This window comes from Xenopus laevis, chromosome 2L (genome assembly GCF_017654675.1).
Source record: "Xenopus laevis strain J_2021 chromosome 2L, Xenopus_laevis_v10.1, whole genome shotgun sequence".
Lineage (NCBI taxonomy): Eukaryota > Metazoa > Chordata > Amphibia > Anura > Pipidae > Xenopus > Xenopus laevis.
This window is the reverse complement of record NC_054373.1, coordinates 116,601,773-116,736,880: the sequence shown is the minus strand read 5'-3', so window position 1 is coordinate 116,736,880 and position 135,108 is coordinate 116,601,773. Positions and strand designations below refer to the sequence as shown.

General features: G+C 38.5%; 3 protein-coding genes across 5 annotated transcripts; 1 reads left to right on the top strand and 2 right to left on the bottom strand.

Moving 5' to 3' along the window:
- Window positions 1–14,882: 14,882 nt before the first annotated feature.
- On the bottom strand, window positions 14,883–19,816 carry LOC108708419 (transcription factor 15). Its single transcript, XM_018247094.2, has 2 exons — window positions 19,161–19,816; window positions 14,883–15,482 (listed from the first exon to the last, which is right to left on the bottom strand). The coding sequence occupies exons 1-2, from the start codon at window positions 19,746–19,748 to the stop codon at window positions 15,450–15,452; spliced, it is 621 nt and encodes a 206-aa protein (XP_018102583.1). The 5' UTR covers window positions 19,749–19,816; the 3' UTR covers window positions 14,883–15,449.
- A 4-nt stretch (window positions 19,817–19,820) lies between these two features.
- Window positions 19,821–67,036, top strand: tmem255b.L (transmembrane protein 255B L homeolog). The gene is made up of 11 exons (XM_041581285.1): window positions 19,821–19,833; window positions 20,455–20,552; window positions 24,205–24,307; window positions 45,271–45,413; window positions 47,181–47,243; window positions 52,757–52,846; window positions 62,543–62,623; window positions 63,748–63,836; window positions 64,840–64,999; window positions 65,937–66,080; window positions 66,604–67,036. The coding sequence occupies exons 1-11, from the start codon at window positions 19,821–19,823 to the stop codon at window positions 66,769–66,771; spliced, it is 1,152 nt and encodes a 383-aa protein (XP_041437219.1). The 3' UTR covers window positions 66,772–67,036.
- A 697-nt stretch (window positions 67,037–67,733) lies between these two features.
- gas6.L (growth arrest specific 6 L homeolog) lies at window positions 67,734–117,632 on the bottom strand. Of its 3 annotated transcripts, none has more exons than XM_018244903.2 (16): window positions 117,496–117,632; window positions 115,175–115,329; window positions 112,687–112,853; window positions 97,101–97,125; window positions 95,739–95,798; window positions 88,560–88,682; window positions 86,849–86,971; window positions 84,820–84,945; window positions 84,197–84,318; window positions 83,999–84,117; window positions 77,792–77,981; window positions 72,772–72,936; window positions 71,856–72,024; window positions 69,960–70,129; window positions 69,432–69,657; window positions 67,734–68,296 (listed from the first exon to the last, which is right to left on the bottom strand). In XM_018244903.2, the coding sequence occupies exons 2-16, from the start codon at window positions 115,242–115,244 to the stop codon at window positions 68,145–68,147; spliced, it is 2,007 nt and encodes a 668-aa protein (XP_018100392.1). In that variant the 5' UTR covers window positions 115,245–115,329; window positions 117,496–117,632; the 3' UTR covers window positions 67,734–68,144.
- Window positions 117,633–135,108: the final 17,476 nt, after the last annotated feature.

Here is a 135,108-nt window from a genome sequence, read left to right as displayed (position 1 = left end):
GCACCCATGCAAGTGACATCATCCCATATGTTAGGGGAACTGTTAGGTCTGGTGCCTAGGGTAGCACAGAACCAAAACACAACCCCATAGCTCCCAATATTTGAAAAATGAAAAGAGGGACAAAAGTTGTGCTGCGCAGAGCTGCAATTTTTTTAGGCCACACCTATTTTATGAACACACCTCCCAATTACAATACCCATTTTACAAAATTTGGCAGGTTATGAAAGTTTGAACACATTTCTGGGAGTTTTAGTGCAATGTTTAATGTGTTATACCAGTTTTTCTAATAAATGTGAATTGCCCTTTAAAGGAGAAGGAAAGGCTGAATTTACTTGGGGGTGCCTCAAAATAGGCACCCCAAGTGATTGTATATACTTTCCTGAAAAAGTGTTCTTATTTTAATTAAGTTTCAAAAACTTTGTATCTTTTTCTCGAGTCAGTGCAGGAGCTTAAAGAGAAAGTCGAGATATTTCAGTATGAAAACTGGGACTGTAGGCTGAGCTGTCAAAGTCAGGACTGTCTCGCAAAGAACAAGACAGTTGGGAGGTATGCAACCCTGCCTACCCCCTTCAAATACTTTATTTCTTTTTTTACTTATCTTATTTAGTCTCCTAGTCTCTTCTCTCTACAAACTAATATTTTATCCTTCACTTCCTCATTCTCATTGTTTTCATTCAAAAATTGGAAATGACTGTGGTATGAGCATAAAAGACAAAAAGTGTATCATTTTCAATAGAACAACACAAATAATTACTTTTTCAATTGCTGTTTGTTTACTGTTTTTCTAAACTTTTCATTTTATACTTGACCACTGACTTTCTAAATTGTTCAATTTCACACATTCGCAGGTTTTTTATCTCCTACTGAACACGATACTGAGCATAAAAAGTCTGCAACAGAGCAATTATAACGATAGATATATAAGTTGCTGAAATCTCTCTGATGTTTCTTAGAAATGAAGCATATAACATATCACATTTTCACTGTTTATAAAGCATCCTAAGGCACAGAGTTTATGAGAGGAAGGAATATGAAACTCATTTTTAAAACATCAGTAAGTATTGTGTGCCTGCAGCAGCCTGTTGTTTGAGGAGATTCCTGTAACAGAGGAACACCAGCAGAGGGCACACACATCTACTGCCATGGACAGATTATAAAATTGATGACTGACAGAAGAATACAAAGGCAGTAGCATTTTTGCTTCAGTTCCTTTGCTTCAGAACACTGTAGAGGGGTGAGGGAGGGCAGTATTGTGTGTGAAGCTGTATGCTTTCATACAGCATATATAGGATCAAGTACAAGGCATTGTTTTGTTATTCAAGAGAAAAAATAACTTTTAAAAATGAGAAAAAAATATCTTGAAATGGTCTTCCTGTAATTTGGAGCTTTCCAGATAATGTTTTTTTTGGATAAAGGATCCCATACCGGTATAACAAAATACAAGATGCCTGTGAGTAATACATTTATATTATGTATTATTTATTATGTACTTTTATGTTTAATGTCAAGCTGATCATATCATTAAAGGAAAACTTTACCCCCCAATTTGAATACTTGAGCAACAGTTTATATCATATTGCGTGATATATTAAAGAATTTTACCAAAATGTAAATCCCTTTCACATCTCTTACCTTGAACCACCATTTTGTGATGGTCTGTGTGCTGCCTCAGAGATCACCTGAACAGAAATACTGCAGCTCTAACTGTAACAGGGAGTGTGGAAGCAAAATACAGAATTTTGTCTGTTACTTGGCTCATGTGACCTAACATGTATGGTTTGTTTGAGTGCACAGTGAATTGTAGGATCCAAACGGGCGGCCCTTAGTTCTTAAAACTGCTATTTCTATTTAGGATTACCCAATAGCACATACTACTTAAAAGTATGTTATGATGAAAATGGTTTATTTACATGAAGCATGGTTTTTCATATGAGCTGTTTTATGCAATATATTTTTAAGGAGACCTATACTGTTCAAGGGTATAGTTTTCCTTTAAGCTGCTATTCTGGAAAACACATCTATTGTAGCTCTTGCTTTTTTGCAGTATATTATCCACAGCTATTCCATCAAATGTCTCTGCTACATTTTCTTCGGCAGTTACAGTATTTAAAGGGATTGTCACAACCAAATTAGATGGTAAGGAAGACTAATAAAAAATCAAAAAAATGTTGCACCTGGGTGAGTATTTTCTACAACAGCAACTGGTTCCAATACTTTAAGTAGGTTGCATAGTATAACTCTGCTGGGGTTTGCCACTATCTTCTCCAACCTGTGATAAATGTGAATCTAAATCAGCATGACCTAGTTATCATGAAAGCATTTCAGACAAATACTGTTCAATGAAGTGAGAACATTTGGTCCTAGAAAGAGGCAGAAAATAGTAGCACCACTGTTACTGTCAATCATGGGGTTTAAAATACTCTTGATCATCACTGTGTCCATTAGGGGCCCTTAAGTTCATTTAGCAAGGCTTGTAATTACACAGCAATGATCTGCTGATATAACACACATCTATACCGACTAGTGCCTTAAATATATTAAATACAGAACTATAGTTGCAAATGAACTGTATAGGAAATAGGCAATATTTCTCGTTAATTTTTGCATTGTATATAATTTCATATATTTTATATATTTTAAATACCTAGACTTACAGTGCCCATATTTATCATGTACAAACTTTAGCAAATGTAGAGTAACACTATTTCTCCACATTTGGCATTGATAGCAGTAAAACCAATAAACAGAGAATCTTTAAAGAGATAGTGACACATTCCAGGTTTTAACAAAAATATTTCTGTATGCCTACATAAACCATGGCATTATTAACCTTAGCTAATATAGATATTTCTGGCCTTAAAGGAGAATATGGCTACGAATGCCTTATTTTATATATTGTACTTATTGTGCCAGCCTAAAGTTTCAGCTTCTCAATAGCAGCAATCATCCAGGACTTCAGACTTGTCACAGGGGGTCAATATCTTGGAAAGTGTCTGCCTCACTCACATGTTCAGTGGGTTCTGAGCAGCTGTTGAGTAGCTAAGCTTTGGGGTTGTTGCAAATAATCAAGCAGGAAATGTGGTTGGCCTGTAGAATAAGCTGATGCTACATTGCTAATTATTAAATTCTGAGACTAGTTGGACTGGTTCGTGTGCTGCCATATAGTAATTATCTGTATTAATTACTAATCAGTCTTATATTGTGTCATTTATATACGATGTGTACTGTATATTGTGAGTGTGTCCCTAAGCTCAGTAATTTAGAGCAGCACAGAACATGTGCAGTTAATCAGCAGAAAAGAAGATGGGGAGCTACAGGGGCATTTTTGGAGGCACAGATCTTCACTGCTAAAAGGGCCATGGTTGCCTTGGGCTGATACAGAAGGGCGAAACATAATGTGCAGCATTTCTACCCTACTTCTTTAGTTAAGCTTTAGTTCTCCTAAGGGACATTTCCATAGCAAACAAAGAACATACAGTCATTTATTTCAATTTCAACAAAGTGTATTGATACACAGGGCTGCCATCAGGGGGCCATAAGGGGACAGTCACCGTGGGCCCAGTTGTCTTCAAATTTAAAGGGGGCCCAGCCGTGCTGCACTTCCCTGATTAGCCAGGCCTCCTTGAGCAGGCTTTGAAGCATGGTGTAGCAAAGAAGCAGGTGGACAAAGCCAAAGGGAGCCAAAGCAGCAGAAAGGATCTGAAGCAGCCAACTGAAGCCTAAGCCACGGAAAGCAGCCTAACCTGCCAAAGAAAGCCAAAAATGCTGAGGAGAACAAAGAAGGCTGCCCAATGAACTTCAAAGGTAATTTCCACTGAACACCAATGGTCTTTTTTTATGATGTAATGCGTTATGTCTACCGCTCACACGCCACTTGACTTTACTGCACTGGTGGTGCAGGTCCTCCTTCGACCCCGGCAAGGTCCCTCAGTAACAGCAGTAAATTTACGGGACCGCACACACTCTATATATCTGCAGTCGGGGACATGGCCCCTATTTTCATTAATATTTCACCACAAAGATCATCATTTCAGGGGGTTCAACCTCCTTTCATCAGGATAAAACTCTTTAAGTTTTACACACACCTGTAAGTGCAAAGCCCCACCTTTTTCCCACAGTTCAGTGCTGCACAATACACCTCAAATTTTTTTGTATTGCAATAAGTCCTTTGCATACAAGTCCATTATAAAAAAGGAGTCCTTCCTATTTTAAAGTGTACATTCACAAGATAATTGACATTGTTCCATAATAAATAGTGTATTAAGTTAAAGTGCATTATCCATATAAATATTAAAATGTATTAAAGTGCATAACAACATTTTAACTACTACTCGATTGCATAGTTATCCCCTGGATAATTCTCATCTGTAAAAAACAGGAAAAATGGAAAAAGATCCGTGAGATGCGGGCCCGTGAATTTACTTCTTTTTTTTATGAAGCCCTGGTCACCAATTTTTTTTTTTTTAAACCTTTATTGGGACCATAACCATTAACTTGTAGGGGGCACCCTGGACACCAATTTTTTTTTTACTTTTGTGGGGGGCCTGACCAACAATTGTTTTTTCATTTATAGAGAGACCCAGGGCACCATTTTTTTACTTGTATAGGGGATACTGGGCACCATTTTCTTTTTTACTTGTGTAGGGGACACTGGCCACCACATTTTTTTTACCATATTAGGGGTCTCTGGCCACCAATGGTTATTTTTTAACTTGTGTGAACTTGCCAGAAATGTTTCTTTTCTGCTTGTGTAGGGAACACTAGTCACCAATAGTTATTTATTTACTTGTGCAGGGGACTGTGGCCACCAATGATTATATTTTGGCCAAGGGATTAAACCAAAAGGCTCTTATTTGTAAATTAGAAATGCAACTTAGTACAATTTAGGTTACAGTAAGTACCTGCTTAAGTCTATCTTGGCATGGTGGCAGGCTTAATAATCCTTTTGGCTAAAAGTGTTTTTACTGTTTTAGCACTCATGTCTGTATGGCCTTTTTACTGTGGTGTGGGGTTGGCAAGGCCTGGGGGCCCATACAATTTTGTTGTATGGTTCCCCGTAATTTCTGATGGTGGCCCTGCTGATACATATTTTTCCTCTGTATCGTTTAGAAAATTATGAAAATAACATAATGACATGAAAACCTAAGCCACATGCCCAAATCGTATGCTCAGCTCTGTAGGTATCATAAATCACCAGATACAGAAAGTTTATTGCTTAAGATTTCCTGCAAGCTGTCTTGCAGTTCAGCTTCTGCAAAGTCCTACTCCCCATTACAGTCATATAAAATAATGCTTCCTTCATATTATTTAAATCAGTGCTGTCCATCTTTTGTGACAGCAAGGGCTGTCATTTTTCTAGCCTGTATGGTGGAGGGAACAATAATGGAAGCCCGTGTTGACCACTCCCAGTTTTTAAACCACACCCACGTTATCATAAGCACTTGCTCAGGCTCTTACTACTTATCACCCATCACTCTTGTAAAAACAAAGAGAAATAAAGGGATACTGTTGTGGTAAAACTTGTATTTTTCAAAACACATCAGTTAATAGTGCTGCTCTAGCAGAATTATACAATGAAATCTGTTTTTTAAAAGAGCAAACAGAATTTTTTTACATTTAATTCTGAAATTTCGCATGGGGCTAGACATATTGTCATATTGTCACACACACATTTCCCAGGTGCCCCCAACCATGTGACTTCTGCTCTGTACTGCTACATTGCAAGTGGGAGTGATATCACCCCCCTCACAGCTTTAGGGCCAAATACATTAAATACAATGAGGGGCAATGATTTATGACACCAAAGCCCCCTTACGCTTCCAAAAACAGGTTTCCTAAAGGCTGGAGAAGATTTGATCATTGTAGAGATCAAACAATAGCTGTCTCAAAGCAGTTCCATCCTGAAGTGCTGGCTCCTTCTCAAAGCCCAGGATCAGACACAATGCACTGAGATGACTGCCTCCACACCAATATTACAGCTAAAAAATACATACACTTACCAGACTGTACAGGGTGTGCTATCAGTCTAGAAGAGGGGGTTACAGGATGGTAACATACCCAGATGTACCCATAAATAAAGCTTACATTTCCATTAGTGTCCTGTGAGGCAATAGGCAAGAAAAACTTTGCCCACACCACTTGTGATGTCAGTGCACATCTAATCCTCTGTCATCAGCTTGCTGAGTTGGGATGAGTATGGGCTGGGGAGGGCAAGCTTAGGGTCTGGTGAAGGTTGACCATTTGTCACAATTTACTATCCTTCATGCTGCAGCCAATCATTGATTACCATGTCATCAGTCTCACACCCTACATCACCCACCCCACCCCTAACATCATCCATTCCACCCCTGACATCCCAGCCCTGCCCCCAATGACACCCGGCCTGCACCCCCCAACGTCACCCGGCACGCCCCCTGCCTGTTTTCCCCAAACAAAAAAGGTGGCAACCCTAGGGTGGAATTATTGTATACAGTTTCCTCTGATACTCTGGTTTCCTTCCACACTCCAACACTGAACAAACAGGTTAATTGGCTTCTGATGAACTTGCTCCTACTGTGTGTGTGATGTGATAGGGACTCTAGATGGTAAACTTTACTAGGGCAGGGACTGATGATAATGATGTATAATCTCTGTAAAGCACGTGGATATATGCCAGTGCTATATAAATATCAGGAAATAAAATACTGTATAAACAGGTGTATATGGTGCTTGTCATGCACATGTCTTCTTCAGTGTCCCACCGCTTCAACACGTGGGGGTACTGAAGTATCTAGCAAATATACCTTACACTTCAGCAAACTTAACCTTTCCAATCTCACCCCAACTTCTTGGAATCTAGATTAGCTTTTTTTGCCAGGTTTTGTATATTTTGTACACAGTTCTGTTTGAGGTTGATCAATTGTTACATCAAATAAACTGTAACTAAACTGATCCTTTTTTGTATCAAATAATTTGTCTCCACAAAACTGTGACCAAACGTTATCTTTATTTATATGTCCCATCATTCTTTATGCAACTGTACCATCTTGAAGTTGTGTATTACTTATTAGATATATGGTTATGGTTTTTCAATTGTTTGGTGAGTGTTGTTTTGTGTAAGAAATTACACAGTTGTGCAAATTATAACAATACAAATGGTCTTATTTACTCATTATTTATTAAAATAACATTTACTTTATATAAATATCAGAACAGTAGTTCAAGACAGTATCACAAAATAAATTCCATAATACTCATGCTTAGGTACACTTTCTTTAAAGCTTTTGCTATATTTAGTAAATAAATATGATTTACAGCATCACAAAATGTATACACTGAAGAAAAATACAGTCTAGTTAATCTGGCTTTGTATCTGGGCTCATATTTACTGAGTGCCTCTACTGCTATAAAATATATTTCATATATATATATATATATATAATATATTTAGGGCCAGGGGTTGTGCAGACACATTAGGGGCCACTTGACCAACAACTCTTATAAGTTATATGTGTAATTAAAATGTTACTATGTTGTGTAATGGTTGTATTTATTTTTTGTATTCTTATTATGGATATCAAACGTTTGGCCCTTAGGCTAAGGCCACAGTAGGCGATAGCGCCGCGATTTGACTCGCGGCGACTTTTCGCCGCGACGACTTTTCGCCGTGACCTTTAAGCCGCAATCGCTGGGGAAACTTTTGCGCTGGCGTCTATGGGGAATCGCGAAAAATCGCCAGCGTAAAAACACACGCGGCGATCTTTTTTCTATTGTCGCTCGAAATCGCCTAGTGAGGCAATTTCGAGCGACAGTAGAGAAAAGATCGCCGCGTGTGTTTTTACGCTGGCGATTTTTCGCCAGCGTAAAAACACACGCGGCGATCTTTTTTCTATTGTCGCTCGAAATCGCCTAGCGAGGCAATTTCGAGCGACAGTAGAGAAAAGATCGCCGCGTGTGTTTTTACGCTGGCGATTTTTCGCGATTCCCCATAGACGCCAGCGCAAAAGTTTCCCCAGCGATTGCGGCTTAAAAGTCGCGGCGAAAAGTCGCCGCGAGTCAAATCGCGGCGCTATCGCCTAGTGTGGCCTTAGCCTTAAGCTGTTGCTGAGCTACAGCTTCCAACACACACTGTCTTCATAGGGTTTATTGCAACAGTTAAATGATTGCAGGTTTGCTCCCTTTGGCTTCTATCACTGTGCAAAAGTGCTACCCCCTACTGATCTGCGTTGGAAAGTGACTCTGTCTATGCAATCTGTGTGTGAATTTATTGTTTGGTCTGGTTCTCTGTTTTGAAAATACAATGGGGGCAGACAGATTGATAGGCATAATGAATGAATTATGTGAAAAATCAGTCCATATGGCCAAATTATATTGGCATAAGAGTAGAGTTTGGTGTTCAAATATAATTCAAATATATAGTTCAAATAAAATTTATTATAATTATTCATAAAGTGCTTTAATATATAAATACATAGCTCAAATGGGTCTTTTGACTTAAATTAATATTTAGGGGCAGATTTATTAAGGGTCGAAGTGAAAATTCGAAGTAAAAAAATTAGAATTTCAAGCTGTTGTTGTTTACTTAGATTATTGAATAGGCCAAAATTCGAGTTGAATTTGAAAAAAATCTGACTATTCGAATATCTAAATTCATGTACTGTCACTTTGCCATCTAAAACCTGCCGAATTGCTGTTTTAGCCTATGGGGAACCTCCTAGAACCTATTTGGAGTCATTTTGTGGACTTTGAAAAATCAAAGTTTTTTGGGGCAAATACTTTGGTTCGAATTCGAATGCACTAAAAGTATGAATTGAACAATTCGAATACAGCCTATTCACCTAAAGTTAATAATTTCAATTTTTTTTTAAAATAAATTTAGATTGGTCTTTTTTTATTAGAATTTCGAAATAATGGGAATTCAGAAAAACTCTCATTACTTTGAAATTCAAACCCTGATAAATCTGCACCTTAGTATGTCATACAAGGATCAAATGAAAAACAGCAAATATGCTATAGAAACTCCTACGGGTAGGGGCACAATGGGCACGAAGTTTCCTCGTGAGGCAACTTCGGAATACGAAGCGCCGCGTGTTCCATGCCGCAGGCGACTTTTCATTATAGCCGGCGCAAGACAGAGGGAAGGCGTTTGGGGAGATTAATCACCGCAAAGATGAGCCGATTAGTTGGCAGGCGACTAAATCTCCCCGAATCGCCCAGTGTGCCCCTACCCTAACAGGGGAGTCAGATCACATGAAAAAGTAAAGAAAATGCAGCTAGATGGACTGCATTGGTTGTAGTTAATAAACACAACATGTTCATGATTGGCGCAGTCCAGCAAAGTGCATTTGTTAAAAGTATCACCTGGTAACCTTAATCATACTAGAGTAAAAATCTCTAAATATAAAAGTCACAGAACCATGACTAGTAAAAGAAGTAATAAATCACCTCAGTGTAAGTTCTCCATGTTAGTACCCCACCAGTAAACCCCCGATTCTCTAAAGAATCGTTAATGAAAGAATGGTAACAACAGTGAGGCAGCAAAATGCGATGGGTGCTGATTCACTCGGCATCCCCAGGCAGCAACTGGCGACGCTAATTTGTGGGGATGTAGAGTGAATCTGTGCCTATTGCTTGTTATTACCTATCTGCTATTAGAATTCTTAAATTTTGAGTTTATTGGTAGTAAAGTGTTACTGAAAAATTTCTTTATAAACAACATTTTTTGTGAAAATGTTCTCCTGTCCTTGAATGAGTTCTCCCTGGTGAGCTGTACTTAAAATCTTGACTTTAACATCAGATGAACGCTGCACTCTTGAAAATGCAACATAAAGTTGACCATGACCAAACACAGGCTCAGATAGGTAAATGCCGACTTTATCCAATGTTTGTCCTTGTGATTTGTTGATTGTCATGGCAAATGCAGCCTTAATGGGGAATTGTCGTCGTTTAAGTTTAAAAGGTAATTCCTGGTCAGAACTGGTAAGGTCAATTCTGGGAATCAAAACAGTATCACCGCTATGGGATCCTGTAAGCACTTCTGCCTTGATAACATTTTGTCTCATGCTCTTCACAACCAACCGTGTACCGTTACATAAACCTTGCTTAGTGTTAGGGTAGGGGCACACGGCGCGATTTCGCCGCGATTCTGCGCTGGGCGAGTTGTCGCTGCGTTTTTTAAGCCGAAATAGCTTTGCTAACTTTGGCGCTGGCGTCAATGCAAATCGCGGCGAAATCGCTGCGCTAATTCACACGCGGCGATTCTTTTTCTACTGTCGCCCGGAAACGCTCAGCGAGGCAACTTCGGACGACAATAGAAAACGAATCGCCGCGTGTGAATTAGCGCAGCGATTTCGCCGCGATTTGCATTGACGCCAGCGCCAAAGTTAGCAAAGCTATTTCGGCTTAAAAAACGCAGCGACAAATCGCTTAGCGCAGAATCGCGGCGAAATCGCGCCGTGTGCCCCTACCCTTAAGGTTTCTTAACAGCATGACTATTGTTCCTACTTTGAGTATAAGATTGTGTTGTGGTAATCCAGCATTGTTGATAGTGTTTAAATATTCTAATGGGAAGTTAAGTTTCTCACTTTCGTCTTCAGAATCAATACAGTCAGTACTCAGAAAGACACAGCTTTGTCCAGGAAGTAATGCAATCACTTGGTTGTTTATCATGTCAACATCAATATTTTTTGGAGATAATATAGCCCGTTTTGCTAAAAATGGCCACCCACGCAGGTACGCAACCGGTTCCCCTCCTAGAGTGACGCTAGCGCCGCCATTAGACAAACTTGCAAAGGAGTAGCAAGATGGCCGACGCTTATACAGACTTTAGTGGGCGGATGACAAACTCGCAGAGGAGTAGCAAGATGGCCGACGCTTATACAGACTTTAGTGGGCGGATTTGGCAGTGGGCGGATGACAAAGTCGCAGAGGAGTAGCAAGATGGCCGACGCTTATACAGACTTTCGTGCAGGTACGCAACCGGTTCCCCTCCTAGAGTGACGCTAGCGCCGCCATTAGACAAACTTGCAAAGGAGTAGCAAGATGGCCGATGCTTATACAGACTTTAGTGGGCGGATGACAAACTCGCAGAGGAGTAGCAAGATGGCCGACGCTTATACAGACTTTAGTGGGCGGATTTGGCAGTGGGCGGATGACAAAGTCGCAGAGGAGTAGCAAGATGGCCGACGCTTATACAGACTTTCGTGCAGGTACGCAACCGGTTCCCCTCCTAGAGTGACGCTAGCGCCGCCATTAGACAAACTTGCAAAGGAGTAGCAAGATGGCCGATGCTTATACAGACTTTAGTGGGCGGATGACAAACTCGCAGAGGAGTAGCAAGATGGCCGACGCTTATACAGACTTTAGTGGGCGGATTTGGCAGTGGGCGGATGACAAAGTCGCAGAGGAGTAGCAAGATGGCCGACGCTTATACAGACTTTCGTGCAGGTACGCAACCGGTTCCCCTAGTGTGACGGTGAGCGCATCTGCCTCCCTAGATCCTAACCTTCCAGCGGTCGCCGCCTGAGTGAGCAGGAAAGAAGAGGCGGCGGGAGGCAGAAGGAGACGGTGAGCGCATCTGCCTCCCTAGATCCTAACCTTCCAGCGCATCTGCCTCCCCGATCCTAACCTGTTCTGATCCTAACCTTCCAGCACATCTGCTAATCGAAGGCCGCATCTATGTCTTTCGGCTGAAGTTGCGCGCGCATCTCATAGATCCTAACCGAAGTTGCGTGCGCATCTGCCTCCCCTCCACTCGGGACATAGATAGGCCTTCGGTTAGTATATAGGATAACAATAGCTCTACTTAGTAAGTATGAGCCCATCTGTTGCTTCAAGTTAAATACATTCAATTACAGATTACTTAACTAAGATTCACTCTCAATGTGCAACACTAATAATGTAAACATTAATTGGCACCATGTATATTTAGCTTTGGAGTCACTTGGTTAATTGAGTGTGTCTGTCATCTGGGGACACTGTTATAAAATATATATCAAGAATTCACATGACTGATACGATTGTGTTTATTTCTATATCATGTAAATACTCTGAGCTTAGTCAAAGCAAACAGGCGTGAGGATCAGTTACTGAATGACAGCTGCTGTACACAGCATTGTGTTTTGATAGTCCAAAATAACCGTTGGTGTTAAAGCAATTTTAATAAAGTAAAATCTACACAAGCATCATAGTGTAGATGCAAATTTGTTCCAGTGCAGTGACTATGAGGTGGCTAGAAATAGGTGTTGCTAGTTTGTTAATAATATGTTTATTTTTCCCCCATTGGAAAAAATTAAACCTATTTTTCTAGACACATAGAAAAACACCCACATATGAGTAGATATTGTTTGCCAATTCAGTTAGCAATTAAACTGGACAGAAAATTTCCATTGGCCAAGGACCTACTTAGTCCATGTGGGTGGTCTGTTTGTTTAGATCGTTATGGCCATGTTAATCATAGGGTCAAAATAGAGCTCACTGCAGTTATTCAGAGGGAAATCTGGTGATCCTTGGCAAACATTCTATTGACTCCTATAGGATTTTAAGAGTGTGTTATCAAGGATTGAACACTTACTTTAATATCTTGATAATAAAAATCTATACCAGTGAATGAATAGCTGTGAAATTTCCCTTTGCCAAATTTTGGGGATCTCTATTTTCCCATTTTGTAAAAATAACCCTTAGACTGAGGTCACCAATAGATATTGTATATATAGTATATTTAAAGCAAAAGCCCAATTAGTTGTTATGAAAGCAAATTTGCATCTTATTAGGAAATGAGCCAAAATTTGTTTTCATTTCCAGGAAAAATATAACATATTTGAAAATGGCATGCACAGAAATGAAAGAATGATATATCTACAAGGCAAAAATACAAAGTGTAGTTGACTAGTAATACTGTACATCATGATACACACACACTTATATACAATCAATGAGGTAACTTTAACCTGATTTATGTAACACTGTTTCATTAATAGATATTATAGTACAAACACATTAATTACAAGTTTCTTAAAAAAATAGTGTTTTTATGAATATTGGGCAATTCTAAATGGCACAAAAAATGTATATGTATGGCAACAGTTTAGCTAATAACTGTTTACCCGCTCTTGAACTGCGTACTGTCAGTAAACCAATGATGGCCAAAGACCAATAAAGCAAAAACGAATTGGCTATTTAAAGTGTATATTCTAGGATAGTTTGTTTTTTTCTTTACTAGTTCAGCTATATTTTCTAATGACATAGACTGATGAACCACTTTTAGAGACTTAGATATTTCACTAAAAAGGCTGGGACTGCTCATCAAATAGACAAAATAAACCATCCCTGTGTCATACCTCCTAACAGTTTAACAGAGTAGTGATAATTTAGATTACAGGTATGGGATCTGTTATCCAGAATGCTCGGGACCTGGGGTTTTCCGGATAATGGATCTTTCCGTAATTTGGGTCTTCATGCCTTAAAGCTACAAGAAATTCATTTAAACATTAAATAAACCCAATAGGCTGCCTCCAATAAGGATTAATTATATCTTAGTTGAGATCAAGTACAAGCTACTGTTCTATTACTACAGAGAAAAATGAAATCATTTTTAAAAATTATTATTATTTGGATACAATGGAGTCTATGGGAGACAGCCATTCCGTAATTCGGAGCTTTCTGGATATCGGGTTTCCGGATAAGGGATCCTATACCTGTAATATCTGTTTTGCATTGGCTATGAGCAGTTACACCAAGCCAGGCTGCTATCCCCTTAATACTCCACCCACTCTCTGTTAAATGCTGACCCTTTGAGGGTCTCTAATTTAGGACTGTACTTCCTAAACGTATTGGGAAGTAGGTGGCACAATTGACTCTAATGAGGTCATTTGCATAGATACAGAATTTTAATAAGAGTTTATAAAAGTATTATGAAGGCTGGTAGATATTTTGATTCATTATCTGAAATTGAATGAGTTTCTTTAGGGCTTTTTCACATGAGTGTTTTCATGCATTCCCCTGCGGTAGCTCTTTCACGCGTTCTACCGCAAAGTAATGCAGCCGGTAAGCAAGGTAACCACGTTTAGCAAGAGAAAAAAAATGAAAACCTATTTTATAAGAGACAGCACTTGGTAGAACCTGCAGTACCTACAAACTTGTAGGTGGTGTCAGCCAACAGCTGAGTATTAAACAATGCTGTCATTGTGTTACTAAATAAATGGGGCATTGATATTGGGATAAAACATTCATTCAAATGACATAAGCACATCTATATATAGTATTCAGTTGTCCAATCCATGACCCTCCAGCTGTTGTGTAATTACAACGCCTAGCATCCTTGATGAAGTCTTAAGAGTTGTATTTCAAATCAGATGAAGGGTGCTGGTTAAAGTGTGGAATAACATGATAACAGGATTGTGCCATGTTAGATACATTCAGAATGACTTAAATGTAAAGAAAGTTTGTGATATCATGTATTAACTCATGCCAAAAATATATTTCAACCCTGAGTTTCCATCCCACTCTTTAAAAGGGGTGGTTCAACTTTAAGTTAACTTTAAGTATTTTATAGAATGGCTAATTCAAAGCAACTTTTCGATTTGCCTTTATTCTTTTTTTTTTTTTTAAATTGTTTGCCTTCTTCTTCTTCTGACTCTTTCCAACGTTCACATAGGAGTCACTGACCCTTTCAAAAAAAACAAATGCTCTGTAAGGCTACATATTTATTGTTATTGCTACTTTTTTGCTCATCTTTCTATTCAGGCCCTCTCCTATTCATATTCAAGTCTTTAAATCAAATCAGTACATAGTTGCTAGGTAACCTGGACCCTAGCAACCAGATTACTGAAATTGCACCCTAGAAAGCTTCTGAATAAAAAGCTAAATAACTCAAAAACTACAAATAATAAAAAATAAAAGCCAATTTCAAATTGTCTCAGTATATCACTCTCTACATCACACTAAAAGTTAATTTAAAGATGAACAAACCCTTTAAAGGGCCGGCTAATGGTCCCTTCTGTATAAGTATCTCAGCTCTGAATATGGTGATCAGAACACGGGTGGGAGTGCTGTGAGGGTTATTGGTGAGAAGCACAGGTGAAAGTGTGTTGTGACAACACACACTGATAAAGCCGCTTCGTGTCCAGGATCACATTTCATCATGTGTCGTTGGGTTAACCACCGTCCATATCATTCTCGGGTTTAACATTTCTTGTGCAAAAAATAGCAACAGCACCAGGTGCAACTTTCCATTTTGATTTTTATTTCAGCTTCAAAGTATCTTAAATGCACTTTTTTTTTCTTTTCCAATGTAAAACACTGTTGACCTCTTTCTTTCTTTCTTGTTCAGAAATAAAATACAAAAGCACATTAGCTGCATTACATAAGTTCAGTGTAAACAAAAGAGTGCGGGGCAGCTATATTTAGAGCAGATCTATATTCAGTGCAAGAATTATGCAAGCTGCTCATCTGAGTCAGTGTCCACATGCACCTTAAATAGACAAGTGCTTCTCGCCTTCCCTGTGCTGAAAGAGGGTAAAAAAACACACAGGACAATTAGAACACAAATCTCTTATATACTAAATGTCACACACTACAACAGAAGAGCAGCACAGCAGAAATTGGGACACTGGGGAAAATAGCTATAAAACAAAACTTTGTCTATAGGATTAATAAAGTCATAGGGCTTCTGAACAAGCCTAATGGAAGAGCAGTAAAATGGCACTAAAAAAACAATTACACAAGTTTTTCCCTGTTTTGTTAGGCACTAGTACATGATAATTGGAGGCCAATATTAGCCCAGTACTTGGTAGTTCTGCCAGTACAGAAGAAGCTGTTTTCTTGCGGCATAAACAGTTGTTTAGCAGAAACTTTGGCAGGGGGTGGATGTCTTTAGGTATCACAGGGCTGCTGTTCCTGCAGATATGTACAGCAGACTTGTGATTAAATCTCTTGACAAATTGATTAATCTGCATGTTATAAAAGTCATGAGAGAAAAAAAGTGATGTTATCCACTTTGGCCTATTTAATGGTTAGTTCACACGAGGAGATTCTGGGAGATTTTGTCGCCTGGTGACTAATCATCTCGTCTTCCAATCGACAATCTCCCCGAACTGCCTCATAGTGTTTTCCCATAGGCTATAATGAAAAGTCGCCTGCGCTAATGCACACGTGGCGATGCGTGGAAAACGCATCGCCGCGTGTGCATTAGCGCAGGAGACTTTTCATTATAGCCTATGGGAAAACACGCTGAGGCAGTTCGGGGAGATTGTCGCCCAGAAGTCTCCCCGAATCTCCTCACTTGAACTAACCCTTAAGGTACTTCATGAAAGATAATCATTACAAACAAGTCATTATGCTGGTTAAAAACCATTGTCCATCAATCTGACCCCAACAATGGGGGTCATTTATCAACATTTGCCCATGGGCAGTAACCCATGGCAACCAATCAAATTGCTGCATTCATTGTTCTACTTGCAGTTGGCTTTAAAAAGCTAATCACCGATTGGTTGCTATAGGTAACTGCCTATGGGCAAATTTGCCCTGTGTTGATAAATGAACCCCAATGTATCTCCCAACTTGCACTGCTCCAGCAGCTATTTAAGGGATTCCTCCAAAAACTGTCTTTTTGTGTAATGAAAAAATTTAATTATTAGCATTAATCCCAAATACATTCATTAAATGGTTTAAGTGGTTTTAAAGTTATTTGTAAATGTATTTGCTTTTGAAATCATCTGTCTGACTGTGTATATTCTTTGCATTCCTGCTTCTGACTCCTGGAATTATACCTGAAGGAGAACTTCTGCTACATATTTTTAAGGGTCAAAAACAGGCGTAAGTGCAGAGAACGGAAAAGGATAAACACATTCGGTTTCAGTTGCAGTACTATTTACAAACAACTATAAAACAATTGAAGGTTTTTAATTAATGTTAATGGAACATTGCTTAGTATTTCATTTGCAATTCCATTGTGCAAAATTACTGTTTTGCAGGATTGGTGAATGTCATCAGTGAAAGCTGCAGGCTGCAACACGTGCAAATCACTGCCCACCAATCACACAAATGCACTGCAACTTCATACCTGGCAATGCATGCAAATACTGAGGGGCAAATTCACTAAGATTTGTAGTTGCGCCAGCATCCGCTTCGCCACACTTCGCCAGGCGTATTTTTGCTAGTGCTACGCAAATACACTAAAATCTGAAGTTGCGCTCAGGGGAAGCGCAAGGTTGCCAAGTTGCGCTAACGTTAATTCGCCAAGCAAAGCAAAGTTACGCTAGCAATGCTTAATTTGCATACGGCGCCAAATTGAAGTTACAATGGAGGTATATGTAGCATCACTACACAAGCCTGGGAAACCTTCAAAACAGCAAATAAAATTTTTATTTTGCCCTACACATGTGCCCACTGTATAGTTAAGGTGCCATGAGTTAGGAAATGCAGGGGGGAAGGAGGGTAGCCGCAAAATTTCGCCAAATTAACGAAAATGCGCTACGCTAGTGAATTAACGCTAGCGTTAGGCGATTCGTCCTTTAGTGAATTTGCCCCTGAGAGCGTTCCCACAATGTCATAGACAAGTGGACGGTTGCAATGCTGATGTAGCTAGCTAGCAAGTGCTAGATGCCGTGAAGGACAACATTGTTGCCTGGTATGACTTGGACTGCTAAAGGGCCACATGCAAGTCACTGCTCTGGCCTCTTTTTAACATCACAATAGAATAATTATAATATTATATATTCCTTGGGCTCAGTATTTGCTTTTGTGGGTAAAATATGATTTTTGCTGAGCTACAATCCTAATTCCAACTATTGTGTGCTTATTTCCATGCTGTTCTGAGTGCAGATGTGGAAGTGTAGTATATTTATGTTTTTTTTGCAATGTGATTAATCACTATATTTTTTTTTTTATATCATTGCAAATTTGTTATACACAAAATCTAGCATGGAGTGCTGCTGTCTGCACAAGTACACACTAAGCAGTAATAGCACACATAAGGTGCAATGTTATTCTTCCCTTCATTGGTGCTAGAACCAAATATAACCATTTATTAATGTAAATGTAAGGCAATATTTCTTCAAACCTGGGTGGGCTCCCAACCGGATTAAAACAAAAACGAGTACCTGATCTGAGGCTCACTTTGTATTTTGGGAGTTGTAGTTCAATAACAACAGGTCTAAGGTTATAGGATCAGCCCATCAGCACACAGAGCGGATTTCAGAGCAATATTGCATTTTGCTCTGAAATCCGCTCTGTGTGTGTACTGATTCTGTGCCTTGTATAAACACGCCAGTGGAGACCTGTGTGCCATTAGCCTAACTGTCCTAAATATAATGTAACATTATAAAGGAGCAGTATTCATTAGAAAGGAGCAGTATTCAATCCCAACCCCACCACCAGGTAGAGGGCTTATGTATTAATAAAGCACTGTCACCCTGTGTACAAGACAGAATCACAATTACTGGTGGAATGCTAACAGAGAAAAGTAGGTCTTGACCCATATTTGTGCATCAGCATTTGCTCAGGGTTCATGATAAATGTTCACACAGTGAAATAACTCAAACATTTATTAATATATCAGTCCTCAGGCCAGGCTGAAGGTGAATACTGCACAGGCTAACAGGGGCTCATCCATACAGAGTGATATAACTATTAATTAATGGATCCCGAAAGCGGAAAAATAACTCTGCGTTTTCAAGACCCCACTGAAACCTCTATACCTTTAGGCCCCCCAAGCAGTTGCCAGCTTTGATCTTATGTCCTAATATGCATATGCATCTTTTTTTTACCATTGTAAGTGAACTGATCTGAATGAGATAACTGACAACATTTAGCTGGAAGAAAAACAACAGAAATAGCTACTAAAATAAATTATAAATCAAAGCAATATTATTTTTTTCAGAACAAAACATTTGCTGCAGTTTTCCAACAAACTGTTATCACTGCTACAGACCAGTGGCCTGCTGTGTGTTAATATGTAACCCTCAGTGAGAATGCTGGGAGTTGATTTCATCAACAGCTGAAGGTCACTTGCTCCACATTCTTATTCAAGTGCACTTGTGAATATACACTGCTTGCAACGAGATACTGTCCTTAAATATCTTAGTGTAATAGTGCACTGTTCCAGCTGAATTTGTAAAGTTGCAGTTATGGAGCTATAGTAAAAAGGAAATGACATGACCCAAACAGCCTTTGACACCACTCACCAGTTTCCTCTGATTACTCAGGCAAAAGGTACAGATGGATCTTGGGGCAGCACTGGCCATAGAAGCTCTGTACTCAAGGCATGGCTGTCCATCCATACAGTCTTCCCCTAGTAGCAGTATATTGGCTAGATGTGATATGTAACTGGAAGCCAATCTCAGGGTTTCTATTTTGGACAGTTTGCGGTCTGCAGGCTCTGTGGGTATAAGTGTCCTGAGTGCTGTAAAGGCTGTGTTCACACTGTGTGTTCGGTCTCTTTCCCTTGCATTGGCAGCTTGTCTCTGTTTGCTGACTCCAGAGAGCCTGCTCTTCCTTTTCCTCTTGCCTCGACTCTCCTCTGCTGGGCTGCAGCATCCACCTTCATCCCCCCCACCCAGAGATTTGTCAGAGCTGTCACTGGCAGTCTCCAGGTCCTCTGCGTCAGACAGCAGGCCATTGTTGCAGTCACTAGGTTGCCCCATGCTAATGCTCACACACTTCATGGTCCTGCAGTCCACTTCAGTTGCCTGTGTCTCTGTCTTCATTAACAGCACCATCCCCCGGGCCCCCATCACTTTTATGCACTGTGGGCAAACAGCACCTGTTAGCATCGAGCAACTCCACTTGATCCACTGACACCTCAGCAAGTCATTTTTTGAATGGTTGCTCCTTTTAGCCTGAGCATGTGGTTGCTCGGTAAGGCAAGGAAGGTGGGGTTGGTGGAGAGAGTTGTAGACACTGGGGCCGCAGCACCATCCTGAGCAGTGCACCTGTTGCCGTTGTCATGTTGTGTGTAACATCTACAGACAGAAGCTTTTCCTTGCCCACAGAAAGAGTGGACAGGCGATGTCTTAGCTAGAGTCACAAGAATGTCACCTTCATGAACTACAGAAATCAAGGTACACGCATTTTATCCCTCATTCAACCCTACCTTTACATAAGTTACTTACCATATAAGCACATATATGCATGTATGTATATTTGGCTACATACTATCGCGTGAGTGAATATTGCTGATCACAGCCACCGTAGATGCAGAAAGGTACAATATAAAGTATATAGCTGAGTGGCAGCATATAGCAACAACGAATACTGCATACCTTGTAATTATTGGGGCATCATGAAAGTTGGGGCTTAGTAATGGTCTGGCATGTCTAACTGAAAACAGTATGTTCTAACCAGGTCATCTACTGAAAGTTTGTAAAGGCACACAGAGCAACATGAAATGCACAACATGAACATAGAGCAAAACAGCATGCCCATAACAATGAAAAACATGCTTGCAATCTTATCTGTTTTATGAGAATTTGCCAATAGTTTTAAAAGCAAAACACACAAATGCTAAAGATGTTAAATCCCTGTTTGGCTTTGCTTGTATGAAACATGAAGTAGTAGGCCAGTACTTTAATGACTGGGTAAGTAAATTTCTAGCTAGTGCCTTTTATCATCAGTAAATACATATCCATTGACAGCACTCCAATTTTCATTAAAACCTTTAATATTTGCAAAAATTTGCATAGCAGTACAGCAACATGGTGCAACGTTTCGAGTATCCTGGTATGCTTGATAAAGAGTGGAGTGCCACTCGAAATGTTGCACCATGTTATGTACTGCTATGCAAATTTTTGCAAATATTAAATGCGGTTTTAATGAAAATTGGAGTGCTGTCAATGGATATGTATTTACATGGTATGAAGAAGCCTTTGTGAACAGGCTTAAGGACTTGCACTCAAAAGAAAATTGGGCCGAGAAAGTAAGTGATTGGAACTGTTTTTTATCATCAGTACCCATAATATCCCGTGTTTCCTGGAGGTCGTTTGAGGTACACAACAGCTCATTTACCATTACCATATGCAAAAAATATGTGCACAACTGTGCTGGTCTATAGTAATACTGTGCACCAGTTTTATGGTTGCACCTGCTTTGGTGCACAAGGAGCAAAGCTCAGCATACTCAGGAACACAGAATAACTTATGGTAGGTATAGTATTCACTTTGCATGTTGCTCCTGTAGGTCACTCAATGTTATGCCAGTTTAATAACATGGACTTGAAGGGCATATAATTGCTTGCCCATGTCCCATCTTCATATAGACTCTTCAGTGGTGCAGGTTTCAGTTTTTTAACCAGCACAATTCCGATAGTTGTGCCTGCTTGCACCAGTGCAATTACACTGTAATTTTGGCACATAACAGGCCAAACAGCTGCTCTCTGAACAAAACACCATGTTATTGCTTGTCCTCTTTGGTAAATTCCCCTCAGTGATATCTGTTCCCCTCCTCTCCACTACCTCTTCAACTTACTGAAAGATAATATATTCAGTAACATACTCCAGAGCTGATCTGCTTTATAATACTGATGTTCATCTAAAGTCTTTTATTTTGTTAAATCTTTATTTAAACTGGCCAGACAGGGGCCAATAAAAGCTGTCAACTCAACCCCTCCAACAAGTTGTTAAGTGCATTGGCGGAAAACTTTTAAATATGAATAACTACATGCAGTTTTGCCCATTATGCTAGCAATTGTGTTCATAATGTAACTGTTTCATTAAATGTAATAACGGCTAATTTACTAAATTAGTTTATGTGCACAAACCAATTGCTATCCTCCCATTTTTACCTCTGCTAGATTGCTGCAACTTTCTTATTCTCCATATACTAGTAAAATCCATGGATATTCTAAGTCCCTGAGGCAATCCATGACCATATAAAGGCATTAGGCCAAAGACTGAGTTATTTTATACAGGTCATACTTTACAAAAGAGGTACAATGTTTTTATAATACACAAGTTTTTAGTGAGTCATGCAAGTTTCTTTTACAACCAGTTATGGTTTACAAAAAATGTTATCTTCCTGACTGTCTAGCAGAGATACACTATCTTCTTCTAACTTAGTAACATAGTAAATTAGGTTGAAAAAAGACACACGTCCATCAAGTTCAACCTTTAAACTTTTTTTTAACCTGCCTAACTACCAGTTGATCCAGAGGAAGGCAAAAAAGACCATCTGAAGCCTCTCCAATTTGCTTTAGAGGGGGAAAAATGTCTTCCTGACTCAAAATGGCAATCAAACTAGTCCCTGGATCAACTTGTACTATGAGCTATCTTCCATAACCCTGTATTTCCTAGACACTTTTAATTATTGCATCTACATTCAGGAAATAATTTCATGATTTAACATTTACTTCCAAGAATGTATATTGTTACATCTTTAAGTTATAAATCTTTTTCCTAACATATGGAACATTCATTTTACAGTGGGCCCGTGTGTAGGGCATTATATTAACTCTTGCCTTTGTTAAGGTTCCCTGGACACGTGTAATATAAACCGGTAACTTAAACCATTTGCAGCAATTTATAATAAAGACCTCCATACAACTTTAAATTTCCTGCCCTTAAGTTTCGCTAGGCACAAAAGAATGCTAGCACATCTTCGCTATAAAATGCTAGCACAGCCGAAGCAACAATATCGAAAAGTCACCAGCGTTTGGCGTCCAGGCCGAAACTCAGCATTTTAGTTTATTGGCGTAGTCTGAGCACATTTGCACCTGGCAAAGTGTTGAGATGGGTGCGAAGCTGACGTTGGTGAAAATTCACCGCTTAGTAAATCTGCCCCCTAGATCTTTGTACACTACTGCTGAATGAGTAATATGCTCACTCCTGATCAGAATTAATTATAACGCACCGCTGTCCTGGTCTCAGTACAGGAGAGATGGATTATGGGATTTTTTCTTATACTCAGCAATAGTTTCATAACTTGATAATTTCTACAGCTAAACAGATAACAATTGTGGAGCTTCTAGAATGCTGCAGAACTGTTTGCAGATATGCCTATTAGATGACTTATAATATCTTATACACTTTCCTTGTCCTTTAAGGTATGGAGATCTGAATTACAGAAAGATCCTTTATCCAGAAAACCCCAGGCCAAGAGCATTCTGTATAACAGGTCCCATATCTGTAATAACTGGACTTATTTTTTGCTTTGACATACTTAGATACCTGGACCATATTTATGTGATAGGTGGGTAATGTATGGCCACTGTTGCGGTCCTGCCCAGCACAAGAAAAGTTCAGTAATTATGTCAGTTTTCTATTTCCTGGTCATTCCATATGGCAGTGTGGCCTTCTAAAGGACATACCACATCAGACCCTGTATTAATGCACCAGAAGTAAAGCCAAAAGAATGCTTGAAGTTTTACACTGCTGCTTAGAGCATTTTCAAACCAGCATATGCCACTGCAAAAGCACCAGTTTTGTAGTGTCAAGACCTTCTACTTTTGCCACTATGTGAGTTTGTGTGTTGCCATGTTGGAAAGATTTTACAGAAACATAGAACCATACAATCTACAGAAATTCATAAGTCAGTGACAGGTTTCAAATTTGTGTAACATGTAAAAGGTTAATACAGTTCTACAGTGGGCAGGTAGACTGAAAAAACAATTCCTGAGGGTAAATATGCTAATAAGTAGCGCTGGTGCAGAAAACTCCTTAGATGCCTGGCAGGGAATCAACCAGGTGTACAAGACATGAGTTTTTCTGTCACTATTTGTAGCAAATACATTTGTTAAGCACCCTATTCTCTTTACTGGCGTGTGCAGCTGCTGTGTTATATTTTTTCTGCATGATGGGCTGATGCCCACACTTAAGAAATCCTCTAGTGGTAATAAAATTTAGGCTCTGGAAGCCCAGGATGATGCTGAAGCATTTGCATGATATGCTTTAACTAACAGGCACTGTGCTTACTTCATTTAATTTCATGTTGCATTGACTAATCCATTTTACTACAATCAGTTTTGACTGAATGAAATGGCTCTATGACTTCCAAATACTCTGGACTCCACTAAGCTCTTCACATATCTGATGACTTGCAGTCTGCTTAACATCTCTTTTTGTTTATCCCAAACCTTCAGATTGAAGAAAAGCAAATGATTGTGCTCACGTTTTTTAGGTAAAACATATATGTTCGAGTGTAACGCTACTTTTTTCCAGGTAGAAGATTGCTTGATCCTGTGAACTCCAAGTCAACAAACAGCACACACCACTCACACACAGCAGATGTAAATGCTAGAAGGAATGTTGTTTTAAGAATAACATCAGCTCCAAAAGTACTCTCAGTAAAGCATCCAAAGATAGAGAAAGATTTCAAGGAGGAACAGTTCATTTGCTTGGAGGTATGGTGTGATGGATTTTGAAAGTAATAAAGGCAAGATTTTTGTCAATAACTTTTTGTAAAACATCAAGAACATTTTCAATAGATGTATCTGCCCCTAAAAACTGCCCTTTTCCTGACTGCCAGGAGGGTATATGAGATATTCTAGCACTGACTATTCTGCTGTTGTATAACTATGTTATTAAGGTTCACATTGATTTGTTTTCTTTCTGCTTTTAAAGGGGTGGTTCACCTAAGTTAACATTTAGTATATTATAGGCTGGCCAATTCAAAGCAACTTCAATTGGTCCTCTTTTTTTTCTTTTTAATAGTTTTTGCATTATTTGCCTTCTTTTGGATAACTTTCACACTCTATTTGAATGCTTAAAACAAACTCAAAACTGATTTAAATAGTTTTACCATGAAGTTATTATTATATAGTGTCCTATTACTGGTATATTTTCAACTGGTTTCCACTTGTTTCTTTTGTTTTTTTTTAATTAATTACAGCTTTTTCTTTATCTTTTAGCAGCCAAAAAATTATTGATTTTCGAGGCTCCAGTGTAATTATTACTTTTTATTACTTAACAAGATGTGTCTCCTAATTATCTTCCAGTTTCTCACAAAAGCCCTCTGCCAGGTTGCTATGGAATTTGGGCTCTCGCAACCAAGGAGCTGCTAAAATTCCAAACAGGAGAGCTGCTGGACAAAGATCTAAATGCTTGCAAATTGCATTATACTAAAAGTTGATGTAAAGGTGAACTACCTCTTTAAGGCGGTTATTTATTAAGGTTCGAGTTGCGCTTTGAAATTCCTTGATAATCCCATTATAAGTAAAAAAAAATTAATATATTTTACCCCAAGATATTTTTGAGGCCTGCTTAGCTTCCAAGTCTTGTTCTCTTCATTTTATGAATGTATTGTTCGAGTGAGTTTCTGCCATATCCAAGGAGTAAACTGTTGTCACTAAAACTCAAAAATGAGATCATCAATTTGATCTAATTTTGAACTTATGTAGTTATACTCCCAAACTCAAACATGGGCACTCCCTCCTTTATGCTCCCATTCACTAAGAAGAGCAGCAGTAGGACATGAGAAGGAAGAACTATACAGCAGACCCTGCAAACTTTCAGGCCCCTGTAGAGTATGCTGTATAGTAGTTATGCCGCTGATTCAACAACTATAGTATGGTTGCACTAGCCAGACAAGAATTGGTCACAGCCTGTTTAGTTTGTGCCCAGTCGAGGTTTACAAAAATGTTGTCTTCCTAACTGTCTAGCAGAGACACACCATCGTCTTCTATTAGAGTAGTTTTTCTAGACATTAATTGTTGCATCTACATTTAGGAAATAATTCCATGTCTTAACATTTACTTCCAAGAATGGATATTGTGACATCATTAAGTTATAAATCATTTGTTTTCATGTACTGGTAATGCATTTTTTTTCTTTATCAAAATGTATGGCTCTAGCAAATCCAGATTAAACTCAGATGATTCTTTGGAAATGTAATTCTATGGAATTGTCTTCTCAAAGGGTTCTCCTGATTCTATTCTGACATCTGTGACGCTAGCTCCTCCACTTCATCAGGGCTGAAAGTGGTCTACTTTCTTTGAGTTGTAGCCAATGTAGAGGTTAAATGAACATTTCTTGAAACTTTAGCAGCGCTAGAAATATTTAAATGAACCCTTCATTCATTGCATGAATTATTCAGATCTGCCTGAGGAGGCTGAAGCTAATGCAACTTCTTCTTACAAAGTTTTGTCATCACATGAAATACATCTGTGTGATTTTTGCATCGTCTGTTTCCTCCATCCTCTTTAGCGGGTTGTCTAGTGCAGCAGGGCAGATGTTGCAGTAACCTACAGGTAATGTCTGAGCTCAGTGTTATGCTGGGTTTCAAATTGGGCAAGAAAAGCTGAGACCCTGTTTGGAAATGGCAGGGTGAGCAAAAAGTATACATTTGTCCAGTCCCAGCGCTCCTGACAACATTATCACAAAGATCCAGCATTCAAAGGACTGTACCAGGTTACCATTTCCTTTTCCAGGTGAAGCAGATCAACATTTCCCAGAATTCCCCCATCAGAAAGGACAGAGAAAGAATGCCAGGGGGTATCATTTTTCCACATATGGGGCACTAAAGTTTCCTTGACCCAAATCAGTTCTCTTTTAAACGATAAGTAAAATAAAATTCATGTTAGGTGCCATTTTGTCTATTGGGAAACCTGTAACCATGGATCTGCACTTCTCTACTTCAAAAAAGGTACTGCTTTCCCTTCTTCATTGTCTCCAGGTATCCTGTGGGATTTTACCTTTACTTATTTTTCTTGTTTTGAGGAGAAGCAGCAATCTACTATTCACTAGATGAGTACCACAAATTGATGCATGCTACATTCTTTTAAAATTGTAAGCTCTTTTGGGCAGGGCGCTCTTCACCTCTTGTATCAGTTATTCGTTGTTTTGTATGTAATTATGTATGTTTAATGTATACACCCATTTAATGTACAGCACATTTAGAATATATTGTCACTTTATAAATACATGTATTGAATATACTGAATTAAATTCTATTCTATCAGTGCCAATCAGGAGTAAATGTGCAAACTATACTGACTATAAGTGGACCGGGGCCTATTAGGAATACTGCTTCTTGCCTTCCAATGTATACAATGTATATTTGGGGGTTGAAAGGGGGGCTTTGCATACTGGGGGGGCTTGGTCAAGTAAGTTTATGCATCTGTATCTGTTTACCTTGAATAGCACTTAATAATAGTTTTGCATTGCAAACTGAGTGAGTGTAACCTCAGGAGAAAGGTCTGGATGAATATTGCCTTTGTTTTCAATACTGAGTTTGATAGCACTGATAGATAACAGCATGGTATTCCCTGGTGCTGTAAAGCTATACATAAACCAACTCCAGAAATCCATTTTAACATTCAGTGTGAATTCTTATGCCTGGCTTCAACACAGCTGATGCACATACATGGTATCTTGGCTGCTAGTTCAAGACGTCCAGCTGTTGGAATGACCTTGCACCTGTAAATGACCAATGAACCAAAAATAAAGCACCCAGAGGCATACAGATTAAAACATAACAGTCTTGAAAAACTATAGACCTTTCTCCTTTTTATTTTTTTCACAAACAGACCAACTGGAATTCTACAGGTTTATTTATATAGCAGCTATTCTATAGTTCTAATAGCATATTCAGTGCAGCTAGCAGTCAGCTATACTGGTGCAACAATTTCCACTCCAAGATACAGGGAAATGTTGCTTTCAACTGTTTACTTTAAAGATTATCCCAGCACTGGTGCTATTTATGAGTACATTAAAGTGGGAACAATAATTACACAAAAGTTTAAGGGAAGGTAAAGGATAGCAGAGAGCCAATCAGGTAGCTTGCTAATTTTTAAGTGGGACAGACTGGGGTCTTCCACCCAAAATCTGATTTGAGGGTTTTTTAATGGGAGAGAATTTTATCTTAAGCAACTTTAATATAAACTTTAAACAACATTTTAAATAGTTTATAATGTAGTATCTAAAAGTAATACAGTTAAAAACAGAGTTTGTTCATCCTTCTTTGTTCTCTGGATCTGACTTTTTAAACAAGGCAGCGAAGCAGTCGGCCGGGTTGCTTAGGGCGCCTGGCTGGCTCAGCCTGGGCCTGTTGTATAGATAGGTTGGCATAAGTATGTGTATGTATGTGCACAGTAACGTAACTGGAGGGGGGCAGGCCCTGGTGTGGGATGTGCAGCCGGGCCCCCACCCCCCTCTGTACCAGATTATTTGCCCCGAAATCGGCCGATGCGGCCGGAAATCGACAGTACGCGAGCTGCCGGGGGGCCCTGAGGGGGTGTTGGCCCTGGCCCAATTGCACCCCCTGGTAGTTCCGCCACTGTATGTGCAATGGGGTTTGTTTGGAGCGGTTGAACTTGATAGACCTTTGCCTTTTCTGAACCCAGCTTAACTAAGTAGCAGGAGGCAGACGTCCTCTAGATCTTTTAAGGGCTAGTCCACACGGGGAGATAGCGACGCGTTTGCGGTCGCGGCGACAAAGCGCCGCGACAGTCGCCGCGACCGGCGCAGGCGACAGTTTTGTATGGGCGCCTATGTAAAAACGCCTGTGCTAACCACACGAGGCGATGCGCTTTTCAACAGTCGCCTGAAAATGCCTCGCCAGGCTTTTTCAGGCGACTGTTGAAAAGCGCATCGCCTCGTGTGGTTAGCACAGGCGTTTTTACATAGGCGCCCATACAAAACTGTCGCCTGCGCCGGTCGCGGCGACTGTCGCGGCGCTTTGTCGCCGCGACCGCAAACGCGTCGCTATCTCCCCGTGTGGACTAGCCCTAAAAAGCATTAATCAGCTGGCTTGCAACATTGTTTCAGGAGTAGGAGTCAGGAATAAAATAAATGTATTGCAAGTGAAACTGTTCTGGGTTTTTTTGGACATTGCACTTCTATCTTCTTATCTATTCGTGTATACAAATTCTAAATACGTCTTAGTATACTATACTATGCTGCACAAAGAATTCCTATGTACTGTAATACAAATGGTAATACAGTTCTACTTGTTTTGTCTTGATTATTTTTCATTATGGGGGTATTATTACAGACTGTGCCGCTCTACAAGACTGTGGTGGTCACACAGGACTTTCAGACTTTCACAATAATGTTTTCCTGTGGTGGCTGTTGTATCCCTTCCATGCAAGGCAATTCATTATCTAAACCCATTCTTCACTATCTGTCTGTACTCACTGTGCCACATGAAGTTGTGTTCCACCTGCATTTGGTGTTTCTGTACAGTGCAGTAAGTAACATAGTAACAAGAAAGTCTAGTTATTCTGCCTTAAAGTGTCTGTCATTATGTTGAATAAAGAAAGGAGGTTGCTAGAGTTTTCAGTTTATTGTAAGATGCATCACAATGCTGTCGACCTGTGTATCAGACCAAAAGAAAGGGGGGCGGGTGAGTGTCCTGGCCCTGTTGGAGTGGGGGACAGACATGACAATTCAATTTACAAACCTTAAAATGTGAGGGGGGTTTTGGTGGATCAAAGGTAGAACTGGGTATGTCTGCAGGTGAGGAGTGTGGTCAAGCATGTTCTATTGTTTATTGTTTTATTTTTTGCCTGGTGAAATAAAATGTCATTCTAAGCACCTGTGCAATATACATTAATCATAAATTGCCCTCCCCTCAAGGGGCCCAAGTCATTAGCCCACTGCTTGCCAAGGCCTCTAGGGAGAGGCCCACTTTAAAGCAGATTTCCACCCAAATACTGTGTTTTGCTTAAAGGCAAAGGAAAGTCTCAGTCATCCTACAATGATTCAGGAGTCCGAACCAGTGCAGAGAATATAGATGTCAGAAGGATTCCAGTCTGTAGCTGGTGTCTGATCTGCATTTGTTCTAACTTAAACCTATCTGGTCAGCTCAACATAAGCCTATAGGAGTTCCATGCAAATTTAAAAGCAGAATGTGACTTCATTTCCCATACTAAATGCTTGTTGATCAGGAGTCTGAATGGAATGCACACACTTTGAATTTAAATCATTTTCATGCATTCATCAGTGTGAGAAATAATAGAAAAAAACATATAGAATTAATAAATTCATGAAATGGGCAAATGAGACACTGTACATTCTTTTTTGTAAAGCATCAAAAAGAACCTGAAATAGGCAGGGAGGGATGTTTACTTTACTTTGTGGAACCAAATGAAACCAATAATTGCCACTAGAGGTCACCATACACTGATAAAAGATTGGAGCGTGGATTCAAGGTAAAATTTGTGCATCATGTATAACAATGTACTGTAAGCAGCAAGGCCACCCAGTAAAGTTTATTGTAACCTTCATGTGTAAAATACAGTATACTTGTAGAAATTCTATAGAACTTCTGAAATTCTATATTTAAAAACCAAACGGATGTGTTTGAAATCATAAAACTGGCGATTATCAAGGTGTTCCTGGTAAGTAAGGAGTTAAAACTGAGCCATCTGCCATGGGCATGTTTGGCAATCCCTGGGGTAGGAGTGAGGGCAACATAAGTGTATGTTTCTGTGAAACTTGTATTTTATTCACTGCATTTAAAATGTTAAATTCAGGATTGTGCTGGTGCTGCATACAAATCAAACAAAACAAAAAATTCAGAACATATACCCTGATCCCCGATTCTGATATATGGTGATTGAACTCAGCCTGAAACAGGTGATATAGAACAGAACCCCCCATCACCTTGTCACCACCCCATCACCATGATCTCCACACCAAAAAAGGAAACTAAAAATAAGTTGTTTGTCTTCTGTGAATATTATTTTTTTATTGAATAGACTCATGCATATCTTGCCCTGGGTCCTCCAACTGATTTGGAGTTGGTATACATTGCCTACGGCCACCCACAAATCACTTTTTGCATTAGGATGTGCTTCTGACTTTCAGAGTAACTAAAGCACATGCTGCCCTATATTGTTACATTACTGCTGCACACCTCAATCCTTGTCAATAACACAGGAGATGATTGTATCTCATGTGTGTTATACTTTGAATTATTGAAGCTTACAGTAAGTTGCTTCAACACATTTGACTGATTTTACATAAAATTGGGGTTCTACTGTATCTGCAAATCTTTAAGCTGCCAAAGTCTTGAAACTTTAATAATCCTTCATACCATCTATATACCATAACAGAACCCCCATCCTTCATTTATATAAAAACATTATACTATGCAGAGCTTTACCGAGATTGTTTACAGAGCATGTTTTAGGGTATGGGAGGAAACACAAATAACCAAATAGACATAGGTAAAACATACAAACACTAATGCAGGTGTCCCAATTTTTTTTTACCCATAAGCCACACCAGTAAGGGCTTTAATTGGTTATTTGGTAGAACCTATGTGAACTAACACTACATGAGACTCTGTTTGGCAGTACACATGGTCTTTATACCTCAAAAGCTCGCTTCCAAATTGCTTTAAAGTGTTGGGAACCAGGAAGGAAGGGTTTTTACCAGCAAAGTAGTTTCCACTTTAGTACTGTGTGTTGGTAATATGAGATATGGGGAGTAAGAAACCTATGGTGCTATCTGAAGACTTGCTATCTTGTCTAAGTGCATTCTTCTTTGGCATATCAGTTTTGTTGTTAATGTTTACATGGCTACAAACTAGGCTCGGTTTCACCTCAGGAAATATATATATTCAATGTTGCTTGCAACAGTAATTGATCTCACTTTCCCCCCTACTCTGTGTGCAGTGGGCTACTGCAGTGACTTTCCCCCCAAATGTGTATCAAATCAGCAGAATGTGGGCTGTAGGGAAAGGCAGCCTCTGGAATCTCAAAACTGACATCCTACGTAGGCTCCGTGTTACTGGCCGCTTGTAAACTGAGACAGATGCTGTGACTCAGCGCCTATATTACTCAGTGTTTTATGCAGCTTGTCTTTGTTTCTTGTAATTCTCATCAGAAAATGAAATAAAGGATACATTTCACAGAAATAAAATCATAGCTTTTATAAAACCAAGCCTGAAAAATATTGAGCAAAACAACTTCAGTGTTCAAAAAGGTCATCCTTTTATACAGGATGAAACCAGGGTTAGATTGGACCTGCAGGACATAGGTAGAAAACCAAAAGTGCCCTGTCCCTCATAGGACCCATCACCCCAGGCCCGGTGCCTGCCCAGGATCTGCGGAGGGATGGGAATTTCTACTGGCAAGGAAAAAGAAGATGTGTAGTGGGTGAGGGTGATGGTTGTGAGTGGGGGCCCTTCTTGACTGGGGTGGTGGGCCCTTGAGGTGTCAGCCCTTAGTGGGACCCAGACACCCCACTCTGGCACTGAATGACAGAAAGTGACAGACATTGTAAAGCCTAGGTAAAGAGGAACTACACCATCTATTTATCTGGAACTAAGGTTTACAGTACAGTTGACATGATGTGCATGTGTGGAGGTAAGTGCATAGGGCAGTTTGCTCTTGTTAGTAGCATAACAATAGAGGAAGTAGACCCCGTGTTAGCAGAGGGGCCCGGACCATGGGGTCTGTTTTCTCTAAAGTTAAGTAGAACACTCCCCTCCTCAGCCCCACCTTTTTATCTTAAGGGGATTGGACGGGAATGAGGTGCGTGTGTTGCAGACATGTGGGCCAGACATGTGGGCAGGTTGGAAAGTGCAGTGCCACCTGAAAATTTTTTTGTATGGGAGCCTGGCACACTGTAGTTATATCACTGGCTCTAGTATTGTCATTATCAAGAGAACTGGGTTGAAAATACACTGAATTCCCAAGCCAGAAATACCAATATGTGAATGTTAACACGTGGAGGAAATTAGGCCTGACCCCATTTTGGCTATAAAACCACTTCATCATCAGGGCACTTGAGACTTAAAAGAACATTTTTTACATTTTGTAAATTCTGTAAAAAGACCCTTTCTCAAAAGCACAATTTCCCTCTCTGACAATGATGCACAGTGTTGGACTGGGCTGGTGGGACACCGGGAAAAAAACCTTGTGAGCTCCAGCCTTTGTGGGCCAAACTGACACAGGCCTGCCCTCCACTGGACCAGCACCCACAAGTTTTTAATAGAAGGAGGAACAAACAGGCAAGTAGATGGCACACTGGTGAGTGGATGGGTAGTGCACTGGAGGCGGGGTTGGCAAAACATTGGATTCAGTGCATTGGGTAGTTGGGCAGACATGTGTAGGGGAGTTTGCCATGGAGGTAGGAAAAATGGGGCCCTGGTCTCTCCCGAGCCTGACGACACACATTACACAGATGTGCTTCTCTGATTAGGTATAGCATTATTCAATATGATCTTGTGCTTTTCAAATAAGATGCATTATTTTGTGCTAATTTTACATTATAGAAATGTGTTTTATTCCACACGTAATAAAATGTAAGATATTATCACCAGAGAGCAATAGCAATGCATTCTGTCTTGCATTGTTTCATAAAACGTCATTTCACACCTCTTTCAGTTGCAGTATACAACAGTGAAAATAAGTATTGAACATGTCAATGTTTTTCTCAGTAAATATATTTTTAATGTGGCTATTGACAATAAATTTATACCAGATGTCGGTAACAACCCAAGTAATCCACACATACGAAGAAATCAAAACAAATAAATCCATAAATTAAGTTATGTGTAATAAAGTGGAATGACACAGGGAATAAGTTTTGAACTCATGAAGAAAAGGAGGTGCAAAAAGGCATGGAAAGTTAAGAAACCTGCTGAAATCTGTCAGTATTTAGGAACCAATCCTTCCCCCTATCAGTGCAAATTAATATCAGCTGGTTTCGTCCTAATTGATGGTCTATAAAAATGTTTCTCATTACCAATGTATCACACAAGAATCACTTCATGATGGGTAAAAGCAAACAGCTCTCTCAAGACCTTTACAATCTTATTGTTGCAAAACATACTGCTGGCATTGGTTACAGTTGTATTTCTAAGCTTCTGAATGTTCCATCATAATCCAGAAGTGGAAAGAACATAATTTCACCCTAAACCGGACCAGGAGTTTCTTGCAGGATTTCTGACAGAGGAGTCAAAATAATAATCAGAAGAGTTGTCCAAGAGCCAAGGATCACTCGTGAAGAGCTTCAGAAACACCTTGAATTAGCAGGTGCAGTTGTTTCAAATAAAACAATAAGTAATGCACTGAAACAACATGGCCTCTATGCATGCTCACCATGCAAGACTCCACTGCTGAAAAAAAGCATGTTGAAGCTCATTTAAAGTTTGCTGCACAACATTTGGACAAGCCAGTGAAATTCTGGGAGAATTTAGTCTGGTCAGATGAGACCAAAATTAAACTCTTTGGATGTCATTGGATGTCATTGCACACACAATCTTTGGAGGAGAAATTGCACTGCACTTCACCCCAAAAACACCATACCAACATTGAAGTTTGGAGGTGGGAACATTATGGTGTGGGGCTGTTTTTCAGCATATGGTACATGCAGACTTCATATAATTGAAGGAAGGACGAATGGAGAAATGTACCGGTACTTGATAAGAATCTGCTGCCATCTATCAGGATGCTGACGATGAAATGAGGGTGGACATTTCAGAAAGACAATGATCCCAAAAACACAGCCGAGGAAAATCTCAATTGTCAATCACCCGACTTGAATCCAGTTAAAAATTTATGGAAAGAACCGAAGACCAGAGTTCATAGAAGAGGCCCCATAACCATCAAGATATGTGCAGAACAATGGGCCAAAATCACACCTGAGCAATATATGTGACTAATTTCTCCATACAGGAGGAGTCTTGAAGCTGTCAAAGTTCATGTGCCCTATTTTGGCACCTCCTCTCCATTCTGGGGTACTCCTACTCTTACCCATACCCACGTAATGCTCTTCTAATTCTTGGTTAAAGGAGCTTTGTGTTGCTTCTTCTATTTTACAGTCCGCATGCCAACTTGGACACTCACCCAGCCTTGTTCTTGGGAAACTACATATTACAGCATCATGCAGGGGGTACCTGATTTTATTTTTAATACCAACTCAATAGTCTTTTTTGTGTGAGATACTTTCCTTGGGCCTTTAATTAGCACCCATTCCCTTGTTTGCTCATTGTCAGATGAGAGAACCACATCTGCTTCATTCAGGGGTCTTTTGGACATTCTACTCTTCAGCCATTGCACTGTAGCCTCCCCATGCACTCCTTTTTACCTCTTTTATCACTTGTCTGAGACTTTATTGTTTCCTTAGGTCACACTTTTCAGCTCAACAACCTCCCTCCTTTACACAGACTTTTTGACCGGAACTGCAAGTGCAAAATCTCATTTATTGTATCTCATAATTGTCGGGTTTTTTTTGCAATGATTTAATGAGGATTAGGCTTTACCTCTCCCACATAAATACTTTTCCCACTGCTCACTTTGTAAGGCCACTTGAGAAAGATGGATTTGAGCTCTCAATCAAAGTTATTATACAGTATACATTGCTACGTTGTCGAGAATGCTTTTCAGAATGACCGTAATATGCTAACAACCTACAGGCTTCTTTTAATGAACGAGTTCCACTCTATTGGCTCTGATCAGCAAACAACCAACACAGATCCTCTAGATCCTTTTTCATTAAACCAAGTTGTGCTTACCTTTCCAATGGGCCAAGTGACTGCTACCCTGTAGTGAGCATTGTAAAGTGTTTGCACAAAATGTCCAGTATCTTAAAACCCCTCATAAGTATTTGTCCAGGCACTCTTTTCCACTTTCCAGTCTAGTGGGAACTTACTCTTTCATTAGTTGGGCATCAAGCTCTTTGTGCTGCATGGTATTTCTTTTCCAGGATGCAATGCTGGGCCGATAGGTAAGGACACTCCACTCCCCACTCAACCCACTCATCACCTAACCAATGATAACTTCCACCCAACCTCACTCAGCAACAAATCCCTCCCCCACTCACTGCAAGTTACAGACAGGCTGCAATTACGGGTAGGAAGGTAGAGGAGGTTTGTTCCTACAGTCCCCTGACAGTTGCTCCCTGGCATGTGCATTTCCGCCTACCCACTAGTTCTGGCCCTTTCAGGATGCCTCCTAGGACTTCCCTAATATAGGAACCTTCATGTCAACCTTGGCTATTCAGTTTGCAGTAGGTATCTCAAAATCTTTGATGTATGAAAAAAAAATGAAAGGTGATTACAGTTGCAGATCTATTTTATATCCTATTGAGCTTGGGCCATGTGGTCCTTAGGAATTTAAAATACACTCCTGCATTTGAGCAATGTATTCTTCTAGGGGCTAGACTAGGCAACATCCAACAGGTATAAATCACACAGTAACTTGAATGGTGAGAATCCAGTAGAGGCTTGTAGAGGTTTCCCTAATCAGTAAAAAGTCACAGTTTACCATTTTTATCTCCTACCATTCAACATTGCTTTTGAGGTTTTATTAAACCTTTCCATCAAGCCATAGCTTGAGAGTGGTAAAACCAAAGTACAAACATATTTGATACCTAGGAAGTGATTATGGAAGAAGACCTTTGCCACCCTCTTCCAATTCATCACCAGTCCAACCAACCAAAAGGGTCACCCCTACAATATTAATATTATCATTTATAACAAACAAGGGAAACTTGTGCTCACTTCTAATTTTTAAAACCATTAGGTGGGGGTGCAATGAGGCTGTGACCACAAAATACATAAAGACAAATACAAGAGTCCTCTGCACTCAACCCATTATCAATATATTTAATATGTTGAGACATTTTGTGCATACAGCTACTAAAAAATGAATAAAGGGTTCTAGAGATTCTGTGTATAATACATTCAGTAAGGACCCCTTTTCAGGTACTTTCACCCCACTCCACATTTGTAAAAATAAGGGGCATGGCACTGCAAAGAAATACTCCTGATTACATAAATGTTTGTCCCTGCTTTCAGCCGCTACAATAACTAGTAATAAGATACTCAGTGAAGTGATGACATAACAATGAATCCATCCCAACAGGTTTTTTTGCCTATGAGCAAACACATTCATTATTGAAGAAGCATTACTAAACATAAGATCCAACACACAACTTACTTCAGATGCCCCATAATGTACCGTTACACAAAAACAAAGTGCATTACCAAGTATATTGTTTCATCAAGAGCGCAGAATCCAAACCATGTCCCCAAAATAAGAGAACCCATGTAAAAATAGTATGCACAAAATGAAATGTTCATCAACTAACAATAAAACATGATATGGCTGAATAGAAAGCTGCAGCACTAGGTGCAAATATCAGCATAGATTTGTGCCAGTCAGAATGCAAAATAAAAAAGTATACAAAGAAGAGGGAAATAATGTGCATTCCCTGCCCCCCTGTTACTTTTGTAATTAAGTATCTGTACAAGTACATACATTTAAAAAAACAAAACAAAAACAAACAGGTATTATTAGCAATGATCATTATGTAGTACAACTTGTATGATCTTGGGTTACATTGCCCATATGCCTGACGGAGTGCCTGTGCAACTGTGTGGACATCCGTAAAATCTACTGGTTGGGTGTATATGAATAAATTGGAAGTAATGTCTTCTCTAATGAGTATGTATTAGATTTCTATATGTATTAGGGTCTGCCCTATCTGGTTGTCAGGGTCACTTACTTCAACCAACAAACAAATCAACTAGCAAGATTCAACTGTATTGTTCTCCTATTTTATTTGTGTATTTTACTTTTCAGGTCCTCTCTTATTCATATTCCATTTTGATTTCCAGACTGCTGAATGGTTGTTATCATAACGAGCAACCAGATAGCAATACAAACTAAAAGCGTCTTTTAAGATAACTTACCCCTTTAAAGGGAATGTAAACACTAAAATAAAAGTTTGACTAAAGAAGGAACAATTCTAAGCAACTTTCCAGTATATCTTTATTACTAATTTTTTATGGTCTTAAAGTCGTATGTAAATGAAATTGCTATTGAAACCAAGAGATGTTGCTTCCTATTCTCAGCACTGCTGATTCCCACTACTGAAATAATGTTAAAAAAAATGCTTGCTGATTAAGCGACCTTTGAAGAAGTATGCAAGTCACCGCGGAATATGGAAGCTTGGTTGGAGGAGAGCTGGCTCCTGCTACATTGTTTCAGGAGTTAGAACCAACCGTGTAGAAAAGGACAGACAAATACAATACAATACAATTACATTTTCAAATAACCTTAAACCACTGAAACATTTTCATTTTTACAAAGGAAACATTTGGCTATTTTGTTCTGATATCAAACGGGCTGATTCAGTTAGCTGATAAAAAAAAAGTCTCCTTTTCTTGATTAATTGTAAGGATGTCAGTCACCCAGCAAGCCAGCTTGAACTCAAACTCTCAGTTTCTTCTGAAAGCTGCTCAAATTGTTTGGTATAGTTGATAGACCGCAACTCCCTGACAAATATATCATATACAGGATTCTGTTTTACCTAAATTGTGTTATGTATTTATATGTATTTTGAACTAAGGACAAATAACTGCCACCCTATCACTTTATGCTGTAGCCACATAAAGGTAACTGTTGTGCATCTGTTTACGCAAGTAAAATACATAGCTCACAAATGGGAGTAGTATACTTTCACCTGAAGCTGAAGTACACACAGATACAAAATAACACACACACTGTTACAGTTACACACTGACACACCCAAGGTAATAAGTGGTAAACTGAGCTGATGAAAAGAGACCTCTGGGAAACAATGATGCCCAGCTATACAAGAGGAGGAGCAGGCAGTGCACTTGGTGACATTCCCTTGTTATTCCTGCACCGATACATGCACACACCCTCTTGTCACTGCAGCCGGGCACATGAAGAAAGACACAGAACACATGTACTGAATTGTATGATCTCCAGGGCAGAGAGAAGAGCAGGCTGCTTTTCATAGCTTTGGGGGTAGCTGTGTTGGGGGTGACGTGTGAGAGTGAGGGACAATTTGCTGCCAGGGTAATTTCACAGTCACATCTGTCAGGATGCAGACTGCCCCTAGCCCTGCTTCTGCGCTGGATTCTACAGGTAACTGAATGTCCTTCTTTCTATCTTACTCCATCCTTATTAGGAACTTTTTTATTTTCATATGTCCTTCTTCACATCCTTTTCTTATCTATTACTCCTAGGGATGCACCGAATCCACATAAACTATTTTGGATGCGACCGAACCCCCGAATCCTTCACGAAAGATTCAGCCAAATACCGAACCAAATCCAAATTCTAATTTGCATTTGCCAATTAGGGATGGGAAGGGGAAAACATTTTTTACTTCCTTGTTTTGTGACAAAAAGTCACACGATTTTCCTCACCACCTCTAATTTGCATATGCAAATTAGGTTCGGATTCAGTTCGGCCGGGCAGAAGATTCGGTGCATCCCTAATAACTCCTCTCTCTGACCATCAATTTCCTCTTTCTCTATACACCCACTGCCTCCCACCTGTCTTCTTTTTATTGTTATGGGGCTTTTTCAAGGGGTTTATTTATTTAAGGGTGAGTTGTCTTTTCTTGAAAAATGTTAGTTTTTCAAGGTTAGTTTCATAAAAAAAATTGAATTTTTCCAGGGTAAAAACAATTACATCTTTCGAGATTTATTATGCCCTGAAGCTGCCAAAAGTCCGAATCCAAAAATACTCCAGCTGCAACCTGTCGAATTAATGTAAAAGTCAATGGCAGATATCCATTTAACCATTTGAAGATGTTTTTTTGCCTTCATGATTTTCGGGTGTTTTACACTGGTTTTCTCTCAAAAACTCAATACATTCGAGGTGTTCAAGGTTTTTTTTGCCTATGAACTTGATAAATTCAAGGTATTCAATTTTTTTCCCCGATTACATTCAATCGAATTTTTTACATTCAGATTTTTTCATAAATAAGCAAACATTCAAGTTTGTTTGAATTGTAAGTTCGAGGTAGACAAAAACCTCACAAAGCTCACAAACTCGACCTTTAATAATAAATGACTCCCATAATTCTCATTTCATATTTATTTGTTGATTAAGTAATATTCATTTAAATACATTTTCAATAATGTATGCCAGAGCTTATACTGTAATGTGTGGAATTCTCATGCTAGTACAGGTATGGGATCCATCATCCGCAAACCCGTTAGCCAGAAAGTTCCGAATTACGGAAAGGCTGTCTCCCATAGACTCCATTGTAATCAAATAATCCAAATTTTTAAAAATGAGTTCCTTTTTCTCTGCAATAATAAAACAGTAGCTTGTACATGATCCAAAATAAGATATAATTAATCCTCATTGGAAGCAAAAACAGCCTATTGGGTTTATTTAATGTTTACATGATTTTCTTGTAGACGTAAGGTGTGAAGATCCAAATTACAGAAAGACCCGTTATCCGGAAAGCCACAGGTCCCGAGCATTCTGGATAACAGGTCACATACCTGTAATTTGTATATGAGGGGGGAATTAGTTGCATGGATTCACCAAAGCTTCTACAAAGACTCACAAGCCAATAAACAATCACACACAACACACTCTCACACACTTGCCTACAGTTATTTCAATAGCTCCGGCTCTCTGGCCAACCGGGAGGTACAAGGGCACTCTGGTACATACCTATTGCTCTTTAGAAAGTGTAGACCAACATTTAAATGTAAATTTAATGTAGTTTAAATGTAAACAAGGCTTTGTCATCAGTGGTGTGACTTTGTTATTGTTAGACCTGCCATTCATATATGTTTTGTAGTCAAAAACGTAGTTTGGAGATCGCTATTCTACCATGAAATTTGTAGTTTGCCTATTATCTTTTTTCTGTGATGGGTGTTTTTTGTTCAGCTGCCTCTGAATCATATGTATTAGAATAAAGTTAGTTTGATATATTGGTGTTCAGATGTTCTCATTGGGTCTTCTTGGTCTTGTTTTTCTGCAAATCTGTTGGTTTATGAAAACATAAATAGTCAATGAGCTCCTAGAAAATTGAAAAATATGTTTCTATGATCTAGCAACAGAGACAATTCAAATGACACAATAACAGAAACACACAACCCTGCTTTGCTTTTCTGCCTTTTCTGCTTGTATTGCGGATGGTGTGTTTATGTGTGTGTGTGTGTGTGTGTGTTTATGTGTGTGTGTGGGGAGGGGGGGGGTGACTGGCCTGTGTGGAGAACCAGCTGCTAAAATATGCCTCCTGGTTTCCATAATTCAATTATATGAGAGGATTTATATACTTCTATCTTTGCTCTGTTTCCTAGAAAATAAATTTGGCTACTAGAATACACTGCCTTACTCTCTAACATGTTGTTAGTTTATCCAATAATGCTATGGATACCTGCCATTTGAAAGAATGTTTAGGAAAAGCTTATGAATTCAGGTACGGTTTAGAGAAAAGGTTACTGATGAAACCAGCAAACTGATAGTGAATAAATTATTTATTGGTGAAACTATGGTAGCACAGCAGATGCTATTAGGTTACCCGACAGTATCGGTTACAATCTGTGACACTTTACTAATACACGTTTCACAAGTGTGTACATTACGAGTTAAACTGGATTACACTCTTACAAAATACCTAATTAGCTGTTTAAGATAGCTTGATTATACAATGGTTATAGCTTTTTCTATGTTACGTGTGTATGCAGCACCAGACTTGTCCATGTTTTACCTTATTATTCACTAACAATAAATAATTGTTTTTTGTACATTCGCTTAGCTTTTTTATTTTTTGAGGACAATAGATTCTCTTGAAAAACTTTCACACACATAAACCTAATAGTTAATCCCTAATAGTTTATTATTAAATGTAACACCATTATACACATGCAATAATCACAGTGCTATCTTAGCTGCACACTCTTCCAAGCCCTGGCTCTAAACATCCATCATCATAGACCACTGGGTATGGATACTATTTCTTCACCTCAGCAAGAGAGGTCAATGAATGTACACACTTCTCTATCTGCTAGGCACTGGGATATCATATATATATATATATATATATATATATATATATATATATATATATATATATATATATATATATATATATATATATATATATATATGTGTGTGTGTAACACGATGGATCAGCACACACTGTTATTTTGTGAAGCAATAGTGTTTATTTCAAGCAAAACACATTTTTATCCAGCACCACTGGATAAATCTGTTTGAGTGCTGGTATCATTTGTTACATATATAACGAAAAAGTAGCAAATCAATCTGCGAATACTTAAATAAGAAACAGTATACAATTTAAACTAGATGAAGGTATCAAAATCCACAGACTATATCAAACACTGTTTGATATAGTCTGTGGATTTTGATACCTTCATCTTATTTAAGTATTTGCAGATTGATTTGCTACTTTTTCGTTATATATGTAACAAATGATCACCTGGAAAGGACTATTGAAACATTTTTGGAAACATTTTTTGCTACTTTTTCGTTATATATGTAACAAATGGACTATCACCTGGAAAGGACTATTGAAACATTTTTGGAAACATTTTTTTCTAACCTATTGGACACACATGGGACGTTTTTTCCGTTTTTTCCAATGAGGGGGTGGGTTTACTCACCTATTTAATCTGTATGCACGTATGGTCTGTATCACCTGACGAAGGGGGAACGCCCTCCGAAACGTTGTTGATGCAATAAACACACCAGGGGTAGGACCCCGGTTTAACTTGCTCCGTGTGCCAGGCCTCTTTTTCTTACAGGGGCGGCGTTGAGTCCCTGTTGCGGTTCCACGAATACCTGCAAAAGGTACATCCTCCATTTCTTTTCCACTGATATTTGATGAGAAGGTGCAGTTTTTGGATGTACTTGTATACAAAAGTTTACAAGGTGGTGTGGATACATCAGTATACACAAAACCGACTGACCACAATCAGATATTACACTTTCGTAGTAATTATCCACCTCACACTAAGAAGTCAATACATATTAAGCTCCCCATAGACGCGACGATTCTTCTTGCTGAACGACCGATTTTAGGGAAGTCTGACTAATCCTTTGAAATTATTGTGCGGTTAGTGGGATTTCGAACGATCGTACATCTTACGATTTTTCGGCCGACATCTGTCAGGAAATTGATCGGCCAGGTCAAAAAATCTTTGTCGGTCCCAGTGCAATCTATCTATGTTTGCAGGGCCAAGCAGGCAGTTCCCCTTTGTTTTCCTGGCAAATTGGTATTTTTAGTTGATGGTCAATTTGTACAATTGTTCCGAGAAAATCGTGGTCTCACGATGAGGATCGGATCTTTTAAAAATCTCAACATCTATGGCCAGCTTTAGTCAGCTAGTAAGGGTTGACAGAATAGTGAGTAAGAAAGAAGAAAGGGAGAAACAACAAGAATTGATGCACAGAAAATTTCAGGAGAGGGGATAGCCAGAAAATGTGTTACAGCAAGCAAGAAGGAAAGTCAATGTAAAAAAAGCAAGAAAAGAAATAAAACAAGAGAGTACACGTATTCCCTTTGTGTCTGAATATAGCAGCTCCAGTAAGAACATTTGGGCGGTTTTGCGCCACCATTGGCATATCTTACAGGGAGCTTATCCCCAGGTTGGAGAGTTTATAGCACCGCCCGTGATGTCATACCGCAGAGGCAATACAATTGGCCGTATGGTCATTTCGACTAAAATTAAGAAAAAAATCGAGACAGATTGATACATTTCTGGGATTGAGAACCATGGGTATGTATCCATGTATTGGCTGTACACAATGTCCCAATGTTATTAGGGGTAGAGACTTTATACACCCAGGAACAGGACATTTTACTTGTACATCCAAATATGTAATTTATGCTCTAACTTGTCCATGTGGCTACATTTATATAGGAGAGACAACCCAGATGGTCAAGTCTCGTATTTCACAACATAAATCTTCAATTAATTTGGGGAATGACAGATTGCTGGTTTCGAAACACTTTAATGATATGGGTCACAATGCAGACCAATTTAAATTTATTGTATTGGAAGGGATTCCACCACTCAAGTATGGAGGTGATAGAGAGCAGAAGTTAAAGCAGAGAGAGGAGTGGTGAATATACAAACTAAATACATTAGCACCCAATGGTCTGAACAGAGACTATGACATAGCTTTTTCTATAAATTAAAGGTTCACCCCTGATAGAGATTTGACTCAAGCTAAGGGAGACACAGAAAGGGTTAAAAACACTGCTGCATCCGTTACTGAGTAACCCCAATGTCATGTCCTGTTTGAGTGTTTTAAATGTTTGGCTTATACCTGTGATATGTGACCACTTGTTAAGATTGAGAAAGGGCACAATGCATGCCAAAGCATTGCTGATGGAAACATTGTTACAAACAGGTGACTTATGTTGCAACTTTTATCATTTTTAATACACAATTTTTTCACTTTTTGACTAATTGAGTGCTGCCTTTTTCTTGTTTGGACTTATATATAACATATATAATATCCCTCTATAAATCTATATCTATCATTCTCATGTGTTGTTCTCAGCATTATGCCAGTATTACAGATCAGCCCCTATTCCTGCTCATTCTTACCTTCTTTGTCACAATCCCCAAGAATCCACCCCATTGTCCACCCATTGATGTAACTGATGTAACTGATGTAACTAGGAGAGGGCCTAAATAGAAAGATTAGTAATAAAAAGTAGCAATAATAATACTATAATGTAATACTATAATAATAATGTGTAGCCCTACAGAGCATTTGTTTTTAGATGGTGTCAGTGACCCCCATTTGAAAACTGAAAAGAATTAGAAAGAGAAAGCAAATAGTTTAAAAACTATAAAAAATAAAAAAACGAAGGCCAATTGAATACAATTATTAAATTAAATTGAATTTGTATGTAAGTTCAAACATATACATTTACTTAATAAATACAACTTAGGCAAATGTCTTTCTTAACATAGTATTTATTTTTACCTTTCTGTGCATATGTAGTTTTACATTTCTGTGCTCTGCTGTAGACAACACACACCAGAGGGGATTACGGCAGGTGGTTTATTAAAGCTCAATGCTAATAAAGGCCAAGCAAACCACAGTACATTACTACAATAGCCTCTGTTTGTAAGTGTGAGTTGTCTGTAAGTCAGGTGTATGTAACTCAAGGACTCCCTGTAGTTGCTTAGAATTAGCCACTCCAGGGCCGGGCCAGGCCGGTCAGGCGCCCCAGGCAACCCAGCCAGCCGTGGCGCCCCTCCACCGCGCGTGCAGGAAGTACACGTGCATGAGAGATGACCGGCCCGTCACCCCCTTCCGGTATGCTCTCCTCCTCCCCTCCTGTACGCGCACGCATGTGTATGCACACAAACAGTACGCAGGACTCAAGAGGAGAGGAGCGCACTCAGCCGGACTAGGGGTAGGAAGCGGAGAAAGGTACGTGCCTGGCACCCTCCAAGCTTTGTGCCCTAGGCACGTGCCTACTCTGCCTACCCCTAGTTCCGGCCCTGAGCCACTCTATAACATACTGAAAGTGAACTTAAAGGGGAACTACCCCTTTAACTGATGCTATTTTTCACCTGTTTATTATGCAGTAGTTCTAACAATTTTTCTTTATTATATGTGTGCCTTGTTTTTATTCATAGGACTGTTTGCTAAAAGGAAAAGGACATCCCTTTGGTTTGCAATCTCCCTTCTTGTCTTGTCACTTTTTATACTCACAACTGGCCTAGTGGCAACTACAAGGACAGAGAATATAAGTGTGGGAGGTTACTATCCTGGCATTATTGTAAGTATGCTTCATTTGGATATTTACCAACTATTTTAAGGGGCATAGTATAGAAAATATATTTAAGGACTAATTTGTTTTTTAGATGGTGTCAGTGACCCCCATTTGAAAACTGAAAAGAATTAGAAAGAGAAAGCAAATAGTTTAAAAACTATAAAAAAGAAAAAAATGAAGGCCAATTGAATACAATTATTAAATTAAATTGGATTTGTATGTAAGTTGAAACATATAAATTTACTTAATAAATACAACAAAGGCAAATGTCTTTCTTCACATAGTATTTATTTTTACTTTTCTGTGCATATGTAGTTTTACATTCCTGTGCTCTGCAGTAGACAACAGACACCAGAGGGGATTACGGCAGGTAGTTTGCAAGTGCACATGCTAGGAGCCAAATGATGTACAATATTATAGGACTGTTCACAAAGGTAGCCTTCTGAGGAACATGAGCCTAGAATCAACCTGCCAGTTCAGTCTGCTTTGATGAATTGCACAAAGGTGCAAATTCGGAAGATTTTCCTACATGCTGTAAAGCCCTAAAAGAAATATCACATTTCAGCTTTATGAGAACACTATCATTAAATTGAACACGCTTGTAAAATATATTTTTAGAAAACAATGAATATGGTTTAACCCTTATCCAGCGTATCACAAGCTGATCCTGCATTGCACTTACAAGGAACCAAAAATGTAGAATACATAGCGCTGGCTAGATGCTACAATTATAATAGATTGTAGTAGCTCAATAACTGATATGTGCTGGCAACAGTGAGGTAAGCCAAATCTCTGCCTCTACACATTGAAAAATGAAATAGGTAATTACAGAAAAGACACTATTTGTTGCTTTTCAAAGTTTCTTTTAGACTTTCTTCAAGTAACAATTATAATCAGAGTGTTTTCTGTTCTTCCTTTCCCCCTGCAGTGAAATTATTGCTAAGGCAATGGTGAGCACATTTGTCTTCTTTCCCAGTTCATATGTCTATGAGAGTAAGTGCAGACTGCTTTTCATTAGATGCAGGGAAAAGTCATCCAGAATATGCCAATGTGTCCCAGTTGAATGCTGGGGTATTGCAATCGTAGGGCAATAGTTTGCCAATGTGACATTCATTTAAAGTGGCAGTACACCCCATGCGTTCAATTAATATGGCTTGTGCTCAATATACTTTTTGCCTATTGTTTTAGTCATGTAGCCATATTGGCTCTGGGATTAAACTGCTAAAGGCTCCAGCAGAAGCCTCCCTTTATAAACTGTGACCAGTACCCACATATATTCTTGCTGTGCTTGGCCATGATGGAATGAAGTAGCTTCCCCCAGCTCCCCTGTTTTTGTTATGCCTGAAAGTCCCCCTGCATTGTTTGGTCAGGTCATGATGCTAATTCAATATTAACCCAATACTCTCAGCATGATACATGAGGGAACAGTCAATGTCAGATTTATGAAAAGACCCCATAATGAGGAACAGGCAGACTTAATAGAGAGCTGGGTTGGCAAAATTACTCTATCCATCAGCAACCATAATTGTGGGCTGCCAACCAGGTCTTCACCAATTTGTTGCTATTTGCACTTGCATCTTGAAAACAGCTTAACATGAAAGTGTGTGTGTGTGTTACAAAATAACATGGAAGTACAATTACTTGTTAGAGACAGGCCTCCAGACACCTGTAATCACGTCACCTGAACTTCATCTGCCTTGTAAACTATTACCTTCAAATGTCATGGACTCTGAATCAATTCATTTGGTTAACTATTGTGTTTTGATGTTTCAGCTTGGGTTTGGATCTTTCCTTGGTATTATTGGAATCCATCTTGTAGAAAATAGAAAACAAATGGTATGTAATTGAGGGTATTTGTGTCTTCTATGTCAAGTAGCACAGAATATACAATGCACATCTTTTATGCACTTGAGATTTTTGGGGGGTGGGGAACAGATTTTCTACATTTAATTTCTCAAGAGGAAGAAATAGTACTTTTTCTTTAATATAAATGTGATTTTTGAAGTTGGAGATGAAAGTATGCTATCAAGTGAGGAATCACAAAGGCACAGAGGAGGCATGAAATGTACCAACAGAGCATGAAATGGATCACAAATTTAATTGCACAGACGTATTTAATGTCATCTTTCTCCTCTGGGAATAATATTTAACTATTTTAGAAAACAGAATGGAATAATGTTGTTTATGAGGATTCTGCCTATCCATTTTCACTATCAAGGGAGATGTAAATACAAGTGACAGTGTTTATGACCATGCCTAATGCCTAATGACCTGAAACATGATCCCAAATTGTTTTCATGACAATCCTGAACCAGGAATTGTTGATTCTGTTAACATTTTGGATGCAGTTAGAATTATAGTGGACACTGACTGCAAAATGGAAACTATACCCACAGTTATACAGAGTGCCCTCTAAAAAAATTTTGGCTGCGCAAAAATTGCATAAACTTTTTAAAAACATGTGTGTGCACTTTTTAAAAGCATGTGTACAGAGAAGTGGTAAAATCAAGTTTGTGTTAGCACGTTAATGAGAATTATGGCTGTAAAACATAGGTCTAAATTGCTTATTAATGGCCAGACTTAGAAATACTAATAAAGCAACACTATTGGTTGTTGTTATAAAATAAAATGGCTGTTTGGAAGAAATATGCTTTGTAGTTTTTTGGAAAGGATGCATTAATTCCCTAGCTTTCATTTTTTCATTTTTTTCTTATTAATTATTTGTCTTCTTCTTCTTAGCTTGAAATAGGGTTCACTGACCTCATCTAAAAGACAAAAGGTTTTGTTGGGCCACAAAATTATTGTTATTGCTACTATTACTCATCTTTCTAATCAGTCCCTCTCCTATTCATATTCCAGTCTCGCATGCAAATCAATGCATGGTTGCTAGGGTAATTTGGACCCTAGCAACTACTGAAATTGTAGTCTGGAGCGCTGCTGAATAAAAAGCTAAATAACTCAAAAACCAGAAATAATAAAAAGTGAAAACCAATTGTAAATTGCCTCAGAATTTCTTCTCTACGTTATACTAAAAGTTAATTTAAAGGTGAACAACCCCTTTAAATATCAATAATGAACCCACCCAATTCAATGACAATACAATTAACTTTGCCCATTGCATTATTGAGTTTCAATTGTCTTGAAACTTTATGAATGGTTAATCCTAAATATTCCTTAATATATCAATAAATATTAATATGTCTTAATGCTTATTTCAAACTCTACACATACAGTAAACATAATGATGTCCAAAACATTGAACTCAACACTGGTATTTCATATGTACACGCATTTATATAACTATGTTCAGTAAACATCTGCATGCATCATGAAGCAGTTGCAGTGTCCCTTCCATTTAGGTGGCATGACTGTACCTGTACTGAACTAACGCAACTGCCCTCATTTACCTGAAGTTTCCTATTTTCTTTTAGATGTATAATTAACCAACCACTTCATTATTAAGAGACAGGAAAGTAATTATATGGGTAAAAGTTTTTCAAGCGAGAAGAGGCCAGTATTCCTCAATATAGCTGGATAAGGGTACATTTTAGGGTATAGGACGTGTTCCATTAGAACAGCGGTCTTCAAGCATTTTCAGTTCAAGCCCCCTTGGAGTTCCAACTTTTGGCAAGGATTTGCAGATATATCTTGACTATTTGTCCAGATTGCAGATATATGAGAATATCAGTGAATCAGTCATTCAGGCTCAGCCATTGTTACAAGAATATCTAGAACAGCAAATGAGTTCTCACCAATATCTCACCAGAAATGACTGTCAAGCTGAACCTCCAGGTGTATCTAGAAGAGCAATAGGCAGGGCTGGGCCAAGGTATTTGGGACCCTAGGCAAGGGCTTCAAGCAGTGCCCCTCACCCAGTCCTGCATTACCATTTCCCACCTTACCATTCATGTTGTCCCCTGTACCTGTGCCAGCAGCCATCATGCTGCCCCATGTACCTGTACCAGCACCTATCCTTTTGCCCCATTTGTTCCTGTGCCAGCATAAGCCAAAACATCCATCATATTGCTACCCGCAATCTGAACCTATACCAGCAGCAGCCAAAAAAATCCATCATATTGCCCCTAATTTGTAGCTGAACAGGAGCCAAAAATCCATCATATTGTCCCAAACATCTGTGTACTTCAGCCAGCAGCAGCCAATTTCTTATATTGCCCCCATCTGTACCTGTGCCAGCAGCAGCCAAAAAATCCACAATATTACCCCCAAATTTGTACTTGTGCCAGCAGAAGCCAAAATCCATCGTATTGCCCCATATCATCTGTTTACCTGTGCTAGCAGCTGCCAAGAGGGCGGTGTGGAGTGTAAAAGGGGATTGAAACAAGCAGTTTATAAAATTCAAAACTATTAAAGGTCTTGCAAACCAGGGTTTAAAAAATAAAATAAAAAATACCCTTAAAAGTGCACCCCCCCCATGATTACACCCTAGGCAGCCGCCTACTCTGCCTACCCCAAGTTTCAGCCCTGGCAATAGACATGCTCTCCAAATCTCAACATTACTGGCCGTCAGGCTGAGACCTCTCCACTGATTCAAGCCTCCCCATCATTTTTGAGGGCCAGTCCTACAGTTTTGGAACCACTGAATGAGAACGTGAAAGGTTTGACGGCGCGTTTAATCTATGGTTGTAGTAAAGATTTAGGAGTTTTCCTGTACACTCTATACTTCCTTATAGTGCTGTTTCCCCTTGTTTTCACTAGAAATATTTACACCTCCAACATCACAATTGTTTCTAATGTTTGGATCTATGACAGTTCTCATAATAAAACATTTTTGCAGAACAGCGATTCACTTAGCATGTCATGTCTTGGTAGCTGCAAATCTGTGCTAAACAAGATGCAGTTGGCCTAGAGGTTGAGTAATCAGCCTTTGATGTGGGATCTTATGATAGAGACCCTGATTCAATTCCTTGTGGCAACTCCTTGCAACACCGGACAGTTATTTACTAAAATCCAAATTTGTCTCATATTTTATAAAAAAAAAAAAACATGATCAAACACCCATGCTGCATTTGAAATTATTTATTAATAAAATAATCTGACAATCAGATAGTGGGAAAACTCAATAAAATTGAGTGCAACCTAAATCACTGAAATTTTTCAGGCTTTTTTCCCGAATTGCTTGATTTGTTTGAGTTTTTGCCACAAACCCCCGAAAAAGTCGGATTTTCAGGCTACACCCTGCGAAAACCACGATAACTTCTGCGAAAACCACGATAACTTCAGTTCGGGATAGGTGCCTCTCATTGTCCCATACAGCACCTTGACATGTCTGAGATGGCGGATTTTTGGATTCTGGCTTTTTGCAGCATCGGGGTATAATAAATATCTAAAAATTATATATTTTTTTGTCTGCAAAAAACCCTACCACAAAAATTCAAGGTTTAATAAATAACCCCCTTAATTTCCTGGCGTCCCATCGTACTTAGGGGTGTAATTATTAACATTGGAGGCAAACATCACAGATGCTGTTGCCGATAGAAACCAATCAGCAATTAGATTTGAACAGTCACCTACAAGTAAACAAGAAAACAAAAGCAACAATCTTATGTTTCTCTACAGTGTTAATAAATATGCTGCTTAGCATGCCTATAATGGCTGCCTTGCTTGCTGTAAAGTGCAGCTACTAATCTCCTTACCTACTTTTCCTCCTTTGCCTCTAAATTGTCATTACCATATTAGATTTAAGATATGTTTAATTTTTCTTTAAAGTTGTTTACCTCATATAAGTAAACCCTTCTTGCAGAAGACATGATGGACTTTTCACTGCTTCCATTAATACCTGTTCATATGTCCATACTGCTCTGCTTCCCTGGAATTCCCTGATACATTGCATCAGTCCTTTTATAATTCAGCTTCAAAACACATGCCTTTTGAAAACCCTGGTTCTTGCAATTTCTTTTTTAATAATGAGAAATACTTCTCTAAACCTCCACCTGCAAGTGTCAGAACTAAGGATTGGGATACAGTTCTATTAAAAAGTCGTGCCCCTTTTCTAAACTTGCACATCTCCTACTTGCCTTGGGAATCTTCAAGTTGCCATGTTACTAAGACATGCACCCAGTATTTGTGAAATATTTTACCAAAAAAATATTGCAATAATCAAATCAAAGGGGTGGGTGGATCAGCCATGTTTAGTAATATGATAGCAGTCAGTAAATATGAGCCTTTAGAGGCCAAACTTCTGTGATACTGGAAACCAGGGAGTGGCGCCTGCATTCTTAATGAGAAATGATAGATTGAAAGTGATCCCAAGGGCTCTGGTCATCATCTCCTTTAATAATTTGTACCGAAGCCTTTACATAAAAAAGTAACCTAGAGTGATGTGACTGCTTAATTAATAACATTATTATCATTGCAGAGCATTAGGAGTCTGTGCAAGCTCATTATTGATCTGCACATGCAATATCTCCTTGGAACATACAAGCATGCTGTAGTAGATCAAAAAATCAATGACGTCCTCATATATTTCAGCTATACCATAGGATAATGCAGCTTACATATTATAGCAGCCGTGGCAATCAAAGCTAGAACACAGCTGGCAGACAGCTTTTGCAGACAAGTTAATAAATACTAAAATGTAGAACTGATGTTTGACAAAGGGGTCCGCCCCGAAACGTTGCACTTGAAGTGTTTCAGCATTTTTTTGCATTGGATCACTGTTGGGAGGTGGCTGAGCCTCCATCTGTGTGCACCAGACATCTTTGTACCGCCTACAGGCAGGGTGTGCGAGGTCCTACAGCAATTGTATTTAGTACATTTATTACCCATACTACCTCTACCCAAACTGCTGCTGGAAGCCCTGTAACTGCATTAAAGCAGGCCTTTCCTTTGCTTGAAGCATTGGCATTTTTAAGAATTCTGCATAATCGGATTTTCCCATAATAAATCGCATTTGTGTACCCCATCTCAGACCAATCCATATAATATTAAAACGGAACCTTGTACTTGATACAAATTAAGATAGAATGAATCCTTATTTGAGGTAAAACAAGCCTATTGGGTTTATTTAGGGGGGTATTTACTAAAAGGTGACCTACAGTAACTCTGATACATGAATTGAACTCATTTATCAAATAATGAGCTAGAAAAAAGTTGGTGCAGGAAAAGTCTTGATAAAATTGTGCGACATTTCTAATCCTATACATTTTTTGAATTTGACATCCAAATCTCAAATTTTTTTGAGTTGTCATCCGAAACCCCTGACTTTTTTGGATTATCCAGCACAGATCACAATCTTAAAAAAGATAGACATATATGTTATTGTACAACAAGATGTTTTGCTTGTGATAGTATTGCTCCTTAACAAGAACAATATGTCTCTTTATTCCTAGCTGGTAGCATCTATCGTGTTTATAAGCTTTGGGGTTGTAGCAGCTTTCTCCTGTGCTATTGTTGATGGTGTTTTTGCAGCTCGACATATTGTAAGTATTTTATAATTCACTTTTCTATTAAATTCTGTTAAATTTTATTTAATGATTCATGAGTTAACTTGCTTGCCAGTGTTATCTTGGCTGAGACTTCTATGGGTTTGCATATAAGCAGATATTCTATCATGTTCCATTTTATCAGGAACCAATTAACTTTCATGTATGTTTTTGTAGTGTGGGAGCACAAAGACACAACATACAAACAAACTCCATGCAGTGGCTGGAGGCAAAGCAAGGCAGCAGTACTAAACATTGTACCAATGTGCTGTATGTAAAAAAATTATTAATAGTATTTTTTAACAGAATTACACATTAATGTAATTTTTCACACAGTTTCGACTACAGCCCATTTTATTGTAATGGTATTGTTTGATCGATTACAGGGACAAACTATTCACTGTATCTCATTAGCAACAATAAATAGGTAATTGGATAGTAATAGTAATTGGATTTCCTGCATCATATTCCAGATCAGGGATGGAACTTTCCAGTTTGTTACCAGAACAGGGCCACTGAGGCTTAGAAGCTGTTAGGGGGCCAGGGCTGCTATACGTTAGGGCCAGATGGGGCAGAAATCCGCCTTAGCGGATTTCTGCTCGAAATGCAAAGTCTCGCATTTCTTTTCAAATCTGCCTAGTGTGTTCTCCAGAGCTGACAGGGACACTGGGAAAAAAACCTGGTGGGCTCTGGCCCTTGTTAGCCCCGCCGGCTCAGACCTGTTCCCTGCATGAAACTATTGCCAATGCCCCTGATTTCTCTCTCTGGCCCTGGTCGCGACCCAGAGAAGAAAAAATGTACAAACGGGGCGAGGGGGAGTATTAGGAGGGGGTTTCAGATGGAATAAGGGCCAGAGGAGGCAACAGCCCTGGTGGGCCCCTGGTCCCCCCTGGTCCCCCCAGTCCAACACTGCACACATTTGTATTAGGGCTATCTGTTAGAATATATATAGAATAGAATATATATAGAATACTTAACCTGCCTAAATGGAACATCCACAGTTCCTTTCCGTATACTTAATAGCATTTATATTTTTTTTAATAACAGAACCTCAACCACCAGTGCTCTTTAAGTTCACTAGACCAAGGGAACTGCTATTTCTGGGGAATTGCAAATTAAATGTTTGATGATGAGCCCTACAAAATCAGGAGTCATCTGTGAGCCGCAGGTCACCCGTAAGTTTGTGTGCCTGCTGCTCATCTGTGAAGCTTCCCCTCCCAGGCCCCTGTATAGAGGAAGCAGACCACCACCGCTTCATATCCTGCAATCCTGGTCACTGGAATGACAATAATACAGGTTTGAGACCTGTAATCCAGAATGCATGGGGCCTGGGGTTTTCCAGATAATGGATCTTACTGTAATTTGGATCTTTATACCTACCTAAAAATAACTGAAACATTAAATAAACCCAATCTGGTTGCTTTAACTCCAGTAAGGATTACTTATATCTTGGTTAGGATCAAGAACAAGGTAATGTCTTATTATAACAGAGAATTAAATTAGAATTATTTGATTATAATGGAATCTATGGCAGATGATTGGAGCTTTCTGGATAATGGGTAACATAATTGCTTAAAGGGGTCATTGATTTTTTTTGTATTTTAAAAAGTCAGCATTTAACATAACATAAAGTATATACCATACCATCATCTGCCCAACATAAAACTCCTGCTGTTCTATACCCTTAATAATCACATTCTGGCTAGCTATATATTTTATTGTTTGAGTTCACCAGCTGAAAGGCTATTAACCTCTATTGATGAAAGACAATTCAGTAATGTAGTATCCATTCTGTGAAGTGTGTCATCTTATTCTCCTGTGTTTCAGTTAAATACATTTCCCTGCTACCTTTCTTGTAATCCTATTGAGTTTCATTACTTAAGGACAGCAAAGGTCAGAGCTATACAGAACTATTAGTCCAGGTCTTTGCCTAAATGCAAAATGAATTTACAACACGGGGAGGCACATTTATCAAGGGTCGAATTTCGAATTCATGTCAGTTTTTTTTAAAGTCCCATAAATTTGAAATGTATTAATAAAATCAAATTAGTAAAATCTGGTGAATTTAAACAACCTGAAAACGCAAAACGTATTTGATTCGATCTAACTTTTCTCAGGAAAATACACTAATGTCAGGAAGGCTGCAAACATCGCCAAAATGATCCCTTGACCTCTCCCATTGACTTAAACAGCAATTCATCAGGTTTTAGGTGGTGATAGTGGAATTCGAATTCTTAAAAAACTCAAATCGAGTTTGGATAACGCCCTAGTCAAATATGACACTTTTGACCAGTAAAAAAGTTAAAATTGAATTGAATACGAATTTTCAATTTGACCCTCAATAAATCTGGCCCTAAAACTAATAGCCTGGTCAGTGATCTTGTCCCATTATGATCTACATCCATAATATCACTGTTAGCATTCTGTTCCATGGAAAATATAACTTAAATAAATTGATTTATAAAAGAATTTATATTACTATATTTAAAAAACAACTATTTCTTATGTAACCTTAACAGCATAAATATCTGAATGAAAAGAAGGGTACTTTAGTCAAGCTGTTTTTTGACAGTTCCTTGAGATCTACTGATCACCAACTAAAGGTCTACTGGTAGATCCCAACCTACCTTTTGGACACCCCTGCTTTAGACTATCTGTAACCTTTAAGGTTAACATTGTTTCCTCTATTCCACATAAAGGTGGCCATAGATGCACCAATAATATTGTGAGAAACAAATTTTCGTATAATATTCAGTGCGTGTATGGTAGGAGACAAACCAGCCAATATCGGCAGAAGACTTGTCAATCGGGCTGGCTGGAAAATTTTTGATCAGGCACCTTTGAAGGCAACCGAACATCGCCCATTGTTAGGACTGAATTGTCAGATACAGGTTGAATTTTATTGTTTCTACCTGTATATCTGACAATTCAGCTCTGCACGTGTGTATTGAAACAAATGATCTTTCCTGGAAAGATCTTTTCCATGAAAGATCGTAATTGTAATGCCTATGGCCGAGACACGCTGCTATTTCGGGAGATTAGTCGGCCAGCGACAAATTGATTCTTCTTTGTGCGACTAATCTCCTCGAACTGCCTTCCCACCGGCTAGAATGTACTGTAAATCTCTGGCGGGATGGCACTCAGATCGCTTTCCGAAGTCTCCCAAAGTTTCCTTGTAAGGCAACCTCGGTCGACTTCGGAAAACGAAGCATTCTGAGTGCCATCCTGCCGGCGATTTACATTCTAGTCGGCGGGAAGGAAGTTCAGGGAGATTAGTCGCCCATAGAAGTAGCGATTAATCACCCGAAATAGCAGCGTGTGTCTCTGCCCTAAAGGAGAATTCAACCCCCCCCTAATAAAAACCCCTACCCAACATAGTCCTCCCTCCCCATACAGGTGATAACAGATGTAAATGCCCCATATCATTTAAATTGTAAGTAAAGATGAACTGCAGCTCACCGTTTATATGCTTGATTGGTTATCCTGCGGGGTATCCTGTGTTGATGCCCCAATCGAGTCAATCAGTGAAAATCCAAATGCAGGACAAATCCACAGCAGTATTCTTAGACTGCAAAATCTTTTATTGGGAATGTAACCAGACACAACATGTTTCGGGCTAGGCCCTTTATCAATATCATTTATCCATATCATTTAAATACCTCTCTTTGCAGAGTCAGCACACTGGAGCTCCCGGGCGTTTCGGTATTCTTTGGGTCCTCTTTCTTCCCTTCTTTAATTTCCGTAACTTTCGGGGCATGCGCATTTGTCACTAAACGAAATACTGCTCCAACTGTGCATGTGCCAATACAGTCTGACACTTGACATTGTTCCAGCCACTCATGTGTATACCAAATAGTACCTCCCAACTGTCCCACTATATCATGAAATGTGGGGCCATAGTATGTCTGATTAAACTGCTGCTGCACCAAGTGCTTCTTACTCCTGGTGCTGCTGTTTCAGCTGTATAAAAAAGGGGTGATCTTGGTTAATTAGGTGTGGTATTTTAGGGGGGCTACAAAATGGACATGGTCAAACATTTTGCCCTGTGCTATAAAGTTGACCGTGTGCCTCTTTCCATTTTTCAAATATTGGAAGGTATAATATTGGCTGTAGGAATTTTACCCTTAAAGGGAGATGTAAAGTAAATACTGAAGGTGCCAATTTGTTAAACATCTCACATTGAATAAAGTTGCTAAATTATTACCCCAGGATAGTGCATTATTAGTTAAACTAGAGAGGTACATTTCCTGAAGAAAATGTGAGTGGTGCTTGCCGTGGCAAAACTCAGGCCCAAATCTGATTGGCTGTTGTTGCCCCGCCCCTTTTTTTCCTAATTGTGAACCACAGTCACTCAGTGACATACCAAAGTTTGGGAATGCTGTCATTTAATGTGTAAAAATGGCAGCATTTCTATTTTTTTCTATTGAAAATCAATGAATGAAATTTGATTGGTTGTTGGTGGCTCCGCCCACTTTTTCTAAACTTGAAGTGGAAACCCCCAGCGACCACATTTGTGATATTCAAGGTCCCTGACATCAATACTGAGAGAATGGCAGCCTTCTTAATTTTTCCCATTAAAACCAATCAAAGAAATCTGATTGGTTGGTTTTGGCTCCACCCACTTTTCTTAATTTTAATCCCAGTCCCCCAGTGACCAACTGTGCCAATTTTGAGGACCCTGCCATTAACCGTCTAAGAGCGGCAGCAGTTTAAAATTTTCCTATTTAATTGAATGGCTGAAATTTGATTGGCTGTTGTAGACTCCGCCCACTTTTTGTAAATTTTGGCTGCAGTCACCCAGTGACCCACGGTGCCAAGTTTGGGAGCTCTGGCTTTATTACTGTGAGAATTACAGCTGTTTACATTTTCTCATTGAAGTCAATAGGGAAAATCTGATTGGTTGTTTGCGGCTCCGCTCACTTTTTGGGTCCCCAAAATAGGACAGAAAAGTCACAACACCCCATTCCCGAATAAGCTGAACGGTTTGACACCTCATTCATGGGTCTGCGACAAACTAATTATTCGATAAATTCCCCATTATAAGTCAATGGGGCAAATTTGGGGACCTCTCCTGCCCCGGGGGTAAAACTTATACCCTCGTGTGGGGTATCATCTGACACAGGTCGCAAACCTCTTCAAATGTGGTAAATTTAACGTTTCTACAAGATTCCCTCTCTGCGCTAGAATCCGTCAAAAGTTGGCCTCAATGTTAATCTATGGGACTTTTCGGGGTGGTTAATTGACCCTGCAAGGGGCAATTAACCACCCACCCCTTAGAAAAGTCATACCACCCCATTCCCGATTAAGCCGCACGATTTGACACCTCATTCATGGGTCTAGGACAAACGGTGCGGGACTAGTTACGCGCCAAACTTTCATACGGAAGAAGAATAAAAATAAGTTTGCAAGATAACAGTAGTGATGCTTTGCTTCGCAAGCACCACTAATAATTAACTGGAACCGGATACTTTTCTGCAATGCACAGCGGCACCATCTTGGTGTCAGTTTATTCTATATATGAATGCAGCAACCTAATGTAGCAGGACAGTCCTTTGGTTGTTTAGGAAAAGCAAGGAAGGTTTTATTACCAACCTTTAGGGCTGGGACACACTAGGCAATTTGGGTAGATTTAGTCGCCTCGCGACTAATTGCCATGACTTTCCACGACCAATCGTCCCCGAATGCCTTCCCTCGCTCTGCGCCTGGCTAAAATGAAAAATCGGCTGCACTAATCACACACGGCGATTCGTTTTCCGAAGTTGCCTTATTTCCTCGTGAGGCAACTTCGGGCGACTTCGGAAAACAAATCGCTGTGTGTGATTAGCGCCGGCGACTTTTCATTTTATCCAGGCGCAGAGCGAGGGGAGGCATTCGAAATGTGGCTCCAGGCAACTAAATCTCCCCAAATCTCTCAGTGTGTCCCAGCCCTTATAGAACATAAATCCTTAGATATGATCTTATACTACTTAGATGTTATTTTTTTACTACTATTGACTATAATACTCCTGTTGAACAGAGAAAACCATCCCAGAAGATTTATCTTCCAACCTATTCTTTTATTTTGCATATCTGCGTTGCATTCATATTAACAATTTATGTAAACACTATAGACAATCATCCTCAGGGGTTTTTTTACTAAACCCCTTAACTAACATTTAATACCCTAACCTGCCTCTCCTTCTTCGCACTCTGGAGAAGTACAGCCGCCCAGTTCTATAAACACTGCAGTAGAAGCTGCAATAACTGGACTGGTTTAAGGTAACATATTAAAGATACTACCCTTAAATTACAAATGGGAAATAGCAGCAGTGATAGCTAACACACATCTTATTAGTTAATATTTATTTTGCAATGAACAGTGAATTCAATATATTTTTTGACATTAACAGGGCAATTAGAGAAAATGCAGAGCTAGGCACAAGCATTGACACATGTATAAATGGGAGTCATTCATTGAACAGTTAACTGTGACTTTCAATGCAGTACAGCCGGAGTAGAAATTGTCCATGAGATGTGAAACTGTTTAGTCCTGCACAGATGAAACCTGTTTAGTTACAATTTATTTTCATCTGTTTTTCCCAGCCTAAAACACTTATTAAGGGTATTTTTTGAATAGGGCAACCACCAACCTACCCTGTTCTTTTGTGTCAGCACAAATTTTTGTGCCTCCTGTATGGGATGCAAAGATTTGTGCATAAAAATGAATGACAGTAGTTTAAGTAGTTGTCATGAGTACAGAGCAGCTTCAAAGCTACAAGGTTTATTGATTATGTCTTTTTCATTGTATGGCAAGTGCAGTTGCAGTTGGTGTTGCACTTAAAGGGGTGGTTCAACTTTAGGTACATTTTTGATGTTATAGAATGACCAATTCTAGGCAACTTTTTAATTAATTAACTAAATATATATTTTTTTTAATTATTTGCCTTTATCTTCTTCTTCTTCTGCTTCTTTCCAGCTTTCAAATGGGGGTCACTGACCAGATCTAAAAACAAGCTGCAAAGCTTAAAATTTATTGTTATTGCTTCTTTTTATTACTCATCTTTCTATTCAGACCCTCTCCTATTCATATTTCAGTCTCTTATTCAAATCAACGCAGGGTTATATGGACCCTAGCGTCCAGATTGCGTATATCTTATTTTAGTTGGGATCAAGTACAAGGATCTGTTTTATTATTACAGAGAAAAAGGGAAATTATTTTTTAAAAATCTGGATTATTTGGATAAAATGGAGTATATGGGAGACTTTCTGTAATTCAGAGCTTTCTGGATAACAGGTTTCCAGATAACGGATCTCATATCTGTATCAGTTAGGGGAGTGGCCATGTTAATTTTCTGGGATTCTTTGAGGAGGGAGGATGGTGCCAGGAGGATAGTGTTTGGGAAGGTCCCAGTGAAGAGAGCCCTAGGGTAAGAGAGGACCTCAGTGGACATTGTACTAAGATTAGCTAGACGTAGGATGGATCTTACATCTTAGGGGCCAAAAGTAGCAGAGACGCCAACCAAGCAGGTATGTTATGTGTTTTACACTGCCTTCACTGCTTCTCATCACTATAAATATGCAATTTTAACACAGCAATTGGTGGTGTAAAAGGAATAGAAAATTATATTGACATTTAATTGCCCATTAGACAGAGAAATTCTGTCTATTTTAATCCATTCTAAATTACTGCAAAAACCCATGACAAATAAATTATTCAGATTACAGGAAGGACATCTCCCATAGAGTCCATTTTTACAGCTCTCAACTCCCCCATTTATTTTTGGGAGTTACTAGTTTCTGCTCTGTCCCAAATCAGGTGCGTGTATGCGCAGAACATTTCAGTGATGTCAGCAAAGCAAAGTGCTCGTGTGCAGTGCATTTCCGGCAACTTTGGAAATTTTCCGGCTGCGTGCGCTGCAAATTCCCCCTTAAAGCAATTTCAAAAGTTGACAGCTCTGCATTTTGATGGTACCTCCGCTGCCTGAATCCATATTGGTGTCAAAATACTCCTACTGGGTTTATTTCATATTTAAATACTTTTCATGAGACTTAAGGTGGTACAAAATTACAGAAATATCCAAACCCCCCAGGTCCCAGGCAAACCAAATAATAGTTCTTGAACCTGTGTAGTGCATAACTAGGTGCCCATTACTCTGAGTTATATTAATGATATAAATGTAAATGAATTATGGGCAATGAAAGTGACATTTCAGACTTTCACTTGAGCATGTGGCTTGAAGATAAGCCAGGCACACAATACATACATTAGTCCATGTGTCTGTATCCAGGCTCTTGGGTAGGGAATACATTTCAGTTATGTGCTTATGAACTTCATGTGCAATTGCTTTAGCTACAGTAAATAGCCTCGGATTTATGGAGCAGGGTCATTATCTCAAGCACAGCAGGCTAGTAGATTACCCTTGGTTACAGCGCATTTCACTTCAATGTTTTTTCAACTCCTTCATACTGTATGTCTTGTGGTCAGAATACACTTAATAGTGCCCAGATACTACTATGAATGACACCATATGTGACTTTACTGTGTGACTTAGAGGACAGGGACTAAACAGTTTACAGATGTTTGAATAAGTAAAGAGGGGTATTATATTACATGTTAAAAGTAACAGTTTTTATAGATAACAAGATAGACTGAACTCCTCATTTAGGCCCCTTGGGACTTGTGTTTGTAAAGGCCCAATCCAGTAAATCTCACGCTGAAGTAGTTTTTGTTTCAAACTCTGTCCGCTCTTAATTACCACCTTCTCTAAGATCTGCCATCGTAATTGCGATATTTTATGTTGTTTCTCAGAAAAATATTTAGCCAATGTAGTTTCATGTTTTTTGTATTTATTAGATGTAATGTCCTCATCTGTAATAGGTTTAAAATTACGTATGGTGGATTTATGTTCGTTCAATAGTGTTTTGATTGGTCTGCTTGTTTGACCAAATGTAGGCCATACTTTACCAATTTCCTCTTTAATTCTTTCCAAATCCCCTTGCTTGTATCCTTTAGCCAGGAATTTATTTGCCATTTTTTTTGGACGCCTGGGTATATAAATCATCTGTGGAGGTAATTCTCCTAACCTGTAACATTTGATTATTGAGCAATCCTTTAAATAACCCCGGGGGATGAAAACTCGTAGGTATTAATAAATTATTTCTGTCCGTTGCTTTAGTATATAGGGAGGTAATGATCTGTGTCACTTGATTGTATGTTGACATCTAGAAAATGGATATTAGTCGGATGACAATCAAGTGTGAATTTAATTCAAGTGTGAATAAATCTGATATGAATATATTCAAGGGAAAGGTAATTTATCCTCTTTAGCAGGGAAAGTATATTCACATAATTATTTTCTAGTAAGATTGTATTTTTTCCCAGATGGATTACCTTGTGTGTGTCAAATTGGACGTTTTCCAACTAAATGGATAAAATGATTTGAGAACATGGACTTTTTTCTAATATTCATGTATATGGACATTTTCTACATTTTTCTAAAAAATGTTTTCTACTTGTGTTTATATTTGACAAAAAGTTTTTTCTATTAATTGTGTTTTTTTCTCTCTGGTGGGAGGGTCTTTAGGCTACTTAAGGGCTGTAATTGTTGATAGCCACCTCACCTGACGAAGGGGCCAGCCCACGAAACATTGTTAACCTTTTGTTTATGTAGCTGAAACATGCCTTATATATATTATATGTATGTTCTTTCATAGGAACCTAGGCCTTTGTATACTGGGAGATGCCAGTTCTACGCAAGTGAATCTGGGATTGCATATGACCCTTTCCAAACTGAGGTGAGTTCATTAATATATATTTTAGAGGGGGGTTTAAAGAACCAAATGTATAGCAGAGTCTGTACAAGTTATACTGAGCATATTAAGTTAAATAGAACATATCTTCAAATTTGCCCTCACAAATATGCAAGCCAGAAATGACCTTATATTTCAAGGTGGGCTCAGGGACCCTAACACATCATCACAGAAGCCTAACTACGGACCACCATCAGAGCTTTTCTAACTGGAACTTGACTTTTTTCACAGGTATTTTGCAGACCAGCTGCAGGACCTCCTCATGTTGCAACACTGGTTATTAAGCAGGGTTGTTGATGCGCATCCAAGATTATTTACAAATCAGACTTGAAACATGCAGATTTTACAGGCATTTCAGTTGGGTTTATGGTAGTGTTAGTGTAGCTAGATCATTCGTTTAAACACCAAGTAACACAAAAACTGCAGCTCAGATATAAAGAACTATTCTGCCTAGCTCATACAGTGTATGTAAGGTTACTTTTTTTATCTATGCCATGTCTCATATTTAATGGCAACATGCAGATCAATAGGATCTTGGCGCTGAGGGGATTATAACAGGGCCACCAAAAAGTAGAAAAGATGCACATGCCATTGGTTATTAGTTCAACATCATGCAACAGGCTGAATACAATCCATTCCATTCAGTGTCAGACTGGGACACACACCCAAAAACCTTTGACTAGGGGCCCACCAATTAATTTTAGACCAGGGGCCCACTCTCAGTACTATTATTCTTCCTCTCCTCACTCAACCTCTATTCTCCTAGTCTCTTTCTTTTACATACTATAATCTATTATTCCATCTATTAAGCCTCTTTGCTCTCATAGAATTTGGGAATAGCCATGAAATAGGCCAAATGTCTAGCAGCATGAGGGCCCACTGACACCTTGGCCCACCGGGACTTTTCCTGGTATCCTGGTGGGCCAGTCCGACACTGATTCCATTCTATAGCATGCATCCGAATGGACTACTAGTAAAATGCACCAAGAGAATTACCTAGCTCTCTAAGCAGGATCCTCATTCACTCCTCTGATCCTTATGCTTTCTGAATTTTCTTTTGGTACTGTTTGTGGCCTTGCCTGCATTTCTTTATAGTCTCTTCTCTGTAGGTGCCATGCTATACAGTCGACAGCCAGCCATGCCAGCTACGAGTAAAAACCCATACATGTTACTGCTGTGATTTATACAACTGTCAAAGGTAGGACTCTGTTCATCTAATTATCTACCTCGCAAGAACCAACCATAGATTAGCTTGGATCTCTCTGTTTAGCTGTAGGACTCAATAATGGCCATGGCAGTATATTTTGTCACCAGCGCTAAATCTTCTCCAGTGCAGGTGACAAAACATCAGAAAACCAGAAAAATATTCTCTACTTTTGGCGAAGCTATCACTTTCAAGGATATCTAAATCTTAAAAAATGAATGTAAAAGTGTTCAGAGATCATAAACCTCAGATGACCGTTCTCATGTCTTTCCTGAGCAAAGCAACTCCAGAATAGTCCTCTGTTTTCCTTTGGAACATATTCTTTATAATTGAAAGAAATGATCAGCAGGTGGCATAGTTATAAATTAGCAGTTAATAAACAGTTTAATAGCTTTGAAAAGTTGGGGGGTGGGAGGGGGAGAACAATGTTAAATGCCAACATATATAGAAAAAGCACCTTGAGCAATTATAATTTTTTTTAAAGGTTTACATATCCTTTCATGGTAAATAAATAACAACTAATCAGCCGTTAGGTTTGATCAGTCTATTACCAGATAAAATATGAAAGCACGATCTGATTGGCTGCTGTGGCAAACCTATCTTTCTAAATGAGGTCTAGGATTTATTAAGTAACATTAGAGCTGTATGAGACTAGTGCATGACAACCAATCAGCCTTTATATTTGAGTTTACTGCAAATTAAGAAGGGAAATATAATGTCTGACTGGCATATAGAAAATGTTACTAAATGAACTGTATGTGTGAAATGGTTGAGAAGGTCACTTATTGCAATCATAATACCATTTCAAGTAGTGCAACAAGCTAGACTTGAGGACGTTAAAAACGTTCTACAACATACATAGTTCTTTAGGGGCTGAAAACACAAATGCTCATGAAACATTAGCTTAGTCTTGAAAGTTGGCTTCAATGCCGTACTTTTCCCTGTGCTCCCTATTCTCATCCCTTATTAATCTGTTCTTTATTAAATTCTTCTGCAGTCAAGATCCACCCTCCAGCTACTATGAATTTGTGGGTGTAAACAGCTGCGAGGATGTAGTGCACTTATATCGACTGCTATGGGCCTCTACTGTGCTGAATGTGGTGGGACTGTTCCTTGGCATCGTCACATCTGCTATTCTGGGAGCCTTTAAAGACATGGTAGCGTATAAATTTTAGCTAGATGTATACTGTGCAAGTTTACTAAGAATCCACGATTTTTCAGTTCAATTGCAGACTCTGTAAACTGTTCTAAATTAATACATTTAGTTTATAAATTTCTTATCTTTGTCCCTGCTGAGCAGACTCCCTTAGGGCAGAGACACACGGTCAGATTCGGGTAGATTAGTCCACAGCGACAAATCTCTTCTTCTGGGGACTAATCTCCCTGAACTGCCTCCCCTTGGCTTCCAGCCGGGTAGAATGAAAATCGCCATCGGGATGGCGCTTCCTTTTCCGAAGTCGCCTCACGAGGAAACTTCGGGCAACTTCGGAAAATGATGCGCTCCAAGTGCCATCCCACCGGCAATTTTCATTCTACCGGCAGAAAGCCAGGGGGAGGCAGTTCAGGGAGATAAATCGCCCCTAATCTCCCCGAATCTGACAGTGTGTCTCTGCCCTTAAAGGCAGCTGTTGGAATTGATACAATGGTTGCAAATTCTCCAGAAATGCTGCTGAGAAATGTATCAACTAAATGTTGCAAAATTGTAACAGAGTTTAGAGTGTGCCTGAAATTACATTAAACTTTAAAACTAGATTTTGAAAAATTGGAAAGTAATTGAGAAAAAGTCTTTATTTTTTGTGAATAATCTGAAAAGAACTGAACTGGAAAATAAAGGTGTTTGGAAGGTGAACAACTCTCACTAGATTATGGGTGTCCCTGAACTACACAACAAAGAATCCGAACGGCACCTGACATTTGTCAGAGATGTGTGTGAATTGTAGTCTAGCAACATCAGCTTGGACTGGAACGTTATAAATTAAAATAATGTAATAGAGCCAGTGAGGTTGAGTGCTTTTAGTAATCTTTGAGTTCCAGATGTGCTTTTTAGGAGACAAATCTAAAGAAATCTGTGGCTGGATTTGCTTTATTTTATAGGCACCATTGAATCACCCAAACTTCAACTCTGCACCACCTCCTCAGATTCTGTATAATCCAGCCCATCAGATCCTAACATACACAGGCTTCTGTTCTCCCACAACGGCTCTTCCTTCCTACGCATCTTATCCAATGCCTGTGCAGGTAAAGTACAAATTCATCTCATGGCTATGTAGATAACTGCACAGTACAAAACAATGGATTTTCCATGCAAAAAAATGGTAAAAAAAAATGCAAACTGATGCAGTTGTTATACTATGATGGGATTTCACCTTTTGTGAACATCTCCCCATGCTCTCCCTGCTTATCCCAGCTGAGTGACTTCTCTTGTACTGCCTTAATGCAAAGATAAGCAGCGGATTTGCAAGTAGAATCAGGGCAGTGCAAACTCCAAGTCCTATGGCACACACCCTTGCTCCTTTGCATAGTATTCAAAATTATAGATATTATTGGACAGGACTCTCAGATGCTCTCAATTATTCTCTGTAATGTTAGAAAAAGGGTAATTGTGCTAGGTTACCTTGGGGCTAGATTCTATTGGTCTAGTGCCAGATTCCTCATGAAATACAAACCTAACACAATTTAAATATTTCAAATAATTGCCACTTCTAATGTTATCAATGTATTCCTATGTCATTCGTGAATTATGAAACATTTTTTATTGCAGCCATCTGGCTCTTATCCAGCCATTTCATCTGCAGATATTTCTTTATCAGATGACATCCAGAATCCATCACAGTCCAACTCAATGAATGGCCTTGCTTCTAATGCAGCCTCTCACTATGCATCCAGCATTCAGTTACCAGGTGAAAAGCCGCCACCATATGTCCCCTAATAAAAATACAAAGACTATAAAGGTACAGACAACTGCAGGAAACAAAGGATTAAAGGGCTTGTGAGTCATTTTAGAACACTGCTATGAAAGAGTGGGTATTTAAAACAAACAAATCCATGAAATGTTTTGTTGTTTCATCTGTTCTTGAATTGAAGTCTTAATATTCTTGTATAGAAGCCATGATTCTATTCACAGGTAATAAATAATTCCCTTAAACCTTGTATGATACAGTACTACTTAATCTACACACTACAATTTAAAGAAACATGTCAATGTAAAAGGGGCAGCAAAATGTGGCATTGACTAAAGCTGCATGATACGGTAAACAAATGACATCTTGAATACCATTAAGCAATGTAAACAATTCATTCTTCCTGGGAACTTATTACATCGCTTAATGGAGGCAGTTCTCTTTTAGAGAATTAGAGTAGCAGAAATAATTGTGGGCTGAAGAGAGGAATTGTTAAAGGCTATTTATGAGAGAATAGTAGTAGTCTAAAGTGGACACAATGTGTTTAAATAGTTGCTGTTACAGTGTGTTATTATTGCTGGACTCGATTTTGTGAATAAAGCATTTACCGCAAGATGTGGGTCATGTTTTATAAAATACCAAGAGAATTGTATTTCAAATTTAGATGTCATACATTAAAATGGGTCTCTGTGGACCCACAGAATGGTCATTTCTATGGGCTGCTGTCCAATGATGAGGTCCAATGTTGGACTGGGTGGTCCGGGGCCCACTGCCCCAGCCACTACTCCCCTAGGCATGTAACTTATTTTAGATTGGTGCAGCCGAGATCGGGGTCAGAGGGAAGTAAGGGTGCAGCACCCAGGGCAGGGAGCTGGTCTGGGTTGGTGGGGTCCCACGATGGCCAGAGCCCACCAGCTTTTTCCCGGTGTCCCATTAGCCCAGTCTGACTCACTCAACACTTTCCTAATAACAATGCACTTTTGATTAAAAATGTTTTTTTTTGTAAATATTTTATTTATGTGTAAATTGTTAATTATAAAGCAGTGTTGCTATTAAAAAAATAACACATTTTCCAGTTTTTGTTACCACGCGAAAGTTACAAGATCATAACAATCCCTAAAAGTACTTTAACTCACATGTCCATGACGTACAAATCAAAATGGCCACAATGTTCTGATATTTAATATTAGGGTATTTTTTAAAAACTATTTACAAATATATTACAAACTTGAACCACGACTTAAAGGCATAACATGAAAAAAAAAACAGTTTCACACGGTGTAAAAATCAGCAGGTCCTACTTCAGTGTTTTAAGAAACTATACAAACAATACTGCAAGTCTGAATAATTTATATATAAAAAGTCATTTGGGATATTTGGTTATGGATATAAGGCAATGAACTTATTTGCCGGATTTAATCGGAGGGCAAGAGTGTGATGTGATGTCATTGTGCTTGTATACCGCATCATCCAAATCTAGTGGTTTATTCTGAATCTTCATTGTCATACAGCCATGGTAGAATGCAGTGACTGGAGTCGCAGTTACAGCAACATCTGTTTAATTCAGAAGGAAAAACCCAAGTCAGAACTATACACACATAATAATATTCCCGTTGTTCACTTTCTGTTGCTTCTATAGAATTGTTTTTAACTTGGAATTTCAATGCAGGACTATTTACATATTGGGTATAACCAGGGCCGGACTGGGGGTAAAAAAGCAGCCCTGGCAAAAAAAAAATCAAAGCAGCCCACATGTAAACACACGATGGTCTGACTTGTACACATCCACTCATATATAGGGGTAAAACGGCAAAAATTTATGTATAAACAAATCCCTGCTTTCTGCAGGATGTAAAAAAATATTATAGAAATATATTTTTATTGGTAACACTAAGTAAGATAACCATGGTGATAAGGTGTGCTGTAAAGGTATTCCTGAATGAATTAATGGATTTCAAGTGAAAACGTTTCTCACTTGCTACTGTTTATTCATAAAAAAATCCCCCATGTAGCCACATGTTCTTTTTTACAATTCATTCTGCTGGGTACCTACATAATCTAGATGACAGTCCCAGACCCAACACCACAGTAAAAAAAGCCACACAAACATGGGAGATAAAACAAACACTAAAAACCCACTGGTTACCAGGGACCCCCATACAAGTTAAAAAAAACAATTGGTGGTTACGATAGGGGCCCCCCCATAAAAGTTTTAAAAAAAAACTTCATTGGTGGACAGATAGAGACTGTAGAAAGAGAGGGACTCACAGAGAGAGTCAAAGTGCAGAGAGAAGCAGAGTGCAGTGAGACAGAGTGCAGAGAGCAACAGAGTGCAGAGAGAAAAAGACAGAGTAGAGAGAGAGAGACATAGTGCAGAGAGAGACAGAGTGCAGAGAGAGACAGAGTGCAGAGAGAGACAGAGTGCAGTGAAAGAGAGAGTGTAGTGAGAGGCAGAGTGCAGAGAGAGACAGAGACTCACAGAGAGAGACAGAGTGCAGTGAGAGAAAGAAAAAGAGCAGCGAGAGAGAGACAGAGGGACAGAGAGAGACAGAGAGAGAAACAAAGACTCAGAGAGAGAGAGAGGGGGGGAGAGAGAGACAGAGTGCAGGCGAGTGCAGGCTAAAGAGATTCCTGAGAAGCACAGTGTCAAGTGACATGTACATACACTAGTGAACGATTGTATCCTCACCTGGCAATCCTCCAACATATGTCTTTACACCCTTTCCTAAGTGGTCATTTAGCAGAAGCAAAGTCATCTGCATCTGTGAATCAGGCAGTTCTTTTAGTCCGAGGGTCCCATCAAAGGAAAGGAGTACATCATTGATACTAGCAGAAATTTCCACAATATGTTCTCTGTCACAGACCTGGACTTCTATTCTGGACACAACAACATTCTCTACTGAGAGAATAAGGAACTATAAGGGAAAACAATGCAGAGGAGAAATAGTTATTAAAAGTTTTTCATTGTGTCAGTCAACATCTGCAATGTTACCAAAGAAGAAAACAATATAAAGAACTCCCTAACAAAGAAGCATTACTCAAAATGGCACCAAAATGACAGTATTCAGTAACAGCGCTACTTTCATATTTGTTCTTGTTTACATGTTGCTTCCCCATGTGACATTGTATACATCAGTACAACCAAGTTGCCATACATAAAAATACACATTATTTTGCTCAACTTGTAAGAAAAGGTTTTCCTGTAAGCTATACTTACTTGTCTTTTAATTTTTGCAGAGGAGTGGTAGTCAATCAGAGCTAAAGATAAAGGGACAGCCATGTCCTTTGAAACTAAAGCAAACAGGACACCAGTATCAGTAGCTGGGTTTATTTGTGCATTAAACTCTACTCTCCAGTTTGCCTCAGTTTCTTCCTTTGATGGATATGCTGAAATAAATGAGGAAAATGGTAAAAAAAAAGTCATTTCATATATCATATATCCTCCCATTTAGACTGTAAACCCTACGGGGTAGGGTCCTCTAGCCTTTTGTTTCCTTCACACTGAGCACTTAATCTGTATTGTAATTATATTTTATATTTATGTGAATTGTATTTCTAATAATACACTTATTGTTACTTTTTATTTCAATGACCCCTTGTTTGTTACTACTAATTTATTGTTTTGTTGTACAGTGCTTTGCCCTCAAGGAGCGCTTTACAAATAAAAATATACATACATATATATATTGGGGAAAAGTAGAAACCATCCAACACCGCAATAACATATTTAAATATCTATGTCTTTTAAAAAAAAAAATCTATGTCTTTTATAGGCTTCCTTATACAAATGCCTTGTGAAACGATACTGGCCCAAAACTTTATGAAGCAAATGATCTCATAACCATGTTGCATCAGCCACATTTAATGTGACTTATGTTGTATTCAGTTACAATGTTCTTAATTCATATTAGTGATATCTGCTTTTTCATACATACATGACATTGTTCAAAAGTATCAGTCCACATTTTTGTCCAAAAGTATTTACTGTATTACAAAATGTTTACCAGTTATTGTATTTTATGGCCACATGTATTAGGACAGTGCTACAACTGCATGTCATTAGTTGGAAAACTCACTGCGAAGAACTGTCTCTAGAGGCAATGTTAACCTCAGAACTATTGGGTGGTAACATTATTTTTTTAACAAGGAACAGAAACATTCTAACATTATACCCATTGGTGCAAAGGTGTCCGTCATTGGACACTGGAACAGTGGACACACTCTCTGCAGTAATGAATCAGGCTTCACTATATAGAAATTGAATAGATGACACTAAGGGGCCGATTCACTAACTTCGAGTGAAGGATTCAAAGGTAAAAAACTTCGAATTTGGAAGGTTTTTTTGGGCTACTTCGACCATCGAATGGGCTACTTCGACCTTCGAATCGAAGGATTCGAACTAAAAATCGTTCTGACTATTCGACCATTCGATAGTCGAAGTACTGTTTCTTTAAAAAAAACTTCGACCCCCTAGTTCGCCATATAAAAGCTACCGAAGTCAATGTTAGCCTATGGGGAAGGTCCCCATAGGCTTGCCTAACTTTTTTTGATCAAAGGATATTCCTTCGATCGTTGGATTTAAATCCTTTGAATCGTTCGATTCGAAGGATTTAATCGTTCGATCGAAGGAATAATCCTTCGATCGTACGATCGCACTAAATCCTTCGGCTTCGATATTCGAAGTCGAAGGATTTCAATTTCCAGTCGAATATCGAGGGTTAATTAACCCTCGATATTCGACCCTTAGTGAATCAGCCCCTAGGTTTGGTGGATGCCAGAAAAATGCTACCTGCTTTAATGCACGCCAACTGTAAAGTTTGGTGATGAGGAATAATGGCCTTGTGCCAGCCAAACAAAAGCTGATCTGGGCCACATATTGGGCCACATCAGTAGATCTGATCCAGGGGTACAATAACTGAATCATATGGAGAAGCCTACAGACTGATAGGATGAGAGCCGCATCAATGAATCGATACAGTTCTTATCGGACTGTAAAATTAAATCAGCCCAATAGATATTAAGTCAGATATCAGTCAGGCAGGCCAGTCTGTGTTTTCTGTATAACATCTTGCAATTAATGGGATTACAAAAAAATAGACCTTGTGATTCTTACTGTAATCTATGTTGAACATGGCAAATCCTCTACCAGGGAAAAAAGAGCCTCTTCCAGCAACTAAGAAACATTGCATTTTTTCTGTCATCCTTACTGTCTCTTGAATTGATGTATCTTCACCATTTAACCAGTTCCAGTTGCGCATGCAGCCATCAAGGCGTGGGTTTATCTGGGGACACAGACAAGGGAGAAACAGTGTTTTTAAAATGGAAAACAACAGATGAAATGACATAAGAATGCTGGGATTTGTAGTTTTACAACCTTGGTTAAACTGCATAAACAATGCAATATAATTTAATTTGTGATTTTCCCTGAACAAAATATTTAATTTAATGTGGTGCTTCTTTGTGGTAAAATGTTGTTATACTTCAGATAACCGTTCTTATATCCTAAGCTTTCCACACATACAGGGCATTCCTTCTGCACTCGTCTAATAAGTTAGCCTAGAGGCTGAACTATTAAGTTTGGCCTTGTACAGACAAAGGCTAAATGTTAGATCCTTATCTTCTGTTTGCCATCTATCACATCGTTCATCCTCTGGTGGCTGAAAAAAATGCACCCTAGTTGCAACAGAAGTGCACAAATCCCCATCATGTTTATAGTGTGCACAATTTTTTTAAAATAATTTAATAGAATTTAATATATGACACTTGTAATGGAACAGTCTGCACAGCATCCATAGCCACATAGACATCCATGTAATTCATAGAATCAATTTTTTAATAATAAAAAAAAACGACACATTTTGGCCCTTCCAGCAATTTTAAGGAGCATCTGGAAGGTCAAGAGACTGAAATCCCTCTATTAAATACGCTGGCTATTGTTCTTATATTTCAACATGCTGAAATGTGAATAATAAATTAAAGCATAAAGGTCACTATCAGCCATGATTCATAGAACTCCTAATTGAACTTACCAACTGGATGAGCTCACTGCTTTTAAAGGGAATGCCTCCAACTGTTAAATTCAGCTGGTATAATCCTTTGTCTACACTAAACAGATCTCCAGATGCTGCTATCTTCATGACTGCATCTTTGTTGACCTTGATAACTAGATTCCGCTGCAGTTCTTCAACAGAAATCTGCAAGGGAAAGCACACATCAAAACAAACACAATAAACCAATTAATCAGATTTATATTTGCCTAATAATAATTCGATTTTCTATATATATATATATATACAATAATACATTGTTTTATCCCTTCTTATTTGAGTAAACGGCTGTTGCTGTTAACATTATTCACAACAAATTCCATAAATGTATATCAAATGAAGTGAAGCTAAAAACCATTTGTTTGTTTCCACTTGTGTTTGCTATACCTACTTGTTTTATTGTTATTACTGTTTTTTTTATTTGGGTGAGCTTACAGTATTACATAGTTATAGGAATAATAGATGGGTATAAACAAGGTAGTGAATTTACAAGTAAAAGATAAGTAAAAGCCAATGGCTACAAAGAAGATTTCAGCAGTCACATCTGGAATCAATTTGTTTGTAGGGATAAGCTAAAAAGAAATCTTTACCCAGTGTTAACTAGATAAAGTTAAACCCCATTGCAATAAAATAGTGTTCACTTCAGAAATCAGTTTGGCACTTATGTGCGTTTGCACTTCTTATATATATATATATAGATATAGATATAGATATAGATATAGATATAGATATAGATATATATATATATATATATATATATAGATATATATATATATAGATAGATATATATATATATATATATATATATATATATATATATATATATATATATATATATATATATATATGGATACTTACTCACTGCATTCTAAGGTGATAATTTATTCATGGTTTTTCTTGTATCTTAGAATCAGGTCAATAAGCCTGTTCACAGACTCTCCAATCTCTCGGATTGTTTGAAATGGTGTTTTGAAGGACAGATTGTGCACATGAGCCAATGCATCAAGAGTCTCAAAATGAAAGGATTTATTGTTGGGTAAGGCGAATGTAGTGGGAAAACAGATACCAAACTTACAAGAATTGTGAGTAGTACATCTGTAGAATTGATTTGGCCTGATGACTTCCTACCACAAACACATTATCATTAATATAAACCGGTTTGTGCTCCACTGTAAATGTATTTAGACGGTCAAAGCACAACTCCAGAATTGAGCTAAGAAATCTTTAAAGTGTTTATGAATACAAATTATTAGTAGAGATGACAGATTACATTGAAATCAATTTTGCATTTGGTGTAGACAGGGCATTTGCATTTAGTCTTAATTTTTTATGGCGCTATAATTATTTGCAACTTTTATTTTGCAGCTGGCAGGCTTGGACCTAATTACTAGAAACTGGGTGGGCAACAGGTTTAAAATCAGAATGGAGAGTAAAATGAAACATCACAGTCAATTTTGTATTTGCCTGTCAACTAGACAGAGCAGGTTATGACTCCCCCTACTGATATGTAAATTTATTGCTCTTTCACATAATTACATTCATTAGGGTGTATGCACAGGATTCCATCCACTCTGACCACAATATTCTGGGTTTATAGCAAAAAACTATTTAGCAGTAGCCATATTTTTCAGGATCTGATTGAGTTTATTACCCACACCTTTGTTAATGTAATATTCAGATATATTACTTGAATGCAAGCCCCAGCAGCTGGCAACTAATCTGGTCTGCTCCCACAAATAAAGTGGTATAGGTTTCGTCTGTTTGGGTGTAGTTCCATAATCAAAGTCATGTGCCTGCTTTCAAAACTGAAACTATATAGCATAACTATGCGTATGGAAACAAGCCATATTGACTAACTGTCAAGGAACGACTTTGAGGAAAGCGAAGGTAACTATGCACTTGCCAGGTGAACTGTGATTAATGAGCTGTTACATTTCTCTCTCTCACAGTACGTGTACGGTGACACATTTATGATCTGACACAAAAATCTGGCATAGACACCAATGCTAAGAGTTTGACACCAATGCTCCATATTCCACTTTAATAGCATCCGTCCATTGCATAATAATATTACTGCGCTGAAATCTGTACATCTGTAACATACCCACTCATTAGAATCATCTTGATTGTGTTATCAACTGCCTTTTACTGGAGAAGTGCATATATGGAGATATCCTAAATGTGGACCTCTGCTGAACTTCAAGTCCCAAAAACTGGGGATACTGGGAGTTCCAGTTTAACAGATGCAGGGCTTTCACAATTATTCCAGAGCTAGTGTTTAGACAACACGCACATATGTTAGGATCTGTTTTTGCAACACAAGCTACAGAGACCCCAAGCAATTTCAAATTTTTCCACCATTTTTTTTGCTCTCATGATATATAATGCATTTTACCATATTTTATGCCATTTGTCTTCTGGTGCCCTGAAAAACGTCGGGTTCTATTGTAACTGCTTTCTAAACACAAAAAACCCTAGCACTTACATGACACCTAGAGGCACATTTATCAAAGGTCAAATTTCGAATTCATGTGAGTTTTTAAAAACTGCCCACATATAAAAAATCCAATTTTTAAACTCTGATAAATGCAATCAACCCGATACAAATTTTAAAAATTCAATTCGAGTTTTTTCTCTGAAAAAACTAGAATGTAAGGAAGGTTGCAAACAACTCAAAATTGATCCCTGGACCTCTCCCATTGACTTAAACAGCAATTCGGCAGATTTAAGCAGTGAATAGTCAAATTTGAGTTCTTAAAGGGCCAGAGTATGATAAATCTCAAAAATCAAATTAGAATCTTTTTTTAAAAAAAAAAAAACTCACTAGTTGAATTTGACAGCTTTGACCATTAAAAAAACTTGAAAATTTGAATTTCTAATTTTAAATTCGGCCCTAGGAATATCTAACTGACAGCCCTCCAGTTAGTACAGGAATGCCGGGAGTTGTCATCAGAAGTGGCTATAGGATGATTTAAAAATGAACAGCAATTTAGGGATGTAAAAATCACTTCAAATGTGTACCTCAATAATTAGTTCCCCATACTGAGAGTATGAGAAGGGAAGCTATTAGGCAGTGCTGTCCAACTTCTATGTACCGAGGGCTGGAATTTTTCTGGTCTACATGGTGGAGGGCCAATAATGGAAACCAGTTTTACACCACGCCCATGTTACCACAAAACCATGTCCACATTAATAGCACATCAAAAAAACCAAATGATTGGTGCTCACTGCAGGGATATCACTCATATGTGAAAAAAGTTAATTCGTATTAAGACATACCCTTAAATCCATATGCCTCCTCCCCTGTGGTTAACACAGCACCCCCAGCATATGATTTAACACCTTAGGGGCCCCTAACAATAATTTTCAAATTGAAAACCCCCAGAACAAATACCAGGCTTATGTTCCACAGGCACACCCACGGAGCATAGGGCAGACAGAGTATGGCACACACGGGGAGCATAGGGCAGGTAGAGTATGGTACACACATGAAGCATAGAGCAAGCAGAGAATGGCACAAACAGGGAGCATAGAGAAGGCAGAGCAGAGCAGGAGACAGGGAAACCTGTCAGGACCTGTACAGTGCTCCATTAGCATTTTGTATAAGGTGTGAACAGGTGAACAGTTTCAGTCTGGGTCTCAGGTGTGAACAGTACACGGCTTTAGGGGTGTGAACAATAGAGGTGTCACAAGTGTGAACAATATAGGGGAGATTACATGTGTGAACAATACGGAGGATTACAGTGTGAATTTGAGGTTTAAACAATGCAGGGGCCAGTTAATCTCTGTAGTGATGCCTTTTAAATTTTACACATGGTAAGCAGACACAGCAGGCAGAATTTAATGTGGAGGGCCACACAAGGGGGGCCTGCAGGCTGTCAGTTGGACAGCCCTGCTATAAGGTATTGTATTGTGTAGAGACCAATAAGGCCTCCAGAGCCATTTTTGCTGGTTCCCCCTGTTCACCTTGTGGCACTGTATATCCCACATCTGTTTTATGAATGCTAAACTCTTTTAAGACAGGCACTGATTGGGAGTACATTTGTACTACTCCATTATGGTACACAACCTCTAATATAATACAATATAACAACTGCCCTAATAGAGTAATCCAAATAGGGCTTTTGTGAACAAAAAAATAACAGAAAAGTGGCAGAGGCTAATGCAGAATAGCCTGGGCATTGATAAATACACAGTTTAGACACCTAACTGTTGTTGAACTGAACTCAAACTCGAAATTCCTCTGATGGCCTTTAGCTGTGGCATGCTGCATTTTCTGGATGTGCGTAGGGGGTTTATTTTTATGTAATTTCCAGAATACTGATTCTTGGGGAAGTTAAACCAATGATTTATATTCAGGACATGGGCAAAATATATTATGATACAGACTTTTTAAACTGTTGGCAATAAGCATCCATGACCACTATCTATATCCACAAGTGAGCAAAGACATTGAGGGTCATTTATCAACACTGGGCAAATTTGCCCATGGGTAGTAAACCAATCAGATTGCTGCATTCATTGTTCTACTTCCAGATGGCTTTAACAAGCTAATCACTGATTGGTTGCTATAGGTAACTGCCCATGGGCAAATTTGCCCAGTGTTGATAAATGAACCCCACTGTGTTCAATGGCAGCTCAACAGTTAACACTAAATTGTTAAAACTAAATTTAAATTCTGGAAGACAGAATACTAGGCTAGACATAACTATATGCTCTGAAAACGTTACCAGAATATTCCTATCTTGTATAAAAATATTTCCCATTGCTGTGCCTTCCCTTGTACCCCTGTACAAAAATCTGAAAAATACATTAAGGAGGTGGGTTTATTTTGTCCGTTTGTTAGAACCATTCACAGTTTACTACCAAAATGATTACATTGGTAGCAAGAACCCCGAAGACATTATTAAATTACTTTGTATTGGATTTAATGTCAGTACTTGTTGTTAGGTGCAGTGAGACCCCTGCTGTTCTGGTTAAGAAATGCTAGTAGAATACTTACGGATTGCCACATTCCATGGTTAATAAGTGGGCCACTGCTGGTGACTCTGCCTATGCCGTTATACTTCAGCTGCAGCTCCAATCTTCCATTCCGCAAAGCTAAGACAATCCAGGAACTGTCTTGGTGGCCTCCAGCAAAGAAAAGGACTCCTTCAGTGTCAAATGTCCTAAACTCGAACTCTGCCATAAGTCTGCCAGGATTCCATAGGAAAAAAAAAAAAAAGTTAAAAATGAATTCCAAGCAATATAAACAAATCCTAAAAAAAGGTCAGTATAATAAATACATATTATGCTTTATCAAACTTTATGTATGATGTTGGTTAGTGACCTGTTGCAATAAACCACCTTCTTTTTAACCGGAGTGCCGCCTTTCTATACATATACTGTGCAAATGACTTTAATTTGGATTTAAAGAGCTGTTTATCCAGGATTCAAATTGTGATAAGGCAAGTATAATACAGTATAAAAGATGTGGGGGCAAGATAGCTTTGTTTTGCCCTTACATTAATTTCCAGGAAATGCCTTCCTCCAACAACACGGGAACAAACTGCACTTTTGACACTATGAAGTTTACAAACACCATCCATCTTCAAGTAAACAAGGGACCCATTTCCCATCAAATGTAAAATCAAGTGTGCTCAAAATATAACTTGAGGAAACGCTCAGGAAGTGAAGCCACTTAAGATCTTGGCTAGGCAGAATTGTTTTCATTGTTTTCATCAATAACTGGCCTCTGCCTCTTCCTTTACTTGCTGTGTAAACACCAAATAAATTTTTTTTCATTTTACACAAATTTCATGATAAAATGCAATTACATATGTCTGAAATGATCTGTCCTTCATAAAGCCATGCTGATTATTACTCATTATACTGCCTCTGATTTTACTATACCGATTAATGTATAATGGAAAGAAGAACACTATTTGCAAGGAGTTTTAATATGTTCTCCCTGTACTTTCATGGGTTTCTTCCGGGTACTCTGGTTTGCAACACTTGAAGAACAAACCGGCAAGTTAATTGGTTTGTGATAAAACAGACTATTGTGTGTTAGGGACTTAGATGTAAGCTCCACTGGGACAGAGACTGATGTAGCAGTGCTACATATACAAAAAATAAATATAATCTGTGCCTCTTGCAAGGGTTCTTGTAGTCAGGTTTGTTGTTTTTTTTGAATTCCATAAATAGAGATAACATTAGATATAACTATTTTTTACCCCAGATGTTAGCAAATGTCTTTGCTAAGCTAGTACACCCTTCTATTGGGTGTTCTGAAATGTTCTGTAAATTACAGTTTCCAATTTACAACAATGCTGTATGTCCTTATTTTGTATTTGTTCCAATCCACATCTGAGGAAGTATCCGGTAGCCCTGAAACGCGTAAAGCGGGCAGCCTACAATATGTTCTGGGCATGCCTTTGCCATTTTTTTTTTAAAAGGTTTTTATTTTGCATTTTCCAACAATAAACAAACAAACAAATATTGTATTATGCATGATTCCATCTTTGAAATATTTGAATCCTGTACATTTGTATATACTTTAATTCAGGTATAATTCTGGATCTATTGCCCCTAGGGCACTTAAGTAGGTGATATAGGTATATATGCCATTGTTATCTTGCCTTTACCATTTTTAATGATTCTTCAATAAATTTATATTTTTTAATGGACAAATAATCGGCTCCTTTGGTGCTCCATTTTTTTCATGCTCCCAATCTTAGAATAGCTAGACTAAATTCCCTTATAAAGTGGTTTTAGTCCATAGACTCCTTAATGTCTTGCATGCAGAGTATTGTCATCGTACAGGTATGGTTTCTATTATGCAAAATGCTTGGGGCCTGGAGTTTTCTAAATAAGGGATCTTTTTGTATTTTGGATAACCATATCTTAAGTCTGATAAAAAAATTATTTTAACACAACAGGACTGACTTGCAAGAAAAAGAGTTTCATGTAGCTTAGTTAGGATCAGGTACAAGTAATGCTTAAAAATTATTTGCCTCCCAAGATGAAACTTTGGAATAAGTATAAGCATTTTATTTTCATGGTCCTTGCAGCTACCCGTAAATCTTATCTTAGGTCTCTTTGCTTGGATGGAGTTTTAGATATATCAGGAAAGCAAATTGAACCAAGCAGCTCCAGGCAGTATTTTTAAACTACAATGTGTTTATTTAGCAGTGTATGCTAAATAAACACATTGCAGTTTAAAAATACTGCCTGGAGCTGCTTGGTTCAATTTGCTTTCCTGATATCGTATCCCAAGGTGTGACACAGACACCTGAACCTGCAGCCGTAAGGAACTGAACATTGGGGTCTGAATCAGAAAAACTTCTTTATTATTGAGTTTTAGATATGGTAGCTCTGGCTTTAGAGATTTTTGAAACTTTTGTCCCCATACTTTAAAGTTTCTGGGTTCTGAGGATAAAACCATTATTGAAAAATGTATGTTCAGTTGCCATACAGATTCTCCTTTACATACTCACAGTAGTTTTAATATTTGATGAAGATGTGCACTTTTTTGTATAAGATGTAATTAAAAGTTTTGTTGGACTGATGGAGAGGATGCTATTTTTTTACTGTTATATTTATTTTTATTTTGTTTTAATTTTGTTTTCTAGGTTATCTATGTTCTAAGGCAGGGCTGTCCAACTGACGACCCGCGGGCCCCCCCCCCCTTCTTTGGCCCTCCAGATGCTGTGCCTGTTTACCATAGGTAAAAATTAAAAAATATCACTGTAGAGATAAACTGCACCCGGCATTGTTTAAATCTCAAATTCAGACTCTAATCCCCTGTATCACACCTGTGATCCCCCTGTATTGTTCACATTTGTGACACCTCTATTGTTTATATCCTAAAGGCCTGTACTGTTCACACCTGAGACCCAGACTGAAACTGCCCACATTGTTCACACTTTATACAAAATGCTAATGGGGCACCAGCACTGTTTCACTGTATGTAGTACATATTAGACTGAGAGCTTTCCTTGTCTCCTGCTCTGTTCTGTCTTCCCTCCCTGCAGGGCTGGAACTAGGGGCAGGCAGAGTAGGCACCCACCTAGGGCGCAATCATGGGCGGGGCACACTTTTAGGGGAATTTCATTTCTTTCTTTTTTAAACCCTGATTTGCTTGGCCTTTAATAGTTTTTCAACTTTATAAACCCCCTGTTCCAGACAGAATCACTCCCAGCTCCCTTTTGGCAGCTGCTGTCACAGGTACATATTTGTGGGCAATATCCTGGCTGCTACTTGCACAGGTAAACAGATGATATGATGGATATTTGGCTACTGCTGGCACAAGTACATATATGGAGGCAATTGTGTGGATTTTTGGCTGATGCTGGCACAGGTACAGATTGGGGCAATATAAGGGATTGGCTGCTGCTGGCTCAGGTACATGGGGCAATATGGTGGCTGCTGGCACAGGTACACAGATGTTTGAGGGCAATATGATGGATTTTTGGCTACTGCTGGAACGGATACAAATTGGGGCAATATGATGGATTCTTTTGGTTGCCGCTGGCATAGGTACAGATTGGGGGTAAAAATATGATGGATGTTTTCACTTATGCTGGCACAGGTACAGATTGGGGGTAAAAATATGATGGATGTTTTGTCTTATGCTGGCACAGGTACAGATTGGGGCCTGGGGGTAATCTGAGGGATTGACTGCCATTGGCATAGGTACAAATGGAGGCAATATGATAGGTGCTGGCACAGGTACAGGGGGCTATATGACTGGTAAAGTGGGAAATGGTAATGCAGGACTGGGTGGGGGGCACTGATTGAAGCCTTTGCCTAGGGTGCAAAAATACCTTGGCCCGGCCCTGCCTCCCTGTGTGTGCCATTCTCTGCTTGCCCAGTGCTGCTTGCCCTACCCTACCTGTGGGATGTAAGCCTGTTAGGGGTTTGTTAGCATTTGGAAATTGTTGTTAAGGGCCCCTAAGGTGTTTAATCATGTGTTGGGGGGGGGGGGTGTTGTATTATCCACAGGGGAGGATGAGGCATATGGATTTAAGGGTATGTTTTCAACATGACTTAAATTTTTCACATATGAGTGATGAGGGATTTCCCTGCAGTGAGCACCAACCATTTGGTGTGCTACCACTGTTAATGTGGATACGATCTTAAAAGTTCTTGTGGTAATATGGGTGTGGTTTACAGTAGGTGTAGTTTAAAAGGGGGAGTGGCCAACACTGACTTCCATTATCGGCCCTCCTCCACATAGGCCAGTAAAATTTTGGCCCCACAGAACTTGGACAGCACTGTTCTAAGGCATCATTCAATGTTTATTATTGATAGGTAATAATCCTGTAATGTTGTATTAACTAATGGGCTTGTGTCGGCCAATCCTTTGTTTTGTTTACTCATGCTGTTTATTTGAAAATGCTAATAACACAATTGAGAAAATTATTTGCTTAAAATGGAGTCTATGGGAGATGGCTTTCTGTGAACAGGTTTCCAAATAAGGGATCCCACACCTGTTCAGCTTTGAGGCAATATGGAAAATATGTACTGTTGGTGAGGCTAGAACACAGGTATGTCTGTTCAGCATCAGACATTACAGTTTTAAGCCTAGTAACATTGTATTAACTGAAAAAGCAGTCCCCCAAAATTACCAGCTTTAACAAATGGTTGCATATAGCATCAGAAATGTGTTGTAAATGAGGACACATGCCTAAACATAATGGCAATACAATATGGGTGCAAGTTCTGAGTCTTGAAAAACCACTAGTCATTTTTCTTAGCATTAGGAAATTCTTCAGAAGCGTTTCCATGATCTAGGCCAGCAAGTAAAAAATTCTAAAGACAAATGTTAAGTCGCTTATAAGTTTGTATGCCAGAAATAATTCTGCCTCTAATGAAGACAGCTTAAAATGTCAAGCAGTGGTTTTAGAAAGAAAATCTAGACACGCTCATTGCCAGATGTCTAGAAGCCAAAGCAGAAGAAATAACCAAAATTAAGTTATAAGGTAAATATTTTTACAGTCACCTAAACTATATATAAAAGCAGAAGGAATGCCAGAATCACAGAGGGTTCGGTTAATACATTTCAACTTCAGCTGGTCTTAGATCTGACTTAACAGAAAAGAATCTATAAGTCTCAGTGTACACCTAAATTACAAACATTCTGCAACTTCTATTTCTAAAGCAGATCCACAGCTGCATTTCTCAGCTTCAGGAGCTGCAAGTGCAGATTTCCAGTAGGAAAGAGTATTTTTTACCCTTTCATTTGCTGATGTTTCATACATTAGCAGACATACCATTGGATAATGTTGCAAGAGGTGCTATGGATATCCATATCAGCCAAATATCAAGTGACTTTTACTCATCTGTAGTTTTATAGCAGATATCTGATTTACTGCTATGGGGGTTACCAGACCTGGAGACAATCATGTCCCTGTTATTACATTAACCCCTAGGAGGAAACTGAGGAACAACAGCTTATGCTAAATAAGAAAACTTTTATATCAACAGTATTATAAAACTGCATCCCTGTGAGTTATAGTACTTGACACAATCTGTGGGGTATACCATGACATGAACTGAAAGACAAGGTTGTGATCAAGTAAAATCTATACTTTCTGAAGCAAACAGAAACTCTATTCATTGAACTCATATTTAAAGGAGCACTATACCCCCTTCTTCAACATATGTTCAATACTGGAGGTCTGAACTTGGTAAACTACAGACGTCCAAACTATTAAAGTATATGGGAAGTTTCACCAGACACAATGACACAGGATTTTCCACAAAAAAATGCTTGCCATTAATAATTTTCTGTTGAATTATTCTGAATAATGCACAAGACAATGTGTAAATATTTTGCTTTGAGCCATGTCAAAAAGTCATTTTTAAATACCGTATGTAACGTCAGTAAAAACAATTTCCCCGGTGGTAGAGAATTATTTTCATGCCCTTTAGGCCCATTTCTTTCTGTATTATCCATAAATGGTGCGGACATGTTGCTGAGAGGAGAGTGTATTATAGGCAGTGATCATGACACTTTCCCTCATATGTATTAAAAAGCATCACGTCTGCCCAGAAGCAGTAACCAACAGTAAACAACAAGATACTGGCTTCTAGTGGCTAGTAAATACTACCTGTTGATTGGTGGCTATAGGTGACCAGACCCGTAGCAAACTTTGCACCTTTTTTTTAACATAAGCTCTTTCAAAGATTGGAGAGCAAGCTTAGTGCTCACACGTACCCTCACCTGGTGGGTTGCTTTCTCTTGAAGCGCAGCCGGATCACAGGAGTGCCACTGAACATTCTGCCAAGGTATAAAGAATTTCTACTTTTTTCTGAGGCAAAAGGAATACACGGCAATATATCCTGCAAATTAAAGTCATGAAAAGGTTTAGTTGCTGGTTTCTTTAAAGAGTTAATACTTTGTATCCCCCCCATACTATACCTCACAAGTGTTCATGTTCTGGGATAGCTTAACTCCTCCTCTCCCATCACAATGACAAGTGTAGCTTCCAGGAGAGTTAACGCAAGTCTGCTCACAGCGCCCCTCTTTGCATTCATCTACGTCTTTAAGAATAGACAGAAAAAACAAAGAAAAGATGGGCCACAGCAATGAAAGTATCAGGAAAAACAATACTGCCACTGCAGTGAATGATGTGCGGCACACAACTACCAGTACCAGTTAAGTCTGTTCTGATTTCCTGATCCTACACAATACAGAAAAGGCATAGTCGAATCTCTGCTTCATGATAACTTCACCAAGACCCTTTTAAAGCGATTTTACTTCTTATTCAATTGTGCCTTAAAATGAAAACGTTTATAAGAAAACCTTGCTTTATGATTGACTTTTAGAATTTTATAGATTTTTTTTAAATAGTCAAAGGGAAATGAGTCAGGGGGAGGACCTTCTCATATTTTTCCTTATCTGCATTTGGTGTGTTGTTTGTACTGTCCCCAATATGTTGTACAAGTGGGAAAATGTTTACAGCGGATCTTTAAAATGTTAACAAAATGCAAAAAAAATAAAAATAAAATAGCACAATACAACATTTAAATCAGGAAGTATACCCTGACAGCTCTTTGTCAACTCATCATATCTGTAACCATCTTCACAGAGGCACACGTAGGTGCTGCGCACATTTTTGCACTGGGCAGTTCCACAGATATTGGGCGATTCTGCACATTCATCAATGTCTGTAAGAATATAAAATGAATCCCATGTTATGTAACAACGGCAAGAAAAAGAAAATATAAGTTGTCTGTTTTTAAATGAATGTGTAATCTATGTAGAGTTCATTTTCTATTTATATTCCTTTAATAAAGTCATTTTCAGCAATGGTCACTGCCCCACTTGAAATGGGGGAAGCCCTAAAACATATTTCTTAAAGTCGGCTGTTTGAATTAGTCCTAAGCTGCAATATGTGGCAGGAACTCTTACAAGTTTTATTGTGTACAAAAAAATTATTTGCATTTACAAATAAGCTATATTTCTTGGGTTACGGACCATCGTGTGAATGTGACAGTGACTTAAGATCCACAGGGACAGGGACTAATGTCAATTATATAGAAGCTCTGTAAAAATCCAACAAAATTAGGATCAGATCTCTCTGAAGAGTTCACACCAGGCAAAAAGAAGTGGATGAAAGGAAGGGCCTTAAAACTGCTTCTCCTATTTAATCAGCGGTCCAATTCATTTTAAATCATATTATACTTTATAATAACTTCTGGAATTGACACTGTAGTATCAGTCCTTATATCAGTTCGGCTATAGCTCCACATTAATTAAGGACAGCAAATAAACAACAGAAGAGTGTCAAAGACTCATTTGTGCAGATAATATATTTAGGTTTACAGAGCATATATTTTAATCAGTAAGCCTCATAAATGTCAGATGCCCTTATTTTAATCATCTCTAAAACATACCATTTTCCATAAAACTAGAATTGTTTTTTTTAGCAGGTTTCCCTTGTATCCAGACAAGTCCTTTAAAGCAAACACTCAATAACATGATGAAGATAAAACCACGTTGCTTCATAGCATAGGAAGGCATTTGTAATGCATACTGTTTAATGGACTGTAATTACCTGACCAAGGGCCGGGGGGGGTGGACATTCTGGAAGCATGATTATCATTGGTTAGTAGTAAAATAGAATAATGGTCATAATTTGCTTTGAACAACTAAACATGAAGCTGGTTTTCTGTAGTTTTTAAGAAATTCTTAAAAAAGGTAGGACACAACACCAAAGAGTTATGTTGATTCTGTTGATATATCAAGCAGGGAAAAATATCTATCAACATGCCCAGGCATGAAAGTATGTACTCTGTAACACTGCAAAGGAAACTTATTAGAGGACAGCTAGTTTCACAATATCTCCCAAAGAGAAATACTATTGCAGCTGCCAATGTTTACAGAAGCCAAAATCAGGAAAATGTGAAAACGCTATGTAACTGGCTGATTCCATTGGCTAGTTACACAAAGTTGTGCAGATTTGCTCTATAGAGTTGCTTCATTCTTGCCCTGTAATATAAAAAGGGTCTCTCAAGTCCCTTGGTTTATAAAAACAAAAAATCAACAACAATAAAACTACCCAACACACAACAATACTGTTGTTTCCCTAAACAGGTGCTATCCTGAATGTTATGTTGCTCATGGCATTCTTGAAGTTAAGAGCTGTCCAACAGGAGACCAAAGATCCAACACTCCATCTGGATCCCCTATGATGTATGATACAAATATTCCCCATTTTGGTTGCATTGAAGAGATGATTTTTTTTTTTATAGAGAATTAAATTGCTTCTCCTTAAAAATTCCTCCAGAGATTGATTTTTAAATGTATTGATACCCAGTTTTAATGCATTCCCTATAGTATGTGTATGTTAGAAATACCACATTCATAATAGCATCATGACAGTTAAAGCTTTTCAAGTAAACTATTATAAGAAAATAAAAATCCACTGAACTAAATCTATTACTTAGCCAAGCTAGACTAAAGACTCCAAGGGAGCAAGGACCTCATTACAGCATTGTTTATCACAGCACTGTGTCCCCAGGGGTACTCTAGAAGTACAGATAATCATTTAAAAACGCAGATACTTACCTATGCACAATTTGTTATTTGCATGGAGTCTGTACCCACTACTGCACAAACACTGGTGTGTTCCCGGCTTGTTGATACAGATCTGACTGCAATTTCCATTCTCTGTTGCACATTCATTAATATCTGCAATTAATAAATAATTTTGCATATAAAAGCCAAAACAATTTTGTTGTCTTTTATCTATAAAGAAACAATGATGATGTTCAGATGTTGTGGGCCAAATAAAAAAACATATGTACAAGCTAATCTGAATAGAAAAACAACCTAATTTATTGGCATATTATATGTTACAGGCATGTGCGCCCTGTGTAACATAAAGACCTGAGGGCTCGCAAGCGAGTCTGAATGACTCGCAAGCTAGGGATGGACACCTACATGCCTCCCCTGCTCATCTTTTACAATCAAGAATCGCCTAACACAGGCCAAACTTGACTTCATGAACAGACGGCAGGTGTCCCAATCCATGAATTAGTCCACACTGGACAAATTATATAATAAACAAAAAAGTCCAGACTACTTATATTTGCGTGAAACAAAAAAAATGATTTTACCAAACAAATTTGCAACTTTTTTTTCTCAAGCATCATTAGTTCCAATGACAGCATATCCTATTTAAGGCATAGGTAATAAGACAAGCCACCCAGGTAAAGGGTATATGCTAAGGTCCAACGTAATATTTAACCAATACGGCTTAAACGTTTCAAACTATACAGCATGTATCTCACAGTTATACAATGACATACATTAATCAATTTCATGTAATAATCAACCGCACACCTGTAGTTCCCTCTCACTGCATTGGTGGTGCTGGTCAGTGTCGGAACTGGCCCACTGGGATACCGGAAAAACTCCCGGTGGGCCCAGGTGTCAGTGGGCCCTCATGCAGCTAAACTTTTGGCCTATTTTATGAACAAAGAGGCTAAATAGATGGAATAATAGATTATTATATGTAAAGAAAACAAACTAGGAGAATAGAGGTTGATTGAGGAGATGAAGAATATTAGTACTGAGAGTGGGCCCCTGGTCTAAGGTTTTATGGTATGCCCCTGGTGTCCCAGTCCGACACTGGTGCTGGTCCTCCGTAGACCGAGCAAGGTCCCTTAGCAACAGCAAAGAAGAGTAAACTGATCTTTTTGTTCACAGATAAGAATTGCTGGGGGGGATTACATAATGAATTAAGGTTAAGTAATAAAACCACTGGCTGTGAGTCACTATACTGATTGTTTATTATATTTCCATAAGTGTGTTTTTCAATATTTGTGTTTTGAAATATATGAATTAACAATGTGACCCAAGATTGGACCCTGGACTGGACATTATCTTTAGTAAACCATGCATTCCAAATGTTGAACTTTTGTAAATACACAAATGGTTAATTGCTGCACTTGATGTGTTAGATGGACAACGTAAAATCAGGAGTAAGGAGAAATGCACAGCTTAAACAGTGAATAAAAGAATAAATCTATTCACTGTTTAAGATGTGCATTTCTCCTTACTCCTGATTTTACGTTGTCCATCACCATTTCTAATAATCAGCTGATAGAATCCATTTAATTGTACTACATTATTCTGCACCATTCATTATTATCCAATAAGTCAACAGTCCTGGCTGACGAGGGCTGAGCTCCATGCAAAATTAAAAAAACACAGTGTAAATGACAGTATAGAGGATGATTTAACCATTGTTTTGGTAGAAAGTAACTTTCAGTACCTGTACCGCAGCTTTTTCCAGTCCATCCAGGCTTGCAGTGGCAGAAAAAATCTCCATGCAGGTCTATACAGTGAAGGGACCCTTCTCTGTAGCATGGGGCTGAAGAGCACTGATCTGGTATATCTGTAAGGAGGGAAAAATACTAACTTGTTTGCATCAAAAAGTGAAATCATTCTTCCTTTGTCTCTTGGCAAGACCATGTTTGATCAAGTCATTGGCTAAACAGAAAACCATGCCTAATTACTGTAGTAAGTTGGAGACTAAATATAACATGATTAAGCATTAGGGGAAGGGCACACCTAGCTATTCGGTGAGATTTAGTCGCCTGGCGACTAATTGCCTCTTCTTTGGGGAGACAAATCTCCCCGAACGGCTTCCCCCTGTCTTCCGCCGGCTTTGATTACATTTTTTTTATTATAGCCGGTGGAAGACAGGGAGAAGCCGTTCGGGGAGAATAGTCGCCCCATAGAAGAGGCGATTAGATCTCCCCGAATCGCCAGGTATGCCCTTACCCTTAGCAAGACTTCCATGTCTGTTAAATTGAGCAGTATTACTTGGGTTTAATAAAAAAACAACTATGGTTTTGTTTGAACTTCCCTTTTACAGCATGTATTTTAGCCTACATATCACCAAGACACATTGTAAATGCAGTAGTTCATTAAAACAGCCTCGGGAAGCTTTAGTTATGCTTGAAGTGCATCTGTACCTTGAATGCTTTTACCATCATGTTGTCTTGTGAGAAAAATGACATAACCAACACTGACAGTGACTATTCATTTAAAACGAATAACAAGAACATGCCTGGAACTTTGAGTTTCTATTTAAAGCTAAGCCTGAAGGGAAAGCGCCGTTTAAACAATTCTGTTGTTTTTGGTACTTCCAAAGATCCCTTGAAAATCTTGTGTATGCTGCCTGAATGCGTTACCCATAAAATTAACATTACTGGGCAGATTATCAAAGTTTGAATTTGAATTAATGTGAATTTTTTTTTTACTCTAATAAATTTGAATGTACTCAACTCAAATGGGAGGTTATTTTATGAAAAAATGTGAACGTCTAAAATGCAATCAAATGGGAATGATCCGAAAACTCAAATCAAATTTTTCTCTGAAAAAAACTAGAATTTCAGGAAGGCTATAAACATATTCAAATGGATCAATGGACCTCTGACATTGAATTGTAAATTATTTTTGCATTTATATTCGATATGGGGGATTAAAATTTCTAATGTGTGAATTTTGACACCAAATTCAAATTTACTATTCAACCCTTAATAAATCTGCCCCTTCATGTATGTCTGTAAGGAGTTTATAGGTTTCTCCTGATACTTTTGTTTCCTCCCACACTTCAAAATCATGCAGGATGGTTAACTGATATCACTAGGGCAAGAACTAATATGAGATCGGCAAATCTCTATAAAGTTCTGTGGAATATTTTGGAGCTATATAAACAATACTAATAATCATCATCTACCCAAACGCAGGCTCAACCTGAGAAAAATGACTGCGTGTAGACTAACAACCCCATCTCGTCCACCACATGATCGTGCAATGGACATCATTCAAAATGTCAGTGTGCAGACTCCAATAACAGTGCGACCCTTATCTCCAACCAAATTGAAATTACTTAGAAAAAAGTACCTCATTACTCCTAACTCGGTAATGTATTCATTTAAATGGACTTTGTTACTTAATGTCTCCAATGGTAATTATGTATCATAAACCTATAATCACAAAATAATTCATCACAAACTCCTAATTACACCATTTCATACTAGAAATGAATGAGAACTTTAGCCACCGACACTCAGGGGCCGATTCACAAAGGGTCGAATATCCCACGATATTCGACTGGGAATTAAAATCCTTCGACTTCGAATAATCCTTCGATTGAACGATAAAATCCTTCTAATCGAACGATTCGAAGGATTTTAATCCAACGATCGAAGGAATATCCTTCGATCAAAAAAACTTAGGAAAGCCTATGGGGACCTTCCCCATAGGCTAACATTGAGTTCGGTAGCTTTTAGATGGCGAACTAGGGGGTCGAAGTTTTTTCTTAAAGAGACAGTACTTCGACTATCGAATGGTCGAAAAGTCGAACGATTTTTAGTTCGAATCCTTCGATTCGAAGTCGAAGGTCGAAGTAGCCCATTCGATGGTCGAAGTAGCCCAAAAAACACTTCGAAATTCGAAGTTTTTTTACTTCGAATCCTTCACTCGAAGTTAGCGAATCGGCCCCTCAGTGGAGCACTTTACTAAAAGTGAGCAAAAAACACAAAACTCTCCTTCATTCTTGACATAACTTGTTAAAGAGCGTTTTGTTACCATTTTCAGCACAAATTCTCTTGTTTATGTTGCTCATTGTTTTTATCTGTTAAAGGGGCTGTTCACCTTTGAGTTAACGTTTAGTATGATGTAGAGAGCGATAATCGGAGATAATTTGCAATTGGATTTCATTTTTTATTATTTGTGGTTTTTGAGTTATTTAGCTTTTTATTCAGCAGCCCTCCAGTTTGCAGTTTCAGCAATCTAGTTGCTAGGGTCTAAATTATCCTAGCAACTATGCATTGATTTGAATAAGAGAATTGAATATGAATAGGAGAGGCCTGAATAGAAAAGGGAGTAATAAAAAGAAGCAATAACAATAAATATGTAGCTTACAGAGTATTTGTTTAAAAGAAGGGGTAAGTGACCCCCCCATTTGAAAGCTGGAAAGAGGCAAATAATTAAGAAACTATTAAAAAATAAATTGAAAAATGTCTTAGAATTGGCTATTCTATAACATACTAAAAGTTAACTTAAAGGTGAACCACCTCTTTAAAAGGGGAACTCCAGCTTCCAAACCAAAATTTGATAAAGAGGCACAAATAACACAGAAACCTCTAATATACCCATCACCGCTACCCGTTTCTTTGAAAAGTAAGTAAGTTTTCTATGCTGAAATGCAGCTGAAATGCAACAGTTCTTCTCTTTTCTTCATTTGAAGTCTTGGCAGGGAAGGAGGGACGAAACACTTATGTTACAAATTGTAACAACTTCTCCACAGCTTACAGACAGCATGCAGGAACTACATAACCCAAAATGCATTGCACTGTTCCTTTCCTTACTGAAATGATGTGTGCATGGAATTGTGGGGTTTGGAGGATGCAGGCTGAGGACAGATGGCTGTTGATACAAACTAACAGTAGTCAGCCAGCTCAGCAAAGTAGTCAGAGAGATCAGCAGGAGAGCAGGGGGCTAGGCTTAGGGAACTGTCAGAAACCATTAAATATCATGAAAAGTCTGAACCAGACCCTTACAACCCAAACACAAATCTCCAAGCACTGGCTGTGGGATCACTGGAAGGACTCAGGCATCTTCCATATAGAGCACCAGCATATTATACTGTAAGTACCTACCAGCAGTTATGGCTACTCCAAGAAAGGCTTGGAATCTGGCATTCTTTATCCCCAACACGCTCCAGTTCTAACCCCGAACACACCCCTATGGGCAAACACCTGCCTTACCCGTTTTCAGAAGTTCTCTGATTTTCTATACTGGCCTAAAAAAAGAATTCGACGTTTGAAAGATGTCCTGGATGGAACCACGTGAAGTTTGAACATTCTTCAAAGAGAAACTCGCTGAACCCAACTTATCCCAGTTTAGATATTTCCAACTCAGGCATGTATTTCAGGCACAATTTGGTAAACTGGATATACAAACTTCCCAACCCCAATTTGAAACACTACTCCGGTCCGCAACACTAACTAAACCAACGTCAACACTGTATAAAACCCTAATACAAACAATCCCCATACCTTTTAAAAAAGCATACTGTAAAATGGCAAGTTTGCATCCGTAACTTCACTGAGGAGGAATGGGATGAGGCAACAGACAAAAGTTACTAATACTTATACTCTGTAAGAGTCAAGTTAATTCAATTTAAATGGGTACAACAGTTCTACCTCACCCCTACACGACTCAGATCCATGGGGCACAATCCAGAGGCAAAATGTCATAGGTGTGGGACAGAAGGAACAGAGTTTCTACATATGGCCTGGAGCGGTCCCCCAGTAGCCAAATTCTGGACTGAGGTTCTCAAACTCCTAGATGACAAATTGGATTTCCCAAGGATACTTACACCACAGGTGTGTATATTGGGAATTATAAATGAGCTAATAACTACCAGCTATGCCAAAACTAGATATAGAACCCTCTTATTTTATGCCAGGAAAATAATTTCTATGATGTGGATGGGCCCTAAACCCCCTACAGTGCAAACCTGGATTACACTAGTAAATCAAAATCTGCCACTTATTAAGCTCACCTTGCTATCTAGAGGCTCACAAAAGACATTTGATAAAATATGGAGTGCGTGGTGGGAGGAGGGCTGGGAGGTTGTGGTTCTCTTACATAACTTAAGATTTGTGGAAAATGTGATATACATACCCAAGAGAACCGAAGTCTATGACAATTTAACCTTAATTTTTGGGTCTCAATGAGACAAAGTTTCAGCCAAAGTATTGGGATGTAACGTCAATACGATGTTAAATGCTTAAATACTTGTCATGGAAATTGTTCCTAATACCATAGAATCGATATGGCATGTTTTGTTTTATGTTGTGAAAAATAATAAAAAGTTTCATCTTTAAAAAAAATAAATCATGAAAAGTCTGCATTTTTTTTTAAATGATATATATTGCAAAATTACTAATTATGTATGTTTTTCAAAAAGCTTAAGTTATGTTTTTGTGGAGTTCCCCTTTAAGTAACATTGGTCAAGTTGATTCTGGGAACCTTGACGGATCTGCCTGGGTTGCATCTGGAGACAACTTTCTTGGAAAAATAATTATAAAAAAAAAAAAAAAAAGACAAGCTGCGAAAAAAGTGTGCGAAGAAAAAAAAAAAACAACATAGATCTTAGACTTGGCCATTCTAGAACATACTCAAAGTTAATTTAAAGGTGAACCACCTCTTTCAGTAACATTGGTCAGGTTGATGCTGGGAACCTTGACTGATCTGCCTGGGTTGCATCTGGAGACCACTTTCTTGGAAAAAGAATTATAATACAAAAAAAAATAATAATAAATTACAAGCTGCGAAACAAGTGTGCGAAAAAAACCCAAACATAGGTATTTTTATTGTCCTCGTTGAACAATTGGTTTGGCGGCAGTCCTAAACAATGTAATATGTGCTGGGAAATGATTAACTGTTTGCATTCCTGTGTGCTGCAACAACAGCAATATTACAACTATGAGAAATAAGATTATCTACTTGACATGCACAAAAAAAGGACACACAATGTATTACCAATACATGCTCACAAGTCCTTGAAATCTGCTTCACTGTGTTATTAAGCAGTGCGGTCAGGCAAGTTTTTCTGTATCAGCATATTAATGTTTTCTTTGTCTTTGTACACATGGAAAATACACACATCATACATTAACTCACCCTTCTTGCCTCAAGCAAGTTTAGTGGGAGAAGAGGTTAATCCTTTTGCCCAATGCCTCCATATTTCTCTGCTCTGGGTTTTTATAACGTACCCAGTTCATCAAAGCAGACTAATGATTTGTGACCAATGTTCACCTTGGGAGATTGCAGATACAGGTAAAAGGTCTGTTATCTGGAAACCTGTTATCCAGAAAGCTCTGAATTATGGGATGGTCATCTTCCATAGAATCAATTTAATCAAATAATTAAAACTTTAAAAAGAATCATTTGTTTTTTTCTCTGTAATAATAAAACAGTACCTTGTACTTGATCCCAAACAACATGATCAATCCCATTGTGTTGAATTAATGTTTAAATGATTTTTTTTAGTAGACTTAAGGTATAGAGATTCAAATTACGGGAGACCCCTTATCCAGGAAACCTCAGGCCCCCAAGTATTCTGAATACCAGATCCCATACCTGTATAAAGCAATCAACTGCTGTACCAAAAAATAGTGCTTTAAACAGAACACAGAAACAACCGCACATGTAGATGCCGACTTGGGCCAAAACGGACATCTGTGCTAGTTAAAGTGTGTTAGTATTAAGAGATTCTATTATTTTTGGGAATAATATGAAGTCTCTAGTGATAAACAAGCCGGATAAGTGCATCAAGTAACATAAGCAAAACTGGAATATTGCCATTTGTAGGCCTGCAATCAACAGCAGCTTATCTTGCAGCTGTGCCCTGAGTTTCGGGAAAAGGAGGAAGGAATTGAGGAACTAGTAAGGAATTTCAGAAATTCTGTGGAAACAGACTTTCGAACTATACTAGGCACAGAGCTTCCAACAACAGCAAAATGGTCAACGTTATTAAAAGGGAAAATATACTTGTTAAATCAGCTGCTCCATTGTTATGATACTTAACTGCTAGAGAGCTGCCCTAAAGTAAAAAGTGCACGAGGGCTTCCATTGGACAAGAAGTAAAGAAGGGATGTCCTGTAGTAAAGTGGCAAAAGGGTATGAACTTAAAAAAAAAAAAAAAAAAAAAAGGCAGAATGTACGCTAGTAAAGTGTCAGGGTGCAATAGAAGACAGAGATAAGTCTGGCAATGTACTGGATAGGCGAATGGTGATGTTCAGATCAAAGATTTTATCATATATACCTTGCCGAATGTCATTGTTATGTCATTGGCTCAGACAGACCAGTCGGACATATATATCTGAAATGACCATTAATTCTTTGTCTGTATAAATATGAACACATGATTTTAACTGCAAAGCAAGTTTAATGACATTGCTACAATATAACCCTCTACATTTAACAAACAAGGTGTGCAATTAGAAAAATCTTTAAAAGCCATTGGGAAAACCTTGAATAATGTAAAAACAATTATCTTGACCTGCAAGCCAATTCACATTTTGTATCCTAGAAGGCATAAAGACCAACAACAACTAATGTTTGTTAAAACAGATAATTCACAACAAATCAGTGCTAAATTCAGGGTGGTTATTAAAGGCAGCAACATTTCTTAAAAGGGCAAGGAAAGTCACATTCACCGGGGAGTGACAGCGATTCCTTGTGCCAATGAATGACCAGTGAATGCACACTATAGTAAGATTTTCAACTTCACTATAGTGCACGTGCACTGGCCCAAGGCATTTTTAACCAAAGAAGACTTTCCTTGTCCTTTAAAACATTAATGACATCTATTTATATTGGCATCCTCTGGCTTATTCAGTAATTGACATAGCTTGAGAACACTTACTGTGTATACATGTTGTCAGGGAGTCTTTCTTGTTTAGATGCCTGTATCGCCGATTACACTCTATATTTAAGAAGAGATCAAGAAAAATACAAAATGAGAGGTTAAATGAGTCCTGCTAAGAGTTTGTAAATAGTGTTAGGTGACATACTTTCAAGATTGTGTCTGTTAAGTGATGAATTGTGATTAAAAGGTTAACGCCACATGTAGGTCTAGGTCAAATTTGTGTGTCCTGCTGCTAAACAATAACTTCCTTCATCCCAGTCACTTCTGGGAATACAATAAGTGGGCAAAAAACAGCTGAGTTGTTCCCCACTTTCTATACCTAAAGAAAATAGATACGGTTATTGAATAACAATAGTGTGGCAGAACTAAATAAGCTGACTGCAGCAACTGCAGAAGTACCACTGCTGCTTCTCCAGCTATTACCTGTCTGAGGATGCAGGTATTCTCTTTCAGGCAATACACAATAATTAATAACAGTATAGAGGCTGAAGAAAAGTCTACACTGTCATCCAGTTATATCACAACATATTGCCTAAGCCACAAATCAAAAGAATAACTATCAAGACCACCCACAAATAATCCAAGTGGTTATTTTTGGCATTTTAACTGAAGCTGGAAGTGTGGCGTAAAATAGCAAGAATGTGTTTTTAACATTCCTACCAATGTTGTTCCATTTTCAATTAAGTCAAAATGCCAACCAAGCTCTGTTTGAAACATGTTCTTGCACTGTGACACATACATACCAACACGTATAAGCATGTACTGAAGGTTCATCTAGAAGAGCATAAAACTATCAACTACAGAGGAATAGAAATGCAATGTCAAAAAGACAGATATAAAATGAAGGTGCAAGAAATGAACTAATGGCACAGCTAATTGAACTCTACTTAAATAGAGGATATAAAACTATATTTTGATAAACTCGGCACCTGTGTGGGCAGATTTGACGTAACTTAAAGAAAATTAATTTTAGTGTGATACAAAGATGTTCCCAGGGCAGATGTGCCTTGTGCATAAGCACCAAGGACCATCGTAAATCATCTTTTAAATGTGAGTGAAAACTCGATTTAAGTCTATGGGAAAATCTGGAATTCAATGAAGAGATAAGTTTCCCCCCGTCAGATTTAATCTTGCCTTAAGTACCTAAGGTCTTATGGACTGTTATCATGTGAAAAATTGTGTTGTGGCCCGTGTCCTCTCCCGCATGTCTCATAATGACATGCCTTCCCCCACCCACCTCTCTATTTAAGGGGGAACTTTGGAACAGCAGACCTGCAGTGATGATGCTACAAAGAAAGACATTGTGCAAAGTGCAAATATATATGTACATAAATTGGATTACATGGTTAAAAGACTTACCTATATATTTTGGGTAAAAATATTCCTGTTGATAGAAAAAGGACATTATTAACATATCATTTAGGTTACATATACAAACATATAATCTTGGTGAAAAGCGCATTCTTGGATCTTTTTAGGTCAGAACTGCATGAATAATTGGATCATTGCATCATTTTCACACCACTCACAAAGACAACAAAGGGCCTTTAATAGTGGTATGAAACAAATGATGTGAGCAAAACACCCCAAAATCGGTGTCTAATTATTTCATGCCTTATGTCTGCATAAACATAGAAAATACACTAGCTTTTATATGTATATAATGGAGTAAATGTTAAAACTCAGTAACTTGTCTCTGAGCTTTAGTTTTCAACAAGCCCTTAGAGTCACAAGAAAAACCAAGAAACAAGCGATGCAATGGGGTCTACTAATCCATAAGCATGAAGGTAGTAGTGAAACATTGGTCATCTGATGCATACAAATCCCCAACTATGAAATTGACTTTGGCCACCTAGACTCTGTTCCTTGAAAATTTAATTTTTTCATTTAAAAAAAAAGCCAACAGGCCACTTGTGTAACTAGAAGATTGGACCAAAGAGCAAAATTGTTTGAGCAATTCACCCTCCGATGGAGATGAACTATTTAATATATATTGCCGTTGTTTATACTGTACATTCGGGCCACAATTGAACCTCAAAATGCTTGAGTCAACAAAAACAAGCTTTACCCATCAACTCAGAGCCTTTTACCTGCCTTTTCCTCACTTGAATACCGGAGTCGTGGCTTGGGCTGAAGCCAAAAGTTATCCCGACAGAATGCCTTGCTAGATATTTGTTCAATGTTACATAACAAACCTCTATCTAAAATAAAACACCCATGGGGTTATTTATCAACACTGGGCAATGTGTTGGTGCATTTGTTGGTCTACCTTCAGATGCCCATCCCTGTGGTGTTTATACAAATGGCCTGCAGGTGTCACTGTGCACATGAGTTATACTGTAAATACATAGTACTATCAATACTGCTTAAGAGTGATAGAGTTGGATGTTACTGTTGTGTAATGACTGCATGAGTCTGCTAATAAAGCACTGTTATACTCTACTCATCCTCGGCTACCAAAACATAACAAATTGATGACGAGGTGGGTCTTCTACCTCTGCAGCAGCCTGCACCTTTTCTTCCAAACCCTAGTGAGCCTTCCATATCTTTTACTGCTTGGATCCGTAGGTTTGAAAACTACATTATTGCTACTGACCAAGGGGAGATTTCTGCTGCTAGAAAGCGTGCTTTACTTATCCACTGCCTGGGAGCAGAGGGACATCATATATTCTATACATTACCATTTCCTGATGTGACTTATGAAACTGCTCTTACTGCTATAAAGAACTTTTTCATGCCAAGAGTAAATGTGGTTGCTGAAAGATATAAATTCCACCAACGTGGACAGCATAATGGCGAATCCCCAGAACAATCTGTAGCAACTGGTTGTTGAGAGCTGGTTGTTACCTGTGACTTTGGGAATCTAACAGATGAAATGCTAAGAGACCAAATAGTGGAAAAAACAAACTCACCTCGCATTAGAGAGAGACTGCTCCTAGAGCAGGATTTAACCCTTGCAAAGGCTATTACAGTTGCTAGCCAAATTGAAACAGCAGTAGCAGAGGCTAAAACTCTCAGTCAGGGAACTGCTGGGAATATACAGATTGTGAATTCAGCACTGTGGCCGAATAATGCACAGTCACAGGCAAAATACAGTGCTAAGGAAAGGGATTCACTGCAAAAACGTGCAGCAAAGACAAATAGAAAAAATACTGCTTTCGCTGTGGTTCAACACAACACACTGCAAATTATGCTACATGGGCCTGAAGAAAGTGAACCTATAAGGCATACTGAGAGAATCAGAAAACTACCTGCACGGACCGAGGACTATATGATGTGAATAATGCATAATATTGCTTTAAGATGCATACTTTTTAATTGTTGTTGTTTATTACATCTGCCCAAATTTTTTCCTACTATAGGGGGAATATGTGGTGTTTATACAAATGGCCTGCAGGTGGCACTGTGCACATAAGTTATACTGTATATACATAGTACCAGCAATACTGCTTAAGAGTGATAGAGTTGGAAGTTACTGTTGTGTAATGGCTGCATGAGTCGGCTAATAAAGCACTGTTATACTCTACTAATCCTTGGCTACCAAAACATAACACTCCCCAGAGTTTTTTTTTTTCATTTCCAGCCCTGTATTCTTTGCAATAGTGGTATGTTCTGAGTAGCATTACCAGCCCTGTATCCTCAAAACAGCCATGTCCATCACTCTGCATGGAAGAGTTTGCCCTGCTACCTTATGAAATTAATAAACAGTTTGTATTTTTTTTTTTACATGTTTAATAAAACACATTGACATGCCACTTGACCATTTGTGTTTTTTCTGATCGGAAGCTGTCAAGATTGCCCAGAGAAGGTAACATCGTCCAAGGATTAATGAAACACCACCCTCCAATCACTAAATCATGACACAAATGGTTCAATTTGTACTAAGATTACAAAGGAATATTTTATAAACAAATTATCTTTCAAATGTCTGGTATTTAACAAGAAAAGCCATGCTATACACACACACACACCACTTTTTAGATCCATAAATGGTTGATATGTCCCTTTGCCTGGGAAGGAGAGCGAGACTAAATATTTCTATATCCTCTTGCTGTGACTAGAGAGCCATTGAAGAAATGAAATTATTAATTATTGCAACATCTAACCTTTTATAAATCTCAAGCTACAAATTGAAGGGCATATAGAACACACTATCACTATCAAGCGTGCACTAAACATTGGCTTATGCCAAGCACAGGAGTATTCTCCTGCTAAATAAATAACAGAGGGTACAAGAACAGTTAATAATAATTTTTAAATTGGTTTATTGTGTTTATTTGTTAGAAACATAATATTTGGAAAAGGATCTGAGGCAAGTAATTTATTGTATCTTTAACGCATTTTCATACTTCAAAACTGCACTGCTATTATTTGCTCTGCTTCATCTAGGCTTTTTTATCTTTCCGAGCCCCCTATAATAAATCAGTCATAGTCTTGACCTGGCAGAAGTGTAGTGCAAATACAAATAAGCCTTTCAAATAAAAATAACTGATCATGCCATACGTCATTTAAGGGCTAGTCCACACGAGGAGATTCGGGGAGATTTTGTCGCCTGGCGACTAATCGCCTCATCTTTTGAGCGACTATCTCCCCGAATTGCCTCTGCGTTTTTCCCCATAGGTTACAATGCAAAGTCGCCTGCGCTAATGCACATGCGGGGATGCGTTTTCAATAGTCGCCCAAAGTTGCCTCTTTTGATAGTCGCTCAAAAGACAAGGTGGTTAGTCGCCAGGCGACAAAATCACCCAGAATCTCCTTGTGTGGCCTTAACCTAAGACAATAATGCAGAAAATTCACTGGCACACGTGGCAAATGCAAGCAGGGCCAATCCCATGTGTGTTTATTTGTGAGTGCAACAAATGACAAAGGGGTTGCTGCCCCGAAATGTTGCACTCAAATAAACACGCACGGGCTTGGCCCTGCTTGCATTTGCCATGTGTTCCAGTGAATTTTCTGCATAGTTGAAGAATGGGAGGGTGCCGATCCCTCCATCATTGAGCACTGGGCTCTCAATCCTTTGAAGGCCAAGGTGTGCAAGTTTGGATTAACCCTGTTACATTTGAGATAATAAGCAATGCAAGTGACTAGAAGCTCTGCCAGAAGGGTTAAATTCCACTAGACATTGTGCGATGGTGTCGGATCGACAGAAAGCATCCTACCTCATATATAATGGGACTAATACAAAAATCTGATGTGCAAACTACATGGAAGTTTACCATTGAATGCAACACATCATCCAATGAGATAAAACCTGATGGTGTTTGACAGAACTTTTCTTCTTGATTTAATACACTGAATTTCAGATGTAGACGCATGAACAAAACACACTATCTGATTCCGGCGGATCCGACGCGGTGCGCCAAAAAGCAGGCGTCAAGTCGGAAGCGATGGAAAATAAGGTAAGCAATAGCAATGTCGGATGGTGTTGCAGCATTCATCCGTCACGACAACTGTCGGATGCAGAGCTGCATGCAGTGTCTGCATCCGACAGTCGTGTTGGATGAACGCTGCTACAACATCTATTATTTGTATTTCTTACCTTATTTTTCATTGCATCCGACTTGACGCCTGCGTCTTGGTGCACTGCATCGGATCCACTGGAATCCAGTTGAAGACGCTTGTGTAGTTCTACCCTTACATTACAGCAGTGAAGATCAGATTTTGTAGGATCCTACGAAATCTCGTTGTTGCATGACAAGATTTTGTGTGTCCGACAAATTCTGACCCACAAAATCTGATCAAAATCTTCCATATAGTTTAACCCTTAAGCAAGACATATGAAAGGCATTTGAGCACCCTGATACAGAACTACAGGAGTTAACTTTTAGTATGTTATAGAATGGCCATTTCTAAGCAACTTTTGAATTGGTCTTTGTTATTTATGTTTTATAGTTTTTGAATTATTTGCCTTCTTTGTGACTCTTTCCAGCTTTCAAATGAGGGGACCCTAGCAACCAGATTGCTGAAATTACAAACTGGAGAGCTGTTGAATAAAACATTAAATACCCCAAAAACCACACCTTATAAAAAATGAAAACCAATTGCAAATTGTCACAATATCCCTTTAAATATGACATGCATATGGATGTATTCAGTTTGTACTTTGTCACTTAAAAACAATCACATAAAGACAAAGACATATCAGAGGTCACAGCTGATGTGTGTATGCAATAATTGTTCTAAATGACAGTGGAGACTGTTCTCCCCAGTGTGCGGATAAGCTGCCCTTTGTCTCTTCTCACAAATGCACTAAAAGTAGTAGCTGAATCTCTCTGAGCAACATCTGAAGAGAAAGCAAAATTAAACCCCCACCCAGTTATCCTTGCTTTATTTTTTTATCCTACTGTGTCAGATTATCATTAAAGAACCCCAAGCAAACTATCTGAAATCAAGGTAAAGTTACAGCAATTTTGTATTAGTAATGACAGAATAGCACTATTTGTACATACCAGTTTACTCAGGCAGAAAAACTAGCCCAAACCATGTTCACCATACAGAAGGGTGAGTGTAACAACCCTTCTGCCTAACCACCACTAAACATGGGGCAGAAGGAACGTTTGAAATGTAAAAAAGACTGATGTACACTGACACAATAAAAGAATATTTTATAGGCTAAGCAACAGAAACAGGTAGAGCATGAAGAATGCTACTGAACACTGCTTAATGCCAGGAGGAAACATCTGTGGGATGTAAGATGAGCTGTATTAGAATTGCAGAGGTGCAAAGTGCTCCATGCGTGTAGGAGCCAAAATAGAACTGTCCAAAACTAATACAGGAATAGCAGAGCTGAGAGAAAGGAGCCATAGCAGACACATTGTGGAGACAAAGAAGCAGAGTGTGAAGGAAAGGCAAACTGTTTTTTTTGTTGCTGTTACTAACTGATAATGATCAAGGATGGCAGCTGCAGTGTTGTGCGAGGCCAAAACATCCCTGTCCTCGCTTCATCTGACCCTAGATCTCATTATTGAAATATTGGCTGGTATGATGTCCTTTCTGTAGCACACAATTCCCCTGCAGGCTTGTCCCAGCTCACATCCATTAGTTCTTTGTTCTCAGAGCATGACAGTCACTGCACTGGAACAGAGAGGAATTAGCCCATATACAAAGATGAGCCCACAGCACTTAGTGCAAAAAATACCCAAAAGATGTTCTAGCTTAAAAACAAATACAGTAGCTACTAAAGAATAACATGTGTTAACTGATACAGGTATGGGATCCGTTATCCGGAAACCCGTTATCTGGGAACCCATTATCCGGAAAGCTCTGAATTACAGAAAGGCTGTCTCCCATACACATAATGTTATCCAAATTATCCACATTTTTAAAAAATGATTTCCTTTTTCTCTGCAATAATAAAAAAGTAACTTGTACTTGATCCAAACTAAGATAGAATGAATCCTTATTGAAGCAAGACCAACCTATTAGGTTTATTTAATGTTTAAATGATGTGCTAGTAGACTTGAGGTATGAAGATCCAAATTACGGAAAGAGTGGTTATCCGGAAAACCCCAGGTCCCGAGCATTCTGTATAACAGGTCCCATACCTGTACTTTGAATTAAAATAACTTTCTTTAGCTGAAATGCCATGAGGTGGCATGCAACAACAATAAAATATTTTCTTTAAAAAAAGTAAAGTTTTTTTGTTTACATTTTCAACAATTTAACAATTTAAATATAACCTTTCTAGCCACAATCTTACCATTGTGAGTAACCTCTTTACAAAAAGTAGGCAAAAGGTGATTAGGTATGACCAGCCAAAAGAAAAATCAATTGAAAATTGGCAGCAGGAATACCACCATAGGCAGTACAGGAAGGTGCCAGAAAACTGTCAGCAAAGGTAATGAATAGTACTAAGCAAGACTCTTTCCAGCTGACACGAGGTCACCCATTCCGATTAGAAGAAAAGAGGTTCTGCCTAAATATTCGGAAGGGGTTTTTTACAGTGAGAGCTGTGAAGATGTGGAATTCTTGGGTTTTTTGCCTTCCTCTGGATCAACTGGCAGATAGGTAAAAAAAAAAAAAAAAAGTTGAACTCGATGGACATGTTTCTTTTTTCAACGTTACTTACTATGTTACTATGTTACTATGTATGTTGACTCAGCAGTTAATATATAAGCGTTAAAGAAAAAACTATTTAATCAAGATGGCCCCCAATCTGCATAATACCACGCATATTTGTCACCCCAGGGGGACTAGTGCAAGGATTTTGTTCCTATGCTACTCCAGCAAAGTCTTGATTGTAGGCACTATCAGGCTGAAGGGGACACGTTTAAAGGAGAAGGGAAGCTACCAAGTCAGTTTATTGCCATTGTTTGTTGTTTATGTAGTTTAACTTAATATACTGGTAAAACTGTGTGTTAGCTTCAGAAAGACTACTTTTTTTTTGTTTATATAAACAAGCTGCTGTGTAGCCATGGGGGCAGCCACTCTAGTTGGAAAAAAGGAGATAAGGCACAGGTCTTTAAAGACAATATTATTTTTTAGGCCAAAGTGATACAAGCACCATATATAATTCACTATTTCCTACAAGACTTTCTTTTTTTAGTTATGCTATAAGTCTCCTTTTGTTCCAGTTCAGGTACATTAAGAGGACAGCAAATATCTCTGTTTTTCCTGAACTTTGTTCCATTTCTTTCCATTACAAGATCCCCAACTTAGGACAAGAATCCGAACGAGATGATGTTAGAATTCACATGCATTCAAATATATTATTATAAAATAATGTATTATAACTATCTCTCACGCTTAGCATACCTCCCAACATTTTGTTAAAATATAAAGAGGGACAAAAAGATTTGCTGCGTGGAGCACAATGAAAAATGTTGACCATGCCCATTTTTGTGGCCGCACCCCCTAATTACCATGGTTATTTTACCAATCAGATTATGAAAGGTTGAACACATTTCTGTGGTTTTTATGTGCTATTACAGTTTTGCTAATGAAGGTGAATTGCCCTTTAAGATGCAAGTCTACAGTTTCCCCCAAGAGACCTGTTTATCTTAAATTTAAAAAAAATGTTACAATAGTTTCTTTGCTTATCCAACAGCCACCTTCATTTCCACACATTGAGCTCCTGTAGATGTCTTGACTGACGTATAGACCAATTGACGCTCCGCGGAGCGTTAATTGGTCTGTATGCCTACTTTTTAATACTTGATGTGAAAAAAAACTAATTTTTTAACTTTTATAAAAATGCCTTGGAATATATTTTATTTGGATTTGATGCATGTGCCCTTTGAGCTGGGGGCTATATTCCAGCACTTTGGCCCTTTTTCACAGGCCTTACAGACTGCAGCAGTTGGTCAGTATTTTTTCTTTTGACTGATGTATAGCCACATCATTGGATGGGAGATTGGTGCTATTAACTAATTGGAATGGAATCCCCATATACATAATAAAATTCCACCTAAATAGCATGTCGTACTCTGGTACCAAAATAACAGCAGGTACCTCACATTCTATTGCAATAAATAAATAATTACATGTACACAGCTACCAATCTTCTCCTTTCAGGAAAGGGAAAAAAAAAAAAAAAGGACAGGGAACTAGGTCTATGTTAAATTAGGATGCAATAAATATATATATTTATCCCACAAAGATTAGAATACAAGAGCTAGTTTCACAATCTGCTAACCAGGCAAACAGGTTTGTTCATTCCTACAATAAATGTCTGCTTCACTGTAAAAAAAATATTGCATCACACAGTCTAAACTTACACGAAAATGAAACAGGTGGATTTATATAGATTCTGCATTGTAAAAAGTGATTAAGCCCAAACTCTGACCTTTACAGAAGCCCAAGTAAATATAGCAGCTGTTAATCATTGATCATTGTTCTGATTGCTGGAAAATGGTGACGTTCTTCAGGCTCTGAAAATACTTAGTCTCATAAAAGACATATACAATTATTTGAGGTCAGGTTTCATTTAATTAATTCCATTTTAACGGCTCGTTTTTTTATATGAATAGAAGAAAATGTTCTCTGTTTATGTTAGGGCTACATTTACCTTTGTTCAACATAAGACAGTTGTTCCCAAAATGTGGGTTGTCTTGGATCAGTGGCAGAAAGGAGCTCAGTGCCAGTTATAATAGTATATATAATAAAAGTAATATTTGGATATAGCATAATACAAAACACAGTTTTAAAGCTATATTGAAAGCAACAATTGTGGTACAGAATGGAGGAAATGGATCTCACCACAAATAATTATTTTCCTGGAGTTGAGATCTAATTAATATAATTTTTTAAATGTTAATAAGTCATTCATAATTTGTTAGAAAACTAAACCCCATAGTCATGATTGTATCTTTTCTGTATACGGTATTTACACTCAGAGTCATGGCTTAATATAGCTTTAGATAATACATTGCGATAGATTTGTTATGGATCAGATAGAAGAACAGGTATGGTTTCCGTTATCTGGAAACCCATTATCCGGAAAATTCAGAATAACAGAAAGGCTCTCTATCATAAACTCTATTTTATCCAGATAATACTAATTTTTAAAAAGAATTTCCTTGTTCTGTGAAATAATAAAAGAGTACCTTGTTCTTGATCCAAACGAAGATATAATTAATCCTTATTGGAAGCAAACCCAGTCTATTGGATTTATTTAATGTTTACTTGATTTACTAGTAAGCTTAAAGTATGAAGATCCAAATTAGAGAAAGATCAGTTATCCGGAAAAATCAAAGTATTTTGCATAACAGATCCCATACCTGTAGTTTTATTTAAAATGAATATATATGATGTGAATGATGTATAATCTCTAAAGTGCTGAAAATGTACAAGAGCTATATAAATATGTAGCATAATAATTGCAGCTACAAAGTAACCTGGCGTTGTCCAATAGCTGAACAAAGCAAATTAACACCAGTTAACTTTGACTGGCATAGTGTAGTTAGGCTGATGATAAAGCAGATATTTCATTGGTTGCTTTTCAGTCAATGGACAGTACAACTTATGCGTGCAATTGTGTTGTTAGATAATTAAAACATAAGCATTAGTGCATTGTAGAAATAATGCAACACTACCATAATGTTCATAAAAATTATAAATGAATGACTGTGGAAGATTCCATTTTGCATTTCAGGTTGTGATGATATCATGGTTGGCATTCAGTGCACATTCTTCTGTTAACAACACATTGACGAACAAGAGTTTTGCCAACAAGAGTGATTGTAAATTTCCATTTCACAGTAAATATGATATTTTTTTAATAAAGTATCGTTTTATGTTGTGCATTTTGCCAAACTACTGTGGTGAACTAAATCTTGTCAGGATGACACAAGCAGTAATGAGGTTGCCAATACCTGCTTCTAATTAAAGGCATTATGCCTCCATTTATGGCACATAGTAAGTAATGGATAAAAAACATTCACTGGTTGTTGTACCTATAAGCAGCTATGCATGTTATTGTGTGTACTTGCCAGTAAGGATTAACACCAGCAAGTGGTCTGAGATGCTAGTATTAATATTCTGCCAGGAAATGAAGATGCTTGTAAACTGGCTAGATTATTAAAAGGGGATATATGTAGTATTTACAGTTAGGGTCACCAAAATGGGCAATACATATTACATATATATCACATTTGCATCCATGCACTGCTTTATTGTGCTAGTGGTCTTAAAATCATACATTCTATGCCAACATTCATATATCAACTCTAATATCTACAAATCACCGCTCTTCAGACCTCTTAGATGGCTCTAAGCATTTGGCAGTTGAGGACCAATATAATCTGTAGTTCACAACAGCTGGAGTCCACAGATCTCAAGTTCTGTGCTACAGCCAGAAAGACTAAAGTGGCAGAAGGTAATCACATTATAAAATCCCACTTTCTCCAGTCAGTTCCCTGAGTTTTTCACTTTTGGCAGAAGTCCCTTTATAACAGCATGTTCTTGGAAATCTCATCAGGCCTTACACCAAGTTGTTTTTTAAAGGGGAATGATTCCTAAATATACCTAAATTAAAAATTCAGCTATTTTAAGCAATTATACACAAAGAGATTGGAAGAACGAATTGCCCTTGGGCACCTTCATAGGGATACTCTGGAGCAATTTGCCTCTTCCCCTTAAAAAAAAAAAAACCAAAACAGAAATCTGGCCAACTATGACACTCTTGCACACATGCCTCAAGACTAATTAAACAGAACAAAATGGCCAAAATATAACCCATTGCAGTAATACACTCCCTTATGTTACTGGCCATGCCAAGACACACATTTTGGAAAAGGTTTAAAATAAGTAAGCCTTATCATAACGGTCCACCTAAATATACCAGTAAACCCTCAAAGTAGTGCTGCTCTGAGTCCTCTGTCAAAAGAAACACAGCATTTCTTTCCTTCTATTGTGTACATATGGGCTTCTGCATAAGACTTCCTGCCTTCAGCTTAAACCTCCTTGCCCCGGGTGTGAGCATGATCAGTTTGCTCCTCTTCCCCGACCCCTCCCTTTTCTGCTGTAATCTGAGGCCAGAGCTATAAGTGAGCAGGGAGAGACTCAGGCAGGAAGTGATGTCACACCAAGCTAATACTGCAGCTGCTATCCTAAGCAAACAGAGAGCTTCTAGAGCTTTTTACTCTAACACTATCTATTGGCAATAAAATGCCGTAGCTTTCCTTCTCCTTTAAGGGTAAGAATTGGGTCAGAAGGCCTATCTCCAAAGACATCACTTGTGGTTGATAGTCCTGTCCATGTATTGCACCCAATGTATCTGTAAACCCATAGGGAGAGCTGCTGTTTTGAAGCTTGTGATTATTCGTTAATATATTGAAAGTAATTATTGGTCTGAGGATCTGCTTCCTCTATAGTTAAACTTCTGCCTTTCAAAAAAATCAGCATGTTGTTGTTTGAACATGCCCTTCCTTGGATATTAAGGTATTCGTTGATAAAGTTTGCTCTCCTAGTTACTGTTGCTGAAAGGGATTATTATGCTATGGTACCCTGATTTTTAATCCTTGGCATATTAATTAAGGCAGGCAGATTTAGTAAGTGAAATATTACCCACCCTCCTACCTAATAAAGTATATTTATTTTGTTCCTGGTATTTATATAGACACATTTCCACAGTGCTGTGCATATATTATACATCAGTCCCTACTCCAGTGGAGTTTACAATCTAATGTATTTTTCACATTCACATACACAAGGGTCAATCTTATCAGGAGGAAATTAACCTGACTGTATGTTTTTTATTCTACATATAGTTTATTTTCAGACTGCTGATAAACTAAAAAGAAACAATATGAAGAGGGAAAGGTTTTAACATTTCTCCCTTAATATGAAATTGCTGAGTTGCTATAATATTAATATTTACAAACAGATATGGACTATATATATTGTCCCACACAGCTGGCTATTCTGGATAGTTTCCTATTTTGGCAAGACTCCTGCACATTGAGCTATTCAGAATTCCTTCAGCTTGGTGCTCAAGCATGTTTCAGTACAGAATTAGATGGCAGAATTCAAAAGAGCTTTTAAATGTGACACACATACAGTCAGATGCCATTTTGTGAACATATCACCTGAAAATCTTGTGTATGCACCAGAATGGGGGACCTAATGCCAATGCATAGTGTCCTACACAATTAAAGAGCATGAGCATGAGGAGGGAGAGGGAGTGCAAGTGCAGAGACATCTAGGAATTGCTGAATAGAAAGTGAAAGTAATTGACTGGCCCACCTCTATGCCTCAGGCATAGAGGTGTGCAGGTAATGTTTGATTGACAGCTCAAATATAAAAACAGGTATGGATATTTTAATGAAAAAAATTCATTAAAATTATTAATTTTAATATAATTTAAGTTCCATGTTAATTTTCAAAGGACTTTCATTATACAGCTTTTTATGTGTAGATGACATGTCCGCATTAAATGCATGGTCAAAAGGTTAAAATAACTGTTGTAGCAGCATTCAGTAATGTGCTCTTGTTCCACCCACTAAATCACTGCACAAATTAGACACACAAAAACAGCTTTGTCTTTGGCAATATGGATGACCAGGTAGAATGAAGAAGCAAATAGTTGCTCTTTCCATTAACCCACCATCAGAGTGGATGCTGCTTATACTTTAGGTCTATAGGACACATCACATTTCTTCGCCAGCATAAATATGCCAGATGTATATGTATGCATTGACAGGACTGGATGTCATTGTGCACATGGAGCATATTTTCATCAGAAAGCACTCAAGTGTCCATAGTGCGACAGAGGCCTTAGTATTGAATAGTGTGACACAGGCCTTAGTATTGAAGTAGTACTACTGACAGTCTAGCACAAACCTGAATGTGGCCTTCCAATGGATTTTATGGCCCCCAGTCTGCTCAAAGGTGCCATATATTCCTTTAGATGACATCATTTTAACATAATTAAGCTTTTTAATAGTAAGTAGTATTATAATTGTCACTCTGTGTGTAAAACCAAGCAATGGTCTCACTTATGAACTTTTGATCCTTATCAAAACACGTCTGCTGAATCCAAACATATTGTTAGACGGTTTAATACAATAATAATAATAAAAAAAAAAAACACAGCAGCATTTCCACCCACACATGGAATCTGAAAGAGATTGATTGAGTGAGTCATTTGTTTGTATTGAGATGGACCAATTTTTATTTCCCGGTATAGCAGATCAGATCTCATTGAAATTTTAAAGAACAAGACCTACTGATTTTTCAGTCTAATGTCAAAGTCACACAGACCATTGGCTCCACTGTCCTGCGCCTGCATTTTTAGGCAGGTGGAGAGAAGTGGATACACTCTCATCAACAGGTCCATGTAGCTGCACTGACAGGCACAGTTTTTCCTGAGCGCAGCTACACAGAGCACGAAAATCATGAAAGCTGGCATTTTCAGGCCAATCTCCGCTCTGTTCCTTGCAGCTACACTCAGGACAAAGCTGTGCCTGTCAGTGCAGCTACACAGAGCTGTGGAAGAGAGCAAATCCACTTCTCCCTGCCTACACAATGCAGGAGGAGAGCAGTGGAGCCAATGCTCTGTGTGACTTTAGCCTAAATGTCACATTTTTTGCTGTCTCATGTAAGCAGTTGACAGACAGATACATACATTTATTTTACAGCAGCTCTATAATTTGAAATTTTCATTTCTATATTTTGCTTATTGACTTACAAATCACATATCGCATTGCTCTGTGTGATGTCATGCGTGCTTTCTTCTGGCAGTTCTGTCCTGGCTAGGTGGAGAAGACATTCCAGCAGCCGATACTTGGATTTAGGGTTCAGGGGCGATCCTGGCCCCTCTGCCACTGCCCACTCCCCTAGGTGATCACCTTTTTGTCCCAGAGGAGGTCCACTATTTCGGCGGACTGGTCCAGGACACTAGCAATTACACTCTCTGGGCTAGATGAGACCGGAAATTTGGCCCTTAAAGTTACCAGAAGCAGCATTTTTGTCATCCCTGGTAGCTAGTGGGATGTTGCCCACTAGGTACGCCTCATTGGCGCAGTGCCCATGTTAGAGTTATAAGGGGGTGTGTGGACTGGATCAGCAAGACAGGTGACTGGCATAATCTTGCACTTGGGCTCGCAGAGGAAACTGGGAGCAACATCAATGGTGTTGGTGCACAACATGTTGCTGGCAAGCCACTGGTTGGGGTTCACTATTATAGATGGGAGGTATATGAATGAGGAATTGACAGTGTATGGAAAAAAAACAACTGTTGAGCTGCCCTAACCTCCCCTAGGAGGAATATACTGTGTTTACAAGACTAATTGTGGGGTGCCATCAGTACAGGTAACCAAAGTGCAGGACAGTCATCAGGTGGTACAACTACAATGTGCCCAGTGATACAAAAAAACTAATATACTAATATTTAGTACCCACAATAACAAAGTTATAATACTTAATTCAATACAATTTAATACACAAAACAAATCTAATTTTATTGTTCATTAAAACTTTATACATGGCTTTTGTGAGTGGACATAATTATTGTATGTACTCTCCAATATAGGTGAGGTGTAATTTAAAAAAAAATTAGCACATGGCAGATTTTTTTTAAAAAAGAAAATCTCTAGGGGTTAGGGACATATAGGAGATAAAGTCAGAAGTTGCAGAAGGGATGGCAGAAGTTGCTCTTCCCAATAACATGCTTGCTATCTTAGAGAGAATTCTCACAGTAATTAACTGTACCTTAAGGTGGACATGGACTGACAAAAGCGGTTACCCATCAAGACTGACTAAATTGGCAGTTTATTGGCCCATGAGCGGGCCATCCAACAGATAATTGGCTGGAAATAAGTCACATAGCTATGACAGGTTAGAACATACTCTCGGGTCTTCTTAGGGCAACCAATGTAGTGTGGATTCGCACATCCTCCTTTACGATAGATAAAGATCTGCCTGGTGCACGTGGGTTGAGGCTCGGCAACCTCCCAATGCAGCAAAACCTCACGGCACTCAGGTCTGCATGAAAATTTCAGTGATTTATTGAAGCGGAGTGCAATGCAACGTTTCAGGGTAACCCCCTTTGTCAAGCATGATGCTTGACAAATGCTTGACAAAGGGGGTTACCCCGAAACGTTGCATTGCACTCCGCTTCAATAAATCACTGAAATTTTAATGCAGACCTGAGTGCCGTGAGGTTTTTCTACATTGAGGTCTTCTTAGGGACCATTATGGCATTGGGGGACAAAGTATCTGATCATCCTAATTTGGCCCAGTACAGTGGCTAAATTTGGTAAAGATCCACGCGGCTTACAGTGTATGTCCATTTGGCATTCCAAAAGGAGGCAGTGAATGCCACTGCAGTTCTAGAAACCCTCAAACAACAATATAACTACTACATGTCTCTGGTAAAAAGAAATTGGATTGTGTTTTTACCTGCTCCCTCATGATATTTGTCACATAGGAAAGAATGAAATCTATCTATAGCCAGCAACTTGTATCAGTTATTAGTCTAATGAAATAGTATTACAAAAACACTTACTGTTTCTGGGTTGTTCTCAAAGACCTCTCTTGCCTCCTCTTTGCTGCATTGCTCTTCCACACACTCCCTTTCCAAGTGTCCCTGTTTGGTTTCCTCAAATATTTGGTTTGCCCTCTTCTGCCTCTGACGCAGGAATTGGGAGGCATCTCTGGCAGACAGTAGGATGTCTAGATATGTCCCATGAAAAAAAAAAAAAAACAAGACACTATCTGCTCCATCAATGCGTATATTTCCAAACAATATTATAATTCAATTTATTGTCATCTTTTCTAATCACTTTATCACCACCTTGTATTTTTCCCAGATCAGCACTTAACATAAAGCAATCAAACTAGTCCTCTTTCACATAACAGGCAATGTCTAAATCTTCCAGACAGAGAATCAATAATCCAGTACTGAGTGCTTTTTTATTGGGCAGAGTTATGGATTACCTGGCAGAACAATATACCACATCATTCCAACAGAACACAACTTGCTAATCACACCACAAAACTGACTTTCAATTTGACATAGCAATCACTTTTATTATTATATACAATAATATAATAAAGATTCAAGCACTGCCTCTCATGCAGATCCCTATATAATCAAAGTGCCACAATAGGCATTGGATTTCTGAGAGTTTCTCTGGAGAAATTGCAGTAATAAGAGACCAGCTGATCTCTTCCCATAACTCTCAATAAGCACGTGGCTTACGGTACACTTGGGAGCAATTACTAAAAGAAATGCTGATGATGGGAAACAACTGGCTGCATTTTCAGAGGATTATTGCTGTAAAAGTGCATGAACCTCAGGATTATGTCACAAGCAGATATAGTATTGTGACTCACTATAATAGGTTGTGGTATAAAAAAAAAATCGTATCCGAGATTCCGAGTCTATAAAAAGCTTGGTCAAACTGCAGCCCCCAGGTATTCCCAGAGTCCCCCAGATAGCCAAGGGGGGATATGAGTTGTATTGAAAAAGTAACCTTGTCTACAGGAATCCTACTGTATTGGTATCCAATGAAAACAGCAGCACTCCGGTATTATTGAAAAGGGTGAAAAACTTTACATAAAATGCCTAAGGCATTTTAAGTAAAGTTTTTCACCCTTATCAATAGTACCGGAGTGCTGCTGTTTTCATTGGATACATGTAAAATTTGCACCCGGGGCTGCAAGGAGCTTCGTCCGCTTTTGAAGCACACTTGAACCAAATCCATTGGATCCCTACTGTATTGGTATTTACGCATCGAAAAAGCTATAGAAGCCTTTATATTTTAAGTGGGTTCCCATAAAATCCCCGCTAGTCCGAGTTTTCTTTTATACAGGAGGTAACGTGACAATGCATATTTGCGTTCAGTAAATAAAGCACACACTAAAGCTTGCAGATAGACCAATGCTTGCTCACTAAATAGTGAGGTAAGTACATAATAGCCATGCCCGAAAATGAGCACTTTATATTGTTATTCAAAGCAAATAAACAATGGAAGTTCAATGCACCATATCCATCTCCCAAAAATTCCAAGATTACAAGAGAGATATATATATATATATATATATATATATATATATATATATATATATATATATATATATTTATTTTTTTAAATATATATAATGCAGAGGTATGTTTTTCTTACTGTCCCCATTCTCAGCTCACCACAGGGAAATAAGACACAACCAACCAGCTGTTGCTCATTCCTACTGACATTTAAAGGGATAATATAATGGGAAAACATGTTTTTTTCAAAACACATTAGTTAATAGTGCTGCTCCAACAGAATTCTGCACTGAAATCCATTTTTGAAAAGAGCAAATAGATTTTGTTATATTCAATTTTGAAATCTGACATGGGGCTAGACATATTGTCAATTTCCCAGCTGCCTCCAGTCATGTGACTTGTGCTCTGATAAACTTCAATCACTCTTTACTGCTGTACTGCAAATTGGAGTGATATCACCCCCCTCCCTGCCCGCCAGCAGCCTAACAACAGAACAATGGGAAGGTAACCAGATAGCAGCTCCCTAACACAAGATAACAGCTCCCTGGAAGATCTAAGATCAGCACTAAATAGTAAAAGCCAAGTCCCAATGGAGACTGATTCAGTTACATTAAGAAGAGAAAACAGCAGCCTGCCAGAAAGTAATTCCATCCGAAAGTGCAGGCACAAGTCGCATGACTGGGGCAGCTGGGAAACTGACAATATGTCTAGCCCCATGTCAGATTTCAAAATTGAATATAAAAAAAATCTGTTTGCTCTTTTGAGAAATGGATTTCAGTGCAGAACTCTGCTGGAGCAGCAATATTAACTGATGTGTTTTGGAAAAAACATGTTTTTCCATGACAGTATCCCATTAACTTGCAGAAACCTGAATAACAGCAAAGGTGAGAGGCCATGGTGAGACAGGGAGTTCAGCCCATGCACTTTGTGGGTACAGAAATACACGCCCCTTGCCCCCGACCCCAGAGTTGAGAGCCAAGAGGAAGAGAAGATGCCCCTTACTCACTGCCATGCGAGGGCTCTGCAACCAGGAGGGTGAGAAGAAGCGTGGCTGTCAGGACAGATGTGATCCTCATGTTGGGCGCAGCAGAAAGCCAGCGTTATAGAGGTCCGTCCTTGCTCCAGCAGCAGCAGCAGCCAAGATCCCGAGTCCGGCAGCTCCTGTGTGAGAGAAAAACATTCACAGCCCGAGCAGCAGCAGTAGTCCCAGCGGGGGAGTCACTGGCCTCCCTCCCTTCCAATGATTTGATAAAACTTTGCACACACATCTACAGACACACCTATATGAATGAGCCTGGCTCCGGCACAAAAGCCTTTCACAGTCCCCGGGCGTGCAGGGAGCAGGCGGGCGCTTCTCTCGGGCACAAGAGAGCTAAAATAACAGGCTCTTAAAGGAGCCCGAGCATGAATGCAAACACAAAAATGTCATACAATTCTAAAAAAAAATTGAAGCGTACACCCATTAAAAATTAATTGTTTTTCCTGCTAAACTCAATTGGCTCTGCTGCACTTTCACTTAGCTTCTGTCCTAAGCTTAATGGAGTGGGTGTGGCCCAACGCCTCAGCGGTGCAGCTCCGCCCTCGTCAGCTCTCTCTCACAGACTCACAGCAAACAACCTGTAAAAGCAAAAGTGTTTCAGCTCACCGTTTTCTCCTTTTCATTGCTCTATAGCCCACACCAAGAGGCAACATTCGTTAACTACCACACGGTTTTACACCCTTTCAATGGCAGCCCTCAAACTTTTCTGCATTCATCCTGCTCATATGAATTGAGTGTGAATTGCCAAGTCCCTGAAATGTCAAATCCAGGGATCCTAAAGCTGGCCATAGATGCAAAGATCCGATCGTACGAATCATCGTACGATCGGACTTTCCCATCTCCCGAACCCGCCACTAACCATTCAGATCAAAGTCTTACCAGTCAGATTAGTTAAAGAACAGATCAGCAATGTTCTGCCCCTGACGGCAATCGTACGATATCTATGTCCAACCAAAGCTAGTGACAGTCTCCCACTGAAAATCATACGATCGGCAATACACGCAGAGATATTATCGGCAGCCGACAGAAATTTTCTAACCTGCCCGATCGACCAAACGACCGATCTCCGCCGGACGAAAAATGTCGGGACTCTCCACACACGTTCCGAAAATCGTACGAATCCTCGATTCGTACGATCAGATCTTTGCGTCTATGGCCAGCTTAAGGGCCAGTGTCGAACTGGGACATCCCATCAAAAAACCTTAGACCAGGGGCCCACTCAGTATTAATATTCTTCCTCTCCTCAGTCCTCACTCAACCTCTATAGTCTCTTTTCTTTACATACTATAATACTATAATCTGTTATTCTATCTATTTACCCTTTTTATTCTCATAGAAATAGGGAATGGCCAAATATTTAGCTGCATGAGGGCCCACTGACACCTGAGCCCACCGGTAGTTTTCCTGGTATCCCGGTGGGCCAGTCTGACACTGTTATAGGCAAGTAGTAACCTAGAATTGATACCACTTGTGGATTTTGATCACATATAGAGAAAGAAGGCAAATGAGTGTTGCAATTTGCTTGTGATTTGGCAAAAGGTTTCACTTGCGGCAGTCGTAATGTTATTCAGTGGAAAGTCTTTTCTGGTAAGTTGTCACCTGTGGTTAGGGTTGCCATCTGGCTGGTAAAAATGATGCTTGATGTCAATGATATTAATAGGAAAAAACAGCAAGAATATAGGAAGGCCGGTATTTTTTCCAGAAAAGGTGACAACCCTACCTGTAGTAGCAAAGATTTAAGCGCAGACAGGGGTGTAACTACAGAGGAAGCAGACCCTTCGGCTGCAGGGGGCCCAGGAGGTATAGTGGGGGCCTTTGAGGCTCTAATTAGTAATTTCAACATATATTGGTGAAACAGGACAACCTCTGAATGTTTGGGCAACCCAGTAACTTCTAGTTAGGCCACTCACTGCAGGCGACATCTCCCCATGTTCTTTCTGCAAGTATGTGTTGCTGTCACGTGACAGGTATTTATTGCCTGAAAATAGTGGATTTATGAACAATAAGCACCCAAGACAATTGCCCCTGGAACTTACAGCCAATTCTATTGAAAGTGAAAGGGGAGACAATGCAAATAAATGTCCCCCCGCGTATGGTGCCGCAAAACTATCAGAATCATCCTGCATGCTGTTACAGAAATAAGCTGACTGTAGTTACTAATTAGGAGCTATAATTAGACTCTGCTCATTAGGGCATGCAGTAAAACTTACGTTATTTTTGTGTATTACCATGAAAAGACTAAAAATTGCCCTTAGCTTTATTGACTCTCATCTCTACCTGCCACTTACCTGTATTGCACCGGAATGCTTCTATTCAGGCTGATTGTTCAGGACTTCCTGTTGCTGCAGTACCAAGAAATGCAACAATGTATGTGCTGCTGTCACACAGAGAAAGAGAAGAGCATGAAATAGAGCTTAAGCAATCCGTCTGGTTAGCAACCAGACAAATCATTACCAGGGAGTATAGAGTAATAAAACAGCCTGTCACCCCCAGGCACACTGAGTGCTCAGAAGCTCAAGAATCAGTGTAATGTCCCATTGCACTTTGTCCTTTATTTCTTTTGGATCTGCATGCATTTGTTCTGGGACTTGGAGTCCCAGTTCTTTCTAGAGAGTCTGTGCCACTACCCAATATGGAAAGCAGAGACTTCAAGTCCCAGAATACCTTAGGGGCTGAATGACTGTGTGAGCCTAAGGGGGGGGGGGGCTGGGAAATGGTTTCTTTCACGGTTTCCTTTCAGTCTGTCTGCTCAGGTATATCTGTGCAAAAAATGTATATTAACTTTTGGCAGTTGGATAGTGATTTATACACCTTTTATATAATCTCAGCTGAATGAGCTCATATTAAAAAGGGGTATTTTTCCAATTTTACTAAATGTAACATTGGAAGTTTTCTGTACTTTTGTCTTTCCTAAGGAAAAGTGGAACAGGTAAACCACCATTCTCCATGCCTTAAAGGAACAGTTCAGTGTGAAAATAAAAACTGTGTAAATAGATAGGCTGTGCAAAATAAAAAATGTTTCTGATATATTTAGTTAGCCAAATATGTAATATATAAAGGCTGTAGTGAACAGATGTCTAATAAAACGCCAGAATCCAACTTCCTGCTTTTCAGCTCTATAACTCTGAGTTAGTCAGCGACTTGAAGGGGGGCCACATGGTACATTTATGTTCAGTGAGTTTGCAATTGATCCTCAGCATTCAGCTCAGATTCAAAAGCAACAGATATGACCCATGTGGCCCCCCCTCAAGTCTCTGATTGGTTACTGCCTGGTAACCAGGGTAACCAGTCAGTGTCAACCAAGAGAGCTGAAAAGCAAGAAGTAGTGTTCTGACTGACATGTTATACATCAATTCACTCCAGCCTTTATACATTACATTTTTGGCTAACTAACTATATTAGAAACATTTTTTATTTTGCACAGCCTTTCTATTTACCCAGTTTTTATTTTTACACTGAACAATTCCTTTAAATCAGTGATCCCCAACCAGTAGCTTGTGAGCAACATGTTGCTCTTCAACCCTTTGGATGTTGCTATGTGTCCTCAATCAGATGCTTATTTTTGAATTTCAGGCTTGTAGGCACATTTTGGTTGTATAAAAACCAGGTACACTGCCAAACAGAGCCTCAATGTAGGTTGACAATCCACATAGGGGCTACCAAGTAGGCAATAACAGCACTTATTTGGCAAGAACATTTAGCCAAGAACATTTTTATGCATGTGTTGCTCCCCAGCTCCTTTTACTTCTGAATATTGCTCACAGGTTCATAAGGTTGGGGATCCCTGCCTTATATTGTAGTACAGAAGAGATACATGTGGCAAACGATACTGCTTTATATAAAACACGACTTATAATTGTTCACATTCTGCTTTGGAGAGAGACTCATGAAATCATTTTGAAAGTATTTGCCTACATTAGGCTATTACATGGTATGTATGATTCGAATTTCGAGCATATTAACCTGAACAGGATTTACAGAATTTGCCTTCTTTTTATGGTAAATTACAGTGCCAACAAATGTGTATAACACACAGCAGATGGCACACAGGCAGGGTAATGCTATAGTTATCCAGTAGAAGTGGTGCAGCTGTGTGCAGCTGTACGGCTCAGTTGATCCCTGGAGTAGCCAAAGGGCAGTGGGCTGCACACAGGGCTATGCTCTTTTCAGAAGAATTGTGTCTCCTCCCCCACTTGTGGCTGTTTGTTTGCAACACAATGAAAAGAAATGAACTAAGCATGGCACCACCTGCTGACATTACCCAAACAGCACTGATCTGACTCCCAGTCCTCAGGCCAGACATTCTTGTCAGTGATTTTTATCTAAACACATTTTTTTTAATGTTCAACGTTTTATCTAAACAGAGGTTTTTTTTCCCTAGAGTTGGGTGGCCGAAATCAAGTCTTGCAGGGTGCACTGGAATATATCATGCTAGGTGCACAAGTGTATAAATACCTGTACTGTTTTATATATATATATATATATATATATATATATATATATATATATATATATATATATATATATATATATATATATATATATCCTATATAATAAAGTTGAAGTGTCTCTGCGTCCAGTCCCTGTGTCCGTGGGATTGCGCTACTGCCCACGGGCTTAATGTCTAGTGTATATATATATATATATATATATATATATATATATATATATATATATATATATATATATATATATATATATATAATGTTCAAAGTGGACGAGCACACCAAATTACCGGCACTCACAGGATTTGCATGAAGAATCAAACGTTTTGATATGGTGAAAATAAAAAATTAGCTTTATTAAATCCGACGTTTCGGTCCTTGAGCACTGTTTGTCCTTGAGAACCGAAACGTCGGATTTAATAAACCTAATTTTTTATTTTTCACTGGTACCAAGTGCAGTCCTTATTTATTCTATAACCAGAGCACCCAGGTCATTTGGTGTACTTCAAGGTGTGCAGCCTGCCCCCACCATTCCCTATATATATATATATATATATATAAGCCCAATATGAAAGCACTCACAGCAGATTTCATCAGTGTATATAAAGATTTATTCACCGCTCACATCTACGCGTTTCAACCCTTAATGGGTCGTCATCAGGATAGTGTATCCAAGTGAGTATCACACATTTAAAAATTCTCACACCAATCAGTGTAGTGTTTCAATAGTGACATCATCATCCAATTACCCTTAACCATTACCTACGCAGCCACTATGTAAATACATCTCAATTTAACCCTCTACTTCAGACACATTCTTAGAGCATGAAAAACCAATGTATATCTAGATAATATACAGTCAAGCAACCTTACATTATAAACTGAATCAATCCCACCAGTTTCTAAACATAATCAAAAATCGCCATCCATATGTAACAAACCTTCCAATTTCAATTGATCACCCCCATCGGTAACATACTATTCAGAATGTGTCATCAGTTAGCATATCCCACACCACTATTAAAAGTGAATATGTGCAGATAAAAAATTTTTTCATCTCCCTTGTAAAGTGCTAAGTGCATAATTAAATATAAGTGCCTTAGTTTAATATAACATATGTCATATAAATAGACATATACATTAAAGTTAAAACATTAAAACTCTTCAATCAAATAGTGTTCTGTGATATAAAAGTTAAATTCAAATCAGCAATAAATAGCCATATCATCCAAATCAAAAAGTTGAAAAATTTGAAAAATCTGAAAAATTTCTAAAAAGTCCAGAGAGATACACGCCAGCGCTGTCAAACTACCAGTTTCCCAGCGTAAAATCTATTCCAATTGGTAAAAGCTGATGAGGAGGGCATCCTATAATTCATTATAAAAAACAGGATAATGAGTACATCTCATTCAACCCCTTGGGGGAGATAGTGTCCAGGGTCCGTATCCAGCGGGCTTCCTTTTGTAGCAGGATCTTCCCCCTATCTCCACCCCTTCTCAATGGGGGAACACAATCAATCAACATTGCCCGCAGTGATGGCAATGAGTGGCCACTGTTCACAAAATGTCTGGCCAGGGGGATTTCAGTTTTCCCGGTAGCCAACGCCGACCGAATTGCCGATCTATGATTGTTCATCCGCAATCTAAAAGATGTAACACATTTACCTATGTAGTATAAGCCACATGGGCAAACAATACAGTAGATCACATGATCAGAGGTACACGTTAATCGGTGTCGTATCTGTAACCTCTTCCCACTGTGGGGGTGAGGGAATGTGTCCCCAGTTAGTAGGCAGCCACAGGTCTTACAATTTCCACAGCGGAAACAACCAGGTTTTCCTCTTGTTAACCACGTGCCGCTGCTCTCATTCTTCAGATCTGTCACCATCAGTACATCCTTTAGAGATCGGCCCCGTCGATAGGCACATATGGGTGGAGCACTTTTAACGAAAGGCAAACTTGAGTCCATTTGTATTATAGGCCAGTGTTTCTTAATCACTGAATTTATCTGTTTACTCACTGGTGTGTAATTCGTCACAAACACCATTCTCTCACCTTCATTTAGTACTCCACCTTTTACATCTCTTTCATTGTTACTATTGTTGGATGCCCTTTCAAGCTCACCATTTAGGAAGTCCCAGGAGTATCCCCGTTCAAGAAATCGATCTCTCATCTCCAATGCCTGTATTTTTGCTGTAGCCCCATCTGAATTAACCCTGAATACTCTCAGGAATTGGGTATACGGGATCGACTTCAGAACAGCAGGGGGATGGAAACTGTGAGCATGTAACACAGTGTTACGATCAGTCTTTTTGCGAAACAATGTGGTACCAATCCCATTTGCTGTTCTGAACAATCTTACATCCAGAAAGTCTATAGTGTCCCTATGGTATTCTGCCGTAAATTTTACAGGGGTGGGTAGTTCATTTAGATAGGTCACAAAACCCTGGGCCCCAATGTGGTCCCCTCGCCAGATAATCAAAATGTCATCGATAAATCTCCGATACAATAACAGATATTGTCCAAATTCGGGAAAAATGTATCGGCATTCAAAAGCATCCATAAAATGATTGGCATATGAGGGGGCCACATTAGAGCCCATCGCCGTACCCGTCTTTTGTAGATAGAAGGTCTCCTCAAATCGGAAATAATTGCAAGTCAAAACCATTTCCAATAGAGTGCAGAGGAATTCAACTGGTGGATTCCCTTTATGTCCAGTAGTTAATGCCCTCCTACATGCCGACACACCCTCTTCCGTTGGAATAATAGTGTACAAACTGCACACATCAATTGTAATGAATAAGGCATCCTCCGGTAGGGTGCCCACTTGTCCCAATATATCCAACAGGGAGGGTGTGTCAGCAATGTAGGAACGCATCCCAGCACACAGGGGTTGTAAGAAACTGTCCAGGAAGCACGCTACATTGGAAAATAGTGAGCCCCGTGCGGAGATGATCGGACGACCGGGTGGACAAGTGGAGTTCTTATGTACCTTCGGTAAGGTATATATAATAGGACATCTCGGAAATTTGTTTTTCATATATTGGTGACAACTCTCACTTATCCACCCAGCCGAACTTGCCATCTGTAGATAGGTGTCCAATTTCAACTTAAACATATCAGTGGGGTCCCGAGTTAGTTTCTCATATACTCCACCCTCTGTTAATTGTTGTAATATTTCTCCCCTATAATAGGAGCGATCCAATAATACCACCGAGCCTCCTTTATCAGCAGGGCGTATTATTAGTTCCTTGTCACTCCGCAATGATTCAATTGCAACTCTTTCTTGTTTAGTCAAATTGGAGAAAAATCTATCAGCCCCTTTTAGAATCTCAAGGTTCTCTTTCTCAAGGATCCCACAATATGTTTTAATTGAAGTAGCCGTGTTTGGCGGATCAAAGTTACTCACTGGCCGAAATTTCTCCTTATACTTCTCACTTGGTTTATCTTTAAAATACTCTCGTAGTTTCAATTTACGTTGTAACTTATATGTATCCACTTCCAATCCAAAAGTATCATTTCTGGTTACCGGTACAAATGATAAACCACGTGAGAGGAGAGAAATTTCGCCAGGATTCAAAACGTGATGACTCAAATTAAACACTACTGTACTGGTTTCCTGGGTGGTCTGCCTCTGCGGTTTACCACCACCCCTTCTGGTGTGCTTCCTTTTCCTCCTGTGGCCCCTAAAAAATGAACCTGTGTCCGACCATTCCCACCAGTCCCTTCCTGTATAGCACATGATGCTGTTGTCTGTGGGGTCTCAATATCAGAGGTGGGTGAATCCCCCGAGCTGTCTACAGTAGACAAATCCCTGGATTTCCTAAATCTCCTCCTAGGTCTTCTCTCAATATCAGATCTCCCAATCAGCCAACCATAGACCCTTCGGTCCTTGTAGTCCTGATTGACCTTAATAATTTTAGCCTGTTTAAATGCAACCAACTCCTGGCGATATTGTTGGACACTATTCTCAAGTTTCTGTAGCCAATTAACAGATTGATCAGCTTTCAGCAATGAAATACTCTGTCCCTCAATTTCAGCAATTTCCATCCGAACCTTCGCTAGCTCCCTACCAGACTCCTCTATCACCAACAACAAGAGATCGAGGGAGCATTTATTCAATATGCCGCACCATCGGCTACAAAATTCAGCATTGGACCGGCCCACAGTGGGCACGTTCCTAATTCTAAAACCCCTCGGTATCTTGCGTTGGCGATAGTAATCAGACAAATAAAGCCCGTGCAGGTTATAATCCACCTCCCTCTTCCTGAGAGTACTCAACTGGTTAAATATGTCTTTAGGGAGCTTACCAGCATGTTGCGCTGCTGCAGATTCCGTGAATAGGATGCGTGCTGCGTCCTCTTGTGTGAAGGCGAATTCCCTTGTAACATCCACATCAAACAGAGTCGTCTGTGTTGCGTCCTCCATTAGCGCTAATCTCGCGATCTCTTCCGGACACTGTGTGTCCCGACTTGTATCCACCGCACGGTGATTCAGTCAGTATTCAGCGGTACCAATTGCCGCCCGATATCAACAATCACTTGTCATCACACTACGTAAGGGGTGCACGTTCAAGACCTCGTCCGGTCAAATACAATTCCACATGTAACGGCACTCACCATATAAAGTATCACAGCTGGGTGCTGACCGTATATCACATAAGCCCAATATGAAAGCACTCACAGCAGATTTCATCATTGTATATAAAGATTTATTCACCGCTCACATCTACGCGTTTCAACCCTTAATGGGTCGTCATCAGGATAGTGTATCCAAGTGAGTATCACACATTTAAAAATTCTCACACCAATCAGTGTAGTGTTTCAATAGTGACATCATCATCCAATTACCCTTAACCATTACCTACGCAGCCACTATGTAAATACATCTCAATTTAACCCTCTACTTCAGACACATTCTTAGAGCATGAAAAACCAATGTATATCTAGATAATATACAGTCAAGCAACCTTACATTATAAACTGAATCAATCCCACCAGTTTCTAAACATAATCAAAAATCGCCATCCATATGTAACAAACCTTCCAATTTCAATTGATCACCCCCATCGGTAACATACTATTCAGAATGTGTCATCAGTTAGCATATCCCACACCACTATTAAAAGTGAATATGTGCAGATAAAAAAATTTTTCATCTCCCTTGTAAAGTGCTAAGTGCATAATTAAATATAAGTGCCTTAGTTTAATATAACATATGTCATATAAATAGACATATACATTAAAGTTAAAACATTAAAACTCTTCAATCAAATAGTGTTCTGTGATATAAAAGTTAAATTCAAATATATATATATATATATATATATATATATATACACACATACAGTATCAATAATCTTCAGACCAGCACTCCCTTTAAAAACTTGGTAATTTTATTATTATTCTGTAGTATCAAATACCCGGCGTTTCGGTCCACATTTGGACTACTTTCCAAATGTGGACTGAAACGTTGGGTATTTGATACTACAGAATAATAATAAAATTACCAAGTTTTTAAAGGGAGTGCTGGTGCTGGTCTGAAGATTATTGTTACATAAACAATTACCGTGCACCCCGCCATTGACAGCAGCTTTGGAGTGTGGATACTCATTGGAATGGCGTTTTCTGGATAATGGCTCCCATACCTGTATTTTGTATGTAAAATATATTGTATGTATATTGGCTTATATATTGTCTATATAGTAACATATATAAACACACATACACAGTCATTAAATATTTATGCTAGACATATAGTTGAGATGGAAACCAAAAAATTAAAGAAAAATTTATTTCTATGCGACTTCCCAATATAAATCCATTAAAGGAAAACTATATCCCCGAATAATATATATATATCTCTATAAAAATATATTGCATAAAACAGCTCATATGTAAAACCCTGCTTCATGTTAAGAAGCCATTTTCATAATAATAGACGTTTTTTTAGTAGTATGTGCTATTGGGTAATCCTAAATAAAAAATTGAAATTTTTAGTACTAAGGGCTGCCCCCTGGGATCCTATGATTCACGATGCACACAAACATACCATACATATTAGAGCCAATTAAAGGATACAATTCTGTCTTTTGCTTTCACACTTCTTCCTGTTACAGTTAGACCTTCATTATCTTTGGTCAGGTGATCTGTGAGGGAGATCCATCATAAAATGGTGGATCAAGGTAAAAGATGTACAAGAAATATTTACTGATATCTATACTTCAATTTGGTAAAATTCTGTAATAGACCACTTAATATAATATAAACTATCTGTTGTGTTCATTTTGGGGCTATATTTTTCCTTTAAGCATTTTAATTGTAGTTAAATTTATATGCAATTATCTTTTCGATTAAAATCAGCATTTGTTTCTTTCTGCACTGCTGGAAACCATGTATGCTTCTTCCGACGTCTGTTAATCAACTGGCTTCTGCTATATTGTTTCAAAGATCAGAACAGAACAAGATTTTTGAAAAAGATTTCCCTTTTCTCTGTAATAATAAAAAAATACATTGTACTTGATCCCAACTAAGATATCATTAATCCTTATTGGAAGCAAAACCAGCGTATTTGGTTTATTTAATGTTTACATGCTTTTCTAGTAGACTTAAGGTATGAAGATCCAAATTACAGAAAAATGCCTTATCCAGAAAACCCCAGGTCCCAAGCATTCTGGATAACAGGTCCCATACCTGTAATAACATTTATTTGTCCATTGTTTTTTCTCACTGTATTTTACAATTGTTTTTTTGCTTGAATTTTATACTGTGTAAGCCTCAAAAAAATACACAGTTTTATACATACAGCCCATTTTATATGACATTCAGATAGTGGTGTGGTGCATTTATACAGTGTTTTTACAGCTTTATTGGCAGGTAACACTTATTGATCACTTGTTTGAAACCAAATATGTAACTGGTTGATGTGTGTTACTAGACCTTTCGCAAGTTGAGATGTTTTCAACATTGCTCTTACAGACTGTTAGGGCACTCATAGCAAGTAATCAGATCTTTAATTTTCTAAAGCTGGCTGTATACGGGCTGATAAAAGCTGGCTATTGGATCCCCCGACCTCCAAGTCAGCAGTTTATTGACCCTTGTATGAGGCTCTTGAAAGGGCTTGCCTAATCGATATCTGTCTGAATATCATTCAGTGGAAACACGTAGGGTGGGCTACATAGGTGGACGGTGGTGGGCCAGCTCCCACTCGTTCCCTACATAGACAGGTAGAAAATTTGGGGGAATTGACCAGAAGGGAGGGTGATTGGGCCTAATCTTATGCGGCATCATTTAGTAACTGCCAACCTTTACTTGCGACTTTAGCAGTAGTTACCCACTACCATCGATCCACCGTATGCCTGTTGTTTTAACTAACTGTATGTTGTAGGTACACAGTCCCACACTGCTCTCTGGGGCTGAGAGCAGTGAGTTGTTTTGTGTTTGTATGCGGCGGCGTGTATATACTTTTTATGAATTAAATTAAAAGTTAAGTCTTAAATTTCCAATATATTATCCTGTTCTGAACTGGTTAGCTTGAAGCTCACGGACACTACATTGGTCATATGTGGTGAATCATGTGTAACTTCAATTTTAGTGTATATCATCCAGAGTTTATCAAATAGGCAGGTTTAAAATTCCCATCCAGTGAGACCCAGACTGGCGTGTTGATACAATTCTCATCTGATAGCTTTCTCTGGGCTCACTGTATGATCCAAGATGATTGGATTAGCTCAGTCAAGTCCACCATGTGGGTGGCCAATTCAGAGAGAGGTTGTTCTTACTATTCGAGAGGATCTTACCATGTATTTCTAACGAGACTTTTATTAGAATAATCTAATTGCTGACAAATCTCACATCAATTTCAATACATTCTGTTCTATGGCTAGGTATCCATGCCATTGCAAAATGATGTAATTATGATGCAAGCCCTGGGAATATTAATTGTAGATGAGAGCTTGCAGTTGTGGGCAGAGAGAATGGTACTGAAAACTAGTACATCATCACTATAGAACATACAATAGCACAAGGGAATTGTACTTATACCATGTTCCCCCTGGCGTTTTGTGTCATCTGATTTATGAACCCTTTATAATTATTGATTTAATTTGCTTGAGGTACTTCTCGCATATTGTATGCTACACATACCATGGATGAATAAATATATGATTGTAACTACTTACATTTGAAACCACTATTATCCCTAGGTTTTAACCTATATTCTACAAAAATGAAAGAGAAGAAACAATTACTCTTTCCCTAGCCTTTAACATTTCTCAAATCAAGGTAAAAAAAGAAACATGTATATGGTCAGAATTATCCAGGCAAAGATTTATGAAACTAAAATCCGAGAAGCACAGAAGAAAGTGAATTACATACACAATAAGAATTATTTGGAACTGCTAATATAAATAATTATATACTGTAGGTACAAATTTACTGTGAGCAAAGTACAAGCAGCTGGTCATACTGATGGACTTTGATGTCAATGAGCTTCTTACTGTCATTTTTATGACATAGGGGCACATTTACTAAGCTCGAGTGAAGGATTCAAAGTAAAAAAACGTAGAATTTCGAGGTATTTTTTTGGGTACTTCAACCATTGAATAGGCTGCTTCGACCTTCGACTACGACTTCGAATCGAACGATTCAAACTAAAAATCGTTGGACTATTCGACCATTCGATAGTCGAAGTACTGTCTCTTTAAAAACAAACTTTGACTACCTACTTCGCCACTTAAAACCTACCGAGCACCAATGTTAGCATATGGGGACCTTCCCCATAAGCTTTCTAAGCAATTTCTGATCGAAGGAAAATCGTTCGATCGATGGATTAAAATCCTTCGAATCGTTCGAATGAACGATTTTTCCTTCGATCATTCGACCGAAGTAAATGCGGTAAATCCTTCGACTTCGATATTCGAAGTTGAAGGATTTTACTTCGACCCTTAGTAAATGTGCCCCTAACTCTTATGATATATTTTTTTAATTTTAATTAATCAGAGTGATAGTAGATAGTGTAACTCTGTCGGTTATTACTGACAGCTGTAGGTCTGGCAGAAGCTGGCCTTCTTGCACACACATTAAACACACAGCAAGAAACCAGCAGGTATTGTGGTTTTTCCTTACTCCTAATTAAAGTGCAACTGATTTCCCACATGTCCGCTTGCTTGCACATAATACGATTTATTAGCTCCCCCATATATATGTGTAACTGAATATTTAATAATAGCAATACAAATCTATCACAATTGACAATGACATTGGGCAATATGTCTATGCTCTATATACAGCATGAAATAAACACTCTTTATCTAATCATTTTTCATGTGGTTACAGAATGACTTTTAACCTTTGCATCTCTACTTGTTGCAATTCTATAATATCAAGCAGGAATTTGTAAACATTGTGTGCTGGAATTCAGAAACATTGTGATGTGATACAAAGAAGGCTACAGAAACTATGAGACACTGGGGCTATTGGAAGGGCACAGTCATCTTGCTGGTCTCTCATTGCACAGCCCTATTTTTTCATTCATAATTGAATTTATTCATACTGTTTATAGTTATTGCCACCTTGAGTTTTATTTATGTTGGTTTCAAATCTGTTCTTTGTTTGTTTTCGTATATTATATTTAAGATGCCAGTAATGTAAACCCAGGGTTGTTATATTCCAAAATGCTACACAAAGAAGGCTATACAGCCCTCAATATGCTGTAAGAAAGTAGGCAATAAGCATAGAAAACCTCAGTTGTTTAGTGTAGATTCATAAGGCATGGATAAAATCCTTCCTGCTACCATCTGGTAACTAATTGTTGCACCTCTAGGCGAAACAAAAGCTTTATTTACAATTTGCTGAATAGCTTGCTGCCTGTCTAAGATGAGAGCCATTTTACATTAGAAAGATCATTGTTTGGGGAAACATTGTATATAAGTGACATACAAACCTTCAGGTGCCCCCCAGCTGTTTTGAAAAGTAACCTATAGCCCTAGGCCACAAAGAGATGATAGGAACTCAACTATAGCCGGGGTTACCAGAGGTTCAATAATATAACAGTGTGACTTGATTAAAGGGGATTTTAACCTTAAAATGAATATAAATATGATATAGACTGTGGTATTGATAAATTTGTAATTCATCTTTTTTTTGTGTGTAGCAGAGTAGAAAGTGCTCTTTCGTAAACCAGTTATAAGACAGCACTTCTGATACACAGTGACTGTGATCAAAGCATCTGAAATATATAGAGAAATATAGAGAAGCCATAATCTCAGATCTAGGTAATAGCTTTTAAGGATTGTAACTCGAATTTTATTGAATTGTCACTGTGGAAACTAGACTTTTTCGGATTATAAATCAACTGTAGGTAAAGAACTCCCTTGTTGTGCTCAATCTATACGGTTCATCACACAGAGCCAGGTACAGCCACACCTCCTTGACTTCACAAATCACAAAATATCACTCCGGAGAACCATTTCAGCCAAAATGTGATCCTTTTATTTGATAAGTTGCACTACATGTTTCGGATCCAGTGATCCTTCCTCTGGTTAACACACTCAATGTAACTCAATGTAACTGTATGTGTCTCAATGGGACCTGGATTTTTACAATTGGGTGCTGAGACCTGCCAGGCAGCTGTTAGCTTGTGTTATGGAGCTGCTATCTGGTTCACTTCCTATTGTTCTGCTGATGGGCTGCTGGGGGGAAAGGGGAGGGGGTGATATCACTCCAACTTGCAATACAGCAGTAAAGAGTGACTGAAGTTTATTAGAGCAAAAGTCACATTACTGGGGGCAGCTGGGAAGCTGACAATATGTCTAGCCCCATGTTAGATTTCAAAATTAAATATAAAAAAAATCAGTTTGCTCTTTTGAGAAACGGATTACAGTGCAATTCTGCTGGAGCAGCACTATTAACTGATGTGTTTTGCAAAAATGACAGTATCTCTTTAAAGGAAGTGCTGTATTTAGGTCTGATGATATGTGACATCACATCCGGTTGCATATGCTGTCACTTTTGCCATCAACTCACTACCATGTGGAGAGATATAGTTTTGAGTGCTGCAGTCCTTATCAGTTCCTATAAGTTGGGGCAGCTGCCACCTCATGCTGGTGAAACAGTGTTTTTGGGACTATGTCTTTTACAAGACACGTCTACCTCATATTTTGATTTAGTTTTCATATATAAATGAGCACACTTATATGCTGAACTAACAGCAACCATGAACTAATATAAAACTGAATTTGTGCTGATTTTACTATGGGGTATATAGACACAGCACCAGAGCAGATGGCATTCATTTTAATTTATCACTTTTTTTCGCACCTAGCTGCTAAGTGCTAGCTTGCATTTTTACAATAAGCGGGTATTGTTACATTATTAAACAAAAATTCAATATTGGATGTGAAAAGCTTTGGCAGGCTGCATGGGGCCTTGGTAACATTTGATCTGGAATGGTATTGTTTGTTCCAAATGTAGCTGGGAAAGAACTGGCAGTGTCTCAAAAGAGTCCAGTTGCAAAGGCAAAAAGAGAGTAATCGATGTTTTTTTCACAAAGAATGGGCCGAGGAAAATGAAGCCCTGTGTTTATCATACTGTCGGTTAATCTACTATGCAACACAACAATCTTTCAGGTTACTGTCTGTAGAACTCTAACTCCATTCACTCTAGTCTGACCCTATGTACAAACTCATTTGTCCTTAAATCAGTGTGAAAGGTTTTTCTCAAAATACAGTAGTAGACTTCCAAAGCAAAAACCACACACAGTAACTAATGACACACAGTAATGGTGTGTGTGTGGGCTGTGTATGTATATTCATACAAAACACACACAGCATATTTTAAAAACTGTTTTAAAAGATGATTTTCCTGACAAAACTGACCACCAGTATAGAAATGAAAATCGAATGCATTAGAGGTGTTCTTCTTTTCACCTCTTGCATAAAAATATATATATACTGTACAATGTATGATTTTTTATGTATGTTGGCATACCAATGGGGATCTCTACATAGGTTATATCTCCAGCATCTGTATTTGTCGGGGTCTGGTCTAGTTCATTACTGAATACTAGAGTTCTGTAAGACACATGAAAGGGTAAAGTGCCTGGAAACAAAACAGACTAATATTCTTCATCAGCTGTAATAAAAGCAAATAAATCCTCTAGTTAATTTATCCATGCAGTGTTTGAAATGTAAATATCAGAGCTGCAATGAACAATGCTTTCTTAAAGGGATCCTGTTATCATCAAACATTTTTTTTCCAAAAAACATCAGTTAATAGTGCTACTCCAGCAGAATTCTGCACTGAAATCCATTTCTCAAAAGAGCAAACAGATTTTTTTATATTCAATTTTGAAATCTGACATGGGGCTAGACATTTTGTCAATTTCCCAGCTGCCCCTGGTCATGTGACTTGTGCCTGCACTTTAGGAGAGAAATGCTTTCTGGTAGGCTGCTGTTTTTCCTTCTTAATGTAACTGAATGTGTCTCAGTGGGACATGGGTTTTTACTATTGAGTGTTGTTCTTAGATCTACCAGGCAGTTGTTATCTTGTGTTAGGGAGCTGTTATCTGGTTACCTTTCCATTGTTCTTTTGTTTGGCTGCTGGGGGGGAAAAGGGAGGGGGGTGATATCACTCCAACTTGCAGTACAGCAGTAAAGAGTGATTGAAGTTTATCAGAGCACAAATCACATGACTTGGGGCAGCTGGGAAATTGACAATATGTCTAGCCCCATGTCAGATTTAAAAATTTAATATAAAAAAATCAGGTTGCTCTTTTGAGAAATGGATTTCAGTGCAAAATTCTGCTGGAGCAGCACTATTAACTGATTCATTTAAAAAAAAAATGTTTTTTCACATGACAGTATCCCTTTAAAAAGTCATACTTTAAAAGAATCCTATGCTGTTGAAAGTAAGGAATAACATTCTGAAGTATTAGAAAAATGCAGACCAGAGGAAGTGAGATCGTTTCCTTCTCAGTTTATGGGAAATAAAACAAAACTTTTTAATTCTGTTGGTAATAGGGGACAATAGGAAAATGTTGAGCGAGCAGACAAACATCACTAAGGATTGTAAACTAAAAGTATAAGTGAATTCTTAACACAAGTCTCCTGAGTTGCGAAACAGGAAAGATAAAAAAAAGGGGACAATAATGTCAGAATTTAAGATGTTTATGCTGAAAACACTAAGCATTGTTAGATTGCAAAAAAGGAATTCACGTCTAAGAACATTAGTTCATGTGATATTTTAGGGAGTTGTAGCAAATAGTATTTGTGGCTGTGTCTACTTTTCTGGTAATCAAAACAGCAGACTTGCCTTGATTTATGGCAGGAACTCTAGGTAATCAAGTTCAAGTTTTAACCTGTATTCATACCCATTCAATTCAACATTCTGCTTTCTCCACCAGCACTGGAGTCGGCAATATTCAGCACATTGCACCAACCAAGGAACCAATCAGCAGCTATGTGGACCTGACAGGGAACAGAAGCCTATCTTTGCCTGAGTGAATGTCAAGTTGTGATTGGCTATTCCCCTCCCACTCTGCTTCTGGAAGAGACCATTTGGACATACCCACCACTCAATTGCAACACAGAAAGGGAACAGAGAAAATCTAAGGGGATCTCCAATAAAGGGTCATTTTTAAATGTTAATGATCATTTTTAGCCCGTATTGAAAGCTGACACATATATTATTCATAATGGCCTACAAGGTCAGGGGAATTTTCACTTATGCTATATGCCCCCTTTAAGGTCATACTATAATCTGCTAATGTTATTTGGAAAATTGCTTGTGATAGGGTTGGTCTAATAGTACCCATTGCATATATAGAGGTTCTCTCTAAACATGGCTAAGATAATAGGAATATTTCTACTTTATGCCCACAGGAATTAATTAACATCAAATAACCAGAAACCATTTGTCAGTTGATTTGTTTAACAACATTTAGTAGTGATCCCGGGACTAGTTTCTTCATGTATACAGTATATTGATGCAAGACTGTGGTACTTTTTTTATGTTTTGGCAGTGACACCAGTTTTTATAATCAGTTTCTTTAATGTGATGATCTCCACTGTTGTGTGTGTTTTTCATCGTTCAATACTTGCTCAAACATGTAAGCAACATTCTCTTTTAAATTCCTATGCACATTGTGATATACAGAATGGATGTCTGAATCTGTGCTGTTGAAGCAGTCAAGCAAGTATTATGAACAGATCTGAATTTTAGCATAGATACATTTAAATACTTAAACATATGAACTTACCTGGTGCAGCTTTTTACCACCCCTGGTAACCTAAGGTAATTTGCCTCATGGTAGCAGCACCCCTGCAAGTTCTCCTTAATTCATTTCTTACTTACAGCACAGTGTCTCCCCTTCTATTTAAGTAAAATATGGTCATGATGCTTAGAGCAGGACACTTTTGAAATTCTCTTTCCTTAATTTGCCATTCTTAGAGTTTAGTTAGAACTATACCACCCATCCAAATTGTTCTCCTTGCAAATAAACAGCAGGGATTAGACCTTTTTTTGTGCAAGAATGAATTAAAACAGTGGAGAAGATAAATTGTAAAATCTAAAACCATCCTTATTTTTGAAATGAGAGATTACAAAAAATGAAAAGAATTTTGTTCATTTTCAAATACAGTGGAGTAATACTCCACTTCACGGTACTTGTTAGTCTACATTTTGGAAGCTTCAGACACTTATCCTGATTATCCCCAAGAGTCATTGAGGAGTCTGGTGACAAAGTCTGGTGGAGTGCAGCAGATCTATAGGGTGGTCCAATAAAGGGGCCATTTTTATTAAGCACCATATATTATTCACCATTGCCTACAATTATAGGGGGTGTTTACTTATTCCATATGTCTGTTAAAGCTCTTATTTATTGCTAATTGTTTCAAGAGAGCAATATGTATTTTGTCTATTCCTTGAATATACAAATCCACATTCTCCTATTTTTTTCTATTTCTTTTACTAAATGAAAACATTCTCCCCCTCCTTATTCTATATACAGCACAATTTGTTTCAACAAAGACAGTGAGCTCTGTATAAGCAAGCCCTGTGCTACAGCCTTTGTTAGGCTTTGTGATAATGAGCAGCTCATTACATAAAGGGCCTATCTGTGGACTGGTAATTTGTTCTATCAGCTTCTCGTCAGCAAATATTGACTCGGCAGAACAAAAGCTTGGATGGGAAGCTGAAAAATGAAAATGGTTTTACTTTCTTGTTTAACACAATTTATATAAAAAACATTGATATTTCTTAAAGTATAGTCAAATGGTATCTTCAGGACAAACTCTATATATTGAATGTTGAAAAAGGGTGTATACTGCCCCTTTAATTGCTTCCGGTACAGAGCCTTACTGATTACAATATCAGTAAAACATCATTATTACACAATCCAGAAAAACAGATATTCTCATCGCCGTCTGAATTCAAACCATGCGGAGGGACTAGAGCTGATT

Excerpts from the sequence above, each read along its gene's own strand:
- tmem255b.L (XM_041581285.1), top strand. Across the intron at positions 62,624-63,747 it reads ATGACCCTTTCCAAACTGAG|GTGCCATGCTATACAGTCGA; the intron begins GTGAGTTCATTA and ends TCTTCTCTGTAG. Across the intron at positions 65,000-65,936 it reads TGGGAGCCTTTAAAGACATG|GCACCATTGAATCACCCAAA; the intron begins GTAGCGTATAAA and ends TTTATTTTATAG.
- gas6.L (XM_018244903.2), bottom strand. The coding sequence starts at position 115,244 with ATGAGGATCACATCTGTCCTGACAGCCACGCTTCTTCTCACCCTCCTG. Across the intron at positions 97,126-112,686 it reads TTGAGAACAACCCAGAAACA|GAATATTTTTACCCAAAATA; the intron begins GTAAGTGTTTTT and ends TTCTATCAACAG. Across the intron at positions 70,130-71,855 it reads CATGTTCAACATAGATTACA|CATATCCATCAAAGGAAGAA; the intron begins GTAAGAATCACA and ends CATTTATTTCAG.
- LOC108708419 (XM_018247094.2), bottom strand. The coding sequence starts at position 19,748 with ATGCTAACAGGTGCTGTTTGCCCACAGTGCATAAAAGTGATGGGGGCC. Across the intron at positions 15,483-19,160 it reads TGAGTAATCAGAGGAAACTG|CACAGGGAAGGCGAGAAGCA; the intron begins GTGAGTGGTGTC and ends ACCCTCTTTCAG.